This window comes from Pan troglodytes, chromosome 1, assembly GCF_028858775.2.
Source record: "Pan troglodytes isolate AG18354 chromosome 1, NHGRI_mPanTro3-v2.0_pri, whole genome shotgun sequence".
NCBI classification, from domain to species: Eukaryota; Metazoa; Chordata; class Mammalia; order Primates; family Hominidae; genus Pan; species Pan troglodytes.
In genome coordinates this window covers 187,947,740-188,091,087 of record NC_072398.2, presented here as the reverse complement: position 1 = coordinate 188,091,087, position 143,348 = coordinate 187,947,740, and the positions used below count along the sequence as shown (strand labels likewise).

The 143,348-nt window shown below is 47.7% G+C and overlaps 1 protein-coding gene, 1 long non-coding RNA gene, 1 other non-coding gene and 3 pseudogenes across 3 annotated transcripts; 3 read left to right on the top strand and 3 right to left on the bottom strand.

Moving 5' to 3' along the window:
- Positions 1-6,849: 6,849 nt before the first annotated feature.
- On the bottom strand, positions 6,850-9,105 carry LOC100609014 (transmembrane channel-like protein 6; annotated as a pseudogene).
- Positions 9,106-11,331: 2,226 nt separating this feature from the next.
- On the bottom strand, positions 11,332-12,782 carry LOC469306 (E3 ubiquitin-protein ligase makorin-1-like; annotated as a pseudogene).
- A 10,767-nt stretch (positions 12,783-23,549) lies between these two features.
- LOC469307 (V-type proton ATPase subunit E 1-like) lies at positions 23,550-24,474 on the top strand (annotated as a pseudogene).
- A 22,096-nt stretch (positions 24,475-46,570) lies between these two features.
- Positions 46,571-79,583, bottom strand: SLC2A1 (solute carrier family 2 member 1). Its single transcript, XM_016960567.4, has 10 exons — positions 79,038-79,583; positions 63,666-63,761; positions 51,471-51,631; positions 51,051-51,291; positions 50,298-50,460; positions 50,018-50,205; positions 49,635-49,739; positions 49,357-49,458; positions 48,030-48,233; positions 46,571-47,656 (listed from the first exon to the last, which is right to left on the bottom strand). The coding sequence occupies exons 1-10, from the start codon at positions 79,053-79,055 to the stop codon at positions 47,456-47,458; spliced, it is 1,479 nt and encodes a 492-aa protein (XP_016816056.2). The 5' UTR covers positions 79,056-79,583; the 3' UTR covers positions 46,571-47,455.
- LOC107976605 (uncharacterized) lies at positions 79,573-94,634 on the top strand. Its single transcript, XR_001720660.3, has 3 exons — positions 79,573-79,981; positions 90,688-90,833; positions 94,420-94,634. It is a non-coding gene; the product is annotated as an uncharacterized LOC107976605 (long non-coding RNA).
- Positions 94,635-111,872: 17,238 nt separating this feature from the next.
- On the top strand, positions 111,873-111,979 carry LOC112206976 (U6 spliceosomal RNA). Its single transcript, XR_002941454.2, has one exon. It is a non-coding gene; the product is annotated as a U6 spliceosomal RNA (small nuclear RNA).
- Positions 111,980-143,348: the final 31,369 nt, after the last annotated feature.

Sequence of the window (143,348 nt, the reverse complement as noted above, 5' to 3'; positions counted from 1 at the left end):
CTGCTTTCTTTCACTCAGCATAATTATTTTGAGATTCATGCATTATGTAGTGTATATAAATATTTATCCATTTTTATTGTTGAGTTTTATTTCATTGGATGGCCATACATTTATATGTTTATCCATTCACCTCTTGATGGACATTTTGAGTGTGTCCAGTTTGGGGTTATTACAAATAAAGCTGCTATGAACATTTCTGTAGAATTCTTTGTATAGCCAAATTGTCACAGGATCCTTAGGGTGTCACTTTTCCAGCTGGAAGCCTCTGTGGCCAGTGGCACCTTTGCCCGAGTTGTGCTTGGGTCTACTAGGCTCATTCTGCCCACTCAACCTCACAGGCTGTGCTCAGCTTGTTCTACTGGCCCGGATCCCATGCCTGCCAAGGGTGAGCCAGGTGCAGAGTGATGAGAGGTGCATGAGAGAGGTGCATGGGGTCCAGCCACTGCACACAGCCAGGCACACCAGCTGCTGTGGGTGGGCAGCTCCAGGCGCTGGCCCAGGTGCTGGCTCCATGGGAGGCTGTGGCTGGACCAGGCATACTGCACGTGGCTTCCACTGTGGGCTCCAGGGAATGTGGTGCCTCCAGGAAGCTTGGAGATACCAGGAACCACAGAGCCCCAAAGAGGGTGTCACAGCCCTGGCTCAGAGAGCCCTTAGGTTTGGACTCCCTGAAGGACTGCAGCTCTTCTCTCCTTCTCATCACTTGCAATGTGGCAAGCCAGTGGGAGGGGGTGGGATGTGTTTCAGCCCTGTTTGTGTTACAGCTCTTTCAGCCCTACCATTTGGCGGGTCCCGAGTTCTTGTCCTGCATCCAGGAAGAATGAGGTATGCAGACAACTGGAAGGTAAGCAAGGCGAAAAGGTGCTTTATTGACCAACAGTACAGCTCTCAGGAGACCCAATGTAGGTAGCTCCTTTCCACAGGCAGTTCATCCTGTCAAGTGCAGCCCTCAGAAGAGAGGAGATCCAGAGTGGGTAGCTCCTATCTGCAGGCAGGTTGTCCCAACATCTGTGTGACTCTGAGTCTGGCTGAGTCTGGGTTTTTTATGGGCTTCAGAAGGGAGGAAGTGTGTGCTTATTGATCCATGGGTGGCCACACGTGGGCCCAGAAAAAGCACCATAAGTTCTCATTCCAGGCTGCAGACTCCATCCAGAACTGACAGCCCAGTTCCCATGCTCCAGGACGTTTCTGGCATGAAGATGGGGCTTCACCGGGGACCTGCCCAGAATCCTGTCAGCCTCCTGCCACCATCAATCATGTCATCCACAGTGCCCAGGCTGTTTGTGCTGAGGGGTGCCTGCAGGCCCATGCCTAGATGCTCTCAGAACCCCCTCAATCTCAAAGTCTGGAGGTGGCCGAGGCAGCAGGGGGCTGGTGTGTCAACGCCACCCTGAGTGCACTCCCACACCCTGCTGGGTTGTGACAGTGCCCAGGCTTGGCCTCAACTTTGTTCCAAAATCAGAGCATGCACTGGATACAGGGATAGGCCAGGCAAGGGGAGCAAGTACTTCCAAGCCTGCAGGAGCAGGGGGGCTTCCTGGGCCCCTGAGAGTGCAAGGATGCCTGGATCCATAGCCACAGCTGGGTGGCTGCAGCTGTGCCTGGGATGGCAGGTCTCCCACCCTGCCAACTTGGAAAAAGGTGGGGCTCCTACCTGTTTCCAGCTCCCAGCTCTTTGGTGCATGCAGTTCCAGCTGGGTCTCCTCCATTGCAAAGCCAGCAACTTTGCAGTGGCCACTCTAGATGGGCTGCAGCTGCCATCAATATGCTTTCATTTCTCTTGGGTAAATAAATAACTAGAAATGGCTGGCTCAAGTGGTAGGTATATGCTTACCTTTTTAAAAAACTGCCAAACTGTTTTCCAAAGTATACCGTTGTGATTTTCATGTTTGTTTCCCTAGTGGCCAATGATGTTGAAAATATTTTTATGTGCTTATTTGCATCCATATATCTTATTTGGTGAAGTGTCTGTTTACATATTTTTTTCCATTTTTTACTGGGTTGTTTTCTTTTTCAATTCAAAATTTCTGGTCCTTGAAAGATACTTTAAACAGAATGGAAAGACAATTGGGTATGTGTGAATATAAATAGTAGCACAGGGAGATCTTTATAATAATATAATTGTTCTGTATCTTGATTGTTGTGGTGGTTACACAAATATACACATGTGATAAAATGATATAGAACTATACACATACATTGTATCCATGTGTTATTCCTGGTTTTGATAGTGTACCTTAATTATGTCAGATACAACCATTGGGGGAAACTGATTGAAGGGTATACAGGGACTCTGTACTATCTTTGCAACTACCTCTGAATCTAAAATTATTTCAAAATTAAAAATTTTAAAATAGACAATTCACAGACCTTCTAAAGTAAATTGTATGTGGATGATTGATTATAAGGGGAAAAATAAAATGGATCCCTATCTTACAACATACACAAAAGTCAATTCCTAGAGTATTTGAGACCTGTATATAAACAGAAAAATTGTTATACAAGACAATATAGAAGATTATCTTTTTGACTACTGGATAGGAAAATATTTCTTAATTTGGTCAAAAATGGACAAACTAAAAGAAAGAATATCAATGAATTTGACTACATTAACATTAAACATATCACATAAAAAGAGTGAAAAGGGCCGGGCACAGTGGCTCACGCCTGTAATCCCAGCACTTTGGGAGGCCGAGATGGGCAGATAACCTGAGGACAGTAGTTCGAGACCAGCCTGGATGACATGGTGAAACCCTGCCTCTACTAAAAATACAAAAATTAGCCGGGCATGGTGGCACATGCCTGTAATCCCACCTACTCGGGAGGCTGAGGCAGGAGAATCACTTGAACCTAGGAGGTGGAGGTTGCAGTGAGCTGAGATTATGCCATTGCACTCCAGCCTGGGCAACAGAGCAAGACTCTGTCTCAGAAAAAAAGAGTGAAAAGATGAGCTACAAAATGAGAGAATAATTGCAACACATAAAGCTAAGTAAGATTTGATATGTAGAATATGTAAATAATTTCTTAAGTCAATAAGAAGAGACAATTCAGTTAGCAAAATGGACAAAAAAAGCATTATTTCCACTCAATAAAAAGCATAAACAATATGTAAACATATTTTAAAATGTTCAGGTTCATTCAAAGTCAGGAAAATGTGTGTTGAGACCACAGTAAAATCCAGTTTCACAACCGCCAAATATAAAAGTTGGATAATACCAAATGTTAACTAGAATATGGCATAATAGGAACTTTCGTATGTTTCTAATATTGGTATAAATTGGAAAATTCCCATAGGAAAATTGTATGGCATTACCTTAAAAAGTTGAACATGCATGTACCCTACAATCTAGCAATTCTACTACAAGGTATATTCCCTAGGGAAACTCTTGCATGTGGGCACCAAGAAACATGTAGAAGACTGTGTATAGTAGTACACAAAAATAACAAAAGCAACTGGAAAAAACTGAAATGTCCAATATTATAGTTTTGAGATTTATCTATGTTGTCACATGTATTCTTTGATTTTTACTGCTCTATAGTTTTATAGAGTATGAATTTTATTGTATTCTTTTTAGGGGAATGCTGCAAATTATTTATTATCATTAAAGTCACTAAAGCCAGACCATTTGTTTTTTTTTTTTTTTTTTTTTTGAGACGGAGTCTCATTCTGTCAAGAAGGCTAGAGTACAATGGCACGATCTCGGCTCACTGCAACCTCCACCTCCCAGGTTCAAGCCATTCTCCTGCCTCAGCCTCCCAAGTAGCTGGGATTACAGGTGCCCACCATCACGCCCGGATACTTTTTTGTATTTTTAGTAGAGATGGGGTTTCACTATGTTGGCCCAGTGGGTCTTGAACTCCTGACCTCGTGATCCGCCCACAAGCCAGACCATTTTACTAGTGAGCTTTTACTAAACTTTCAAAGGAACTGATGATTCTTATCTTATACATGTTGTTCCAAAGGGGAAAAAATTTTCAACTCATTTTTAAGAGGTTGAAATAATGTTGATAACAAAAACATTTAAGGGCAATAGAATGGACAATCTTATTTATGACATGGATGCAAAAATTTTAATAAAATATTAATTTTAAGTCCAGTATTAAATTTAAAAATAACACATTCACAAAGTATAGCTTATTCCAGAAACGTAAAGAGTTTTCAAAATTAGAAACTCCATCAGTGCTTTTGGCTTCCCAGCCTAGTCTCATTACTTCATCTGAGGCAATGGCACAGGCAATGAGAACAATGTAAGCAATCAGCCGCTACAATTACTCTGATCCAAGCCAAATTATACAGAGGACTAGGGGAATGAACATTTGGGTTCATTCCAGACAATAAGGCTAATGACTTCAACACAGAGATAAAACAGATGTGTAACTGCATGACTTATTTATTTATTCATTCATTTTTGAGATTGAGTCCTGCTCTGTCGCCCAAGCTGGAGTGCAGTGGCATGATCTCGGCTCACTGCAACCTCCACCTCTCAGGTTCAAGCAATTCTCCTGCCTCAGCCTCCCGAGTAGCTGGGATTACAGGCACACATCGCCATGCCCAGCTAATTTCTTTGTACTTTTAGTAGAGATGGGTTTTTGCCATGTGGGCCAGGCTGGTCTTGAACTCCTGACCTCAGGTGATCCGCCTGCCTCAGCCTCCCAAAGTGCTGGGATTGCAGGCATGAGCCGCCGAGCCCAGCCCAACTGACGATTTATTAACATAAACTGACTTGGCTAAAGTTGACAGGAGAAACAACTGTTCTATGGATCTAAAACCTAGAAACTTTCTTGACTGTAGAAACTCAAGATAATCTTTTCATTTATGACATTATCTCTTTGTCTTCCGCTTAAATCTCTTGAAAATGCCTCCCCAGTCCTCCTCCTAAGGTAGAGCTAAGTTCTCTAATAGCATTTGCATGTGGTATTGCCTTAGAAGATCACTATTTTACAATCATGAGCGTAATAAGCAGATTCAAGCAAGAATCATCAATGGATGCTAAAACCAGTGGGTGAAAGATTGTTGCAGAAGAGGATGTTCACACAGTTTCGAAGTATATTCTATAGGTTATGTGATTAATTACAAACAGGGAAACATGTTTGTAATGGAGATCTGATGGACACTACCTTAACCAAGTGGTCAAACTTATCACCAATAATGAGACAAACTGACATTAGGTGCCTCTTGATGTGAAGTAATAGGAAGTATGCAGCATCATGTATGTAGTATTTTTGCCAAAATGATTAACCTGAATCTAACTATGGGAGAAGAGTGAGATGAATCCAGATTGTAGAACATTCAACAAGGCAACTTCTTTGGACTTTTCAAAAATATTAGTGTTATGAAAAACTATATATATATGTGTGTGTGTGTGTTATATGCATACATGCATTTGTGTGTATACTATTCTAGATTAAAGATTAAGATTCAAGGGCTAGGCATAGTGGTTCATGCGGTGTAGTGGTTCATGCCTATAATCCCAGTACTTTGGGAGGCCAAAGCAGGAGGATTACTGGAGTTCAGGAGTTCGAGACTAACCTAGGCAACATGGCGAGAACTTGTCTCTATTTTTCAAAAATGTAAAAAGAAAAATTAAAGGATACTAAAAATGCCTGACAACCATATGCAATGTGGTATCCCTAATTAGATCAAATAAGAAAAAAGTTAGAAAAGAAATTTTGGGGAGAATTGATGAAATTTTAATATGTTATATATTTAGATACAATTATATTAATGTTAAATTTATTGGATGTGATAATGGCATTGTGGATATATAGGAGAATGTTCTTATTCTTAAACAGAGGCATGCTGAAGTGTTTTGATTTAAAATGCCATGATGTCTGCAACTCTCAAATGGTTCAACAAAAAAGAAAAAATTATATAGATAAGTAAAATGTGGCAAAATGTTAACAATCAGTGAATTTAGGTGATGGAGAAACTATTAATTCATTATACTATAATTTCACCTTTTGTGGAGATTATTTTTTGTTATTATTTTATTTTATTTGAGACAGAGTCTTGCTCTGTTGCCTGGGCTGGAGTGCGATATCGTGATCTTGGCTCAGTGCAACCTCTGCCTCCCGGGTTCAAGTGATTCTCCTGCCTCAGCCTCCCTAGTAGCTGGGATTACAGGCACGAGCCACCATGCCAGGCTAATTTTTTGTATTTTTAATAGAGACAAGTTTTGCCATGTTGGCCAGCCTGGTCTCGAACTCCTGGCTTCAAGTGATCCGTCCACCTCGGCCTCCCAAAGTGCTGGGATTACAGGCGTGAGCCACTGCGCCCGGCCGATATTATTTTCCAAAATAAAAAGTTGGGGGAAAAAAACTGAAAACAAAACAAAACAAAATGTACCCTTTTTCTGACACCATTCACTTGAAAAAAAAATTAACAAAATAGAATCTTATTGTAATTGGAAAGAAGCAAGAGCAGTAAAAGATAGAAAGAATATATGCAGTGCAGCCATTTCGGAGACGTTAATCTTACTTGGTTGACCACCCACTGTGTTCTTGAAACCCTCACAGTGATGGTCACAAGAATAGAAACATTTCATAACTTTTGTTCGTTTCTCTCCTCTCTCTTCATAAGATCTAGCTGATCTGTATAGTTTCTCTTGAATTTGCTGACTTAACTAATTTTATTTCTTTTAGGTAATCTTGATGCCTTTCCCTCTTCTTATATGATAAATTCACCTTCTTAATGATGTCTTTTCTTTTCTGCAAAACCCCTTTAATCAGAATAAATAGAGTCCCAGGCAGGGCAGAGTTCACTGGGGGTGTCCAAGTCGGATTCACCCACCCTTTCGGTTCCAGCCTAGGCACGGCTACAGCTTTCGAGAGGAGAAGCAGTCTCTTCCTTGTCCTGGTGTCCCAGCGGGGTCACTGGGAGGGACCAGTGTGGTCTCAGGGCGCTGGGCGGGCCTGCGAGGCCCATCGCGGGCCACCTAGGCATCCCGTTCATCTGAGCAGGGCAGGGGGTGCCGCAGCCTCCTGGGTTGTCCCAACCCTGCTCCTTTCCTCCCTCTCCTTCCTCTCGTAGATGGAGTGAAGCTTGTTGATTAAGAAGATTTTGTCTTCCCCCTCGTTGCTGATCTGCTCCTTGAGCAGGCAGATGACCTTCCGCTGGTCCAGCACCACCTGGATGTTGAGGTAGATCACGGCCAGCAGCAGGGCCAACACCAGGAAGACGAAGAAGGTGTTTTCCACCAGGTACCGGTGCGCCCAGGGCAGCCAGGAGCCCCTGGGGCCCGCCGCCTCCGGTTGGGGCACCCACATCCTGCGGGCCTCGTACATGGTGTCCAGGGTCCGGAAGGGGCCGCAGATGGCTGAGGGTGTAGCAGAGGCCAGACGGCATAGCAGAGGAAGAGGCGGCACCCAGGAAGGCGGGGAAGCAGAGCAGCGTGAGGAAGACGGTGCTCACGTGGGAGGCCAGCCAAGGCCGGAGCAGTGCCTGGCAGTTGGCCAAAAGGCTGGTCTACTTGACGTAGAAGACGAGCAGCAGCTTGATGATCTGCACCGCGTGGAGGAGGGGCGAGAAAGAGCACCCCCAGCCAGGTCAGAGTCGGCCCGTAAATCAGCTCCAGAACATTCCGGGCAATGTCAAACTCAGGCTTCCGTCTCCTCTTCAGCTTCTTCTCGGAGATAATCCTCCACATCAATTCCCCGAAAAGCGTGTCCAGCACGTGAGGACGAGTCCATCACCAGGAACCCATACAGCACGGGTTCCTCCCAGCACTGGCCCTGCAGGGCGCCCACCCTGCGGCCCTGCCAGTGGTAGCACAGTGTCCCCAGGATGGCCAGCTTGAGGATGAAGTTCCTGCAGATGGCCACGTACAACTCCAGCACCGGGGAGTCATGCGGCTCCAGGGCGGTCAGGCCAAGGCACGGGTAGGGGCCCCCCAGGTTGAGGAGGCCGACCACCAGAGGCAGGACCAGCAGCCTCCGGATTCTGCATCATGAACTCCGAGAAGATGTGGACGGCCACAGCGCAGCCCAGCGCAGTCCCCAGACACAGGAGCCACATGAGCCCCAGCACGGCCGCCTGCCGCAGCCTCCCGCACACGCTCCTGGGGCTCTGCCGCAGCTGCTGCTCGGGCCAGCAGCTCCTTCTCCCGGTGCGAATGTTGTCTGTTGTCTTGCTGGGGGGTGGGGGGCCGCTTCTGCCTCACCTTGCAGTCCCAGGAGCAGAAGATAGTGACGGCGTGGATGCCAGAGGTGCTGCCCACCCGGTATTAGCATTAGCTTAGCATTACTGTAGTGGCTGTAATACATGACGATGTGGGTGAAGCAGCCTGTGTCTTTGAGGAGCTCCAGGCCAGAGCAGACGCGGGCAGGGCCCGGCGGGGCGGGCGTGAAGGCGGCCTCCGGGCCCACGATGAAGGCCACGAGCAGCAGCAGCAGGAAGGAGTTGAAGGCCAGCAGGGTCTTAAGGAAGAGGAAGTAGGAGAGTACGTTGGAGCTGAACTAGCCCCTGATGCGCTTCAGGACGTAGTGCCACGTCTTCAGGGCCTGCAGGCCCAAGAGCAGCGCCAGCCCCAGGCTGTGCAAGGCCAGCACACAGACATATCTGAGCCAGCCACAGAAGGAGCAGACTCTGCCATGGCCCCGCAGGCCCCTCCACTTCCCGCTCTGGGTCCGGCTCTTCTCTCGCAGGCCGCGTTTCTCAGCCAGGCTTAGGGGCATCCCTCGAAGCACGTGGTCCCGCTGCGCCACAGCCAGGCCCTGGAGCTCCTTCACCAGGAGGCTCCGCTTCTCCTCCTCTTCCTCCCAGGACGTGGGGTCCAGCTTCAGGTCGTACAGACGCAGGCTGTGCCGGGAGGAGCGCACCAAGTCTGCGAGCAGGGGCCGGCCAATGGTGAGGCTGGGAATGCTGGCCAGGACGCAGAGTGTGGCCGTGCTGTGGGTGCCCTCGGGCCCCAAGAGTGTCTGCTGGCCACTCGTTGTGGCCACCACCCCGCTCCCTCTGCTACAGCTCCAGCCCCTCCTGGGCCTCCCAGCGGCTCTGCTCTTGGATGAGCGAGTGGAAGGAGTAGTGCATTTCAGTCTCATGGTAGTAGGGGCTGGGCTCCTGGCTGGGAGGCGCCAAGGTGGAGGGAATGATATCTTTTCAACAAGTGGAATTCACGTTAATAAATCAACGGAGGAAAACTGTATGATCATCTCTCTTAATGACAGAAAAGCAAGCAATAAAATTCAGTTCCCCTTTAAAAATAAGAAGAGAACCTCCTTAATATGAAAGAGGGTATTTATAGCAAAACCTCTATCAAACCTCATACTTTAATGTGTGAGGAATGCTTCTAAACTTTGGAAGCATTTTATTTACCAGTAGTAACTAAACGGGCCAATAAAATGGGGGTACTTCTGTCACCATCAATGCTCACCATGATATTAGAGGTCCCGATCAATACAATAAGATCGGAAAAAGAAAGAGGGAGTATAAGGATTGGAGAGGAAGAGATTTATTTTCAGATTACACGATAATTCACATAGAAAATAATGATGATAAGAATAGCTAAATTTTTTTTTTTTTTTGAGACAGGGTCTTGTTCTGTTGCCCAGGCTGGAGTGCAGTGGCACAATCTCAGCTCACTGCAACCTCTGCCCACTCCGCGGGCTCAAGCGATCCTCCCACCTCATCTTCCTGAGTAGCTGGGATCACAGGCATGCGCCACCACCCCCAGCTAATTGTTTTGTATTTTTTATAGAGACGGGGTTTTGCCACGTTGCCCAGGTTGGTCTGGAACTCCCGGACTCAAGTAATCCACTGGCCTTGGCCTCTCAAAGTGCTGGGACTACAGGCCTGAGCCATTGGCACCCAGCCAAGAATAGCTAAAATTTATTGAGCACCTAATATGTGCAAATGCTGTGCAGTAAGCATTACATGTATAATGCCTTTAATGTATAATTAATGCCATTTAACCCTACTTTAAAAAAAAAAAACCCTAGAAGATAGGAACAATTATTCCTCACATCTTACAGATAGTGACTATTATTTGAATTGTTTTATTTGGGAAAAGTGCTTCTTACAAAAGGACAGCTGCAAAATACAGAGACCTCTGCAACAATTATTTGTATTTTCATAAAGTGAAAGAATGGGTGGGATCCAAGGAATCAAAGCAGTAAATGGACAAACCAGGAGCATCCCTGAGTTACTTTCAGGAAACAAAGCGACAAAACACAAAGGTAAAATTTCCAGTCAAGGAATTCTTCAAACAACTTAACTTTAGCTAGTCTTAGGGATTCCCAAGCCCTCCCCTTCAGTGGAAAAGTATGACTTATTACTGCAAACCCATTAGTCCACTACAATAAACACCTTAGAACAGAGTTTTGTATCACATCTGTCTATATGAAAACTCAGGGGTGGAATGAGGCAAATACCCACAAAAAAACCCCACAAAAACTCGACAACAAAATGCCCCAAATGAAGACAAAGGTTTTTCAGAAAGTGCCTGTACTGGAAAAGCTAGATCATAAAACATTAAATACAACAGTGTATCCAAGACCCAGTTTGTGTTAACATATGGGATAACCAGGTAGTTTTAACCTCTATGGCTAACCCCATTTCTCTGTTTATATAGACAGAGCTAGCACTGCTATATTGACAACTACCAATATAGTGCTTTGCCCTTTAAGATCTATCTGCTGTACAAGGCTTAAACCACTAAACCACTTTTTTCTGCTAAGGCTAAGAATACTGCATCTATGTAGGGATGAGAAGCTTTTCACACACCCACACTCATACACATCATGTCAGCCCTTGGGAGTCAACTTCCAACTCTGCATTGATGTTATGCCTCTGTATCTTTTATATGTATTCTTTCTCAATTTTCCTAACATGCAAAACAGTAGAAATCTCAACACATTTGCACCTGGTTCTGGTTACCCAGTAGTATCACTTATGTACAATTAAACAAGAGACCAAAAACCACAGAACAAATGCACGTGGTAGGGATTACAGGATAGGGAACAGATATAAAAACACAGATGTGCAGATTTCACCAGAAACCTCAAGGATCCATGTCCCATGTCTGGAGCAGAAGGCTATTGGCCAGCTTAGGTCCCTTCACCCATCACTCCTATTCTTGGACCCCAAAGCAGGACCACTGCTTTTACTTTTGAACCTGGGGTCCTCAAAATGAGTGTGTGAAAAGTCCATAAACACAATCTGGTTGAAAACAGATGGCGCAACACACCTACACTAACTGACGGTTAAATTCATGTTACAAAAAACTAACTTTAAGATTTATTTTTGTAAGTTTTTTCAACAGGGAAAACACACTCCTCGGGGAAAGGGTAGGGGTTGAGAAGACAGGCCCTGGGTAAAAATTCTTACCGCAGCACTTGGAGTTGATAGGCCTGCCTAGGAGAGAACACAGGCACTGCCACACCACCACAGGGGACAGCTGCTGTCTGGGGTCAGCAGACCAGTTCACACGCCATGCAAGGTTGCTATAGATCCAAGTCATAAAAATCTTCCAGCTTATCATGAAACAAGTCCCACTCATATTCAGAGTCTGTCAGTCTATCGTCCCTACCTGCAGCCCAAAGCATAAGCAACATCTTGCCCAGCTCAGAGGTGACAACCTCTTCTTCATCGTTGTCAGAGGGGTTGCTGTTCTCTCTTTCCTCAATGAGTTCCCAGAAGTGGTTCCTTCGTTGGGCCCAGGATCGGGTTGATGTTCCCACTTTCTGTCTCTGTGGCTCCTTTCTATGGCCATCAGGGTACACATGCTTGTAAAAACAGTTCCCTCCAAAAGGGCAGCTCCCATGTTCTTTATCAAAATACCTGCACGCCTTGTTCCTCATCGCCTCCTTGTATTTCTGAATGAATTTCTGCTTCTCTTCTTTCTCCTCCTCCCAGTACTCACTTGGAATGACAAAGTTAGATGTGATATGGCATTCTGGGCAGGACTTTATGATCTTGCTCTCAAATTGCTTAGCACTTCTCCACTTGCAAATGCACTTGAGAGAGTAGGTGTGGTTGCCGTTGGAGAGGATCCTGAAGTGGCACTTGTTGGGGTTGGCTTTCTCATAGACTGCCTACCTCCATGCAGATCCCACACACCATGTCCTTGCTGTGCTGCACAGCCAATGAGAGCTCCACGTCCTTCTTGTGAGCCTCAATGCACGATTTTACATGCTGTGATCTCTAGGCAGCAACCATCGGATGCAGGACCTGCACCCCACACATGTCACATGAATCTCCGTGGAGATAACACAGAGTTCTCCCCATATTGGCACTCTCCCACTGCAGCATAGGGGCACAGCTGCTTCTTTGTTTCCACAGCGGTTTGCTCTTTGATTCTTCTGAGCCCTGCAGGGGAGCTTCAGTGCAGGAAGGCACAGTACAGCCACAGTAGGGTTGCCCAGGAACAAACTCAATAGTATTCACCCAGTCCTCTGAACCTGCTCATATAGTTGCAAAGTTTGAATTTCTTGACTCAGCTTTGCCTGTATTCATTTCGACAAGTGGTCCAACTATCGATGAGAGACTTGAGGAAGCAGCAAGGGACAACGTTTTAGTTAGCTCTGTAGCAGTTGCTTCTTCCTGTTTCAGTGGCTTGCTATGTTCATATCTGCAGCGGTCTCCATAAATGCAGTACCCTTGCTGAAAATAATTGCACACTACACCATACAGACTGTCAGAGAGGTCATATGAGTAGTGACAGTTATCTCCTTCTTACAAACCCCATGCATAAAATACCTGCAGGTGACCTGCCATCACTGCCGCTCCTGCTCCTGATATTGTGGCTGTAGTTCTGGGAGCTGCAGCATCCACCATTATTGTTTATGATAGCACAATTATTATTCCCATTTTACAATTAGTGACGCTAAGGCACAGAGAAGGTAAGAAATTCACTCAAGATCAAACCTAAACAGTTTGTTTCTAGGGCCCGAAGTTTCAACCACTATCCCATATTATAACTTACTGTCATCAACACAATTTCGTGGCAGACAAAGAGGTATGAAAGGTATTCAAGCTCTGGTGGAATAAAATTAATATGTCTTTACAGCTGAAGGAGAAGGCATATCAGTGATTCTCAACCTTGGCTATATATTAGAGCCACCAGAGGAGATTTGAAAAATCCTGATGCCTAGGCTTTAGCCAGACCAATTACAGCAGAATTTTGGGAGATGGGTGGAAAGGTCACGCATGTAGTTGTTAAAAAACAAGTACATTAAAATATCATAAGATGGCCAGGCACAGTGACTCATGCCTGTAATGCTAGCCCTGTGGAAGGCCGAGGTGGGCGGATCACCTGAGGTCAGGAGATCGAGACCAGCCTGGCCAACATGGTGAGACCCCATCTCTACTAAAAATACAAAAATTAACTGAGTTGGGTGGCATGCACCTGTAATCCCAAGTACTCGGGAGGCTGAGGCAGAAGAATCACTTGAACCCAGGAGATGGAGGTTGCACTGAGCTGAAAGCATTCCAGCCTGGGTGACAGAGTGAGACTTTGTCTCAAAAAAAAAAAAAAAAAAATTCTTAAGAGGCTCACGTATCTACTCAAATTGTGGTAGAAGTTTCTATTCTTGCAACCTGAGTGAGGTTGCAAACTTTGACCAGATGAATTACAGAAGGGTGTAATTTGAATCCAGTAGAAGGATATGGACTAGAAGTCCCCTGTTGTCATGGCGACTACAAAAAGGACTCACTGTATCCACATGTAGCTCAGGTAGAATCATTCTGGAAGCCTGCAAAGTTCAGATCCTGTTCCCCAATGTCAAATCTCTAACCGATAATGACCTTATTGTGTTAATAAATTTTCAACTCTATAGCTTCAACTTGTTTAAGATGTCAACCCCAGTTTTCCTGACAAGGTAACTATCTCACAGCCGTGAACTGTTGAGCCAGTCACCTCAACTTGGCCCCCTGAGATGGTAACTCTATCATGGTTGTCAGTTCTTGACCTAGTAATCCGAACTCCCTGGAGATGCTAGAACTCAGTGAGTAAGTGGCTTTTCAAACCTGAAAAGGCTAGAATTAAAAATAGAGATGATAAATAAATCAAACCTATTATGTTAATAATTTTATGTTTATAATAAGTTCATGTGTGGGGGAGTATGGTACTTAAAGTGCAATTTTAATATAATATGGCATATTGAAGAATCCAATAGATTAGCTTAATTTGATCAATTAGACCTGTGAGGTGTATGAAAATTTAATTAGGGTTATAAACAGTATTGAAATATTTGACAATTAGACCTAATAGATTTACATGTTTAATATACATAATAATTTTTAGTTGAGTACTTGGGAAGGATTTGCTTATCAGGGATGGAACATTTTTGTTTTTTTTTTAAATTTATATTTATTTAAAAAAATTTTCCACAGGTTATTGGGGTACAGGTGGTGTTTGGTTACACGAGTAAGTTCTTTAATGGTGATTTGTGAGATTTTGGTGCACCCATCACCTGAGCAGTATACACTTCACCCTATTTGTAGTCTTTTATCCCTCGCCCCCTCCCACCCTTCTCCCCAAGTCCCCAAAGTCCATTGTATCATTCTTTTTTTTTTTTTTTTGAGATGGAGTCTTGCTCTGTCACCCAGGCTGGAGTGCAGTGGCGCAATATCCGCTCACAGCAAGCTCTGCCTCCCGGGTTCACACCATTCTCCTGCCTCAGCCTCCTGAGTAGCTGGGACTACAGGCGCCCGCCACCACGCCTGGCTAATTTTTTGTATTTTTAGTAGAGTTGCGGTTTTACCGTGTTAGCCAGGATGGTCTCGATCTCCTGACCTCATGATCCACCTGCCACGACCTCCCAAAGTGCTGGGATTACAGGCGTGAGCCACCGCACCTAGCCCATTGTGTCATTCTTATGCCTTTGCATTCTCACAGCTTAGTTCCCACATATCAGTGAGAACATACAGGGTTTGGTTTTCCATTCCTAAGTTACTTCACTTAGAAGAACAGTCTCCAATCTCATCCACGTCACTGCAAATGCTGTTAATTCATTCCTTTTTATGGGTGAGTAGTATTCCATTGCATACATATGCCACGGTTTCTTTATTCACTCATCAATTGATGGGCATTTGGGTTTGTTCCACGACTTTGCAATTGCGAATTGTGCTGCTATAAACATGTGTGTGCAAGTATCTTTTTCATATAATGACTTCTTATATTGACTTACCCAGTAGTGGGATTGCTGAATCAAATGGTAGTTCTACTTTTAGTTCCTTAAGAAGCCTTCGTACTGTTTTCCATAGTGGTTGTACTAGTTTACATTCCCACTAGCAGTGTAGAAATGCTCCCTGATCATCTCATCCATGCCAACATCTACTGTTTTTTATTTTTTGGTTGTGGCCATTCTTGCAGGAGTAGGGTGATATCACCTTGTGGTTTTGATTTGCATTACCCTGATCATTAGTGATGTCAAGCATTTTTTCATATGTTTGTTGGGTATTTGTATATCTTCTTTTGAGAATTATCTATTCATGTCCTTAGCCCACTTTTTGATGGGATTGTTTGTTTTATTTCTTGCTGATTTGTTTGAGTTCATTGTAGATTCTGGATATTAGTCCTTTGTCAAATGCATAAATTGTGAAGATTTTTTCCCACTCTGTGGGTTGTCTGTTTATTCTACTGACCGTTCCTTTTGCCATGCAAAAGCTCGTTAGTTTAATTAAGTTCCAGCTATTTATCTTTGTTTTTATTGCATTTGCTTTTGGGTTCTTGGTCATGAAATCCTTAAGCCAATGTCTAGAAGGGTTTTTCCAGTGTTATCTTCTAGTATTTTTCTAGTGTCAGGTCTTAGATTTAAGTCCTTAATCCTTCGTGGGTTGATTTTGGTTTAAGGTGAGAGATGAGGATCAAGTTTCATTCTCCTACTTGTGGCTAGACAATTATCCTGGTGCCATGTGTTGAAAAGGGTGTCCCTTCCCCACTTTATGTTTTTGTTTGCTTTGTTGAAGATCAGTTGGCTGCAAGAATTTGGTTTATTTTTGGGTTCTCTATTGTGTTCCATTGGTCTATGTGCCTATTTTTATACTAGTACTATGCTGTTTTGGTGACTATGGCCTTATAGTATAGTTTGAAATCAGGTAGTGTGATGCCTCCAGATTTGTTCTTTTTGCTTAGTCTTGCTTTGGCTATGTGGGCTCTTTATTGGTTCCATATGAATTTTAGAATTTTTTTATAATTCTGTGAAGAATGATGGTGGTATTTTGAAGGCAATTGCATTGAATTTGTAGATTGCTTTTGGCAGTATGGTCATTTTCACAATATTTATTCTACCCATCCATGAGCATGGGATATGTTTCCATTTGTTTGTGTTATCTATGATTTCTTTCAGCAGTGTTTGTATTTTCCTTGTAGAGGTCTTTTGCTTCATTGGTTAGGTATATTCCTAAGTATTTTATTTATTTATTTATTTATTTTTGTAGCTATTGTAAAAGGGGTTGAGTTCTTGATTTGGTTCTCTGCTTGGTTGCTGTTGGTGTATAGAAGAGCTACTGATTTGTGTACATTAATCTTGTATCCGGAAACTTTGCTGAATTCTTTGATCAGTTCGAGGAGCTTTCTGGAGGGGTCTTTAGGGTTTTCGAGGTAAACAATCATATTGTCAGCAAACGGTGACAGTTTGACTTCCTCTTTACCGATTTGGATGCCCTTTATTTCTTTCTCTTGTCTGGTTGTTCTGGCTAGGACTTCCAGTACTATGTTGAAGAGAAATAGTGAGAGTGGGCATCCTTGTCTTGTTCCAGTTCTCAGAGGGAATGCTTTCAACTTTTCCCCATTCGGTCTTATGTTGGCTGTGGGTTTGCCATAGATGGTTTTTATTACATTGAGGTATGTCCCTTGTATGCTGATTTTGCCGAGAGTTTTAATCACAAATGGATGATGGATTTTGTCGAATGCTTTTTCTGTCTCTATTGAGATGATCATGTGATTTTTGTTTTTAATTCTGTTTATGTGATGTATCACATTTATTGGCTTGCCCATGTTAAGCCATCCTTGCATCCCTGGTATGAAACCCACTTGATCATGGTGGATTATCTTTTTGATATGTTGTTGGATTTGGTTAGCTAGTATTTTGTTAAGGATTTTAGCATCTAAGTTAATCAGGGATATCAGCCTGCTGTTTTCTTTTTTGGTTATGTCCTTCCCTGGTTTTGGTATTAGGGTGACACTGGCTTCATAGAATGAATTAGGGAGGGTTCCCTCTTTCTCTATCTTGTGGAATAGTGTCAAAAGGATTGGTACCAATTCTTCTTTGAATGTGTGGTAGAATTCTGCTGTGAATTTGTCTGGTCCTGTACTTTTTATTTGTTAGTAACTTTCTAATTACCACTTTAATCTCACTGCTTGTTATTGGTCTGTTCAGGGTATCTAATTCTTCCTGATTTAAGCTAGGCGGGTTGTATTTTTCCAGGAATTTACCCATCTCTTCTAGATTTTCTAGTTTATGTGCACAAAGGTGATCATAGTAGCCTTGAATGATCTTTTGTATTTCTGTGGTGTCAGTTGGAATATCTCCCATTTCATTTCTTATTGAGGTTATTTGGATTTTCTCTCTTCTTTTCTTGGTTAATCTTGCTAATGGTCTATCAATTTTATTTATCTTTTCAAGGAACCAGCTTCTTGTTTCATTTACCTTTTGTATTTTTTTCATTTCAATTTCATTTATTTCTTCTCTGATCTTGGTTATTTCCTTTCTTCTGCTGGATTTGCGTTTGGTTTGTTCTTGTTTCTCTAGTTCCTTGAAGTGTGACTTTAGAATGTCAATTTGTGCTCTTTCAGTCTTTTTGATGTAGGCATTTAGGGCTATGAACTTTTCTCTTAGCACTGCCTTTGCTGTATCCCAGAGGTTTTAATAGGTTGTGTCATTATTGTTGTTAAGTTAAAAGAATTTTTAAATTTCAATCTTGATTTTGTTTTTGACCCAGTGATCATTCAGGAGTAGTTTATTTAATTTCAATGTATTTGCATGGTTTTGAAGGTTTCTTTAGGAGATGATTTCCAGTTTTATTCCACTGTGGTCTGAGAGAGTGCTTAATATAATTTCAATTTTCTTAAATTTATTGAGGCTCCTTTTGTGGCCTATCATACGGTCTATCTTGGAGAAAGTTCCATGCACCGTTGAATAGGATGTGTATTCTGGGGTTGTTGGATGGAATATTCTGTATCTATCTGTTAAGTCCATTTGTTCCAAGGTATAGTTTAAATTCATTGTTTCTTTATTGACTTTCTGTCTTGATGACCTATCTAGTGCTGTCAGTGGAGTATTGAAGTCCTCTACTATTATTGTGTTGGTGTCTATCTCATCTCTTAAGTCTATTAGTAATTGTTTTATAAATTTGGGAGCCCCAGTGTTAGCTGCATATATGTTTAGAATTGTGATATTTTCCTGTTGGATAAGGCTTTTTACCATTATATAATGTCTCTGTCTTTTTAAACTGCTGTTGCTTTAAAGTTTGTTTTGTCTGGTATAAGAATAGCTACCCCCGCTCACTTTTGGTGTCCATTTGCATGAAATGCCTTTTTCCACCCTTTTACTTTAAGTTTATATGAATCCTTATGTGTTAGGTGAGTCTCTTGAAGGCAGCAGATAATTAGTTGGTGAATTCTTATCCATTCTGCAGTTCTGTATCTTTTAAGTGGAGCATTTAGGCCTTTTACATTCAATGTTAGTATTGAGATGTGAGGTACAATTCCATTCATCATGCTATTTGTTGCCTGTGTACCTTGATGTTTTTTGTTGTTGTTGTTGTTTTATAGGTCCTATGAGATTTATGCTTTAAAGAGGTTTTGTTTTCATGTGTTTCCAGGATTTGTTTCAAGATTTAAAGCCCCTTTGAGCAGTTCTTGTAGTGGTGGCTTGGTAGTGATGAATTCTCTCAGCATTTGTTTGTCTGAAAAAGACTGTATCTTTCCTTCTATATGGAGCTTAGTTTTGCTGGATACAAAATTCTTGGCTGATAATTGTTTTGTTTGAGGAGGCTGAAGATAGGGCCTCAATCCCTTCTAGCTTATAGGGCTTCTGCAGAGAAATCTGCTGCTAATCTGATAGGTTTTCCTTTATAGGTTACCTGGTGCTTTTGTCTCACAGCTGTTAGGATTTTTTCCTTTGTCTTAATTTTAGATAACCTGATGACAATGTGCCTAGGTGATTATCTTTTTGCAATGAACTTCCCAGATGTTCTTTGCACTTCTTGTATTTGGATGTCTAGGTCTCTAGCAAGGCTGGGGAAGTTTTCCTTGATTATTCCCCCAAATATGTTTTCCAAACTTTTAGATTTCTCTTCTTCTTCAGGAACACCGACTATTCTTAGATTTGGTCATTTAACATAATCCTAGACTTCTTGAAGGCTTTGTTCATGTTTTCTTGTTCTTTTTTCTTTGTCTTTGTTGGACTGGGTTAATTTGAAGACCTTGTCTTTGAGCTCTGAATTTCTTTCTTCTACTTGTTCAATTATATTGCTGAGACTTTCCAGAGCATTTTGCATTTCTCTAAGTGTGTCCAATGTTTCCTGAAGTTTTGATTGTTTTTTCTTTATGCTATCTATTTTCTTGAATATTTCTCTCTTCACTTCTTTATCGTTTTTTGGATTTTCTTGCATGGGGCTTCACCTTTCTCTGGTGCCTCCCTGATTAGCTTAATAAACCTGCTGAATACTTTTTCAGGTAAATCAGGGATTTCTTCTTGGTTAGGATTCATTGCTGGTGAGCTAGTGTGACTTTTGGGGGGTGTTTAAGAGCCTTGTTTTATCATATTACCAGGGTTGCTTTTCTGGTTCCTTCTCATTTGGGTAGGCTCTGTCAAAGTGAAGGTCTAGGGCTAGAGGCAGTTGTTCAGATTCTTTTGTCCGATGGGGTGTTCCTTTGATGTAGTACTCTCCCCGCTTCCCTATGGATGTGGCTTCCTGAGAGCCGAGCTGTAGTGATTGTCATCTCTCTTCTGGGTCTAGCCACCCAGCAAGTCTACCAGGCTCTGTGGTAATACTGGGGATTGTCTTCACAGAGTCCTGTGATGTGAACTATCTATGGTTCTCTCAGCTGTGGATACCAGCTCCTGTTCCAGTGGAGGTGGCGGGGTGGTGAAGTGGACTCTATGAGGGTTCTTAGCTTTTGTGGTTTAGTGCTCTATTTTTTTGCTGGCTGGCCTTCTGCTGGGAGGTGGTGCTTTCCAGAGAGCATCTGCTGTGGCAGTATGAAGAGGAACTGGTGGTGGATGGGGCCCTAGAACTCTCAAAAGTATATGTCCTTTGTCTTCAGCTATCAAGGTGGGTAGGGAAGGACCACCAGGTGCGGGCAGGGCTAGGGATGTCTGAGCTCAGACTCTCCTTGGGTGGGTCTTGCTGCGGCTTCTGTGGGGAATGGGAGTGAGGTTCCCAGGTCAATGGAGTTATGTTCCTAGGAGGATTATGGCTGCCTCCGCTGAGTCACACAGGTTGTCAGGGAAGCGGGGGAAAGCTGGCAGTCACAAGCCTCACCCAGCTCCCACACAATCCAAAGGGCCAGTCTCACTCCCACTATGCCCCCGCTAATAGCACCGAGTCTGTTTCCAGGCAGTGGGTAAGCAGGGCTGAGAACTTGCCCCAGGCTACCTGCCTCCCAGCTGCAAAAGAAAAGGGCTTTAGTTCTTCCCGCACCTGTGGAGTCTGCACACAGGATTCACATCCTCCCCCAAGTTCTAATCAGGAGGCTTCTCAACTAGTTCAAATTTTACAAAGTTCATCTGGAGACTTTCTTCTCTCTGTGGCATTTTCCCTGCACCTCTGGCCACCCTCTCAAACGAGCCCTGTGATGCCAGGCAGGAATGGCCTGCTTAGGGACTCAGCAAGCTCCCAGGGCCTTTCCCACTGCTTCCTCTACCCCTGTATTTCACTTGGCTTTCTAAATTGACTCAGCTCCAGGTAAGGTCGAAATCTTCTCCCAAAAACTAGACCTTCAGTTTCCCTGGTGGCGGTGTGTGTTCAGGGGCGGAGGATCTCCCTTTCCCACTTCCGCAGTTTGGGTACTCACAGTATTTGGGGTGTCTCCCAGGTCTTGCAGGAGCAGTTCACTTCCTTCAGAGGGTCTGTGGGTCCTCACAGGATTCCTGACTTATTCCTGCAGTCGTTCTGGAGCTAAAATTCACCATGCAAGCCTCCACATGCTGCTCTGTCCATCAGAGTCAGAGCTGCAATCTAGTCCTGCCTCCTCAGGGATGGAACTTGATTGATTAGGCATATGACAGGTACAGAATGAAAAAAGAATATAAAAATTTACAAATTCAGTTAAAATTCTAATATAATTACGTTGTATAAGCTTATAAGTGAGACTGTTTAAGAGTTTAGATAGTTCTACCTGAGTTACTTGAACAATTATAAAAGATCCCCTTAAACTGAATTATTTTATATAAGTTCAGTTTATAAGTATACTATTCTATCTGTAAATCTATATAATAGATATATATAATAGACTTACAGATAGAATAGTATACTTATGAACTGAATTTTAAGACATAAATAAACCTAGGTATTGAGTTTTAAATTAATAAATTAAATATTAACTTAAAACCTAAGCTCTTGTAAGTAGTCTTTTATTTTGTGCTCACAGAATCTGCCCTCAGACATGAAAAAAAAATTACACGACACTATTGTTATCTGCATTTAACAGACGAAGAAACTAACACTTAGAAAGGTTAAGAAGCCAGAATCAGCTCCATGAATGTCTGGCTTTAAAACCTGTGTCCCCACTGAACACATGGCTTCCTTGACTGACCAACCCCCTAAAGAGCCAGGTGACTTGGGAACAATTAAATAAAATTTTTCAAAGTAACTTTACCAAGGTCTGATTATATGTATTATAGATTGATTTTATAGATAAGCAGTCAATTTCAGCTTAAGGAAAGATAATTTTTTGGCTCACGTAGCTGAAAAGTCTGGCCTCAGACATGGTAGCTACAGACTGTGTTGGCTCCATTCAGAGACAGGCTTTCTTTCCCTTTGTGGTACAAGACCACTGGAGCTATCCCTCTGGGCTAAAGTATAGCTAAAACATGGACTGCCTCTCTTCTAATTGTTCTCACAAAAGAATCATTGCATCTCACTGATGAGTAGGTCATGGGTCCATTCTGGAACTAATCACTGTGACCAGGGGAAGGTGATGTTTTAATGGTCATGCCTGGGGTCAGAAGTTGACCCTTGGAGTTCGGGGTGGAATTAACTATACCATAAACATATGGACTGAGAGTAGGGAAGGAGCAATCTTCCTTGAAAAGGGTGATTGGACGGCAGGCAGCCAAAATAGATGTCCAGTATAGTAGGCAACCTTACCTCTCTCACTTCAAAGTTCTTTGTATTACCTCACTCTATCATTCATATTTACTGCTGACATTTACTCTTTCTTTTGGCCAAGAATCATGATACTACACTATAACTTAATTGTGTGTCCTTTATTTCTCCTGTGACTGCATGTTGAAGGCAAGGGATATCTGTCTTGCTTTTCTTCAGCGACCTACGTAAATGCTTGTCTAAATGAATAAAACCTAGATTACAGGAGACTGGGTTTGTTACTTAAGAGAAGAAATGTTGGAAAAGTGTTTTTAGGGTTTTGTAGGTGGTGGCTCTGTAGTGTAAGGAGGAAAAGTCAAATTCACTAAACGCTTATTGATAACTTCTTTGTGTTGGGCTGATCTCTCTTGTGGACAGTGTTCCAGTGGCCCTCAAAGAGCAACCAGTCTAAGCCAGGTGTGGTGACTTGCACCTGTAGTCCCAGCTACTCGGGAGGCTGAGGTGGGAGGATTGCTTGAGCCTGGGAGGCTGACGCTGCAGTGAGCCATGATTGTGCCATGCACTCCGGCCTGGGTGACAGAGCAAGACCCTGTCTTAAAAACAAACAAAAAACAAAGAGCAACTAGTCTAGAGGAAGAGACTGGATGAAGGGTATTGGTTACTGTGATTTGGTTTTGGCCTAGATCTAGGTTATTATGGATTGCCTAGAGCCTTGGTAATAGATTGAGTCCTGGAGAAGGTTTGGGTTGCCATATATGACGTTGGTTGGGTTAAAGATTCTTATTTTTCATTTATTGAGCATCCATGTCAAATTCTTGACACTTAGAGCCTGGGGCATGGGAATAAGCAGGTCAGAAGACTCCCAGGATAGGCCCAGGTCTTGACTCAGGGTTATACCCATTACTCTGTTAACAGTGTGAGGAACCTACCTAAAAATAGAGATTGAGATACTCACCAAAGCACAGACATATGGGCAGACTGGGATAAAGCACAGACCCATGCTGCCAGGCACCCAGTGAAACAGTGCATTTTCCCAAACACAGCATGACTCCTGAGGTGGAAGCATTACTGCCCAGTTTCAGAGGGAAGCTGTGAGGGGTGTCTGGGCTTGAGACTCAGCTTAGTAGAATTGCTCATACTTTTTACTTGGGCTGTGCAGAGGAAAGACATCTATAAAAAATTGCACTCATTTGGAGAACCTGACTGTGGTCATTTTGAAGCCAAGGCTTGCTTAGAAAGTGTGGAAATTAATAAAGTAAAGGAAATTGATAAAGTTCTGCACAGGGGTTTCCTCTGCCCAATCCTCCCACCTTCCCCTTCAAACTTAAACTCGAGCCTGCTGCTCTCCGGCCTAGCATTGCTCTTGCCATGGCTGTCAGTGATGCTGACGTGCGAAAGCAGATAAAGCATATGATGGCTTTCATTGAATAAGAAGCCAATGAGAAAGCAGAAGAAATAGATGCAAAGGCAGAAGAAGAGTTCAACATAGAGAAAGGTCAGCTTGTGGAAACCCAAAGACTAAAGATTATGGAATATCATGAGAAGAAAGAGAAACAGATTGAGTAGCAGAAGAAAATTCAGATATCCAATTTGAGGAATCAGGCAAGGCTCAAAGTCCTCAGAGCGAGAGATGACCTTATCACAGACCTACTAAATGAAGCAAAACAGAGACTCAGCAAGGTGGTAAAAGATACAACCAGGTACCAAGTGCTGCTAGATGGACTGGTTCTCCAGGGTTTGTACCAGTTGCTGGAGCACCGAATGATTGTTCGTTGCAGGAAACAAGACCTTCCTCTGGTAAAGGCTGCGGTGCAAAAGGCAATCCCTATGCACAAAATTGCCACCAAAAACAATGTTGATGTCCAAATCAACCAGGAGTCCTACCTGCCTGAGGACATAGCTGGTGGAGTTGAGATCTATAATGGTAATCATAAAATAAAGGTTTCCAAAACCCCAGAAAGCCGGCTGGATCTCATAGCCCAGCAGATGATGCTAGAAGTCCAGGGAGCCTTGTTTGGAGCAAAAGCCAACAGGAAATTTTTGGACTAAGCCTTCAGGAGGTGGAGCACGTTCTCAGCTCTCCTGCTGTGATGTGGAAGATTCTGATATTTGAAGAAACGCGAATGTTTCTGTAGCTTCCTCTTTACTGCCCCAATATTGCTTTGCATTTATCAGTGATGCCCCTCTGACACTAACGCCTTGCCTAATTATTCACAATGGTGGGAAGCTTCATGTAATATGATCAGGACCCACCTCCAGTTCATCTGAAAGTAACACAGCATCCAGTTGGTTCTGCAGCACTAGGGGAGGGGGCAGATGGTGGTTGCATGGGCTTCCTGGGTCTCGGCTTTCCATCTGGCCTAGAGGTGATGTGTTTGGTGTTCCTAGCCCTGCAGTCCCCACTCTTGAGGCTTAAGGCGCATGTGGCACACCACTCCTTCCAGCAGTAGTCGCTTCACTGTTACCTGTTTAGGCCTAGAAGTTTTCTCTCATCTGTAAATGTGATTTAAAATCTAAGCCATGAATATGCTTTATTTATTAAAAGAGCTATGTGGATTTTTAAACAATGTGGAAATTATGTTCATGTTGTACTGTCATCAAAGATAAAAATGTTTTAAAAAAAGAAAACAAGTATAATTTTAAAAAATTTTTAAAAATGAAAGGAGCAGAGCCAGAAGAGGAGCCATGCAGACTCCAGGAAAGAACAGCTCATGTTGCCTTTCCCTCCTACCTCCCTGGAGGGAGGAGCTAGCAAGGGAAGATAGCCACTGTGACACTCCTTTCTCAGCATATGTGGGTCTGAAGTAAAGGTGGAGGTGGACTTCTGGGAGTGAAGAGGGAATAGCCTACTCTCCTGGCCAAACACAAACCCTGATGCTATTATATCTGGGCTCAGGACAGCTGTCCATTTCTCACCACTTCAATTAGGGTTTTCAAGAGAAACATAATGAACCTCTATTAGGGTTTTCAGGAGAAACAGAACAAATAGATTATATATTTGTTCTGTTTCTCCTGAAAACCCTAATAGAGGTTCATTATGGAAATTGGCTCACATGATTGCAGAGGCCAAGAAGTCCCACATTATGCTCTCTGCAAGCTAAAGAACTAGAAAAGCAAGTGGTGCAATTCAGTCCAAATTCAAAGGCCTGAGAATGAGGGTAGCTGATGGTATTACTACCAGTCCAAGGCTGAAGGCCTGAGAACTGGAAGAAGGTGGGGAGTGGTGCAGGGAACTGCTGGTGTAAGTCCTGGAGTGTGAAGGCCTGAGAATCAGGAACTCTGATGTTCAAGGGCAAAAGAAGATGGATGTCATAGCTCAAGAAGGGAAAGAGAAAACTTTCTTCCTCTTTTTTTTTTTTTTTTTTTTGAGACAGAGTCTCACTCTGTTGCCCAGGCTGGAGTGCGGTGATGCAGTTTCGGCTCACTGCAACCTCCACCTCCCAGGCTGAAGCGATTCTCCTGCCTCAGCCTCCTGAGTAGTTGGGATTACTGGCGCCTGCCACCATGCCTAGATTTTTTTTGTATTTTCAGTAGAGACAGGGTTTCACCAGTTGGCCAGGCTGATCTCAAACTCCTGACCTCATGATCTGCCCACCTCGGCCTCCCAAAGCACTAGGATTACAGGCGTGAGCCACTGCGCCCGGCCACCTTTTGGTTTTACTCAGGTGGACCCTTAATGGATTACATGATAACTGCTCACACTAGTGTCAGTGGATCTTTTTTACTCAGTCTGCTGATTCAAAGCGAATCTCCTCTGGGAACACCAGCATAGACTCACACAGAAATAATGTTTGACTAGCTATCTGGGCATCCCTTAACCCAATCAAGTTGACATATAAAATTAACCATCACAAGTCTGCCCCTTGTGAACTTGGCATATGTATCTCCTTAAACCATAGTTAATCTCCAAATAATGACAATAACAAGGTCATAATTCCACTTAACATGATACAACTATCCTGCATACAACAAAAAATGCAGTAATCCCTTTTCCAGAAGAGGAGGTAAAGTCTGTGAGTGACGTGTAGTCTTCTGATATCCCATACTTAAAATACTAAGATGTCTTTAAAGTATTAACAATACTAGTACTTAGAATACTAGTATAAAGTCAATACATCTTATGTTACATAAGGGATAAGAAAGGAAAGAAAACAAAGATATTTGTTTAATATATGTGTACATACACACATTATTTTAAAAAAATAGGGACAAAATATTCATGACAATTACAGTCTTCTTTTCTGTAACTGATGACATGGCTGTAGCTCATACTTACAACTACCATCTTCAACTACCCATCCTGTATTCCCTTTGCCTTCAGCAAGAACCTCAGCTGGTTATGCTTCTTAACCTAGAAGGCCAAGGTTGGTTTGAGGGTGGAGGGGAGGTAAACCAAACCTTCATTCCTAAAGGTCTGGGCCATTCATAGTCTTGCCTGGTTTGGGTTGTAGTTTTCCATTGACTTTAACCACAGGGCATGGTAATACTGAGACACCCTAAGAGATCTCCTGTGTTCCAGACATATTCTTTTTTACCTCTTTTATGTCAGATTTCCCCATGGTAGTCTGGATCAATTACCCCAGCCAACACCATAACTCCCTTATTGGCCTGTTGACTCAGAGGCATAAGGAGCCCAAAGTGGTTGGATGGCAGTCTTAACTTCTAGTTCAATGGAATTTAGTTCAATTGTGTCTTCTGGTGGAAGCAGTCCTCCCTCTGGATCCAGCAGAGCATACCTTTGTAGAAACAGGAAGCAAAATTTTTGTTAGTAGGTCACTAGGGAATCAGTGTGTGGTGCCCTTCCCATTTCTACCCCTTCATTCCTGGACCTATAAATCCTGACTATGGGAGAAACAGTACTGTATGTTGGACATTGATTCAGAACACATACAGCCTTCTGGAGAACCTTTGCTTCTGCCTTGCAAAGTATTGTCACTTAGCTGGTTCTGTAAGTGAGTCTTCAAAAGGCCATTCCACTATTCTATCAAGCCAGCTGCTTCAGGTTGTGGGGAACACGACAAGACCAATGAATTCCATGAACATGGGCCCACTGTTGCACTTCTTTGGCTGTGAGGTGAGTTTCCTGGACAGAAACAATGCTGCATAGAATGCCACAATGGTGGATAAGGCAAGATGTAAGTCCCTGAATGGTAGCTGACAGAAGCATTGCATGCAGGGAAGGCAAATCTGTATCCAGAGTAAATGTCTATTCCAGTAAGGACAAAATGTTGCTCCTTTCATAATGGAAATGGTCCATTATAATCAACCTGCCACCAGGTAGCTGGCTGATCATCCTGGGGAATGGTCCTATATCGGGGGCTCAGTGTTGGTCTCTGCTCTTGACAGATTGAGCACTCAGAAGTGGCTATCGGCAGGCTGACCTTGGTGAGTGGAGGTCCATGCTGCTAAGCCTACACATAACCTCCCTCCCTGTCACTATAGCCACTTTGTTCATGAGCCCATTGGGTATTGACATGGGTGGCTGGGGAAAGAGGCTGACTGATATCCACAAAATGGATCACCTTCTTCACTCAGTTATTAAGATCCTTCTCTGCTGAGGTCATCCTTTGGTGATCATTCATATGGAACACAAATATCTTCATGTCTTTTGCCCAATCAGAGCAGTCTTTCCATATACTTCTTCCCCAAATTTGTCACCAATATTCCAACCATGTTCCTGGTTGGAACCAGGAACACCAATATTCCGTCCCAGTCCCTGGCCATCCAGCCAAACCATTGGCTATAGCCCACGAATCAATATATTATCGCACATCTGGCCATTTCTGCTTCCAAGCAAAGTGTAGAACCAAGTACACTGCCTGTCGTTCTAACACTGGGAAGATTCCCTTTCAGCACTGTCCTTCAAGGATGTCCCAGAGAGGGGCTGTAGTGCTGTACCTGTCCACTTTCAAGTGGTGCCTGCATATTGTACAGAACATTCTTTAAACCAGGCCCAAACCTTCTCTTTCTCTGTCAACTGATCATAGGGAACTCCCCATGAGCCCATAGGTACAGGTTGAGAGAGAGTAAGAAAGCAGTGTAGTAAGAGTGACCATGGGCATTTGGGCCACTTATTCATGTAACTTACTAGTGCCTTTAGGGATTGCTCTGAACTTACTGCATATATAACACTTCTATTTGATGTCGGGGAGCTGCTATGCACACCCAACTTTATGGCCTGGTGAGTCGGATAACACCTCATCCATGATGGGCAGCTCAGGTAACATGGTAACTTGGTGGCCTATGGTCAGGTGTTTAGTTTCTACTAAGGCACAGTAGCAGGCTAAGAGCTGTCTCTCAAAAGAATAGCACTGTGTAATGTTTCAGTCAATGATGGACCGCATATACTGCTGTGGCTCCATAAAATCATAAAACTGTATTTTGTACTGTACTTTTCTATGTTTAGATACATGAATACTTACCATTGTGTTGCAGTTGCCTACAGTATTTAGTACAGTAACATGCGGTACAGGTTTATAGCCTAGGTGCAATAGTCTAATTGTAGAGTAGGCTATAATATCTAGGTTTGTGTAAGTAAACTCTATGATATTTGCACAATGGCAAAATCGCCTAACAACACATTTCTCAGAACATATCCCCGTCATTAAGCAACTCATGACTGTAGTTATCTGCCAATAATGGAGGGCCTTGCTCCAAAATCCCAAAGGCCTGCACTGTGATTCATCTATGCACGCCTGCTAAATAGGCTCCCAATGGCATCCCTATCTGCCATAGACTCACCAAGCACCATAGGATCTGCTGGATCATATGGGCCAAGTGGCAGAGCAGTTCACACAGCAGGCTAAACCTATTGTAGAGTCTTCTTTTGTTCTGGGCCTCATTTAAAACTAGCAACTTTTTGGGTGGCTTTGTAAATGGACCATTTTGGAGGCAAAATCCAAAATTCAAAGAGGCCCATGAGGTATTGTGCCTCTTTCTTGGTTGTAGGAGGGGCCAAATGCTATAACTTAATTTTTACCTTAGAAGGGATATGTCCCACACCACTAGCCCTCTAGAAATTCCACTGCGTAGAAGCCTCCTGAATTTTAGTGGCATTTATTTCCCACCCTCTGACATGCAAATGTCTTACCACTAAGTCTCAAGTATACTTGTTGCTCACTAGGTCCAATTAGCATAACGTCATCTATGTAATGGAAGAGTGCGATATCTTGTAGAATGAAAAAATGATCAAGATCCCTGAAAACTAAATTATGGCAGGACTGCGAGTTGATGTACCCCTGAGGTAGGATGGTGAAGGTATATTTCTGATCTCCCAGCCAGAAGAAAATAGTTTCTGGTAGGCTTTATAGACAGGGGTGGCAAAAGGCATTTCCCAGATCAATAGATGCATACCAGGTACCAGAGGATGTGTTCATTTGTTCAAGCAATGAAACCACATCAAGTATAGCAGGTGCAGTTGGAGTCACCAGTTGGTTAAGCTTATGATAATCCACTCTAATTCTGTAAGATCATTTGTCTTTTGCACAGGCCAATTAGGAGAGTTGAATGAGATGTAGTGAGAATCACCACCCCTGTATCTGGTGTCACTAATCTCTGCAATGAAAGGAATGCAGTTATTGCTTCTGTTTTACTGTTTTTCTAGGTGGTGGCAGTTCTAGTGGCTTCTAGTGGCCTTTTCCATGATAATATCCCTCATTTCATTGTCAGGGAACCAATGTGGAGGTTCTACTAACTGCTAAGTATATCTGTTCCTTATGCATCCTGAAACTGGGGAAATAACTACAGGATGCGTTTGGGGACCCACTGGGCCCCCTGAGAGATGGAACTGAACTAAAATTCCATTAATCACCTGGCCCCCATAATCCCCTACTCTGATTGGAGTGCCACAGTGACATTTTGAGTCTCCTGGAATCAAGGTCAGCTCAGAGTCAGTGTCCAGTAGTCTCTGAAAGGTCTGATGATTTTATTTTCCCCAGTGCACAGTTACTGTGATTAAAGACTATAGGTCCCTTTGAGGAAGGTTGAGGGAAAGATGAACAGCATAAATTTTTGGTAGTGCACCAAGATCCTTCCTCCAGGGGACCTGTATTTCCCTTAATTCAAGGGGTTCTGGATCTGTAAACTGGCTCAAGTCTGGGAATTCATTGAGGGATTGTGACTCTTTTAAAATGATTTGAGTTAGACTTATTGTTCACTTGACCTGGAACCTTTCTGCTTATGCAGATCACTTCTAGGAACACCATGATTAACTAGTCAATGCCGTAAGTCTGCAGGAGTCAGGCTATTCCTATTGCTGCTTTGGCTCTGCTGTCCATTATAGTAACTATGCCCACCATACCTTTGACAGTTTAGTGCTGCTACTTGGCCCCTGCCACCACGTAATCTAATTACTCTGACTACCTTCGTTTTCCAGTTCAGTGGCTGTGATTCCCACTGTAAGATCTGGCCTACAGAAGAGCGTGATCAAGGATGTTGGAGAACCCTTCATAAATTTCATTTATTTATTTATTTAAAGATGGAGTCTTGCTCTGTCACCCAAGCTGGAGTGCAGTGGCGTGATCTAGGCTCACTGCAACCTCTACCTCCTGGGTTCAAGTGATTCTTCTGCCTCAACCTCCTGAGTAGCTGGGATTACAGGTGTCCACCACCACACCTGGCTAATTTTTTTGTGTATTTACTTTCAGTAGAGATGGGATTTCACCATGTTAGCCCGGCTGGTCTCAAACTCCTGACCTCAACTGATCTGCCCGCCTTGGTCTTCCAAAGTGCTGGGACTACACCCTCATAAATTTATTTCTGAAAGTATTGTGCAAGATATGACTTCTGGACTCTCTTTGTATGGGTTAGTAGGTCTTAAATGACAAATCCATTGTGACATTCAAAATTTCCCAAGCCTTTGAACCCCTTTCTCTACATTAAACCAGAGAGATTGGGCATTTCCAACTCACTCATCATGGGCCACCTTTTGATCCATGTTTCAGCCAAAAAACAAATGATTAGAGCCCTAACTTCCCCAAGAGGCAACATTAAATGCAGAATCTCTGCTTAGTGGGCCCATATCAATAAATTAGGCCTGTAAAGAAGGAGCAAGATTGGAAAATAATAAATTAGGCCATCCAACTTTATGTTCCTTCTGCCATTATTATATACTTTTAATATCCATTCCCACACATGTTCCCTAAATTTATGCTTATATAAGAAGAAAACTCAAGTAATTCTTTTGGAATATAACATATCTTCTCATGAGCCATAAATCACTTTAAGGGCCTGCTGGGACTTGAGTCTAGTTAGGGGTGTAGAAGAAAGAGGAGTGGTGGGGATGAGTCCTGAGAAGAATCAACATTATCTTGCTTAGCAACTGCTTTAGTGGAGGCCACTACCATCCCTCAGGCAATTTAGGATTAATCCCATTCGGCAGAGGTAGAAAAGCCAGTACCACTGCAGTGGGGGAGGTCATTTTTGTTGGGAGTGAGGAAGCCACTTTTGCTGGGGTTGGGGAAGCCACTTCTGTTGAGAGTAGGCAGGCAACTTTTTCTGGGGGTGGAAAGAACTCTTCCACTAGCAAAGGAGACTTATCAGGATTTAAGACTCAATGTCCTCAGCTTCATTAGGGTCTTCCCCTAAGTCCCCGTCCTAACATATTGGATGGGACATTATTTCCCAATGAATACCCTCACTTCAACAGTAGGCAGGGTGTAAGGCTGCCTACTTACACCCTGTAGTAAGGCTGCGTGTTCAATTTGCATTGTAATTCAGCCAATTACAAGATGAAATCTTCTGTTTCATTTGCAGCAATTTCAGTACTGAGGTTTTAGGAGATAAGGCTCTCCCTCAGGGCACATGTAGAAGCTCTTAGATCATTTATTTGAAGCTCAAGCTGGTAATTTGAATCTCTGAGCGCATCCTCCTCTTTCACCATTTTGTTCAGTGACATTAGGAGCAACCAACCAATGGCATTATATTCCTTGGTTTTCCAAAAATGTTTGAAAGTATCGCATACAGAGTTACTTAGGTTTTTACTTCTTATATTTGGTAAACTAGGAGCATCTAATGCATATCTTTATAAATAGCTCATGCAATAGACTACTAGAGTCCTTAGCATCTTGAAATCTAAGAAGATTGAAGAGCCAATTCCATAAGCCCCAAAACCAATTCAGCAAACTCATCCTTAAAATTCTGTTGCTCTAGAACCACTCTCAGTATCAAAATCTGCATTAGTCAGGGTTCTCGAAAAAACCAGAACCAATAGGATATTTATATAGATATTAAGGGCAGATATATTATAAGAATTGGTTCAAGTGATTGTAGAGGCCAAGAAGTCCGTCCCATGATATACTGCCTGCACACTGGAGAAACAGGAAATATGGTAGTGAAATTCAGTGTGAATTTGAAAGCCTGAGAAACAGGGTAGCCAATGATATAACTCCCAATCCAAGGCTGGGGGCCTGAGACCCAGGTGGCTGCTGCTCTGACTCCTGAAGTCTGAAGGCCTAAGAATCAGGAGCTCCAATGTCCAAAGGAAGGAAATGGATGTCCCAGCTCAAGAGAGAGAGAGAGAGAATTCTCCCTTCCTCTACCTTTTTATTCCATTCAGATGGGCCCTCCATGAGTTGGATAAGACCTGCTAACACTAGGGTGGGTGAATCATTTTTACTCAGTACACTGACCCAAACGCTAATCTCTGGGAATACTCTAAAAACATACCCAGAAATAATGTTTTACTAGCCATTTGGGTCTTCCTTAACCCAGTCAAGTTGACACATAAAATTAACCATTATACCATTCAAAGCCTGCCAGACACATCCTCTGACCCAGGTGCCCAGCTTGGGGGTGGAAGAGATCCAGTATAGGAAGTAGGTATTTCGAGAGCACATTCAAGGCAGACTTAGGAAACAAAATCCCAAAGGCAGCCAAAAGAATACTAATTTGAATCCTCCAAAAAGGTTATCTTCAAACTGGGTATTCATACCTGTGGATGTCCAAAAAAATTTCCAAGGAATATGTGAACATATTTAGCTTTAAGGGAATCGATGTCCAAATCCCGATCTTTACTTTCTGCATGTACTCTTTTCAAAAACTAATCTTCCTGAGAGGAGTAACATCAGTAATACAGCATAATAGGACATCTCAGACCTTGTTCCTCCATAGACACTGACTTAATATATGGTCCAAAAAGCTTTTATGAGAATTCTAGAAACTAGTGTCTGAGGCAAGTTCAAAGTCAAGAACAGCTATATTAAAATGGGTAAGAAGAACCATTTTCATTTAACCTACAATAGCCCTTTCCCAAAGCCAGTACAGCTTGGTGCTTTCAGGAGTAAATGCCCAACTTGAAGCTTCTACCTTGAGAGTGAAACAGAAGAGTAGAATGTGCGTCCAACATTCAGGCTTTTCAGGGGGCTCCCTGAGGGACCGGTTTCTGTCTTGCCTGACATTGAGTGCTGATAAAGTTAAAAAAAAATTATATACATATATACATATATATACGTATATATACGTATATACATATATATACGTATATACGTGTATATACACATATATACGTAACGTATATACGTATATATACATATATACATATATATGTGTATGTATATGTGTGTGTATATATATACACTATATATATATATATATATATATATATATATATATATATATATACTCTGAATCCCCCGGGGACTGCGGAGAACAAGAGACATCAACAGCTTGTTGTAGACCCTGAGAACTTGCAGTACTGTAGACAGACACCAGAGAGAGAGCAAGAGACTACAAGCTTCTGAAAAGACACCAGCAAACCTCTCGAACTGGGAAATCACAGGCACAAGCCCAAGAATACGTATCTCCAGAAAAGGTTTGAGAGACCACTCCCCCAAACTGTTAGTTGAGCTGAATGTTTAAGGTTTTCCCCTTTATGAAGCCAATCCATTAAAACTGGAAGACATGGTCATTTTTTCAAATCCACAAACTCTTGCAAAAAATAACAAGACATATGATGATAGTGGGAAACATGGTCCAAGGACCAACTATGTCTCAGAAATGGAACCCTAAAGAAACAGAGATCTGTGAATTACCTGACAACGAATTCAAAATAATCATCTTAAAGAGGCTCAGTAGGCTACAAGAGAATCAGATAGACAAATGAAACCAGGAAGTGACCCATAAAAACCAGAATACCAACAAAGACGCAGAGGCCGGGTGCAGTGGCTCAGGCCTGAAATTCCAGCACTCTGGGAGGCTGAGGCAGGAGGACTACATGAGCCCAGGTGTTTGAGACCAGCCTGGGCAATAGAGTGAGACCCTGTCTCTAAAAAGAAAAAAAAGAATCTGTTAAGAAAAAGACCAAATGGAAATTCTGGAGTTGAAAAAAACAATAACTGAATTGAACAATTCACTAGAAGGGATCATAACAGATTTAATTGAGCAGAAGAAACAATCAGGAAATTTGAGACAGATTATTTGAAATTACTGAGTCAGGGGAAACAAAAGAAAAGATGAAGAAAAGTTAAGAAAGCCTAAGGGACTTATGGGATACAATATATGATCCAAAGAAGCCATCCCTGAGACACATAATAAACTGTCAAAAGTCAAAGAGAGACTCTGAAGGCAGCAAGAGTAAAGTGACTCATCAAGCACAAGAGAGCTCTTATAAAATTATCAGCAGATTTCTCAGGAGAAACCTTACAGGACAAAAGGGAGTGGGATGATATATTCAGAGCACTGAAAGAAAACCTGCCAAGCAAGAATAGTATTCAGGAAAACTGTCCTTCAGAAACGAAGGACAGAAATTTGGTTTCCAGTCCAGCATGCAAGGAGCTTAGAAGGTAACACTCCATCTAAACAGGTTAAAAGGCTGAGCAACAATAACAAAACCAAACAAAAGCTAAACAACTCTTCTTAGATTTGTTAGAGGAATGAGACCACTAGGCAGATTGCTGCCGCCAAAATTGGAGAGACAGGAAATACAGGCAGTCACAAGTTACTGGAAATGCAACAGATGAGCAGAAGCCTCTACAGGAGGTTTGAAAACAGGAATAGGAAAACCTAAACTGTAACTGCCCCAATTTTTGGAGAAACAGTGTGGACAACTCAGAGAGTTAAAAATTCCACCAGGGGCCAGGCATGGTGGCTCACACCTGTAATCCCAACACTTTGGGAGGCTGAGGTGGGAGGATTGCTTGAGCTCAACAGTTTAAGACCAGGCTAGGCAACATGGCAAGACCCCATCTCTTTAAAAACTTTAAAAATTAGCTGGGTTTGGTAGTGCACTCCACTAGTCCCAGCTCCTCAGGAGGCTGAGGCAGGAGAATCGCTTGAGCCCAGAGGGGTTGAGGCTGCAGTGAGCCATGAGCATGTCACTGCACTCCAGTCTGGGTGACAGAGCAAGACCCTGTCTCAAAAGAAAAAAAACATTCCAGGGGTACTGAGTTATGGAGATGCCCCAACACTTTTGTGATTCTTACCTCTCAGAGCTCTACCAGATCCTCACAGTAAATCTCAGAGAAAAATCCCTTCATGCTTCTAGCAGAGGGAGGGGAAATAAACCATTTTGCAGTATGCCAGAGCATTCTGTTGTTTTTAAAAAGGTCTACCCTCAGGAGAAAGAATTTTGCCAGAGCCTAACCTACCCCAGGGAAGGGAAATACCCAACTCCAGCAGTCTGTAGCCTCCCACCTGGGGGAAAGGAAATACCAACTCCAGCTTCCTCTAAGCTTCCCTGTAGGAGAAGGGAGATACCCAACTTCAGTCTCCTCTAGTGGTTTTGCCCCCACCTAAGGGGAAAAAACAAAAGCTGAGAAGCACTGGTGAAGTTCACAGCCCAGACCCAAAGCCTCACCAAAAGACTGAGACCTAATAATAGAACTGTAGAACACTTCTCCCTCCTGCAACACCGCACTTCTACATTACTAAAGATCTATATCTTTTTTTTCCCCCAAGACGGAGTCTCACTCTGTCGCCCAAGCTGGTGTGCAGTGGCTCAATTATAGCTCACTGTAGCCTCAAACTCCTAGGCCCAAGTGCTCCTTCTGCCTGAGCCTCCCAAATAGCTGGGACTACAGGCATGCTTAGTTAAGGTTTTGTTTGTTTGTTTGTTTGTTTAGAGATAGGTCTCACTCTGTTCCCCAGGCTCTAAAGGCCTATTTACCACAGTTCCATTTACCCAGTACAAAACTGCTCATTTTTTTCCAACAAAAAAATTAGAAGGCACATTAAAAGAAAAAAAAACCACAGCTTGAACAAATAGTGCAACCATCAGAACCAGACACAGACATGGCAAGGATGTTGGAATTCCCCTAATCGGAATTTAAAACTACTATTGTGTCTGAAATTGGCGGGCTCTTGGTCTCACTGACTTCAAGAATGAAGCTGCGAACCCTCGCGGTGACTGTTAACAGTTCTCAAATGTTGTGTGTCCAGAGTTGATTTCTTCTGATGTTCACACGTGTTCAGAGTTTCTTCCTTCTGGTGGGTTTGTGGTCTTGCTGGCTTCAGAAGTGAAGCTGCAGACCTTCACGGTGCTACAGCTCATAAAGACAATGGGGACCAAACGAGTGGGCAGCAGCAAAATTTACTGCAAACAGCAAATGAACAAACCCTCCACAGAAAAGCAGCTGAGCACATTGCCACTGCTAGCTCAGGCAGCCTGCTTTTATTCCCTTATCTGACCCCACCCACATCCTGCTGATTGGCCCATTTTACAGAGAGCTGATTGGTCCATTTTACAGAGAGCTGATTGGTCTGTTTTACAGAGAGCTGATTGGTCCATTTTGACAGGGAGCTGATTGGTGCATTTACAATCCCTGAGCTAGACACAGAGTGCTGATTGGTGTATTTACAATCCTCTAGCTAGAGGTAAAAATTCTCCAAATCCCCACCAGATGAACTAGACACAGAGCACTGATTGGTGCATTTACAAACCTTGAGCTAGACACAGAGTGCTGATTGGTGTATTTACAATCCTTCAGCTAGACATACAGTTTCTCAAAGTCCCCACCAGATTAGCTAGATACAGAGTGCTGATTGGTGCATCCACGAGCCCTGAACTTGAGACGGAGTGCTGACTGGTGCATATACAGTCCTCTGGCTAGACATAAAAGTTCTCCAAGTCCCCATCCAACTCAGGAGCACAGCTGGCTTCGCGGAGTGGATCCCGCTCCAGGGCTGGGTGCGGAGATGCCTGCCAGTCCCGTGCCATGCACCTGCATGCCTCAGTCCTTGTGCAGTCGATGGGACTGGGCACTGCGGAGCAGGGGGCGGTGCCCGTCGGGGAGGCTGGGGCTGCGTGGGAGCCCACCGCCACAGGGCTTGGGCATGGTGGGCTGCAGGTCCTGAACCCTGCCCTGTGGAGAGGTGGCTGAGGCCTGGTGAGAATTCGAGTGTGGCCCAGGCCGGCAGTACTGGGGGACCCGGCGCCCCCTCCGCAGCTGCTGGCCCGGGTGCTAAGCCCCTCACTGCCCTAAGCCAGCGGTGCCAGCCGGCCACTCTGACTGCAGGGCTCAGAGCCCACACCCACCCGGAACTCGCGCTGGCCCACTAGTGCCGTGGGCAGCCCCAGTTCCCGCCCGCGACTCTCCATGCTCACCTCCCTGCAAGCAGAGGGAGCTGGCTCCAGCCTCGGCCAGCCCAGAGAGGGGCTCCCACGGTGCAGTGGCAGGCTGAAGAGCTCCTCAAGCATGGCCAGAGCGGATGCCAAGGCCGAGGAGGTGCTGAGAGCGAGCAAGGGCTGCTAGCACGTTGTCACCTCTCACTATGATTAATACGTTAAGAGCTCTAATGGAAAAAGTAGATAACATGCAAAAACAGATGGACAATTTAAACAGAAAGATAAAAATTATAAGAAAGAATAAAAAAGAAATGATAGAGATAAGAAAAAAACCACTAACAAATGAAGAAAGCTTTTGATGGACTCATTAGTACACTGCAAATGGCTGGAGAAAAAAGAACCTCTGAGCTTGAGGATATGTCAACAGAAACTTTGAAAACTGAAAGTCAAGAGAAAAAAGACGTGAAAAAAATGAGAAAGAATATCTAATTACAAAAAGTATAATATAGGCATAATGAGAATACCTGAAGAAGAAAGAGAGAAAGGAACAACAGAAACATTTGAAGCAATAATGCCTGAGCATTTCACCAAATTAGTGCCAGACACCAAACCACAGATCAGGAAGCTCAGAAATAACCAAGCAAAATAATGCCAAAAACAAACAAACAAATAAACTACACCTAGACATATAATATTCAAGCTGCAGAAAATTAAAGATGAAGAAAAAATTTTGAAAGAAGCCAGAGGAAAAAAGCCACTTACCTATAGGGGAGCAAAAATAAGAATTATATCCAACTTCTTCTCAGAAATCACGTAAGCAAGAAAATAATGGAGTGGAATACTTAGTGTTGAAAGAGAAAAAGCCAAAAACCTAGGATTCTATACACAGTTTCAAAGCAATCAGATTAAAATAAATAATAAAAATTATATCAGCAATCAATGAATTGAAAACAGGAAATCAATAGTGAAAATCAACATAACCAAAACCTGTTTCTTTGTAAAAATCAATAAAATCATAAGGTTCTAGCAAAGCTAACTAAGAAAAAAAGAGAAAAGACATGAATTACAAATACTGAAAATGAAAGAGAGGAGATCAATTCAAATCCCATGGATGTTAAAAGAATAATACATGAATATTATGAACAACTCTATGCCCACAGATTTGACAACCCAGATGAAATGGACCAATTCCTTGAAAGACACAATCTGTTAAAACTCACACAAGAAGTAGACAATCTGAAACAGGCTTGCATCTGTTAAAGAAACAGAATCACTAAATAATAAACTCCTCAAACAAAAAGTACTAGGCTCAGATGGATCCACTAGTGAATTCTACCAAACATTTAAGAAAAAAATTATACCAATTTTCTAAACATCTTCCAGAAGATAGAAACAGCTCATTCTATGAGGCCAGTATTACCCTAATATTAAAACCAGACAAATACATTACAAGAAAACTACAAATCGATTTGTCAATTTAAAATAAATAAATAAATTTAAAAGAAAACTACAGACAAGTATCTCTCATGAAAATAAATGCAAAAATCCTTAAAAATATATTAGCAAAGCACACCCAATGATGCATTAAAAAAATTATATACATGACCAAATGTGATTTATTCCAGGCATGCAAGCCTGGTTCAACATTAAAAACACAATTGGCTGGGCGTGGTGGCTCACGCCTGTAATCCCAGCACTTTGGGAGTCTGAGGCAGGCAGATCACCTGAGGTCAGGAGTTTGAGAACAGCCAGGCCAACATGGCCAAACCCTATCTCTACCAAAATACAAAAATTAGCTGGGTGTGGTGGTGGGCACCTGTAATCCCAGCTACTCCAGAGGCTGAGGCAGGAGAATTGCTTGAACACAGGAGGCAGAGGTTGCAGTGAGCTGAGATTGCCCCATTGCACTCCAGCCTGGGTGACAGAGAGAGAGTCTGTCTTAAAAACAAAACAAAAACAAAAACAAAACCTGAAAAAACAACCCTCAATTAATGTAATCTATATGTAATTACATCAACGGGCTAAAGAAGAAAAATCAAAGGCCAGGCGTGGTGGCTCACGCCTGTAATCCCAGCACTTCAGGAGGCCAAGGCGGGCAGATCACAAGGTCAGGAGATGGAGACCATCCTGGCTAACGCGTTGAAACCCCATCTCTACTAAAAATACAAAAAATTAGCCGGGCATGTTGGCATGTGCCTGTAGTCCCAGCTACTTGGGAGGCTGAGGCAGGAGAATTGCTTGAACCTGGGAGGCAGAGGCTACAGTGAGCCGAGATCACGCCACTGCACTCCAGCCTGGGTGACAGAGTGAGACTCTGTCTCAAAAAAAAAAAAAAAAAAAAAAAAAAAAAGAAGAAGAAGAAAACGAAGACAGAAAAGGAGAAGAAGAAGAAGAGGAGAAAGAAAAATCACATGGTCATATCAGTGCATACAGAAAAAGTATTTCACAGGACTGGGCGTGGTGGCTCTCACCTGCAATCTCAGCACTTTGGGAGGCCGAGGCGGACGAATCACTTGAGGTCAGGAGTTCGAGACTAGCCTGGCCAACATGGTGAAACCCCATCTCTACTAAAAAACAAAAATTAGCTGGGTGTGGTGGTGCACACCTGTAATCCCAGCTACTCAGGAGGCTGAGGCAGGAGAATCACTTGAACTGGGAGGCGGAGGTTGCAGTGAGCTGAGATTGCACCACTGCACTCCAGCCTGGGCAATAGAGTGAGAGTCTGTCTCAAAAAAAAAAAAAAAGAAAGAAAGAAAGAAAAAGTATTTCACAATATCCATCATTCATTCCTGATAAAAACTCTCAGGAAGCTAGAAATAGAGGGAAACTTCCTCAACTTGATTAAAGAATGTTTACAAAAAACCTACAGCTAAATATTATACTTAATGGTGAAAAATGTGAAGCATTATTGTTGCTAAGATCAGGAACAAGGCAAGGATGTCCTCTTCACTATTCCTTTCCAACACTGTATTGGAAGTCCTAGCTTATGCAACAAGACAACAAAATGAAATAAAAGGTATACTGATTGGTAATGATGAAATTAAACTGTTGTTGTTGGCTGATGACATGATCGTCTATATAGAAAATCCAAAAGTATCTACAAAATAACCACTGGAACTAATAAGCAATTAATTATAGCAACATTGCAGGATACAAGGTTAATATACAAAAGTCATTTGCTTTCTATACGCCAGCAATGAACAAGTGGAAATTAAAACATACTACCATTATATTAGCACCCCCCATATTGAAATACTTATGTATAAATCTAATAATATATATACAAAATCTCCTATTTTGTGGATATGGATATAGTAACACTGTGGTATATTGTTTGAATATATAAAGAAGAGTAATGTAAGAGTTTTATTGTAAAATGACAATATCAGCCTGACGCGGTGGCTCATGCCAGTAATCCCAGCACCTTGGGAGGCCGAGGCAGGTGGATCATTTGAGGTCAGGAGTTCGAGACCAGCCGGGACAGTATGATTAAACCCCGTCTCTAGTAAAAGAAATTACAAAAATTAGCCTGGCATGGTGGCAGGCACCTATAATCCCAGTTACTCAGGATGCTGAGGCAGGAGAACTGCTTGAACCCAGGAGGTGGAGGTTGCAGTGAGTCGAGATCATGCCACTGCACTCCAGCCTGGGGACACAGAGAGACAGCATCTCAAAAAATAATAAAATAAAATAAAATGACAATATCACATATCAGAAATTAAATCTCCTGCAAATATTTGAATTTAAGAAGACAAATTTGTAACTTCAATCTAAAAATAAGCAAAGAGATAGTTTTTCAAACTTTTTTTTTTTTTTTTTTTTTTTGAGACAGGTTCTTGCTTTGTCTCCCAGGCTGGAGTACAGTGGTGTGATCATAGCTCACACATTGCAACCTTGACCTCCTGGCCTCAAGCAATCCTCCCACCTCAGCCTCCTGAGTAGCTGGGACTATGGGCATGCACCACCACACTCAACTAACTCTTGTATTTTTTGTAGAGACAGGGTTTCGCCATGTTGTCCAGGCTGGTCTCAAACTCCTGAGCCCAAGTGATCCACCCTCCTTGGTCTCCCAAAGTGCTGAGATTACAGATGTGAACCACCAGGCCTGGCCTCAAAATTCTTTTAGGACGTATGTGAGCAAAAAAATTTGAAGATAACTACTCTAGAAGAAAGACAGAGATGTGGAATTCGTTTTGAGACAGTGGCAGAAGATGGAAAAACTGATATCCTAGGTTGGGGTCAAAACCACCCTCCTCTTGAACCATAATTCAAAATCAAGCTCTTTCTCCATGACAATTGTGAGGCACTGGGATCCTGTCCTTTATGAGGAGACTAGGACAAAAACAGTGAGTCCGAGAACAAAGGAAATCCATTACCACTTAATAAACACGCTTAAGTCTTCTCATCCATTGCTTCATGCAAACGTGTATGGAATAACTTTTGTAAAAGATTGCACATTTTAAGGGGAAATTTGTGATTCCCCTGCTCCCTGATAAAAACTGGGTAAAGGAAAGCCCAAGTAAATTGACAGGTCCTTACCAGCTGTCATTTCAAAGCATTAGTCAAGGCCTTTGATAAGCAAAGTGGGGACTGGGCAAGCTGGTTGGAGTTTGGGCCCAAAGCCTGAGCTGGGAAAGAGGCCAAGGGATGACGGGATGACAGGAGTAAAACTTCGTCTCAAAAAAAAAAAAAAAAAAAAGAATATAAAAGATCTCTGGGGGCCAGGCGTGGTGGCTCATGCCCGTAATCCCAACACTTTGGGAGGCCGAGGCAGGTGGATCATGAGGTCACGAGGTCAGGAGTTCAAGACCAGCCTGGCCAACATGGTGAAACCCTGTCTCTACTAAAAATACAAAAATTAGCGGGGTGTGGTGGTGGGGGCCTGTAATCCCAGCTACTTGGGAGGCTCAGGCAGAGAACTGCTTGAACCCGGGAGGTGGAGGTTGCAGTGAGCCGAGATGGTACCACTGCACTCCAGCCTGGGTGTCAGAGGGAGACTCTGTGTCAAAAAAAAAAAAAAAAGAAAGAAAGAAAACAAAAGATCCCTGGGAATTCACAGAAACCTTGGGGGTGATTACCAGACTTTCTGAAACATTTGGAAGGGGGAAGATGATGTAACTCCAGCTGACATCTGCATTACAATATATATTATCTTATTTCATTTTAATATTACAACAGAAAAGAAACAGAAGATCAGAAAGGTGAAGTGACTTGCCCAAGATTATTCAGCTAAATAGCAGTGCAGGAATCTTAAATCAGCTATTTCTGACTCCAGAAACCATATTTTTTCCAAGACCCAGCATAACTGAGGAGAAAACGTGGCAACAAGTGTGTACTCAGTTAGGTAATGGTTCAAAGAATTGAGCAAATGCTTCATAGAGAAAGTGACAGCTAATTTGGTATTTTGATATCAGATAATCTTATGGAGAGACCAAAGGCAGACCAGGAGAAAGGGGATTGAACAAAAAGTTTTAGGGTGAGGAGCTGTCCTGGGAACATAGAGTACATCAAGCTTCACTGGAGATTAGGGTGTGGAAGGAGTGTATGGGAAGATAAGGTCTGCAAAGGCCAGAATGTGGTTAAGGAATTTGGGCTTTATCATGAGAAAGTGGGGAGTATTAACCCATAGAATAATGTGGTCAGAACACATTTTTAGGAAGATCATTTGGGAAGCCAGGGTCAGGGTTACCAGATGGATTTGTTGTAGTAGGACCAGTCAAGGGTTCCCTCCAAAGCAACGTAGTATCTCTGAAACCCTGAAAGTGTGAGGTTAAACCCTGCCCTGATCAAAATGTTCACAAAACAGCCACTAGTTGGCAGGAATGTGCCAATGAATGGATGAGCCAGACTCCCAACTAGCAGCTTCTGTTCTCTCATTCCTTGAGCTGTGGTGGGGTGTGATCACCTAGTGGATAACAGGAGTAGGTGGGAGGGCAGTCTCTTCGGAGGAAACTTCAGAGGCCCAGAGGAGAAGGAGAACGTGATCAGAGAACAGAGTGGATGGATGGATGGAGGATAGGGTTGGGGTTGAGTGGGGGCAGTGGTGAGGGAGAGAGCTTGATCATGAATGACTTGAATTTTCAGGTTAAGAAACACAGACATTATCCTGAGAGAAATGAGGAACCCAGGAAGGTTTTTAAGTAGGAGAGAGACATAACTAGATTTGAATTTTAGGAAGATCATCGATTGCAGTGTGGAGAATGAGGAGGAAGCAGGAAGCACAGAGATCAGTGAGAAGGCAGTTGCAGTGATCCTGGGAGAGGTGATGAGTGGCCAGCAGTAGGCCCAGCAATTGCAATGGACAGACGGACCAGAATTGTAGGAGACTTATGAAATAAAAATCACAGAATGAAAAAGGGGTCATTAAAAATGTAGTTGACAGAAGAGAATATCCTTTCCCTATTATTAAATACAGCCTGAATTGTCAGATCGTCTACCTAAAATTGCACTGTAAGAACTCAGATTTCAGAACTTCTTGGCTTCTAAATTCTACTTCATTCATTCAATAATCCTGACCAGAGTCTGTGGTGGGAAGGGGGGACCAAGGAATGGCTCAGTCCTGTTCCTGCGGCAGCTGCCCTCCCCCACACCCCCGCCCTCGTCCCCGCCCCCGCCCCCAATGGGGTGGAAAGACACTCAATTCCGGTACAGAGTGGAGAGCGCTTTGATGGAGGAAATACAAGCCGATGTAGTGTTCCCGGGAAAACCTGATCCAGAAGGCTTCCAGGGAGAGGAGATTTTGCGCCTAAGATTTCAAATGAAAGATCTCGTAACACCGTCAGTGAAACAACTAAGCACTGCTGGGAAAAGATGGTGGCCTGCAGAACAGTCCCGTTATCTATCTACCCCTTTTCGTCAGAAACCGTAGACGTCACCTTACGCGGGATAGGAACCTGGGTGAGCTACGTCCCCAGGGATGCCCAGCGATACACAAATCACCGTCACCCCCTCCAGTGTAAACCGCATCGCCTGGCAAGCAGGCGCCCAGGTCGTCCCCAAGGGCCAGCGCCTGGAACCGCCAGGGTGTGATTGGTGGAGTCTTGGAGCCCGCCCCTCGTCGGGCCCAACAATGCGCCTCTGATTGGTGGAGACGCCACCTGGCCCCGCCCATCCCCAATCGTGTCAGTGCGCCGCCGGTGGCCGGGCTTAGGGGACCGCTGTGAGGTCTGGAGAGGATGCGCCATCGACCCTGGCAGTAGGCGGCTGAACCTTGGCCCCAAATCTTCTACCCGGGGTGGATTGCGGCCCCTAGAGGAAGGGCGTCAGGGGACCGACCGGCAGCTGTGCCGTAGCGGCACTCTGGTCCACGCTGAGGGCGGGCCCGGTTCCCTGCGCCTGCGCTGACATATTGCAGTTTGGGAAATGGCGGTGCTCGGGGACGTCGATACTGACCCAGGGCGGGAGGCAGCTGCGAGTGGATTGTCGGGCCTTTTCAGACCGGGGTCTGAACCTCTGGGCCGGGGCGGGGCTGGGGTGCTGCCTGGCTCTGCCAACGTTCTGGGCCCTCGAGTGTGAATGAGCTCCGCCCGCCATCCGCCTTGTAGTCCTCGCGTCCGGCCACCGGCGCGGGGCTCCCACCCATCCCCACCCCAACCACCCCACCCACCCCACCCCACCCCACCCCGTCTGTTTCCTTTCTGGTCCAGTGGGGACAGCCCTGAGTGAGCAGCGTCGTAGGAGTAAGATACCTGGGCCCCCGGCCTCTCCTTCTTGCCCTGCCCCCGCACCCCCTCCCGCACGGGGACCCGGATAACTCCTTTCAACAGAAGTCTTTTGGGAGCACACGATAAGGCTTCCTTTCATCTGGCCTCAGCCCTTCACCAGTTAACCGCCCTGTCCCCAGGCTCAGGCAGGGCATATTCTTCGCAACCTGCTCTTCTTTGCTGAGATGCAGATGGATGTCCTCATAGATTCTTTATACCTAATGGTAATACATATAGGTATTTCCATTTGCTAAGTACCAGTTTTCCTTTCTCACACCCTTCTTACAACCCCTCTTCATGTCAGGGAGAAAAAAGCCTGCCTGTAGTTACAAAAACAAACTTCTCCCAGATTTTGTCAGCTGAGCCTCTAGAGACAAATGTCTTTGGTGTTTTATTTCCTCCAGTATTTTCTGAGTGCCTGCTGTGCATCAAGCACTGTACTGAATAGTGCTGAGGACCCACAGGAACCAAATCGGCATCTTCTCATGAAATTCAGACTAGTGGCAGAAAACTGGACTTGTGATGAAGGAGCAGATGAAGTGCTCTGGAAATTCAGGGGTGAAGGAGGAGGATGAGCTGTCTTTAGAGATGAAGCAGTAGTATACAGAGGAACCAGAGGGGGCAATTCCAAATGAAATGAACACAGGGCAGCTTGACAGCTCATTGGGCCCATACAAAGAACGTGGTTCATTTTGTGTGTGGGGGGAGGGGTGCAGGAGGTGGGTGGAGTTAATGGAGTAGGGGTTGTATAGTACCATTGTTAAAAGCAGGGGTTTTAGCTTATTCACTGTGCGACTTCAGGCACATAACCTCTTTGAGCCTGTCAAATAAAGGTACAGTATTTACTTCACATTCAAAATAATGCATTTCAAGCCTGAGCATCACGGCTGGCACAAAACTAGTGTTTTTTTGAACACCAACTATCAAATATGTGATAGAAATGCCTTGAATGTCAAGATAAAGAATGTATATATTCTCTGGGTAACAGGGATCAAACAGATTTTTGAGCAATAGAGGACACTGATGAGAGGTACGTGTAAGGGACTGGATCCTGAGTCAAAGTCTAAGCCGTTGCAGTGGTTGCAACCCCACTTACTTCTGTCTCACTCCCATCCAAACCTCCTACCCTCAATCCACAAGCATTTCAAAACCATGTTTCTAAAAACCAGCCATTTATATCTGTTTAGGTAAGTAACAGGAGTGAGGTGGTGTATTTACAAGTTGGCTTGTCCAGATATACTATAACTTAGTGTCTGTATTTAATATTGACAACCAAAAATATATATAAATATCTTGCATCTATACACAACAGGGCAGGAGTCTCCATGTCTTCTTGAGCAGTGAGTTTGCAGGCTCCCACAGGCCCTCTTCTCATGGTGATAGTGTGGCCCTCAGTGCAAAGGAGACTAGAACCCGGCAGCCCAGACTGGCCCCTCCCCTCTCCTCCCTGCACTCCAGTGCTCCCAACTGGTCTCAGGTAAGGAAAGATTAATTTGAGTGGTTGGGTAGGAAGAGATGGGAAGGGGCAAATCCTAATGGAGCCTGACCCCTAGAGTGGGGAGATCCAGGCCAGCAGAAGGGGTGGCCATAGCCACCTCCTGGGATAGAAGCTTTGTAGTTCATAGTTCGATTAGTGTGTCCTTAGGACATAGGTCCAGCCCTACAGATTAGCTGGGTGAAGAAGGCAAGTGTCTGGACAGGGCTTAGTCTCCACCCTCAGGCATGGAGCCATTCAGGGTGAAGCCTGGGATGTGGGTACAGGAGACTCAGGCTGATATAAAAATAACAAAATCAGTAATAAAAAAATTATAAAACCTGTTGCTTGTCTGAATAGATTTGAGCAACAGTCTTGCTTTTGTTAAAATCCTGGAGCCGTTAAGTCCTGAATATTCTTCTGGACATCAATGCTGGCTGGAGAAAGGAGCCCCAGGCCCGGCTCGGCTGACATCTGTCAAGTCTGGAAGTCTCATCCAGCTGCCTGTGCTCCTGAGAGATCCTTAGGGCTGCTGGGAGCAGGCCGGGCTGGTGATCTGGGGCGACTCACACTTGGGAATCAGCCCCCAGGGGATGGAACAGCTCCTCGGGTGTCTTGTCACTTTGGCTGGCTCCCCCCTGCCGGAAGCCGGAAGCGATCTCATCGAAGGTCCGGCCTTTAGTCTCAGGAACTTTGAAGTAGGTGAAGATGAAGAACAGAACCAGGAGCACAGTGAAGATGATGAAGACGTAGGGACCACACAGTTGCTGAAAGACACACAGACACACTTGGTTGGAGTCATGACCCTACATCCTGGCTGTAGGACTTTGGATAAGTCACTTTACCTTTGGGCCTTTGAGCTGAAAAGGGAACATCCACCTACCCAGGGATGCTATCATAATTAACTGAGACCACGCTTGTACCTAGAATGTAACAGGCTCCAGGAGCACCATTCAAGGCTAAGGGGAGAACCCTGGAGTTGAGGTCAGCATTCTTGGTCATGTGACCTGGGCTTCCTACCCTCAGTTTCCTCCTCAGCATGATTCCTAATGAGAATGCTGGGCCAGCACTTTGCACAGCACTGTGGGGTCATGCGTGCGGGTGAGAAATGGTGAGTATAGAGACAGTGGGGGTTCTCACCTCCACATACTGGAAGCACATGCCCACAATGAAATTTGAGGTCCAGTTGGAGAAGCCTGCAACGGCAATGGCAGCTGGACGTGGACCCTGGCTGAAGAGTTCAGCCACGATGAACCATGGGATGGGGCCAGGACCCACTTCAAAGAAGGCCACAAAGCCGAAGATGGCCACGATGCTCAGATAGGACATCCAGGGTAGCTGCTCCTGTTGAGGATGACGGAGAGGGGGCAAAGTTAGACTGGGTTGTGATGGATCCTCAGGGGAAACAGAAGCTACAGAGGCCGGAGCAGAGCTATGCGAGAAGGCAGGAAGCCTGGGGATGGTCCTGGATTTGTTGTGTATCCAGCATTGGGCCTAAGTTTCCTCATCCGAACAAAATGATTTAAGTCCTGCAGGGTGGCTGCAAGTGTTGAGTCCACCCCCTGGGAGTGGTAATGTGGTGTGCCTGTGGACGGTGCTAAGAGGCCCTATGGTCCCCTGTCTGTGCCTGCAGCACAGTCCGCCTGTGGCAGGATGCAGAACATTCCTGGGGGTGGGGTGGATTCAGGTTCTAAGGCGTGTGAGGTGCCCAGCTCAGGCTGGCACAGAGTAAGCGCTAAGCATACGGTTCTGCATATAACCATTCTTGAGGAGGCCAGGGTAGAAAATTTATGGGCTTTCCACTTGCTGCCTGTCTGGCCTTTCGGCAACCACCAAACTTTCCAAGCCCAGGTTGAGCTGTAAAATGACGGTCATGGTGCTTTCCTTGCCCAGAGGCTAAATAAACGAGTGCCTGTGTGTGAGTGCCAGGCACAGGGTTGGCACAGCGGTCACAGTCACAGGCCTGGGACTGAGGTTGATTCCTGGCTTCATCCTTTATCTGACAAGTTACTAACCTCACTGGGACTTAAGCTTCCTCCCCCATAAAATGGGAAGAACTGAACTACACCTCCAGTCGTGTGAACTGAATGAGGCAACGCATGTTTCTGCGCCTCTATGGGGAGGATAGCACTACTTCCCGGGGTTGCTGTGAAGATGAATTGAGGCTACAGATGAAGATTGGAAAGGGTTAATATTAGGCAAAGCAATTCCTTAAGGAGGTGAGAGTTTGGGGTCTGGGACCAGAGGTGCTGCGCTGAGAATCCATCAAGCAGGGAGGAGCAAGTTCAAGAGAGGATGTGTGTGGTTTGGAAGGAGACAACTTCAGGAGCCAGAAGGTCAGACCCACAGCCAGGGAGAATGCAGCCACCAACAGGCCTGCCAGCCTGGGGCTGAAACAGGCATTTTGGGATATGAAGCCCAGGCAAACTCTCCCGCATCCCTCACTCTCCAGAACCTAGCAACTCACCAGCAGTGCCAGCGCGATGGTCATGAGTATGGCACAACCCGCCATGCCAGCGAGGCCTATGAGGTGCAGGGTCCGCCGGCCTGCTCGCTCCACCACAAACAGCTGTGGGCAGAGACAGTGTCAGTGCCACCCCTGCCTAGTGCCCTTCTGAACCCACCCACCCAGAGGCCTTGCCTCAAGAGCTGAGAAAGTCACAGGGCACTGCAAAGACCAGTGGGGAAGATGGCACTGCCTCCTCCCTGGGGTTTGGCTGGGGGGGCCAGTAAGCAAAGACTCACCGACACGACAGTGAAGGCCGTGTTGACGATACCAGAGCCAATGGTGGCATACACAGGCTGCTGCACCCCCGCCTTCTCGAAGATGCTCGTGGAGTAATAGAAGACCTGCCAGACAAGAGAAACTGTTGGGGCCTACCTGGACATTGTGGCCCTTCCCTGCCTCTGTAGCAGTGGATGTGGGACCCAGGATGAGTAAAGAATGAAGGGGAGAAATACTCAGGCAGAAGGGACACTGCACTGCAGTGACCTTACGGGCTTGGGGTCTAAAGGGAAACTTCTTCGGCAGAGGCGTATCTGTTGTTTCAAGTTTGGGACTTGTTCACCATGCACACTTGACCAGAGGGCTTGGCTGGGGCACAGGAAGGGTGGGTGGGGGCACTCACAGCGTTGATGCCAGACAGCTGCTGGGACAGCTGCAGCACCACAGCGATGAGGATGGGCTGGCGGTAGGCGGGGGAGCGGAACAGCTCCAGGATGGTGACCTTCTTCTCCCGCATCATCTGCCGACTCTCTTCCTTCATCTCCTGCAGGTCATGGGTCACGTCAGCTGTCCCGCGCAGCTTCTTTAGCACTGGGGGGACCGGAGGGAAGGTGAGGGTGGCTCAGAGTGGGAAGAAGGCCAGGGCTCAGGGAGTGGGGAGCAGGGCAGGGCCATGCCCGTACCACTCTTGGCCCGGTTCTCCTCGTTGCGGTTGATGAGCAGGAAGCGGGGACTCTCGGGGCAGAAGGGCAGCACGATGCACTGCAGCAGGGCCGGGATGAAGATGATGCTCAGCAGCAGGGGCCACAGGTCCTTGTTGCCCATGATGGAGTCCAGGCCGAACACCTGGGGGAAGCAGGGGCCGTGAGCGCCTCTGCCCTGACCCCCTTTCCCACCCCGTCCTGCCAGAGTGGCCTTCCCTACTTTGTGTCAGCTGCTGCTTCAGGGAAGGGCCCCAGTTCTAGAGGCTCTGCCACTAGCATGAGCCCTGTTTCTCAGTTTCCTCATCGGTCACATGGGAAAAGTAGGACCTACCCCACAGTGTTGCTGGGAGGACAAATGACAAGGCCACAGATGTGTCCAGCACAGAGAATGGGGGCTGCTACTCTGCCACAAGAGGGTTTTGGGGACAGGGAAGGGGAAGCCTCCTGGAGAGAGGGTACTGTGCATAACAGCCTGCGGCATGTTGGGGGAAGGCGGGCCCTGTGGTTGGAGGCCTAGAGTGAGAAGAAAGGGACTGAGAAGAGTCAAGTCATCTTGCTGTCAACTGGGAGGCCATGGTGCTGTGTTCTCTGGACCTGTGTACCATAGTTGTCCTCTGCAAGGCTGTGGGGGCTGGGTGGAAGAGAAACTCTGCCCTGCTGGGCACAGATCCGAGAGCCACTGAAGCTGTGGGCAGGGGCCGTGCCAGGCAGGTAGATCCTGCCCCAGCTTACCTGGGCGATGAGGATGCCGACGACGATGCCCAGCTGGTGCAGGGTGCCCAGGGCCCCACGAAGGGCTGTGGGTGACACTTCACCCACATACATGGGCACGAAGCCTGTGGTCAGGCCGCAGTACACACCGATGATGAAGCGGCCCAGGATCAGCATCTCAAAGGACTTGCCCAGTTTCGAGAAGCCCATGAGCACGGCGGACACGAAGGCCAGCAGGTTCATCATCAGCATTGAATTCCGCCTGGGGACGGGGTCACAGGTCAGGCCAGTGCCCACATTCCTTGGGCTCCCAGGGGCTGGGTCAGAGGTAATACCCTGGAACAGGCAGATAAGTCTCCCCTACCTCCCACCCCATCTGGGACTCCCTGGGCAGGAGGGCATGGGCCCTCCAAGGGCAGTGCCAGGACCTCTCCTACTTACCGGCCAAAGCGGTTAACGAAAAGGCCCACAGAGAAGGAGCCAATCATGCCCCCAACAGAAAAGATGGCCACTGAGAGGGACCAGAGCGTGGTGAGCGTGGTGGGCAGGATGCTCTCCCCATAGCGGTGGACCCATGTCTGGTTGTAGAACTCCTCGATCACCTGCAGGGGGAGATGCAGCCTGGGTGAGCAAGCCAGGGGCCAGGACCCCCAGTCTTCCTTTTCCTTTCCCCTTGCACCCCTCCCTAAGAGAGGGCCAGGGCCTGGCTCTGCCACAGATTCACTGCATGTTCTTGAGCCAAGTCCCTCTATTTTTGTGGGCCTCACTTTCCCCAGGCGAGAAACAAGGGGTTGGAGTTCATCTGAGAGCCCCGCCAACTCTCCCACTTCCCCTAACGTGTGGTTTCCAGTGCCCTGTGGCTTCACAGGCTCAGTGTGACTTGCTGGGATGATGGCAAGTGATCAGTGGTGGAAGTTCAGGCATAGAACAGAGAGGTACAAGACCAGGTGTGGTGGCTCACGCCTGTAATCCCAGCACTTTGGGAGATCAAGGCAAGCAGATCACTGGAGATCAGGAGTTCGAGACCAGCCAGACCAACATGGTGAAACCCTATCTCTACTAAAAATAAAAAAAAAATTAGCTGGACGTGGTGGCGCAAGCATGTAATCCCAGCTACACGGGAGGCTAAGGCAGAATTGCTTAAACCCAGGACACGGAGTTTGCAGTGAGCCAAGACTGCACCACTGCACTTCAGCCTGAGTGACAGAGTGAGACTCTATGTCTCAAAAAAAAAAAAAAAAAAAGAGAAATACAGAAGGAAAAGGGTCTTCCCACTTGCCCCTTTTCTCCTCACCATGTCTCAAAGCCCCAAGGGCCCATCTCCTGCCATCAGGCCCTCTCCCCAACCCCTTGCTGGGGAGGAAGCAGGGCTTGACAGACAGGTTCCGCCATCCAGGAAGTACAGACTCCCTGACCGCACTGAGGGCCTGGTGTGACAAACTCACACATGTCACCCTTCAGAAGTGCTTGAAAGACTCACACTGTGGCTTTCTGTTCCCCAGGCCTAGCTCCCTTGTGTCTGGCCTGCGAGCACCCCCTTGAAGGACCCACGGCCTCCTCCCCTCTCCCAAGGGCCCAGCTAGGAGGTATGGGGAAAGGTTCCACACAAGGAAGCAGTTCCAGGAACTGGAAACGCCCGTCCTAGGGCAGCCCTGCCCACCAGCCCTGCCCCCACCCTGGCCAGCTCCCACGGATGTGGTAGGCAGGCAGCACCCGTTCTGCCTGAGCACACTCACCACACTCTCAGTGCCATGAGACTGGCCAGACCCACCCAGCCACACGTATAGCAGAGTGCAGGCCCTAGTTACCCAGAAACGGCTTCTTATGCACGTATACCATCACACACACATACCCGTGCTCATAGAATCTAAATATTCCTGCTTTAGCCAGTCACAAACTCACATGCCCCTCATCCCCTACCACTTACAGCTCAAACTCAATTCCATGTGAACCCAACCCATCCCAACACCCCTCCGTGTGTGTGCATGCCACAAGTTCATGCACACACAGCGGTATGCAGCCTCTGCAGCCTCCATCACTGCTGTTGGTCCTCCCTATCCCTTCCAACCCACTGAGGTCTAGCAGAAGAAGAAGGTGTGGGCGGGCACACTTGCCAAACCAAGGCCTGCAGTCCCAGAAATGCCCACCTATTCAAATATGCTGGGCCTGCCTCCTGGTGCCTTCCTTCCCATTGCTGTGGGTCCTCAGCCTCTAGCCATCTTTTCCCCTGCCCTGTCACAACCTGTCCCAAGTCAGCAGGCATCTGATGGAGGCCAGGCTCCAAGGGGCGAGGACAGTTGGTAGGGCAGAGGCAAGCCCTAAGGATCTGCTTGTCCGTTCCAAGGACGCCATGCAGGGCAGTGAATAGAAACCTGAACTCTGATTCTGGACACAACTAAATTCAGGTCCTAGCTCCACCCCTTATTTCCAGTGTGACCATGAGCAAGTTATTTCATCTGTGAGTTTCCATGGCCCCATTTCTAAAGTGCAGACATTAGCAGTAGCTGCTTCACAGTGCTGCAGGGAATCAGTGAAACAGTGCTTGGTGTCATCATCCCTAAAATCACCCCACTGCACACTGCTGGCCTGAAGGCTGTGCAGACCACTAACAGAGTCTCCCCAAGCCTTCAACCCGTAACTCAAAATCGGGGCTCCTGCCAGGTATCAATCCAATCTCCCTACCTACCACACCTTTGCACTCACTACACACCATTTCCCACCCCTCTACGCCTTTGAGATGCTACTACTCCTGCCTGGAAGGTACCCCTGGCCTTATTGCTGAAACCTTTCGAGATCCAGGTTTCCCTGACTCCAGGAGTTTGTCTTCCCTGAGGAAGACAGTTGATTCACACCATGGTCTGTCCCAGAGCCAGTGCCAGGGATACCTGGTGAGTAAATGGAGGAATCGAACCAAAGGTGTTAGGCTCTCCTCTTAGAACCCCTTGATCCTGCTGGGGGCAGACAGAAGGCAGATTTTGACAAAAAACAGAGTAACAAAATGCAAAGTGTTCTTCTGTGGACGAAACTAACCCCAGAGGAGGACTGGTTGGGAACGGTAATGCCCCGTTTATCAGGCTCCACCAAGAACAGGCTGCTCTGAATGAGGGTGGATATGGGAACGGTCCAGATAAATGGCGCTTGCCCTTCTGAGGGTCCAATCTTTCCTGACCCATTATGGGGTGAAAATGTGAAGAGATTTCACTTTGCTCTCCTGAGCAACCAGACCTACAAGCAGGGCTGCAGGGCAATGGTGTCTGCCCTTGGGGCTCTCTCCAGGGGCAAGGAGAGGTGTTTGTCCCTGTGCAGACTGGCTCCTGATGGCTAAATTTCTGCATTCCATAGTTCTAAGGTATTCCCCCAACCCTCTGTGGTTCAGAGGCTTGTCTTGTACAACTCTCCACACCTCTTTTGAAATTTGCCAAGAAGTCAGCAAATGGAATTTGTTTGAATTGTATACAAAGAAAGAGTAAATAGGTGCTAAGTAAGGCTTGAAACTACCTAAATAAGCTTGAAGATCTCTTGAGATGTTGGGGCAACTGACAAGAGGGCTGTGTGTAAGTGAGGTGTGACCAGAGCTCCACCCTGAGTTACGTCTCCTGCCTGTGGTCACACAGTCAAAGGGACCCAACCTTGTCCAGGGCTGGCTCCTGGACGCTGCCTAGCTGCTCTGTTACTCAGATCACTTTATGGGGTGGAGGAAGGGTGAGCAGCCAGCTCTCTGCATGTTCACCTTGGCCTAGACTCATCCTCTCCAGCCCACAGCAGCACTTCCTGGCCAAGCTGAGGCTGGGGAGTGGGTTTCTGCCTCTTGATGCCTGAGATTTCTGGGAAGAAGCCACGCCTGGTTTTCCAATTCCTACTGCTGGTTCCGGTGCTCTGTGCCCTCTCCTCCCTGGGGATTCATATGGGGTTCCACGCTGACTCTTGGCCCAGGAAAGGCAGGGGGATGCTGGAGAATGAGAAGAACCCTACATGGGGAAAAGCTCTGGGGTCACATCCTCCCTAGAAGTGTCTGGGTGCACCTCAGGAAAGAAGAGTCTACTTATTATGCCCTGACAGGATCCCACAGGCCCAATCCCGCCGGCTCCCAGCAGCCTCCGCAACCCTGGGTCATGTGTGAGGTGAGACCTGGCACGTGCCTGTTCTGAATGCTCCCACCTCACATGCCCGTCCCAAGCTTAGGATTTAAACACTTGATGCTGCCACCACCCCACACCCACCCATCACCAGGTCCTCTCGATTCTGCCTCCGAGTCTGTCCTACTTCTCTACCCAGGCAGCCTGCCCTGGATCTCATCTGGATTCTGCTCCCGACTCTTCCTATCCACCAAAGTCAGACCCCATTTCCCACAGTGAACCACCCCTCAGAATGCAGTCGGAGTCCTGCACACCAAATGTGCCAGGCTCGGCCATCCACCCGCTTCTCTGCTCCCTTCCCAGCCCAGTCTCTTCACCCAGCTGTGGGGTCTGGGTGGCGGCAAGCGTGTTGAGGAGGGAGGAGCGGTTCTGGTTAGTTCCTGGGGGGACTGCCATGGTGTCGGCCAGCCTAGAGCTGAGGGGCTACTATAGATCTCTGTCCAGGTGCCTCACTGAGCCTAGAGGACACCCACCATGGAGACCACCCTGGAGAAGCAGGTTGACTCTGGGCAGCTGAGATCCTTTGGACCGGATGGCTTCTGGTACGCGAAGCTATTCCTCACCCGGTGGCTCTCCTGGGGTGAGGGCGAGGCCTGCCCAAGCCTAAGGACACCTGGGAATCCCCACACCACCTCCCGCCAGTCGAGGCAACTGTGGGTGAGACTACATGTCTGCCCATCTGCCAAGGAACTTCTCACTTCCCCTTTGTAGAGGGGCATGAGGCGGCGAACACTGCCTGGCACATGGGTAAGCTGTTACTGCTGTCACTGTTGCTCTCTCAAGAAAAGAAGTCACCACTTTCAGAGGAGCCTTAGGGACAAGGTTTTCCATTTTGAAATTGCCAGAAATCATTACCCTAAGAATGTAAGAGTAAGGAGGAACCTGAAGGAACTACGGGCCTGCCTCAGGGAATAAAGCTAGTCTCCAGACCCTGCTTGGCTGCTCCTGGCAGAGGAACCCAGCACTCTGTAGCCCCAGAGGGCAGAGGTGCCAGGGCCAGACTCCAGCTCAGGGGAAGGAAGAGCTTTCTAGACTTCAGGGTACGAGGCTGCCCACCTTACAGGTGGTGAGTTCCCTGTAAGTAGGGAGCATGCAAGTCAAAGTGCTCCAGAGCCGGACTGGTAAACATTTTATGTAAAAGGCTAGCTAGAATCCATTAGGTAGGGTCTGTGAGCCACATATGGCCTCTGTCACTCATTGTTCTTTTTTTCTCAACCTTGTAAAAATGTAAAAACCATTGTTAGCTCATGGGTTGCACAAAAACAGGCTGCTGGCTGGATGTGGCCCTCCTGCCAACCCTTGATCTAGGATTCTAGACCACTGCCAGGAGGGGTATGCGTTTTGGAACCTCTGGCTGGTCTCACCATCCTTCCCGCTAGACATTCCTTTACCCCAGGAGGACTAGGTCAGTTAGGTCGTCCCCAGCAGGGATCCCTGGGCCAGGTTTAGGCTCGGTCTCAACTCTCCCTGTGTTCTATGGGATGCTATTGGGGGGAAGAAGGGGCTAAACTGCCAGCCAAGCTTTCAGCGCCAGTTACAAGGAGGAAAGGGCCAGCTTCTTTGGCTTAGCCTCTCAGCCTGGCCTTCACCCCTGTTCCTTGCCTGCCCCTGTCTTGCAGTTGGGGCTGGCCCCACACTGCCCCTCCCACAAGCTCTCAGCCCAGGGCCTTCATCTCCACAGCAACTCTCAGCCACACCCCAGGGTGAGCTGGGAGATTGGAGCCAGATGTTCCAGGTGGGGCTGGACAGATAACCCTGCCCACTGGGTCCCCTGGGGCCTCACTTTGGGGCCTGGGGGAAGAGGCCCAGGTTGGGGCTAGAGCTGGGCCCCAACCCCCCTGCAGAGGGCTGGACCACCCAGGCTGCTTCCCTGGAACAGCCCTGACATGGCTAGCCTCCAAACCAAGGCCAGGCCAGGCCAGGCCTCCCGGCAGACAGAGGAATCATCCCACTGCCGTGGCCACACCCGAAGCCCTTCTCGGCTCTTGCAATAAAGTGTCTCCTCTACCCCAACTATGACTCACGAGGCACACGCAGTGACTCCCTCATACGACCTAGACACCTCACATCTTTGCTTGGGCCTAATCACCTTTCAGAACATGCACAGATACTCCTCTGGAAAGCCTTCCTCCCGAGAACCACCCCTCCCACTCCACTGCAACTGGTTCTCAAACAGAGACGGCTTTGGTACCCCATAGGACATCTGCCAATGCCCAGAGACATTTTTGGTTGTCACACTGGCTACTGGCATCTAGAGGGCAGAAGCCAAGGATGCTGATAAACATCCTCCAATGCACGGGACAGGCCTCTACAACACCAGCAGAAACATCACAGTGCCAAGCTGAGAAACCCTGCTCTAAGGGCGAAGCACCCTCTCCCTCTTCCTTCCCTGCTCCCACTGTGCTTGCTCGCATTTCCATCATCGCCTTTAGAAGACTAACTGTAAGGTACCGTGTGCTCCCTCTACAGTAAACCTCAGCACGGAGATGGTCTGTCTGATGCATCCATGTTGCTGGTGTCCAGCACGGTGGTGGAGGTGCAGAGTTGACACTAAATGACCAACAAGCCATGAATCTAACTGAAGGGCTTGAGGGGTGATGTGATATGACAGGGTGTGATGGTGTAAGAGATTGTGCAACTGTGTGTGGGAAACCTGAGATGTTGGTACATGACTGAGCTTGACTCAGCTCCAAAGTGAGACCACACACGGCCAGCTAGGTGGCAGTTGTAGGTGAGTGAAAGGGTGTTTAGGTGCCCATCTGGGACTGTGTCCATCTTCCACAATGGTCAAGGGCACAGACTAGGGCCAGACTCCCCGGAGTTACATTGCAGCCTTGCCACTTACTAGCTGTGTGTCCTTGCTTTAATTGCTTAACATTCCTGTGCCCCAGTTTCTTATAGAGCAGGGAAAATTATGGTGTCTGCCTAATGGGGTTATTTTGAAGAACAACTGAATTACTATTTCTAGAGTATGTATAACAATGCCTGGGCAAGCTATAAGTAAGCAGTAAGGGTTTATGGTAGTGGCGACGGGTGAAGGGGAGAGAGGACTAGAACTCTTTGGATATAGGAGAGAGAAGGAGAGGCTGCCTAGAGCACGAAGCCCAGTTCAGCCTGACGGGACACAGGGCTTGGGTTGGGAGGCGGGTGTTGCCTCCAGCTCTTTCACTCACCAAGCTGGGTCATCCTGGGCAGACCTCACCTCCTCTGCAGACCAGGTTCCTCCTTTGTCAAACAAGGAGTGTTGTTTGTCAAACAATGAGGCCCTTTCTGGCCCAAACTCTGGATTCTGAGGATGCCTTATTCTCAGACATGCCTGACACTGTCCCTTGGGCCAGGACTTCATGGTTTCTCAGTGGCTGTCAGTCATCTCTACTGGCAGCTCAGTCATTTGGGGAGGGGAAAGGCAGTGCTCGGATGAGCCCAGTATGATGGTCAGGATTCCCTGGTTCATTTAGCTGCTCCCTCTGTGACTGGGCTCACCTCTTCCGCCTCTGTCCTCCTCCAGGAGGGGATGCATGGCAGGAATGTCTTGTCACACTCACAGCAGGGCAGGGGCAGTGTGCAGAGCTGGGGAGGCACAAGGCCTGGAGCCCACCTCTAGCTCAGCCTCTCACTTTCCAGATACCTCATCTGGCTTCAGGTCCCTCATTTAGAAGAGGGGAAGATGTCAGCCCCGCCTGCCTTGTAGAGTTGCTGTGAGGTGGTAACTTATGGGGTGGTGCTTTGTAAACATATAAGGGAGTATGATTAATTAACCACTTCCAGGAGGAAGCCCTTTGGGGCCTGTTTTATGGAAGAGAACAAGCTTCTGGCATCCTCACCACTTGTGGGGCAAAGTCTCTTCTCAAGAGTAGGCAAACTGTGGCCAACCCAATGCTGTTTCCTAAGAGAGGTTCTTCTAAACAGACAAGGGAAGTCAGTGTGCCCACTGCAGGCAGTTAGCAATTCCGCATCAGCAGAACATTTCACACCCCTGCACCTCTGCAGAAGCCCCTCTCACTGCCCAGACACCTGCCCCTCTTGCCCTATGAGGTCAACTAACCCTTCAAGGTCGAGCATGGCTGCCAAGTCCTTCGTGAAGCCCTTTATTTAATCTCCCCTGTCACCCCAGCCCCAGCATTAGTTGCCCCGTTTGCTCTCACAGCACCTTGAAGCCCTCTGTTAGTGACACTCTGGCTTTCTCCAAGGGGTCTCTCCCACTGCTGTGGGGACAGGGCCTGGCTCGGACTGTGTCTCAGGCAGCTCCCTGAGGGCCAGCATGTGCCTGCTGTGTTCACAGCTATACTTCTCTCTCCTCACTGTCTAGGACCGCATCTGGCACAGCGTGGATGCTCAGGAAGTCCTGGCTGAATGAAAGGGTTGGCCAGATGGAAACTCTGTGTCGCCCTAGGGCAGGCCTTCAGCCTACGCGGGCACAGGAGTCTCTCTGCCCTGTTACTACACATGGGCTCTGAGCCTCACTTTCATTTCTTCTTCTTGGGTCCTTCTGTCCTCTCTTCACATGTTACATGTATCACTTCTAATCTGGCTCCTGGTTGGAAAAACTACAGCCAGCCTTGTGAGAAGTGTTTGTAAAGTACAAAAGTCAACAGACCAAGTGTCTGGGTGCTTGCCCAAGAAACACCGCTAGATTTCAGCGTTCTCAGTTCTGGCCACTCACATCTCCAACTTCGGTCTGCTGGGGCTGGTTCCTGAAGTGACCTTTGGACAGGTGACCATACATGGTCCTATGAATGCAGTTTACAGGCTCACCTGGGCCCTCTGTGCTGCTGACCAGCCCCGTGATGCCCTGGTCAGAGGTTCTGCCCATATTCCATGACAGTTATAACCTCTTGCCTATTTCTGATTAGATGGGAGGCCCCGGGGATCACAGAAGTTCATCTCAGATTTGTCTACGTCTTCAGAAGTCTCTCAGTCCCTGGCTGGGCATGGTGGCTCATACCTGTAATCCCAGCACTTTGTGAGGCCAAGGCAGGTGGATCGCCTGAGGTCGGGAGTTTGAGACCAGCCTCACCAACCTGGTGAAACCCCATCTCTACTAAAAACACAAAAATTAGCTGGGCGTGGTGGTACACACCTGTACCAGTAGCCCAGCTACTTGGAAAGCTGAGGCACGAGAACCACTTGAACCCAGGAAGCGGAGGTTGCAGTGAGCCAAGATCATGCCACTGTACTCTGGCCTGGGCAGCAGAGCAAGACTCCGTCTCAAAAAAAAAAAAAAAAAGGTATCTCAGTCCCTCCTGGCCAAAGGCAGCCCCTCCCTTCTGCTCCGACACCACCCTCCCTCCTGGAAGACCTCCGCCCTCACTTCCTTATCTTCACCCTCTCCTGCTGATTCCTTCCAACATGTTTAAAAATAACCTTCATTAAAATAAATAAATAAATTCCTAGCCATACCATCATTCCAAACCTCCTCTTTTCTCCCTCTCCCACCAACTCTTTTGGAAGAGCCGTCTCCACCCTTTCTCATCTGCCTCTCACTCTTCACCCAATCGTAGTGAGGCTTCTATCCACGCTGTGCCACCCAGTCAGCCCGAGTGGCCACAAGGCCACCATCGCCTCTTCTGCATTCAGCAATGTGGAGAGGCTTGCCCAGTTCAACCCCTGGGGTACCCGATGGCCTTCCTCCACTCACTATCCACCAGTGTCTATTACTATGACAGGCACCATTCTAGGCACTAAGGACATGGCCGTGGACAAACCAGACAAATACCCTGGCCCTTCGATGGCTTACATTATCCCTCTGTCTTGGGAGGGTATCCTCTCCTGGTTTTAGAGATACCAGCTCTTGTTCTTCTACTTAGGGTCTTTTTCTAGCAATGGGTTGTTCTCTGGGGCCTTGATCTTTTTACTTTTAATTTTTATTTATTTAATTATAAAATTGAGATGAGGTCTTGATGTGTTGCTCAGGCTGGTCTTGAACTCCTGGGCTCAAGTGATCCACCCACCTCAGCCTCCCAAAGTGCTGGGATTACAGCGTGAGCCACATGCCCGGCCTTAATCTTCATTTCTCTTTTTATTCCACAGTCTCCCTAGAAGACCTTTCTCCACTGTGTGGATACCAGTGACTAATTCTCAACTTTTCTCCAGCCTGGGTCTAAGAAACAGACCCATACATACAGGTGCCTCCTGCACATCTCCAGCTGTGTCACCCCACGCCTCCATTCCTGCACATCCCACGGCCACCTCTCAGCTCCTGGCACACCTGCTCCTTCTTCAAACCACACATCACCCATGCCAGAAACCTAGAAACCATTTTTAAACCCTTCTCTGTTGCCCTCGCACGGAATTGATGACCAAATCCTGTCCATTCTTCCTCTGAGGGTTTGCTTTTATGTCACTAGTCCAACGGTTATGTCACTAGTCCAACGGCAACTTTCTTGATGGTTTCCCGTCTCTAGTCTCACATTCTTAAGTCCGCCCCTCCATACCAGACGCCTGAGTCATTTCCCTACAATGCAAGTCTGATCACGTCTGCCCTGGGCAGTGGGTCCCTATTGTCCTCATCCTGAAGTCCATGCTCCCTAGCTGGGCCCCCGTGCTGGTGCCCATCCGCCCCTTCTGACTGTGCCGTGCCATACTCACAGGGCCCTTTGTGGTCTGGCTCTTGCCTACCTTACCTTGTTGACCTCCCCAACCTTTCCCCTCCTCCTGTTCACTCTAGTGACACACTAAACTACTCACGCTTTACTGAATGCCGGGCTTTCTGTCTTCTGGGCATTTTGCTTTGAAGGCCCCCTGCTCACCCCAACCCTGTTCTGTTTCTGGAAAACACCTCCTCTGTCCTGGCCTTAGAGTCCTAGTTCTGTCATTAACTCACTATGAGATCACAGTCAAGACATCATTAAATCCAGTAGCTGTCAACCTTGGCTGCACATTCGAATTGGTTGGGAAGCTTTTAATTGAATGCCCAAACAGCATCCCAGACCAATTAAATCAGAATCTGGGGGCGTTCTGGAAACCCCAATGTGCAACCAAGTGGAGAGCTCAACTTCCCTCTGTGTCCTCCCAGCCTGTCTTACAGACTTTCCATCTGTAAGGATTCCCAAAGGGAGCCAGTTCTGAAGCACACACTTTGGCAAGAGCTGTCAAGACCACTTAGCAAATGCAGGGCTTGGGGCTGGTCCAAGCATGGGCCCACGGTCACCATGCCCAGCAAACTTGGAAAAGTCCTGTCACCTCCCCTGCAGCTGAGCATGACTCAGCAGGCCAAGCCTTCCTGGTGACTTGCTCCTCGGCATCGGGAGTGGCCCCATAGCCACTGTCTGCCTATTTGGAAGAAGCCCAGCTAACTCTAGACACTACCTGGTTCCCCCAAACAGGACCCTGATCTTTGGGAGTCACCGCACTCACTTTCTAGCCCCATCCGTCTGGACAAGAAATGTGGTCCTGACGTGAGGACTGCCCACTCTCATTTGGTCCTCTCTGGGAAGGTACAGATTTTTAAACGGGCAAGGCAGCTGGTTAGGAAGACAGCCTGAGGCCATGGAAACAACAGAGCTTGGCTTCTGACTCCAGCATTCAATAGCTTTGTGACCTTGGGCCTGTCGGCCATTTCATCTGCCTGGGCCTCAGTTTCCGGGTCTACAAAATGGAAATCACCACCCAATCTCATAAACACAAGCAAAATGCCTGGTACAGAGGAAGGGCTCAGTTTCCTTTCCTGTCCCTGCCTCCTACCCCCTACCCCCTTTTCCTCTTCTCTCCTCCTTAATGCAAGTAGGCTGGGCTGGAGGAGATGGTCTAGGTCCCTTCCCATCCTGACATTCAAGTAAACAAGTGAGGACAGATCTAGGATGCACGGCAGGGAGGAGGAAGCCAGCACAGACCTTCACCCCTTGTGGCTCCCTAGGGCAAGACGCCATTTCTGCTTTGACTGGCACAGGGCCTTCAGGGAGAGGACGCGGTTTCAACCTACAAATAAAGGAAGTGTGCTGCCTGTGGATGGGTATGAGTGCAGGCTCAAGGACCACCTGGCAGGCTGGTGTTGGATACCAGCTCTGTCTCTGACTTAGCTGGGTGATATTGGGCGGGTTTCCTCTCTCTGGCCATTTCCCACACCTGCAGGCTGGGAGTGGTGCCTGTTGCCTCCTGACAGTGCTGCAGTGAGCATCAAGTGAGACAAGCCCATGAAAACCCTCTGCAGCCCCAGAATGCCACGGAAATGCAGCATTATTGTATTGAGCTTTGCTTTGAGTTTATTATATCATCAAACATATTATTAAATGACTGAGTTGGGTGGGGGGTTGGTCAAGAGGGCCTATACAAGACCCCAGGTTTCTGTGGGACCTGAGATTCTAGAATTCTGCCACCCTGATTCCAAAGCAAGAGAAGAGTCTCTGACATGATCAGGGCCAGAAAACTGGCTGGAGAGGCAGACAGTACAGTGAGTTCGTATAAATGACTCTAATTCAGGTGGTGGCGTGAGACTGTGGGCGTGTGTGATGTGCAACAGAGCAGGCTGGTGTCCATAAGCCAACGATGGCACAGTACTCACCTTCTGGGGGGCATTGATGACTCCAGTGTTGTAGCCAAACTGCAGGGAGCCAAGCACTGCTCCTCCCACGGCCAGCATGAGGCGACCCGTCAGCTTCTGCGGAGAAACAAACCACACTGTTATAGGCGTGTCTGGGAGCAGGTTACTACAGGGCAGGGCCTGGACTGGCAAGTTTCTGTGTTCAGATATCTTGCCTGACTCTTGGCACCACACCAGTCTTTCTCCCAGGAAACTTGGCCAATTCCTGACCTTAGGTGCCCAAACCAGCCTAGCTGACTTCAAGATACTGGGCTGGCCGGTCCATTTCCTGGGGAGAGAGGGGAAGTATGATCTTCTCTCTCTGTAGCCAGGTCTCAGAGAGGGAGAGGCTTTGGATTCTTGGGGGTCTCATTTCCCTGGTGGAGCCATGCCTAGGGTCTGGTGGTTCTAGACTCTCTGACTGGGAGGCCCAGGAACCAGCCCTCCTACGCAAGGGGGCCCAAATTACTTGGTAGGAGTAGCACAGATATAGATAGGAGAAGCACCCTGGATTTGGAGCTGAAGCCGCTGGCTTCTGATTCCAGCCCATCTGCCTGTTTGCTCTGTGAATTCCAGCAGGCTAAGTCCCCCATGTACCACCTCTCCCCTATCCTCCATTTGCTTGTCAGCAAAATGGCAACAGCTTCGTTTGTCACATTGGAGATGTGATCCCACCTTGCCCTACCCTTTCTGCTGTTCACAGGGCAGGAAACTGAGCCCTGAGAGGGTGAGGCAAGTTCCAGATCACTCAGGAGCCTGCAGCAGAGCTCAGGGCTCCGGACTCCCTACCCAGTGCTCCTCACGGCAATAATCCCCAAACCATAAGCCTCCCAAGGTTATATGGACATAGACGACATGCTAGGCAGGAATGCACTTTGGAAAAGTGCACAAGGTGAGTAAGAGTGTGGGGCTAAGGTGTTTCCAATGGGCAAAGGGATGGGAGAGAAAAAGAGCAGTTTGCTTCTGTCCATTGGAAGCCGAGGACCTAAGGCAGCAGGAAGGGCAGAGGCCAGCAGGTGAAGAGCCCTGCTTAGCCACAGGTGACTGAGAGGCCAGCAGGGTGTCAGCCCTGCTGAAGAAAAGTGCTCTTTTCAGCTATAAAAATGAGGAAGTCAGGAAATGTGACATTAGGCAGGCCTTTAACTGATTGTGGGAGAACAGGGCTGCGGGAGGCATGCCAAAGAAACGACTGGCATTCACTACGCACACTACACCAAGCTGGGCCCTGGAAGTGGGTGGAGCTGGCCATGGCCTGGCTGTGGGTCTCTGGGCCTTGGTTTCCACAGAACCCAGAAGCAGCCTTTACTTCAAGATCATCACAGATAGCCCTGGGCATAGCTGTTACCAGGCATATTCCCAGTATGGTCTTTTCATTCTCTGAAAGCGGTCAGTCAGGGCAACGACTGCAAAAGCCAAGGCTCTCACATCAGAGGCTGCGAAAGAGGAAGAAGGCTTCGGCCCAGGAGGAGTGTGCAGCTCAGAGCCCCCTCTGTGTGTGCGCTGCATCCTTCCTTCCCATTAGTCTGTCTACCTGACCCCTTAGCCTGCCTCTGGACATTTATTCCACATGCTGGGGCTTCCCTCATACCACAGGGACTCCATTCCCTCTAAATCCTCTGCATTGCCCAACTAGAAAGACAGCCCCCACCCCCCATATGTCCTGGCACTGCCCCCAGAATCTCCCTTCTCTCAATTCTCTGGGGAGCCTTCAGGCCCAGAGCTGTTGTTCCGAGTGGGTAGTGAGCAGCTGACAAATTTCTGGGGGACCCCAGCGACACACCAGGTCAAGCCTAATTCATAGGGTGGACACTAATTCAGAGGCTGTGGCAAGGCACTAAGCATCACCAGGAGGGCTCACTAAACAGCGACTGCTAGGCCCGCCACGTGCTGGGCTTTCTGCCTGCGGTATTACCTGCATTTGCTCATGGGATGCAAAGTATATACTGTATTTTTCTGGAACACATTAGAATAGATTAAAAAACAAGCAATGCAGTGACATCAATCTATCATTTAAGAAAACGTGGCATAGTTATATAATGGAATACATAACCTGGGAGTTCGAGGCCGCAGTGAGCTGTGATCACCCCATGGCACTCCAGCCTGGGTGACAGAGTGAGACTCTGTCCCAAAAAACAAAAGCGAAACCAAAAACAGAGCAGTGTGTATATTGTATGCTACCTTTTGGGTTAAAAAAAAAAAATTGGCTGGGGGTAGGGGGAGAATATACACATCTATTTAAAAGAATGCACAAGAGGCTAGGCACGGTGGCTCACATCTATAATCCCAGCTTGAGGCCAGGAGTTCGAGACCAGCCTGGCCAACATGGCAAAACCCTGTCTCTACTAAAAATACAAAAATTAGCTGGGCATGGTGGTGCGTGCCTGTAGTCCCAACTACTTGGGAGGCTGAGGGACAAGAATCACTTTATCTGGGAGATGAAGTGAGCCGAGATGGCGCCACTGCACTCCAGCCTGGGCGACAGAGCAGACTCTGTCTCAAAAAAAAACAAAAAACAAGAATGTACAAGAAAGGTAACATTCTAACCCCGGGGGGGCCTGGGTGACTGGGGACAGGGTGAAAGGGAGATTTCATTTTATAGCCTTTGGCACTTTTTTGAATTCTGAATGGTGTGAATGGAATCACCTATTCAAAATAATTTTTACAAGCCCTATGATTTCATATTACTTAGAACAAAGCAATTCAAATAAAAACATTAAGTGGAAAATAATACAAATGATCCATGGATCTGGCAAAAATTATGTTGGTAGAGCATGAGTGAATGACACTGGCTACGTGAGGTAAGTGCTATCATCACAGGCCCTGTTTTACTGAGGTCTGCATCTGATGTTCCCGGGGTCTGGAGCCTCTGAAGTCATCCCTGGGGCCCCACTGAGCAGCTGCTCGATTGTAGCCTCTGTCAATGGGGGCTGCTGGAGGCCAAGGACATACCCCTCCGCTGGACCTTGTCATCAGCAGGTCGAGGTCAAACTCGACTTTAGAAAACCTGCCTACCCACGCCCTGGGTCATATCCACATCCACCCAGGCAGCTGCTGCACTAGGACTGACTAAAATACCAGTGACCCATGCTCTAGGTCTCATGCTAAGTAGAGCTGGGGCCCCGGATGAAACTGGACCCAGTCCTGACACCAAGGAAGGAGTTTCCAGTCCAGTGGGGTGGGGGCAGTGGGGAGGCAGATGAAGATGAGAGGCTAGTGTGGTCTGGGCTTCAACAGGGGGCTGGTATGAGGCACTGTGAGAACCCTGGAGGGAAAGATTTCCAGTTTTGCCTGGGTACAAAAAAAGATGAGTTCCCAGGAGGTGACATTGGAGCTGGGCTGTGAAGGACACACAGAGAGTCTGCCAAGTGGGAAAGCAGTGGCAAGGCTACATTCCAGGTGGACAGAACAGTATGTGCAGGGGGAAGAAATGGGGACCAGTCAGATTAAGAAACAGGGTGCTCAGTGTGGCTCAGTGCTAGGTGTAGGGGGAGGGATATGGCCCCTGCTCCTCAGTAGGCACAAGACACTGCGACCAATCTCAGATTCATGCTGCCACTCTGCTGCGCCCACTATAGCCGGCTTGATCATTGCTGGGCTTGGAAGCAGACCCACGTTTAAATGCAGTAAGCTGCCTCCTTTCACCTTGGAGTTGGATACAAGGCAGCCCTGCTCTGGGCCTTGGTTTCCTCACCTAGAAAACGGGGATGAAAGTTCCTTCCTTAAAGGGTTCCTGTTAAGTTTTCTATCAGTATCCATCATGAAGCCTGGCAGAATTCCCTCCACAAGTGTTTGCTGGATCGGCGAAGAATAGCAAGCTACCCTCGATCGGGTAGCCTCAGCACCATCTGCCCCCACCAGCCAGTGGCTGGAACTGGAACATGGCAATGAAGTCCATTCACTCAACGTGTATTTATTTATTCTGGTGTCAAGCTGATGAACAGTTGGTGATGACTTAGAGAAGGGTACTAGCCCCATAGAGCTTGTGATTTTCTTGTGGGAGCCTTTTTTACTGGTGGGGAGCAATGTACAGCCCAGAGTCTGGGATCCCCAGCAGCCCATCAGCACTCCCTGGGGATGAGACTACTTTCTAGAACATTCCATTCTCTTCCAGGCCTTTGCTCTTGCTATGTCCTCTGCAGTCTCTAGCTTATTACCCATCTGCCACTCAGTTTGGGAACTCCTTAAGAATAGAACCAGGGGCAGGACGCGGTGATCCCAGAACTTTGGGAGGCCAAGGTGGGCGGATCATTTGAGCTCAGGAGTTCAAGACCTGCCTGGGCAATATGGTGAAACCAGGTCTCTACTAAAGTTACAAAAAAAAAAAAAAAAACAGCTGGATATGGTGGCACACATCTGTATCACCTGAGCCTGGGAGGCAGAAGTTGCAGTGAGCCAAGATCATGCCACTTCACTCCAGCCTCGGCAACAGAGCGAGATAAAAAAAAGGAATGGAACCTGGGTCATACCGTGTCTGCAGCCAGAGTGACGAGAGTAGGGAACAGCACATGCTAATTGCCAAACAAAGAAACCTGCCACTTTTCAATTTGGCTTTTGGGCAAAGCTGGCTCTGTGAGTATCTGTTGTGCCAGACCAGTGTTCATCCTTAGCCATTTATCAAACCCCTGACGAGTGCTGGAACATCAGAGCTCTGAGAGGTAAATACAGCACCCCACAAAACCCTCCACTCCAAGCCCACAGGGCTGTCGAGGAAGGACCTCTGAAGTCAGGCAGACTGAGTTCAAATCCTGACTCTCCTAGGAGAGTCATGGCCTCCCGGCTTGGCCAGTGACTGGGCTCAGGGTCCAGCACAGAGAAGCATTTCTCATGTCCCCACCCCTCACCCTCCCTATCCCACCGCTGGGGGTCTCACGACCCACAAGAGCCCTCCCTCTCCCAGGAAGCCATGGATGAGGTGTTAAGATTCAGGACCTCTCCCCCAACGCTCGGATGCCAGATGGCCCTGGCCACATTGTATAACTTGCCAAACACTGTGGCCTTTTGACCCATGTCAGTGTGTCAGCATTGCGCTCCAGCCCCAGGGTTGGCCTGCAGCAGGTTCTCAATCTATATTGGCACAGGAAGGGCACGTGGCTACTGCCACTCAGAGGCAGGGTATTCCTGGCAAGAGGAGGGTCCCAGGGCTGGCAGACTCCAGATGTTGCTCCATCTTGTCCTCTTCCCACAGCATCCCACATGGGTTCCCCAGGTGCAGGGAAGCAGGGGACGCAGGGCTTTCCAACTGCTTAGTCCACAGCTCAAAGGAGTGGGGGAGGGGTTTACCTGAATCCATGACAGCTCCCTTTTAATTTGTTTTGTTGTGTTTCTTACTCATTTAAACGAACTTCTGGGCATTAAAAGAAAGAACCTCAAGGCTGGGCGCGGTGGCTCACACCTATAATCCCAGCACTCTGGTAGGCCGAGGCGGGCGGATTGGTTAAGGCCAGGAGTTCCAGACCAGCTTGGCCAACACAGCAAAACCCTGTCTCTACTAAAAATAGAAAAGTTGGAGCCGGGCACGGTGGCTCACCCCTGTAATCCCAGCACTTTGGGAGGCCAAGGCGGGCAGATCATGAGGTCAGGAGATGGAGACCATCCTGGCTAACACGGTGAAACCCCGTTTCTACTAAAAATACAAAAAAAAAATTAGCCCGGCATGGTGGCGCATGCCTGTAGTCCCAGCTACTTGGGAGGCTGAGGCAGGAGAATGGCGTGAACCCAGGAGGCAGAGCTTGCAGTGAGCTGAGATCGCGCCACTGCACTCCAGCCTGGGCGACAGAGCAAGACTCTGTCTCAAAAAAAAAAAAAGTACAAAAATTAGTGGGGTGTGGTGACACATGCCTATAATCCCAGCTACTTGGGAGGCTGAGGCAGGAGAATAGAATCACTTTAACCTGGGAGGCGGAGGTTGTAGTGAGCAGATATTGCACGACTGCATTCCAGTCTGGGCAACAGAGTGAGACACTCTCAAAAGAAAAAAAAAGAAGACAGCTTTGGCTGCAATAAGAAAGAAAGAAGCTCAAGAAATTGCAGACTGCTGTAACATCGGCACTTTACAGGAGGCACCTGAGGTCAGAGGGCAGGTGCCCAGCCTAGCATACAAACAAAAGCCAGGGTTGGGACTAGAGTTGTTTGGTTTCCTAGCCTGGCATTCTACCCTCTGACCGGTTCCATCCTGCCAAGCCTTTTAAAAAAGAAGAGTGATGGACTAACAGTCCAAAACCTGACCTTAGGGTGACCTCAAGCATTAAGTGCTCCTGAAGCCACTTCCTTTAAGCCTTCCAATGATGTCAAGACCCTTGCATGACTGAACCTCCAGACACCCCTGGTTGCCCTCGAGGCAGAAGGCACTCGCCAGTCTTCAAAGTAGAACTGAGAGGAGGGAGCTGGTGCATTTATCAGCAGCAGCAGCGAGCTGAGGCACCCTGCCAGGGGCTGCTCATACATTCTGATTAACCACCATGAACAAGCTTTTGGGGAGCGATTACTCCCTTTTCACAGATGAGAAATGAGAGAGAGGGAAAAGCGCAGAACCAGGGGACTCTAGGCTTCAGGGAAGCTTCCAATTGGGGGTCTCTGATGCCAAATTCTACGCCTTTCCTGCTTAGGTCCTCCCCCTTGTTTCCGGGTACTGGTCCCTGAAGGAAACAAGGTTTCTACCTGGTGCTTTCTATGTAGGTCAAATTCCATAAAAGCAACTCTCTGAGCCTTGCCCACTCTGAGCTGAGACAGCCCGGGCACAAGCTCAGAAACCTCTGGGCCACTTTGCTGCATTTGCTATAAGCCAAAGTTGGCAAACTATGGCAGCTAAGAATGAGTTTTACATTTTTAAGTAGCTGGGGAGAAAAAAAAGACAATGACTAATATTTTGTGATATGTAAGAATTATATTAAGTTCACATTTCAGTGACCATGAATAAAATTTTATTGGAACACAGCCACACTCATTTGTCTACAGCTGCTTTTGTACTGCAACAGCAAAGCTGAGTGGCAGGCCGAGAACTACATACATGTCCGACAAAGCTGACAATATTTACGCTTTATCTGGCCCTTTAGAAAAAAGTTGATCGGCCTCTGCTTTAAGCCCCACGTCCCCTGAGCTAGCTGCCCAGCATTCTCAAAGCCTTCCAGGCAAAACCACATCCTCCCTAAATAACCGAAAAGGTATGCATCCTATTATGGAATGTTAAATGTAAATGGCTCCTTGGCCATGTGTGGGTGTGGGGCCAGGATCTGGACCCTGGGGAAACTGACACCCCTGAGAAGATACACATTTGGTGGTGAGATGGGCAATAATTCAACTAAGAGAACATTAATTTGGTAAGATTGGGCACATGCAAAGTTCACTGTCACTCTCAGCAGACACATTTAAGTCCCAGCTCCTCCACTTGTGTGACCTTAAAAAAGTCCTTTCCTGGCTGGGCATGGTGGCTCACGCCTGTAATTCCAGCACTTTGGGAGGCTGAGGTGGGCGGATCACCTGAGGTCAGGAGTTGAAGACCAGCCTGACCAACATGGTGAAACCCCGTCTCTACTAAAAATACGAAAAATTAGCTGGGCGTGGGGGGCGTGCGCCTGTAATCCCAACTACTCGGGAGGCTGAGGCAGGAGAATCACTTGAACCCGGGAGGCAGAGGTTGCAGTGAGCCGAGATCGCGCCATTGCACTCCAGCTTGGGCAACAAGAGTGAAACTCCGTCTCAAAAAAAAGTCTCTTCCTCTAAGCTTCAGTTAATTCTCCATAAGAGAGGATCTTCTATGAATAAATGATATTGCTAAGGAAAGATTATGCCTGAATGCATGCTCCCAACAACACTCTTCTAGTCAATGGAAATTCAGCGATAAAACTATACCAAATCCCTGCCTATGGAACTTGATAGGTTAGTTGAAGGCTGGGGCAGAAAATAAATACATGTAATACATCAGGTGGTGAGTGGTATGAAGAAGGTGATGGGGCTGCTATTTCTTAATCATGGTGGGACATGCCTGTAATGAAGTATTATGCAGCTATTGGAAAGAATGAAACACATCTGTGTTTCACATAACATGTATGTGTTATGAAGAGTACCAGGGTAGATTGTTCAGGGGGGAAAAAAAGCAATAGGATGTACATATTGTGTAAGGAACAGGGAGTTAGTGAACTTGTATAGTGGCACTTGGTTGTATGTGCAGAGAGAAACACTGCCAGTATTTACCTCTAAGGGTTGCGTTGGTGAACAGAATGGGTTGCAAAGAACTATGCAGAAAGTGGGATCCAACTACACAAATATTCTATTTATAGGCATGTATCTACACGTGCACAAAGAGAAGTCTTTAGGGTAAACACCAAACTGTCAAAACTAGAAGACACTCTTTCATTTATTATGCTTCTCTGTAGTTGGCTCTGTAACTTCTGAAGTTTTTTTTTAATCCAATTTTTTTTCCAGTCACATCTAAGAACTTTATTGGACACAGCTTGGATGCCAGGACCTGGTAGGCCCCACACACTGCCTGCTAGGCCCTGGACTGTCCAGGGCTGGAGTGAGGGTAGTTCATGCAAGGAAGTGTCAGACCACATGGTAACCCCACAATGCAACACTGTGGTTAGAGACTTTATATAGCTGGGAGATGGAGGGCTGCCCCACAGATGTATGAACAGGTCCAATCTTCCATAAATAAACCTACAGAAGAGAGGAAAATGACACTGGAATTCATCCCTAGACACAGAGTACCCTAGATGGGAGGGGGCATCCTCACTGGTCAGGGGGCCAGGATGGGTGATGAGGGGGCCCAGATATCCACAGCATGGGGCAGGCAGGGGCAAGGATGGGGTCAACAGATGATGGGCATTTGCACTAGGACACTGCATTCACAAGACCAACTACTGAAGGGATATGTGTGTCAGGCTGTTCATTCTGGAATAAGCAGGGGTGATCTTTATATCACATTCTGTGGCTGGTGGGCTCAAAGGCTACTTTGTGGAGAGAATGAGACCATGCAGTGAAAATGAGCATCAGGATCAAGCCCACAAAGAGCCCGGGCTTCTAGGCAGCACTGTGTCCCCCACAGTGCTGATGACATAGCTGGCTGCCGGGCCACTCAGGCCCACACTCAGCCTAGCGCTTGGCTGGAGGAGATTCCCGTAGAGGCTGATGCAGTCGATCAGGGAGTTGGGGATAAGGACTTCCATCACCAGGTTGTAGATGGTGATGATGCCAGCCATGACCGCTGGGACACTGGACTTCAGGATCAGCTCCAGCCGCATAAGGGCCAGGGCCACGAGGCAGTGCTGCTCTAGGCTGTGCCACAGACAGCACACAGGGCTGTGGGATGGAGGCAAGGCGAGCCCAGAGCAGACTCTGTTTACCTGGGGCAGAACCCTCTGGGAATAGCTTCTGCACAGCTGTGAGGGCCACACCCAAGTTATCACACGCAGCAGGGAGCTGAAGGCAGCCCCCACCTAGGGGCAGGAAGTCCTCAAGAAGAACTGCCACGGCTGGGTGATCAAGGAGCCCGGTGTAGCTGTTTGTTTCTTTCCTTGAACTGGGCCCTCCAGCCCAAGAGAGTCCACCTCTTCCTCCAGCAGAGGTGCTTATGGTTAGCTGGCCTGTCTGGGCTCCCACTGTGCTATGAAACCCAATCTGTGCTGCTCAGCAGTCCCCAAGCCTGCTGCACAGACCACATGCTCCCCTGGAGCCTCAGTGCCGCTGACCCAGACAGCTAGCTCTCATCCCCAGTACAGCTGAGGACACAAGCTCCAACAAGAAGTGTGGCTGGCCTAAGGTCCAATGGTAGAGCTGTTTCTGATGGAGCCGTTTCCTCCCCACTCCCAAATGCCAGGGCAGGGGGAGATAAACTGGGCTAGGAGACATAGGCAGACTTCCTGTCCAGCAGAGGCCTCAGTAGCCAAAGGCTCCATCAGCTGAGGCCTGGCAAGAGCTCTCTCCCATTTCAGGGTGCAGAAGCCTCAGGGAGGCAAGTCAGTGTGGTCACAAAGAGAGGAGATGCTGTCTTCTTTCTGCCCAGGTTCAAGGCCTGGGAGCCCTGCTCAGTTACTGCAAAACCCTAATGTTTATGCATCAGCTACTGCCAGGCCTGGTGGCTGGAAGACAGAGCCTCAGGCTCCAGTCCACCCCTCCCGTGGAGAGAGGTAACAATTGGAGGCTTGTTTGGGTAGCCAGGGCTGGGCCCGCAGGCCTGGACACAGCCTCTCTGAGCCCATGAATCTGGTCAGGAGGCCTCCCAGCCTCCGCCATCATGGGGACGTCGGTTACCAGACTGAGTGAGCGGCTTTATCACCTTTATGCCCAGGAGTGAGGTGGGGGAAGGGGTGAGGTTGCAGGCCCCAAGCCAACACTGCACACTTTCCTCTTTGTTCCAGGCCTCCCCAGCTTTGCCAGTCTTGGGGAAGCAGGGAGCTGGATGGCTGTACCCTTGGTACTTGAGCAGAGCTCTGGGCCGACACCCCGTGACCAGGAGGCACTGGGCAAAGCTGAGCTCCTTGAAGTCACAAGCTGATTACGGGGGATTTGAGGCTGGCCCAGCTCCGGGGCAAATAGGGTCGAATCCCTGGATGGCTCGGTACTAGACAAGGATCATCTTGGGGCTGTTTACATCATTTGTACACCCAGACTGGCCTTACAAAGGGTCTTTCCACTTAAAATAGCCACTTCTCTAATTTAGGGCACGGGGCCAGTCTCACCACATCCACTGGGGGTAGCCAAGTCTCTATTTACTGAGAAGGAAACCAAGGCTCCAAGGAAAGCCACTTCTTCAAGGTCAGAGTTTAGTGGGAACATCTAGTGTTTTGTTTCCATTCACAGTAGAGTTTCAGTTGTCAAGTTACGCCTAATCCAACTTTCAGGCTCCTATGGCATGGCAAGTCCTGTGTCTGGGGATTCCTGCTCATTTGGGGTGGGTGGAGGATGGCACAGACAGGCATGTGGAGAACAAAGCATCTTTAAAAAAAAACACAGCTAGGCCGGGCGCGGTGGCTCACACCTGTAATCCCAGCACTTTGGGAGGCCGAGGTGGGCGGATCACCTGAGGTCTGGAGTTCGAGACCAGCTTGACCAACATGAAGAAACCCCATCTCTACTAAAAAAAAATACAAAAAAATTAGCCGGGCATGGTGGCACATGCCTGTAATCCCAGCTACTCGGGAGGCTGAGGCAGGAGAACCACTAGAACCTGGGAGGCGAAGGTTGTGGTGAGCTGAGATTGTGCCATGGCACTCCAGCCTGGGCAACAAGAGCGAAACTCCGTCTCAAAAATCAAAACAAAACACAGCTCCATAGAACGCCTCAAATCTTTTGTGATAGCCTTATCTCGGACAAATCTCTTCCCTTCTCTGGACTCAATTTCCCCATTTGTCAAATGGAGGGCTGGGCCATGGCTGGAAGGCCCCTCCTGCTCTGGGTTCCTTCCGCCCTCTAATGTCATCCTGGAAAGGTTGGCAGCATGTCTTGGGGTGGGAGGCTCAGTGTGTGATCTTGGCAAAGTCATTTTTTATTGGACCATGAGGTCACTGTAACTTGTATCACAGGGCAGTTGTGAGGACCCTTGGAGTTAATGGACATGAATGTCCCTTTCAAACTATCCCAAGGGTGACCCAAATTCAGAAAGGTAGGCAGGAAGCCTAAGGCAAAAAAGCAAAGCAAAGAAGCCCAAAGCAGCGCAGGGCACTCACATGAGCTGACCCTCCCTGGCCTGGCACTCTCACCCATGTGCCATGCCTACTCACTTCCCAACAAGCCCCTACTAGGAAGAATGGGTTAGTGGGAGCTTTAATGATTTACCTGACTTAATACCCATGGGCCAGCATCCTGACTCCCCAAAAGCTCATACTGCCAGAATGCCAGCTTTTGGATAAAGGCCAAGGCCCAGGTACAAGTCACCCACAGCCCAGGTAAGTGCAATGCATCATGGGAGTCCAAGGAAGCAAGAAATATTTATGGAGCATCTATGGGGACAGAGACGTACATTCTTTTCTGAATTCCTAGACACTGTAATGATGAAAACTGGGCAACTAAGCTAAGCTGGGATTCAAAACCACATATGCAAACACCTATGTTTGGCCGGGTGCGGTAGCTCACGCCTGTAATCCCAACACTTTGGGAGGCTGAAGTGGGCGGATCACCTGAGCTCAAGAGTTCGAGACCAGCCCGGGCAACATGGCGAAACCCTGTCTCCACCAAAAATACAAAAATTTAGCTGGGCACGGTGACGCATGTCTGTGGTTCCAGCTACTCAAGAGGCTGAGGTGACAGAATCGCTTGAGCCTGGGAGGTAGAGGTTGCAGTAAGCCAAGATACTTGCCTGGGTGACAGAGTGAGACCTCGTCTCAAAAAAAGACAAAAAACAAAAAACTATGCTGTCTGCACCACAAAGGGGCTGAGAAAGCCTGCAGATTTCTGATTTTTCCTTTTCTGGAAGGTAGAGACTGGCCAGAAAAGTGATGAGTGATGGGCATAGGCAAGGCTAGTTACAAGTTCTTCACGAAGGGTGGGGTGAGACATCTGGGGCAGGGCTCACCCTTGCATGCTGCCCAGGAGAGATCGTGGGCGAACCCCTGGCTTGTAGGCAAGGTGATTCCATCTGTCCCCTACTTCCTATTCAGCTAAGCTCATTACTGTGAGTTACAGAGGAGCACAATGGAACACGGGGAAGTTAGTTAAGTCAGTTCCCATTTCCTAGGAGACAAAGAGGAACATAGCAGAACCAAGGCTTTGGAGCCAGACACACCTGGTTTTCAGATCTTGTGTGAAAGGCAAGCGATATGACCTCCCCAGGCCTCTAACATCATGCACAAAAAGGCTGTGCTTGCAGGTCAAATCAGCAGTCTCCAAAGGGAAGGGCTTTATTCCAGAATGTATATGGAATGATCTACACAAGATTTGGAGGGGAAAATGACTATAACTGCTGTCTTGTATCTATTTGTCTTTTGAAATTTCTATTTTATGAAGGCATATCATCTGTTAGTATCAAACTGCATGTGCATGAATTTAAAAATACAGCCGGGCGTGGTGGCTCACGCCTGTAATCCCAGGCCTGTAATCCCAGCACTTTGGGAGGCCGAGGCGGGCAGATCATCTGAGGTCGGGAGTTCGAGACCAGCCTGACCAACATGGAGAAACCCCGTCTCTACTAAAACTACAAAAAAAAAAAAAAAAAAACATTAGCTGGGTGTGGTGGCACATGCCTGTAATTCCAGCTACTCGGGAGGCTGAGGCAGAAGAAACGCTTGAACCCGGGAGGCAGAGGTTGCAGGGAGTTGAGATCGCGCCATTGCACTCCAGCCTGGGCAACAAAAGCGAAACTCCATCTCAAAAAATAAATAAATAAAAATAAAAAAATAAAAATACAGATACACCACTGTGAAAGAGGTGTTCCAACATTAATTACTGACGAGGTAGACAGTGGAAAACTTGGAGAACACTCCATGAAGAGCACCCACCTGCTACACTATTTAGAACCAGCTGGCACAAGGGGCCACCTTTGAAGATAGGCAAACTCTCTCCCTTCTGCCCAAAATTCAAGAAATGTTGTGGTGAAGAGAGACAGTGGAGACAGAAATGAAATTAAATCTGATGGGCCTGGGTTCAAATCCAGTTCAACCACTTACTAGCTGTGTGACTTTGGCAAACTTATTTCCCTTCTCTGAGCTCCAGGCTAGTGAGTAACCAGCAGGGCTATAAGGTCCGTGACGCTGAAAGTAGTTTGGCTAAGAACCTGCTGATTTTCTCCTCCACTTTTCTGTCTCCACGTAGAATATTCCCTTATCCACTCAACAAATAAATACCCATGTCTGGCATAGTATGCTGAATAGATAGTTCCTTCCCTAGAGGAAGTGACAAAAGTGATCTCTTTCAGATGGAAAAACTGAGGCCCAGAAGTTAAGTGGCCTGCAAGAGCCCTGAGATATTTGGACTTTCTTGCCACTAGCTAGAAGAGCTTCTCGCTGAACTTTTGTTTAGTTATATCCCACCCTTACGGCTCACCTAAGATCCTGGGAGCCTTCCCCGGGAACTTCCCCGGGGTCTCACCTCAAGCGAGGGCCCAGGAAGGGTGAACCAAGTCGTCTGGATTTATGGATTCAACAGGTGTGGGGCGGAAGGCCTTTTCCTGCCGAGGGTGCGGCCCAGCGTCACCCCGCTCAGTCTCAGCGGGACACCTCCACAGCCAGTAGGAAGGGCAGTTCAAAATTCAGTGCTACCCCCGCGTCCCAGCTAAGAAAACAAGGGCCATCCAGGTGCCCTCCCAGCTGACGAGATGGAAAAATCAAAGTATAATAGATAAAGAGGGACCGTTTCAAAAGAAAAAGGGGACTTGAAAATATTGTAGACTAGGGGGAGGAAGGGAGGTGGAAAGAAACAATGCCCTACACACAGGAGGGGCTCCACAAACAATTTGTTGAAAAGAAATCGCTCTGCGGACGCTACAAAGATGCCCTGCAGGACAAGCCCACTTACACAGGAAAAAAGAAATCCTATCTAGGGAGTTGTTGGTCCCCAGAGTCCCCATCCCTCATTCCCCAACCCCGTGGCGTGCGCGCTTCCCGCTAGACTTCAGCCTGGGGCTCTTTCCTGGCCCCCAGATCCCCCGCCCCTCCGGTTGCGCTCCCCGCCCGGCCCCGAGGGTAAACCTGCCTCCGCGGAACACATCTCCGCGAGACTGGGCCAAAGCTTTGGGGCCTGCACTCCTCGCAAAGGAGAGCCTCCGAGACCGGAGGTTCATCTCAACCCCCGCGTTCGAGCCCGGGCCTGGAGAAAAGTGCCCTCCCCTCGGCCTCGGCCTCGTCACCGCGGGGGACTGGCGGGAGGAGTAGGGAAGGCCGGTGGGACACCTCGCACCAGGCCGCCCACCTACAGGGGCGCCCGGGCTAGGGGAGCAGACGGAGAGCGGGGGCGGCGGCTCCTGCCTCCTCCGCGCGCCGGGGCCGGGGCCGGGCCGGGGGCTCGGCCCGCTCAGCCAATGGGCGCCGCGCTCGGGCCCCCTCCCCCGCACCGGGAGGGGCCGAGGCTGGGCTGCCGCTGCCGAGGTCGTGTGCGACGTGCCGCTCCCGGGCCCTGTGTCCCCAGCCCCAGCAGGGCCGCGTGGACGGCGCGGCGCCCCCGGAAGGAGGCCATGTGCTCAGTGCCGGCGCCAACTACGCACGCGGCGCCCTCCGGCCCGCTAGATCCGAAGCCCATCCCCACTGCGGCCAGCGGCCCGGCGGGGCGCTGCCCTCGGTACCCGCACCGAGCCAGGCTCGGAGAGGCGCGCGGCCCGCCCCGGGCGCACAGCGCTGCGGGGCGGCGGGGGAGGCCCTGGCCGGCGTAAGGCGGGCAGGAGTCCGCGCCTTTGTTCCTGGCGGGAGGGCCCGCGGGCGCGAGACTCACCTTGCTGCTGGGCTCCATGGCAGCGCTGCGCTGGTGGCTCTGGCTGCGCCGGGTACGCGGGTGGCGACGGGCGTGCAAGCGGCGCTCTCCCGCTCAGGCTCGTGCTCCGGTCCGGGGACTCCCACTGCGACTCTGACTCCGACTCCCGTCGCTTGGTCTCCTGCTCCCTGGCGCGCTCACTCGGGGACCCGCGACTAGCGACCGGCACGCTCGCTGTTGCTACCTCTTGCCTCTTGCCAGAGAGCGCGCGGACCGTAGCGTTTATAGGACCCCGGCCATTGGCTGGCGACGCCGGTGTGTCAGGGGTGTGTGGGCAGGACCTCGGGGCGGGGCCTGGGGCCCAGCCTGTCCTGGGCGGCGCTCTGCGGGGAGGGGGTGAGGGGAGTGGCCGGGGCCGGGGCCCCCCCTAACCACTGCCTCGCTCAGGCTGCCGATCGGCTCGTTCTCTCTGCGTTGGGACCGCGGAGGGCATTCGCTGTGTGACTCAGGGCAAGTGTGCGCACCTCTCTGAGCCTCCGCGGCCTTCTCTAGCAAAATGGTGGAGCCGGTACCCGGCTGTAAGGCAAGCTGGGATGCGCGGAGTAGCGGGTGGAAAGCTGGACTGGAGTTCTCACTCGGCCGCTGGGTGACTTCGGTGCACTAGGGATAGTAACAGTACCACCTCGTAGGGTTGTAGAAAGACCAAGTGAGTTAATATTTGTAAAGTGTTTAGAACAGCGTCTACTGCATGGAAAGTAGTATTTATTTGTTAGAGAGACTCCAGGAGGTCTTGCCCAGTGATTGACTTCTCCCTTCCCTGTCTCCACCCCCCACATTCCCGTTTGTGAGCCAAGCCTTGCTTTTGCACCGGCCGGGCTCTCTTGCCTGGAAATGCATACCCATCTCAAACCTGGGCTTTAAAATCACCTCCTCTGGGACGCCTTCCTCTACTTCTCACAGTTTAGGTGAGTCTATGGTGACCTGTAAGTGTGGAAAATATGAAAGGCAGGCTAACTGACTGACATGATAGGACATTAAGGACATGATAGACCTCGGGTTTGAACCAGCTCAACTGTATACTGGCCTGGCCGCGATCCTGGGCGAGTTCCTGGCCAGTGAGGCTGTTTTCGTTTTTTTCTTTAGTTTTTTTTTTTTCTCAGACAGAGTCTCGCTCTGTCGCCCAGGCTGGAGTGCAGCGGCACGATCTCGGCTCACTGTAACCTCCGCCTCCCGGATTCAAGCAGTTCTCTGCCTCAGCTTCCCGAGTAGCTGGGATTACAGGCGCCCGCTATCACGCCTGGCTAATTATTTTTATTTTTAGTAGAGACGGGGTTTCACCATTTTGGCCAGGCTGGTCTTGAACTCTTGACCTCGTGATCCACCCACCTCGCCTCCCAAAGTGCTGGGATTACAGGCGTGAGCCACTGAGCCCGGCCGAGGCTGTCTTCTTATGAGTAAATGGAATTCTCACACCAATCTCATTGCTATCAGGAGAGGTGCAATTTCCAGATAAGCTCATGAAGTGTTTAGCATGGAAGTTCTCATTTACTGGTTGGTGGTATTGTTGGTTTATTTATTTAGTCTGTTAGTAAATAAATAAATGCTGGTCTCAAACTCCTGGGCTCAAGTGATCCTCCCACCTTAGCCTCCATAGTAGCTGGGAGTGCAGGCATGTGCCACTGCACTGGTAGTGGTATTGCTATCATCTAACTTCACCTTATTTCCTCTAGACCAGTGCCTTACTTGAGACACAGTGAAGGGAAGGACCCCCAGTCCAAAGGTCTGATCAAAGTCTTGAGGGTCCCTTTCCCGATGGAGGGAGTCATGGTGGGCTTACTGTCTGTTGGAAACCAGGAGGCTGAGCCGACCAGATGACCCCTGGAGTTCTCTGGCAATGTGTCCAGTTCTGGCTGAGGGGCACCTTGGTTGAGTATGGAGCCCTGAAACAGAAGGCAGGTGCATTCTGGGCACCCCCCTGCCCAAGGCTTCAATTCCTGTGGTCTCTCTATGCTCAGCCTGGAAAGCTTGGGCCACCTCTCTCCTCACCCCTGGACAGACCGAGTCCTGCTGACTCTGCTGTCTACACCACCTCATCCTCCTTCCCTCCCCTGCTGTCTGCCGGGCCTCCATCTCCTCTGGTCTTTTGTCCTCCAGTCCTGCACCCTGCCACTCTCCTGCTCATCTGTCTGAAATTGTCATGGAGGGAGTAAGGGCCAAGCCTGGCCATCACGGTCCTTCTTCAGGGCACCAGTTTACACGCTCAGCCTCGCCCCTCACACCAGCAACTCACATCCACACATTTGCTCAGCTTGTCTCCTCTGCCTGGGAAGCCCTCCCCCACCTCACCATGCCAAAAAGCACCATGGGTCCTTCCTCCTCCGGGAAGTGTCCCTGGTTCTCCCAAGTGGAAATCTTTCTCTCCTTTACCATTTGGTGTTTTGTAGGTTGCCACTTGTCCTCTGTCTGCCTTCCCTCAGCCTGTGAGCACCTTGAGGACAGGTTCTGCAGCTGAGGCACGTGGGTGAATGACTGAAGGAGGGAAGGAATGCACGAATGAGTGAGCAGCTAATCTACCTGTGTTGAATGTTCCTTCCCCTCCAGTCTGTCCTGCTGATACTTCCAGTCTTTCCTTAAGTACCTTTTGGGTTTTGCTACTTCCCTCCTCAAAGTCTCTCCACAGCTCCTTGTTTCTTAGCACATCCAGTCTATGCCTTTTCCCAGTTGCGGGTCTGCCTTACTCAGCCCATGGGTCACACTCACCAAACAGCCACCTTGTCCTTCTCTGGGCCAGCCCCATGCTGGCCACTTTCCCAGGGACAGAGACATGTGACCCCATTGTTAGCCTCATGGAGGCCCCAAGCTGGAGGAGGAGCAAGAGGGGAAATGAGCAGCAACAATACCAAGTCAAGCGTAGAGGGTTAAGAATCTGTACAGGAGCAGAACTTGTACCACAGGGGAAGGAGAGTGAGTAGAGAGAGCATCTGGGAAGGGGGAGGTCATGCTAAGCAGGGTTTGGAAGACTGAATAGGAGTTCACCAGATGGATTGAGGGAAGGCCATTCTCAGCAGAGAGAAGAGCATGTGCAAAGGCAGCAGACTGCCAGAATGATTACCTAGGGAACGTGAGAATCTCTGGGCCACTCTTAGAGATTCATGATGGAGACCCAGATCTGGACTCTTTGAGTCCCAGCTCTGCTATTTACTTGCAAACATTCATGGGCAAACAATGCCTTCTCTTCTCTGAGCCTGAAGACCCACATCTGTAAAATAGATATAACAAACCCTTCCTGGGTAGGCCTGAGGGAAAGTGGATGTTTATAAAGGCTTAGCTATATAAACTGTACTCATTCTTGACGTGAGAAGTTCAGTCAAATCCCCATCCCATGGTAGGGTGGTGCTTGAGGAAAAAGCACAGTGGCCAAAAAAAAAAAGCTTTTCCTTCACCCACCCCACCCCACCTGCCCACACACAGACCCCCATTACCTTCTCTGTGTTCCTCTCTGTGAATGTTTTATGACCCCTGGAGGCTACTGGTCAGAAGCAAATTCATCAGAAGCTATTGACGCTGCATCACAGACTAGATTCTCAGGTGGACTGGTTTGTTATTTGGGTGGCTGATTCCTTGGAAGCAGAATGTAACTCCAACTAGGGAATGAGCCCTAGAGAAGGCCCCAGGAAATAGCACATGAGCAGAGAAGGTTTGGGTGCAAGGGGAAAGGGGAGCAGGAGGGGCACCTAAGTAGCCCCTGTGGCTGGGGCATGGGGGCTTAGGGAGGAGAAGAGACTGAAGAAGTGGAATCACAGAGGCTCCCAAATGCCGGTATAGGAGTTAGGGCTTTATGCAGTGGGTAGTGGCGAGCCATGGAGAGTTATTGAGCAGGGAAAGGACCTGAGGAAACCTCAGTGTCCCCACAAGCCTACTCTACCTGAGGCACTAAAGGGGGTGTGAGGAGGCTGTGGAACCCCAGCATTCAGCTTGAACGACCTAGTGCCCCTTCCCTAGTCTGCGCCCACACTGACAGCTTTATTCCCTGGAGGCTGCCTTTAGTCCTGGACAGAACTCGGCCTCTTCTGGGTCCGATTCTAAGCAGTTCCAGCCCCAGCTAGTGTGGAGGAAGAGCTCTCTGGGACTGGCTAGCAGGGAGGTGTCAGGTGCCAGGCAGATGCTGGAGCCTAGTGCGTGCCTCAGAGCACGCAAGTGGGTGGGGGAGGGGTGGTGGTGGTGATGGTGGTGGTGGCAGGGCCGTGCAGGGCGGGTCCTAGCAGCTCCAGAGTTAGGAGTGAGTAAGGCGGGCTGGGAAAAGACTCTGTTGCCTTTAAAGGCAAGCGTCCCTGGCAGCCAGGAGGAAAGGTTTTGCTGAGTCAGCTGCAATTGGTACAAGAGGGGATAGCAGGGGCTGGGACGGAAGCCCCCCTAATCCAAAGGGTGTTTTGCAATTCAAATCCTCCTGGATTGCAGGTAAACACAGTGATGGATTCCAGGAAGGTCTGATGGGCCAGGCAGGACAGTTTTGTGTGTTTAATGTTTTCATTCTGATTTGCACATCTGCTTGAACCACCTGCTTTCAGAAAGCTTTTCGGCATCCCTTCTTTATCTTCTGTATGCCCTCCGACCCTCTGCAAATGCACTTATCAGGGCTACCACCTGCTCGCTGATGCTGGGGGAATTGAAGGCACATACTCCCCTCCCTTCTCTCCTGACTACCAGGCTTTTCTGTCCAGCTGCCTCCAGGATGTCCCTCTGGATGTCCCACAGGTCCCTCACACTCACCATGCTCAAACCTGAACTCATTATCTTCGCCCATCCCTTCCTGTCCCCACCCTAGAAATGGCTCCTCTAGCCACCAAATTGCCCTAGCCAGAGATCTGGTATCTTCCCTGACCCCTCTCTGTCTCCCTCATTCCCCATATCCAGTCAATCCCGTGGACTTTGCCTGCCCATCCCGTGGACTCTGCCTGCCCTCTCCATGCAGACAGTCCCTCCTCCAGCATAGGCTAGGACCACTATTCATTCATCCCCCTCCCTGCCACCACACTGGTCTCTTTAAAATGCACAGCTGACCACATCACTGCTTTGTTCAAACATCTTTCCATGGCACGCAATAATGTGGCTGAATCTCACAGACATATTGAGTGATAGCAGCTGTGCGAAAGAGTGTGATGTCATGTGTATAAAGTTTAAAAACAGGCAAAACTTATCTCTGGGGTAACAGTAGTTACCCTTGGAAGGGAGGGTCGCGACTCTGGGGGCGGGTGCTGGTAATCAGGGTGAGGCAGGTGGAGACCAGATCAGCAGTACTGATGTTTTTTTCTTTCGCCTCGAGCTTTAATATGACTCAGCACAGCATGTTACTGTTTTTATTTAATCCTGTTTTTATTTAAAATTTTGATATTTTGTCATCATGGATTTTTTGCATTAATTCTGGTTTTTCAAAAATACTGCATTAAAAATATTATTTATCCTGATGACAGAGTCTGCCGCCCCCCTCTACCCCCCTCCACCCCTGCTTAAATTTTACAGGGGAGGTGAGTGCCTTTCTTGTCACACCCTGTTTCTGACCGTGTTGGTAATGTTGTTTCCTCATCAGGGTGCTGGTTGCGGGTGTGTTTAGTTTGTGAAAATGCATTGAGGTGTGTCCATTTCTGATTTTTGTACTCTTCTGAATGCATATTTTGCTTCAATTAACCAAATTGAATTTTTTTTTTTTTTTTTTTTTTTTACTTAAAATATTTCTGTAATTCCAAGGGAGTGTCTCCATCTGCTTCTTCCAGTGTCCCCAGCACCAAAAACAGCACCTGCCTCACACTGGGTCTCATACATTTTTGTTGAATGAAGGAATACAACATTTCAGTTAATTTAATTCCAACAGCAACTCTATGAAATAAGTATTTCTCTCTCTATTTTCTTTTTTTTTTTTTTTTTTTTGAGATGGAGTCTCACTGTTGCCAGGCTGGAGTGCAGTGGCGCAATCTCGGCTCGCTGTAACCTCCGACTTCCGGGTTCAATAGATTCTTCTGCCTCAGCCTCCCAAGTAGCTGGGATTACAGGTGCGCACCACCACGCCCAGCTAATTTTTGTATTTTTAGTAGAAACGGGGTTTCATGATGTTGGCCAGGGTGGTCTCGATCTCTTGACCTCGTGATCCGCCTGCCTCGGCCTTCCAAAGTGCTGGGATTATAGGCGTGAGCCACTGCGCCTGGCCTTTTTCTCTCTGTTTTCTAAAGGAGAAAACTGAGGCTCAGGGAAGTAATTTGCCCAAAATCACACAGTAGTGTGAGTTCCAGCACCTGGATTGAAAAAATAAATGGAGTCAGGTGTGGTGGTGCGTGCCTATAGTCCCAGCTACTAAAGAGGCTGAGGCAGGAGGATTGCTTGAGCTCAAAAGTTCAAGTCCAGCCTGGGCAACATGGTGAGACCCCATCTCTAAAAATAAATAAATAGGCCAGGCGCAGTGGCTCACACCTGTAATCCCAGCACTTTGGGAGGCCAAGGCAGGGGGATCATGAGGTCAGGCATTCGAGACCAGCCTGACCAACATGATGAAACCCCATCTTTCCTAAAAATACAAAAATTAGCCAGGCGTGGTGGTGCGCACCTGTAATCCCAGCTACTTGGGAGGCTGAGGCAGAACAACCTATTGAACCCAGGAGACGGAGGTTGCAGTGAGTTGAGATTGCACCACTGCACTCCAGCCTGGGCAACAGAGCAAGACTCCGTCTCAAAAAAAAATTTTTTTTTAATAAAAATAAAAAATAATAATAAATGGATGACTTGACTCTAGAGAAACTTGTTTTAAATCAAATGCTGCCAGATTCTCTGCCTTTAAAGAAAGCAATAAAAACAACAAAAACTCCAACTGGCACTGCCTGCTCTGATCCAGCAACAGTACAAGCAGTTTGCTTTGCCTGGCTCTTATCGCTTAGATTACAATTATTTGAGCCTTATCTTCCTCTGAGATAATGACCTCCTCTAGGGCTGGGGCTCAGGTATTCCTGTCTTGCCTCTGTCCAGCAAGTTATTTGGCACAAGAAAGAAGCTATAAATGTTTAATAAATGAATTAATCAAAGAATGAATGAAGGAGGAGGCTGACAGTGGTATTTGGTGGGTGGACCACAGGTTTTGGAAACAGACCTGCTAGCTATGTGTCTTTGGGCATGTTACCTCACCTGAATCTCAGTTTCCCCAACTGTAAGATGGGGATAATAGCAGTACTCACCTCTAAGAATTATTGTGAATATGAAGTAAGGAAACGTGTATCAGGTGACTATCCTACAGTAAATACTTGAAACGTGGTAACTATTATTATTTCCATTTTTTTACATTCTCAAAGCCTGATTTTCTTCAGGGTTGCAGGGGTCTTCCCCTCTCAATTTGCATGTATTGTTTTCTGGAGGTCTGTGAGGTTGGAAGAAGAGGACCTGATGATGCCTCCCCGAGGAGCTTTCTTCCCCGTGGGGTGGGCAGAACTCTGGAACGTTCCAAAAGTCTGGTTTCATGGCCCAGCTCCACCTTGTGATTGGCGAGTTCCTTATTACCAGTGAGCCTCAGTTTTCTCTCTGTAAAATAAGGCCCATAATAATCTTTTTTTTTTTTTTTTTTTTGAGACGGAGTCTCACTCTTTTTGCCCAGGCTGGAGTGCACTGGCACAATCTCGGCTCACTAAAACCTCTGTCTCCCGGGTTCAAGCAATTCTCCTGCCTCAGCCTCCTGAGTAGCTGGGATTACAGGCGCCCACCACCACGTCCACCTAATTTTTTTGTATTTTTAGTAGAGACAGGGTTTTACCATGTTTGGCCAGGCTGGTCTTGAACTCCTGACCTCAAGTGATCCACCCGCCTCGGTCTCCCAAAGTGCTGGGATTACAGGTGTGAGCCACCGTGCCCGGCCCTCTTTTTTTTTTTTAAGACCCAGAATGATGTTGACCTTGGAGATCTCTGGGGAGGATTCAATGGCTTGGCCCTGGGCCTGGTGCACAGTAAGCCCTCCACAAGTGTTGAGTCTGAGGAAGTAACCTGGCACCCTGAGGCTGGGGGAACAGCAAGGAGACCAGAAGGATCCTGAGAAGCCCAAGGACTGATGGGAAAAACAAATAGCCTGGCACAGTTTTGTTTTATTCTTAGAATCATATTTCTCCAGAGAAGTGTAAAAACAATGCCTTTCATGCCGATATAACTTTTTCTTTCTTTTTTTTTTCTTTTTAGAGGTAGGGTCTTGCTATGTTGCCCAGGCTGGCCTCAAACTCCTGAGCTCAAGCAATCCTCCTGCCTCAGCCTCCCAAGTAGCTGGGACAACAGGCCAGCACCACTGTACCTGGCTTTGATATAACTTTGTAACTCTGCAAAACTCCTTCCCACATGTCATTCCTTGGGTCCTCCCCACACCTTATGCTGCAGGCAAGACTAGAATTATTCATGTATCCACAGTTGTGGAAACTGAGGCACAGAGAAATTAAGCCACTTGCTTGAGATCACAGTGAAGGAGGAATTTGGAAGCAAATTGAAGGTGTAAAACCTGGGCCTCCTGACTTATAGATACCACCATGCAGCAATTTGGATCTGAAAGAAAGTACACAGCTTATGCCCAGACAGAGCAGCCGGTGTCTAGCTGTGCCCGCTTGCCCCGCCCAGCTCCCACCTGGATGCCACCTGGCAGTCATATGCACATTCATCACGGAGGAGCTGGCTGACTCACACATTATACTGGAGCTGACTCATGCTTTGCAAGAGGGAGAGAGAATCGGTTGAGAGCCACAGGAGCCCCTGCTTTCCACATTGAGGCTTGAAATTCATGCCTCAAATCCACCGCAGTTCGTTTCTTTAAAAAGGGAAAGCAGTGTGAGCTGGCTGGAGCTGGGGATCTCTGGACTCAGAGAAGAGTGGTTTGGTTCAACTCTGGGCTCTGTTACAAGTTGGCTGGGTGACTTCGGGCAAGTCATTGTCCCTCAGTCTCTTCAGCTTTGTAACAAAGGGGTTGCAACAGATAAGCGCCAAGACTCTTCAAGCGTCTGAAAGGCTGTTCTTGCTCTGGGTTGAGAAACCTTGTCATAATAATGTTGTATGTGTTGCTAATTTACTATGTGCCAGGTAAGTGATTGGTATGGAGTTATTAATATCTCATTTAATTCTCATAACGAATTCTAGATTTACTGTTTTTTATCCTGTTTCTCAAAGGAGGAAACTGAAGCACAGTTTCAGAGTGATTTGCCCAAGGTTGAGTAGGTCAGCAAGTGGCCGAGCTAATAATTAAACCTGGTTTGTCCCCAGACTTTGTATAAAATCTAGTCTAAGGCCGGGCGTGGTGGCTCATGCCTGTAATCCCAGCACTTTGGGAGGCCAAGGCGGGTGGATCACAAGGTCAGGAGTTGGAGACCAGCCTGGCCAACATGGCGAAACCCCGTCTCTACTAAAAATACAAAAATTAGCCAGGCGCGGTGGCAGGCGCCTGTAATCCCAGCTACTCGGGAGGCTGAAGCAGGAGAATTGCTTGAACCCGGGAGGCAGAGGTTGCAGTGAGCCGAGATCGTGCCACTGCACTCCAGCCTGGGTGACAGAGCAAGACTCCATCCCAGAAAAAAAAAAAAATCTGCTCTACACCTTTATCCTGTTAGACCTCAGTTTCCTCACTTAAAATTAAACTACACGACATAAATTTTACCATTTTACCTATTTTAAGATTACAGTTCAGTGTCATTAAGTGCATTCACACTGTTGTGCAACCATTGCCATCATCCATCTGAACCCACTAAATAATAATTCCCCATTCCCTGTTACCCCTAATCCCTGGCAACCCCCGTTCTACTTTCTCTGTGAATTTGACTACTCTAGGTATCTCATTTAAAGTTTCCTCATCTTTAAAACTACGATAATAAAGATCAAGTGTTATTCAATCCTTCTCCCAGTAGCGCGGTTGGCTCAGACTTGAATTTAAGTCCCAGTTCTATTCACCTACCCCTCAGGCAGGTTGCTTAACCCCTTTGCCTCCCTCATTCCCATGTCCCTAAAGTTGGGCTGGTGGACCCTGATGGGATGATCACAGGAGACAGTGGGGATGAAGGTACTTGGAAAGCCCAATGCCACTTCTAGAACTTGTTATACCATCTTCCTGGTGGGCTGGAACCCTGGCTTAGATTTATAGGTGTGACAGCTGGGGAGGCTTTAGAATGGCACATTACAACCTGGCCAGTGCCCAACCCAACATTTGGGGCTGAGGCTGGGAGGTAGAAGCCACATCAAGGAGGGCTTTGACTGTTTGGCTATAGAGCCCTCCCCTCATGGAGCTTACATTCCAGCCTGTACACCTGGTATTGTAAAGTGGCTGGTATAGTCTTTACTTACAGAGACTGCTCAGGCAGTAGTCTGTCCTGCGTGTTTCTTTTAACTGGTTCCTGCTCAGGCAGTAGTCTGTCCTGCGTGTTTCTTTTAACTGGTTCCCGGAGGCCTGGTCTTGTGGCTGAGAGTCCTATCTTCCCTATTTCCCTAAAGTAATGATTGTTAGGATATTTTGGTTGCAAGTATCAATGCATTTAAACCGGCTGTCACCAAAAAGGGAGATTTCTTTTTTTTTTTTTTTTTTTTGAGATGGAGTTTCAGCTCTTGTCGCCCAGGCTGGAGTGCAATGGTGTGATCTTGGCTCACTGCAACCTCTGCCTCCCGGGTTCAAGCAAGTCTCCTGCCTCAGCCTCCCGAGTAGCTGGGATTACAGGTGCCTGCCACCATGCCTGGCTAATTTTTGTATTTTTAGTAGAGATAGGGTTTCACCATGTTGGCCGGGCTGGTCCCAAACTCCTGACCTCAGGTGATGCACCTGCCCCAGCCTCCCAAAGTGCTGGGATTATGGGAAAAAGGGAGAATTTAATAAAGGATATAGAGATTGGATGCAGTGGCCCACACCTGTAATCCTAGCACTTTGGGTTTGCCAAGGCGGGAGGATTGCTTGATCCCAGGAGTTCCAGACCAGCCTGGACAATATAGCCAGACATTGTACCTCAAAAAAAATTTAAAAATTAGCCAGGCATGGTGGCATGTGCCTACAGTCCCAGCTACTTAGGAGACTGAGGCAGGAGGATGGTTTGAGCCTAGAAATTCGAGAATACACTAAGCCGTGATTGTGCCATCACACTCCAAACTGGGTGACACAGCAATACCCTGTCTTTAAAAATACAAAAAAGTTAAAAAAAAAAAAATAGGCTGGGCATGGTGGCTGATGCCTGTAATCCCAGCACTTTGAGAGGCCGAGGTGGGCAGATCACCTGAGGTCAGGAGTTCAAGACCAGCCTGGCCAACGTGGCAAAACCCCATCTCTACTAAAAATGCAAAAATTAGCCCGGTGAAGTGGTGCGTGCCTGTAATCCCAACTACTCGGGAGGCTGAGGCAGGAGAATCGCTTGAAGCCGGGAGGGAGAGTTTGCCGTGAGCTGAGATCGCACCACTGCACTCCAGCTTGGGCAATAGAGTGAGACTCCATCTCTAAATAAATAAATAAATAAATAATTTTTAAAAAATCTTTAAAATATATTTTAAAATAAAAAAGATAAAGGATACAGAGATATCTCATAAACCAGGCACAGGGATGCAACAAGACGCTGACGAAGATCTGGATTCAGTGAGTAGGCTGCCACTAGGATGCTCTACCTTTCTCATCTGTGTTATTTCTCTCTTTCAACACAAACAGGCCTGTTCTGCCCCACACAGCAGAAAATGCCCACGATGCAATACCAGAGTCTGCATGGGACCATTTCAACAACCCTTAGAAGCTGACTCAGCTGTCTCCTGGCCCTGACTTTTCTAAGATGAGAGGAGCTGATAGGAACAATTTGGGTGAGATGTTTGTCCTGAGTCCATTTGGTTATGGTCAGGTGATACGGTCACAGAGCACAAACAAGGCTGGCAGAGCCCCACTCTGTGTGAGGATGGGGTGGAGGAAGCATGTGTTCCTCCTGATGTTGTCACACAGGCACACATGCATTCATTAAAAATGTTTTTGGGCCGGGCGCAGTGGCTCACGCCTGTAATCCCAGCACTTTGGGAGGCTGAGGTGGGTGGATCACCTGAGGTCGGGAGTTTGAGACCAGCCTGACCAATATGGAGAAACCCCATCTCTACTAAAAATACAAAATTAGCCGGGCGTGGTGGCACATGCCTGTAATCCCAGCTACTCGGGAGGCTGAGGCAGGCAAGTTGCTTGAACCCAGGAGGTGGAGGGTGCAGTGAGCCGAGATTATGCCATTGCACTCCAGCCTGGGCAACAAGAGCGAAACTGCATCTCAAAAAATATATAGTAATAGTAATAATAAAACAGTTCCTACCTCCCAGGGATACAGTGTGTGTTAACTAAGACATTTATTCACTTATTCCATAAATACTTACTAAGTACCTAGTACGTGATGGTATTTGTGGAAGCTGCACAATGACTGGCCAGTGGTGGAGGCTCAGTAAGTTGGAGTCACTTAAAGCTCTGCCTTCCAGGTGTGCACAACTAAGTTGATGCTCCACACAGGTGCTTCTGCTCTTGTGGTCTGTGTGCATTCTGAAAATCTAGGAATGCAAACAAGGTGCCACAGCTATCTATTGCTGTAGATTATCCATGTCAGGCCGGGTGCGGTGGCTCATGCTTATAATCCCAGCACTTTGGGAGGTCGAGGCGGGTGGATCACCTGAGGCCAGGAGTTCAAGACCAGCCTGGCCAACATAGCGAAACCCTGTCTCTACTAAAAATACAAAAAGGGGCCCCGCTCAGTGGCTTACGCTTGTAATCCCAGCACTGTGGGAGGCCAAGGTGGGCATATCACGAGGTCAAGAGATCAAGACCATCCTGGCCAATGTGGTAAAACCCCGTCCCTACTAAAAATACAAAAAATTAGCTGGGTGTTGTGGTGTGCACCTGTAATTCCGGCTACTCGGGAGGCTGAGGCAGGAGAATCGCTTGAACCCAGGAGGCGGAGGTTGCAGTGAACCGAGATCGCGCCACTGCACTCCAGCCTGGTGACAGAGCCCCCACTCACCCCCACAAAAAAAAAAAAAAAGCAAATGAGCTGGGTGTGATGGCACATGCCTGTAATCGCAGCTATGTGGGAGGCTGATGCATGAGAATTGTTTGAACCCAGGAGGTAGAAATTGCAGTGAGCCAAGATCGTGCCACTGCACTCCAGCCTGGGTGACAGAGTGAGACTCTATCTCAAAAAAAAAAAAAAAAAAAGAAAAGAAAAAAGAAAAAAAGAGTAACCATCCCAAAACTTAGTGGCTTTAAACAGCAACAGCTTATTATTTCTCATGATTTTGTGGATTGACTGGGCAGTTCTGCCCCACATGATGGCAGCTGGGGTGACTCATGCGGCAGCATTCAGCTGGACACATGGCTGGGCCATTCTCTCCATATGGTGTTGCATCCTCCTCTGTCTCCTGAAGGATAGCTTGGACTTCCTTATAGCGTGGTGGCTGGGTTCCAATGGGGAGCGTTCCAAGGGGACAATCCTCATGTGGAAAAGCTTATCAAGCCTAGTTATATCAATGCAAATCATTCTGGATTTAAGTTGCTTTGTCTCTTGATTGCTCATGAACATTCCTATGTGAGTAAATATTCTTCCCAATGTGATTTTTTTCTTGTTGTTAAAGACAGGCTCTGGTTTTATCGCCCAGGCTGGAGTGCAGTGGCATAATCATAGTATAAGCATAGCTCACTGCAGCCTTGAACTCCAGGGCTCAAACAATCCTTCTGCCTCAGCCTCCCATGTAGCTGGGACTACAGGTGCGCACTACCATGCCTAGCTAATCTTTTTTTTTTTTTTTAAAGAGATAGAGTCTCGTTGTATTGCCTAGGCTGGTCTCCAACTCCTGGGCTCAAGTGATTCTTTCACCTCAGCCTCCTTAGTACCTGGGACCACAGGCATGTGCCAATACATGAATTAAAAAAAAATTTTTTTTGAGAGATGGGAGTCTTGCTATGTTGCCCAGGCTGGTCTCAAACTCCTGGCCTGAAGTGATCCACCTTCCTCAGCCTCCCAAAGTCCTAGGATTACAGGTGTGAGCCACTGCACTCTGCCCCCAACATGATTTTTTTTTTTTTTTTTTTTTTTGAGACTGAGTTTCACTGTTGTTGCCCAGGCTGGAGTGCAATGGTGTGATCTTGGCTCACTGAAACCTCTGCCTTCTGGATTCCAGCGATTCTCCTGCCTCAGCCTCCCAAGTAGCTGGGATTACAGGCATGCGCCACCACACCCGGCTAATTTTGTATTTTTAATAGAGATGGGGTTTCTGCATGTTGGTCAAGGTAGTCTCGAACTCTGGACCTCAGGTGATCTGCCCGCCTTGGCCTCCCAAAGTGCTGGGATTACAGGTGTGAGCCACCGTGCGCAGCCCCAACATGATTTTGAATGGCTGACTGATAGACCATCATTGATTGAACCAATCTCCTCTTGATGAGTAATTAGGCAGTTTTCATTTGGAGGCAGTTATAAACAACTCTATGAAGGACAGCTTTGTGCCAAGAACTCAGTACATATCGTTGTAGTAGAAGGATTACAGGGCCAAAGGACAGGTGAATTTTTAAAGCTTTGCCAAATTTCCCTTCAGAAAAAATGGTACATTTTGCACTTTTATCAGCTGTAAAGAGACCTGCTCTTTCGAAATCTTCTGGTCAATACTGGGTGTGGTTTGTCTTTTCAGTCTTTGTCAATCGAAAAATGGTGTTTTATCATTGTCTTCAAAAGAGAGAAGATTAGAAGTAAGTTACCCAGAGCCAGATGCTTAAGAAGAGTTCTTGTCTTTTACTCTGAGGTAGCCCGAATAAATCAGCAGGGTCGAGGCCGGGGCAATGCAGAGTGTCTCTCTGCACAATGTCAGGCTATTAAATGCACAGTGTCCCTCTGCCCGCTGACTCAGGCTGTAAAATTGGAGCATGGTGCTGACAACAGTGCTCATGGCTGTGGGGATGAGGTCACTGTGTCCTCACTGTGCGGTCGACTGGGACAAGCCCATGGCTTTCCTGTCCCGTGTCTGTGGGCCTTCCGGCAGACACAGGGCTCGTGGCCTCACCCTCCACGCCCGTGTTGGCTTTCACCTTGTTCCCTCTGACCCAGTCTGGAGGACCTGGTGCTGCATCTGGGCCAGGCTGGCTATAACTAATAAGAGTTGTAACAAGGGACATCTAAAACAGGACCCTGAGATTGGTCTTTGTTTTTGAGCAGCCAAAGCCATACCTCATAGTGTCAGAAGTTTTAAAACTGGGGGATCCTTGTTGTGTAGAAGCAGAGCTCCTGGACTCAGAGCCGACCCTGCTTCTTCCTAGCTGTGGAGCAAGTAGGGGAGCTTTTCCAAACCTCAATTTCTTCATCTAGAGAATGAGGGTAATGGTGATTTAAGGACTATTATCTTCTTCCTCTGTGCCTGATACTTGTGATTCTCACAGGAACCCTCAAAGGCTGAGAGTATCCCACCCACTTCACAGATGAAGCAAACTGAGGCCCAGAGAAGGGAAATTACTTGCCCAAGATCACCCAGCAAGTAAGAAACAGAGCTGGAGATGAGCTCAGGCCAGCACGGAACCACGCAAACTCCTTCTGTAGGCTTTATAAACGGTTGATGAGAAAAGCAGATGGTTAAGAGCTCTACAACTTCTGTGAGGTAAAGAATATCTTCAGGGCTGGACGTGGCGGCTCTTGCCTGTAATCTTAGCACTTTGGGAGGCCAAAGTGGGTGGATTGCTTGAGTCTATGAGTTCAAGACCAGCCTGGGCAACATGGTAAAACTCTGTCTCTCTAAAAAAAAAAAAAAAAAAAATTAGCTGAGTGTGGTGTTGTGTGCTTGTAGTCCCAGCTACTTTGGAGGCTGAAGCGGAAGGATCCCTTGGCCCAGGAGGCAGAGGTTGCAGTGAGCTGAGATTGTGCCACTGCACTTCAGCTTGGGTGACAGAGCCAGACCTTATTTAAAAAAAAAAAAGGATATCTGTGATTACAAGATTACAATGCAATTTTGAAAGCCTGCTGTTGCCCAGCTGGACAGCTAGAGTTATTCTCAGTGGTGGGATGGCTGAACTGGGGGCCCACTGTGGAGAGCTGGTTTCCCACTGGAGTTCTCTGAAAAGGTGCCTGATTTCACAGCTCTGATTCTACAGAAGGAGGCCGGGCCCTTCACGTAATTGCTACCCTTTATTTATGGAGCTATTCCTCTGTCGGGATGCCCTTTATATGTGTACAGTCTGTGCTGCAGTCGATTCTTATAGTGATTCTATGCAGAAGGTGCTTTAGAGGAGGCTGCTGGGGCGCAGGGTGGGTAGGTACCTTGTCAGCATGGTGGGGCTGGGTCTCCAGCTGGTTGGGACCCCACCCTCCTATCATGGCCCAGGAGTGAGGCATTCAGGGCTGGACCACCAGCGTTTGTGAAGCTTTGTGCCCCATTATCCCATCAGAACATCTTCTTGGCCCTGGCAGGCAGCCAGGGCAGGGCCATTCTCCACCTTACTGACAAAGAAGCCCAGGGAGGGGAAGAGGGTGCTCCCCCAGCACCTCCATTGCCTCTGCCTGCTTAGTCCAGAATGCAGGATAGAGAAATAATGGGAAAAGCTCCCAAGTGTTGCTGGATCTCTGCCTGCCAGGGAAGCTGTGACCTCAGTAAGGGCAGGGTGTTCCTTCCAGGGAACTCGAGGTGGGGCAGGATGGGTAGGGAGTGAGATCAGAGGGAAGGCCATGTTGGGAAGATGGGAAGGCAAGTCTCTGGGGGTTTGTGGGATAGAGGAAGGGAACATCATAGAACAGGCCAGGAATAGGAGCTTGACCTGGAGATTACTTTGCAGCAGGTTTAAACAGGGGCCATGTGAGAGTGTGGAGCCCTGGGGTCAGAGGTTACTGGATGCAAATTATGACTCTGCCACTTATGGGAATGGTGAGTTTGGACAAATGATTTCCCTGGGCCTCAGGGTCTTCATGTATAAAAGGGCTGAAGCTCAGTGGGTAACTGGAGCACTGCCTGGGTTAGATCCTGGCTCCACCCCTTACCAGTGTGACCTAGGGTGAATGAGTTCACCTCTCTGGGCATCAGTGTCCTTGTCTCTAAGATGGACTTGATAATAATGAAAGCTACCCCTCACAGGGCTGTGGTGAGGATGAAGGGGTCTGGCAGCACATGTAGAATTCTTAGAGCAGGCTTTTTTCCTGCAGAGTCTTTGTTGCTATCATCATCATCATCATCATCATCATCCTCATCCTCATCATCATCTACCTCCAGGGATTCTTGGGGGGCTTAAACAAGGCAGGTTGTACAAATTATCTGGCACAGACGTCATTAAATAATAACAGGGCAGAGTGACGGGTGCTGTGATACAGGGAAGTGCTGGGAGAGACACAGGAAAGAGAAAAGACTTCTGTCTGGCTGGGTGGAAGAAGGGTGTGGAAGGTATGGAAGCCAAGGGAAAACTTCCCCTTTGCCCTCTGAAGGTTCACTGAAAAGTCAGCTGACAAAAGGCAGATGAATAGCAGAAATGGCATGCAAATTTATTAATGCGCACACAGGGAGAACCACAGAGTGATTGATTACTCCTCACTCTGCAATGGGGTGCAGAAGCTTATATGCCATCTTGAGGTTACAGAAAGAATGGGGGCTTGGGGCCTGAGCGCAGTGGCTCATGCCTGTATTCCCACCACTTTGGGAGGCCAAGGTGGGTGGATCACCTGAGGTCAGGAGTTTGAGACCACCCTGACCAACATGAAACCCCGTCTCTACTAAAAATACAAAAAATTAGCCGGGTGTTGTGGTGCGCACCTGTAATTCCAGCTACTCGGGAGGCTGAGGCAGGAGAATCACTTGAACCAGGGATGCTGAGGTTGCATGAGCTGAGATCGCACTGCTGCCCTCCAGCCTGGGCAAAAAGAGCAAAAAAAAAAAAAAAAAAAAAAAAAGGAAAGAAAGAAAGAAATGAGGGAGGGAGGGAGGAAGGAAGGAAAGAAAGGGAGGCTTGGATCCTGGCAAAACAGTTTATGAGATGGGGAGAAGAGGAGGCCTCCCTAGCAAAGGTGGTCTTGTTATGTAGATGAAAGCTCACAGATAGCAGCTGTCAGAGAGAGTAGACCTTTGAAGGTACCAGACTCTCATCAGTTAGTCTGTCCTAGATCTGACAAGGGAAGGTCCGCAGAGGAAGCCTGCCTGCATCAATGCAGATGTCCCTATAGATGCAGGTCTCCCCTACAAAAGACAGCTTTGCAGGCCTACTTCTGTTCCCAGGCTCTCTGAACAGCCATCTCAAAATATGTCAAAGAAGTATATTTTGGGGTGAAATATTTTTATTTGCTGCAAAGCCTCGCTCAAAGGACATGTAGAAGTTCCCTGTGTAGATGAGGGGAAGACAGAAAGATGAACTTGTATCATCTTTGGTTGTGAGAGAGCAACCAAAGATAAGGAACATGGAGCAGTTTCATGAGCTGCGTGCTTGGAGTGAAGGGCGTGAGGCTGCACGGGAGCACTGGGGCCAGATTGCAAAGGGCTGGGAATACCTTGCTGGGGGGTTTAAACTTGACCTGGTAGGTGAGGAGTTCTTTTAATTTTTTTTTTTTTTTGAGACAGAGTCTCGCTCTGTCACCCAGACTGGAGAACAATGGCGCAATCTCAGCTCACTGCAACCTCTGCCTCTCTGGTTCAACTGATTCTCCTGCCTCAGCCTCCTCAGTAGCTGGGATTACAGGCACACGCCACCACACCCGGCTAATTTTTGTATTTTTTACTAGAGACAGGGTTTCGCCACGTTGGTCAGGCTGGTCTTGATCTCCTGACCTCGTGATCTGCCCGCCTCGGCCTCTCAAAGTGCTGGGATTACAGGCGTGAGCCACCGCGCCCGGCTTTGGTGAGGAGTTCTTACCCGTCTAAATGGCAGAATCACCCAGGGCACTAAAAATAAATACTGTTTTATGGTCCTGCCCAACAGTATTCTAAGTCAGTAGGTCTCAAGTGGGACTCATAAATCTTTACATTTTTCCTTCAACTTTTATTTTAACTTCAGGGTTACATGTGCAGGATGTGCAGGTTTGTTACATAGGTAAACGTGTGCCATGATGATTTGCTACACTGATCATTCCATCACCTAGGTATTAAACCCAGCATCCATTAGCTATTCTTCCTGATGCTTTTCCTCTCCCGATCCTACCCCTAACAGCCCCCAGTGTGTGTTGTTTCCCCCTCCCCAATGTGTCCATGTGTTTTCATCATTCAGCTTATAAGTGAAAACCTGCAGTGTTTGCTTTTCTGTTCCTGCATTAGTTTGCTGAGGATAATGGCTTCCAACTCCATCCATGTCCCCACAAAGGACATTATCTTGTTCCTTTTTATGGCTGCATAGTATTCCATAGTGTATATTTGCCACATTTTCTTTATCCACTCCATCCCAGATGGGCATTTAGATTGAAGAATCTTCAGTTTTTAAAGCTTCTCAGGAAATTCTGATGCCCACCCAGAATTGGGAACCTTTGCCATGGAAGAGGGTGGGGGGATATCTTTAAACAGGAATAGGGTCCATTGAGATGCCCACCCCAGACCTCCAAGATATGGGGAGAGAGCTTGAGAAGGTGGGAAGTGTGTGTAGGAGACTCTGACCCCCAGCCTTCCACCCCTCTCCAAAGCAGTCCCACACTCTGATTTTTACCACCAGGGCTGACCCCTGGAAGTGCCTCTTCCCTATAGCCCTCTGGATCCAGCAAGGACAGACAGCCTTCCCTCCTTCCTTCCTTCTTCCCAACAGTTTTTGAGCTCCTCCACGATGTGCTGGGCATGCTGTTGGGTACTGAAAGTGAATAAAATAGGTAGTTTTTCCCCGCAACCTCCTGACCTAAAGCTTTGGGTGATTCCTGCTGTTTTGGCTCTGCTAAGCATGAAGTGCGTGTCATCAGGCATGTGGCTAAGCACAAGAGAGCTGGGACAGGAGTCCACCCTGGGGGCTCAAGCAGTGGCTGCAGGGCTCAGTGGTCCAGCCTCCAGGCCCTGTGGCTTCCTGGTTCCCCCTTCTCACAGGCCCGGTCTCTTGTCCTGGCTCTAGCCTTGCAGGCCAAACTCCCAGGCCGTGCCCTCGGTGCCCCCTACCAGGGGGGTCCTGGTGCCTGGGGTAGGAGTGAGCTGTGCAGCCGCCTTCCCACCTCATCTTACACAGGAGACAACAACATTGGGTAAGGTCTGAGCAACTCTTCCCAGGGGCAGGGTTAAGGATCATTTCCTCACAGGGGTAGCAGAAACAACAAACACAAGGAAATGACAGGGATGCCGAGGATTTCAGAGCACACAGCTCCGGTCCAGGACGGACTCCCACAGAGAGATGGGGGGAACGCTCCCGGGGCAGCTTCCTCACCTCCCTCTCGGAGTCAGCTCTTGTGTCTTCATGCTGTGTTCTGTTGTTTCCTTTCATCAGGATCCCTTGCCCACACCAACCCCACCCACACCATCACCGATGGCACTGTTTCACTCGCTCATTGCCATTCATTTACTTCTTCCTTTCTCATTCAACACATAGGTACCATGTGCCAGGCACAGGATAAAGCCATAGGCAATATACAGCCTCATGTGGTGTTCCCAGCTGGATGGGGTCACCAACACAATCAGACAGCTCTAATATAACATGATAATTGCCACTGTGGAGTTGTGCATAGGGTGTTATAAAACCAAGGAGTAACCCAGGGAAGGCTGATTCTTGAAGAATGAGTAGGAATTTATGCAGCGCATACCAAGCAGTGAGAATAGCAAATGCAAAGGCACGAAGTTTGTGATGGCTACAGCATGGCAGGTTCAGGGGAGCAGAGGGAGTGGAGGCAGGGAGATGAGCAGGGGCATCCATGAAGGGCCTGGGAAGCTGGGCTGAAGAACTAGAACTTTCTGCCTTAGGCAGTGGGCAGCCATTGGAAGATTTTAGGGAGAGAAGGGACATGGTCAGATCTGCATCTTTTTTTTTTTTTTTTTTTTTTGAGATGGAGTCTCACCCTGTCGCCCAGGCTGGAGTGCAATGGCGCAATCTCGGCTCACTGCAACCTCCACCTCCCGGTTCAACCGATTCTCCTGCCTCCCGAGTAGCTGGGATTACAGGTGCCCGCCACCACGCCTGGCTCATTTTTTGTATCTTCAGTAGAGACGGGGTTTCACCATGTTGGCCAGGCTGGTCTCCAACTCCTGACCGCCCGCCTCGGCCTCCCAAAGTGCTGGGATTACAGGCGTGAGCCACCACACCCAGCCAGATCTGCCTCTTAGAACAATGCTATGGAAGTTGATTTTGGGGAACGGGTGGAAGAGGCAGAGGTCAGGCAGAGTGTTTGATAAAGAGGATCAGACAGGCCAGGTAGGAGAAGCTGATGCCTAGCCTAGGACAGGGCAGGTAGCTCAGCAAGTGTGAGCACCTCTCAGTGTAAGAGCTGAGGTGGGAGAGGGGCAGATGGGCTGTGGAGCTGGCCACACTGAAGGCAGCTGTGTGTTTTCAGGGCTCAGGACCAAAGGGAGGCTGAGTCAGGAAGGCACTCCTGGGCTTCTGGCTTGAGCAGGCTCAAAGTCAACAGATGCAGCTGCATCTGTGTCTAGCGATTGGGAAGGTCCACAGCAGGACTCCAGCTCATACCTGGGAGTCAGGGCAAAGTCCAGCCTAGGGAAGAGCCCCCAAGAGCCAGGCTGGGTGTCAGGTGGGGCCCTTGTCCTGAAGGGAGAAGAGACTACAAGGTACAGCACAAAGCACACCTGGCTCCGGCACCTTTACTTCTCTGGCCACTTCTCTCTTATGGCTCCCTGTAACAATGAGATACGGACACCTGGAGGCACCTGGGGCTAGTTTCTTCCTCATACCTGCCCCGCTCCGATGAGGCTCCCTCCAGGCTCCATATCTTGACTTAGTTACAACCTGATCCTGAGCTGGGACCCAAGGGTGTCCTGCTCCTGGCTCCAATCTCCTGGTGAGGATGAACTTTGGTTTGGCTCCACCTGCTCAAGTGCCTTCGGAAGTGTGCCCACCTTGCCAGCCTCGTCAGAATGCAGTCTCAGGATGATGAAAGAGTTCAGGAAATGCCACCCCAAGGTACGTCACTTTGGACTTCAAACTGAGAGCATTTGAGGAACAGCAAATGCAGGGAGGGACTTTCTCTGAACTTCCCTTATCTGCTTCAAGATAAATCCTCCAAAAGGAACTCAATGGTTATAAATCCCCTCCCCAGGAACCGCATCAACCAGAGAAGAGTAAACTCAGATCACAGGACAGGAGACTGGGGGTCAACACCACCCCCAGACAGACTTTATCACATATCACCTATTCTTCTGAAGGCCCATTCATCTTTCCTCCAAATCATTTACTCTCTCCTAAGTTGCCTGAACCCTCCCTCTGCTCACCCCCTGTAAGAGGTATATATGCTCTCACTGAGGTTTAGGACATTTGCTTTTCTTTCATATGATGCCCCCATGCATGTAGTATATTTGTGTACCTTTTCTTCTGTAACCCTTTCTTCTACTGTCAGTTTATTTCATAGAGTCAATTACCGAACCCTCAGAGGGTAGAGGGGAAATCTTCCCTCCCCTGCAGTGATGCTCTGGGACTGCCAGACACCTGGTGTCTAATAGACACCAGAACTCACTCCCAACAGCCCATTTGGGCAATTAGTCACTCATATGATAAACATTTTTTTAAACCCCCAAAGTGTACCAGTCCTTGGACTGAAAGCTGGATTTACAAGGTCAAATCAGATTCAGTCCTTGTGATAGAAGAGTTCATAATACAGTGGAGCCAAACGCATGAAACATAACACAGCCTATTACAACACAACACGACATGACAGCTTCACACATCCCAACACAGGATACAAGGGCTCAGGTCTGGTTTCTAACTTCTGGGGCCTCGGCTGAGAAAAGGGCAGCTCCCAGTGAAAGGAGGCTTATTAATTAGGGAGGGAGCTTATTGGAATGTAAGCAGTGGAAGGCAGAGGGGAAGAGACTCTAAGTCAGACTAGCTGCTTCAGTCCTGGCACCATAATCTTGGATGGATGACAGAACTCTCTGTGCCTTAGTTTCCACATCTACAAAATGGAGAGAATAATAGTGTGTATGTCATAGGGCTTAAGGATTAATGAGATAATACACGCAAAGTGCCTGGCACAGTGCCTAGAAGGTATAGCTAGCACAATAGCATTAGCTGTGTGGTTCTTGTTGCCATAGAATTTTAGAACCTGATTATACTCTTAGGTTCTTGGAGTCAGAGAACTGTAGAATCATAGAACCCTAGGACCTTAGAACCTTAGACATAGAGGTTTATAAATATATATAAATATAACGTGCACCAGAATATTAGCTAGGAGGGTGAAGAAGGGAGATCTCCCCATTCCTTCAGATTGAGGCGAAATGTCCTCTAATGCCTGAGTTCCAGGGCTGTCACATTCAGCTGCTCAGGTTGTACCTAACATACCTCTAAAGAAGGCCATTCACATAGACTTCGATGTGAATGGAGTTCCTTAGACGCAGCATGACATGCACCATTGCGTGAGAAAGCCCACATTTCTCCCAGAGGTCGGCTAAGTCCCAGGGGGCTTACACTTAGTACCATAATCTCTGCCTCCAGCAAAACATGCTGGCTTTGTCCTGAGCCACACTGACCTGAATGTGATGAAACTGAAACTTGGATTCCATATAAAAATAAAATCACTCCTGCACGTTGTGCACATATACCCTAAAATTTAAAGTATAATAATGTTAAAAAATAAAAATAAAAAAATAAAATCACTCTCCTTGAGCATTCCCGAGAGCAGATTACACAGAGGTCCAGAATGTTCTGGAGAGGTATCACATCTTGTGAAGCACAGCTTATTGCTACCCAGATGTACAATGAGATGTGAGCTATTCCTCCCTGACCTGCCATCTTTCTGCTCACTTCTCTACCTCCCTCCCAATTTGCTCCTCAGGAGCCCAGGCATAAGCTATCCCAGGCTCTTGGTGGGGTCTTAACTCAAAGCCCTTATCAAAGCATTTTCCTCAACAAAAGTAGTTCCTTTTCCTAACAGGAATTTGGGCCATATGTTTAGGTTGTAATTTTTGTATGCCTTATCATATTTAGTGCCGCTTATAAAACCTGAGACTCACAGAATTTTAATAGCAAATAATCTAAGAAACAAAAATTTGGGAATAACCCAGCCTAAGGACCACAAGTTCTAAGAATTGTGGAGAATTTCAGAATCCCAAAAATCTTAACAATTAGAAGAGGCCTTAAGGGGTCATTGAGTCCACACCTTATTCAACACAGGCATCTCCTCTGCAACATTGCTGGCAGGTGCTGATACTGCCTCTGCAACAACAACAAAAAAGCATACTTCTGAGAAAAATTGGAAGACAGCTTGTTATCTGAACTATGCGTCGACTTGAATAATCTATTTTTGTTTTTTTTGAGATGGAGTTTCACTCTTGTTGCCCAGGCTGGAGTGCAAAGGTGCGATCTCAGCTCACCGCAACCTCCGCCTCCCAGGTTCAAGCGATTCTCCTGCCTCAGCCTCCTGAGTAGCTGGAATTACAGGCATGCACCACCACACCCAGCTAAGTTTGTATTTTTGGTATTCTTTGTATTTTTAGTTTCTCCACGTTGGTCAGGCTGGCCTCGAACTCCCACCCTCAGGTGATCCACCTGCCTTGGCCTCCTAAAGTTCTGGGATTACAGGCATGAGCCACTGCACCCAACCTGAATAATCTATTAGAGTCTTTATCTCTAAGAAGGGAAATACATCTGAACTAAAGGGTAAAAAATGGCATGTTTTAATTGGTAAGTCTAAATGCAAAACGATGACAATAAAATTTTAAAGGACTGCTTCCTTCTTAAGCTTTATTTTCGTCCTCTGTCAGTGTATTGCTAGACTCATCTTTCCCAGACACCCAGACCTCCCACGAGAGTATGTACATTCCATTTGGCTTGATTTCAAGTGCTAATGTATAAAGCTTCTGGGTTCTGGGTCTGGCAAGCTATTTCTCATGTTCTCTGATAAAATATTGAAAACCATCTCTAAGGTCTTCCAAGAGGGGATATGTGGAAGATACATTTCAATTTTCCACTGCATTTCAACCTCAATATAATGTGATTAGCTACAGCATTGCAAATTAGCTTAATACTGGCCCATCTTATTATAGGGGCCGAGGAAAAACTTTCCCTTTATCCTCTGAAGGTCCACTGTAATCAACTGACACAAAAGGCAGATTAATAGAAGAAAAGGCATAACCATTTTATTTTAATGTACATAGCACAGGAGAACCGAAGGAGAATGATTACCCTGCTATCTTAATTTAATTCCAATGTGGTCTGAGAGCAGACATTGTATGGTTTCTATTATTTTAAATCGGTTAAGCTGTGCTTTATGGCCCAGAATGCAGCCTGTCTTAGTGAATGTTCTGTGGGAGCTTGAGACGAATGTGTTTTCTGCTGTTGCTGGATGAAGTATTCTATAGACACCAATTATATCCAGTTGATTGATGGTGTTGTTGAGTTCAACTATGTTCTTACTGATTTTCTGCCTGCTGAATCTGTCCATTTCTCAGAGGGATGCTGAAGTCTTCAGCTATACTAGTGGATTCATCTATTTCTCCTTGTAGGTCTGTCAGTTTTTGCCTCCATAGTTTGCTGCTCTGTTGTTAGGCACATACCCATTAAGGATTTAACTATGTCTTCTTGGAGAATTGACCCATTTATCATTATGTAATGTCTCTCTTTATCCCTGATAATTTTCCTTGCTCAGAAGTCTGCTCTGAAATGAATACACCTACTCTCACATTCTTTTCATTAGTGTTAACCTGTTATATCTTTCTCCATCTCTTTACTTTTAATCTATATGTGTCTTTGTATTTTTTTTTTTTTTAATTTTTTTTTCTGTAGGGTCAGCCAGGAGAGAGGGGGGACAGGTGACTGGTCCATCCCTGAGGCAAGGATCCCAGCACCTACCAGGCTTCCCCCCAGACCAACACTCCGCAGCTCTGGGAGGAAGTGGAGAGCCCCAGAGTCTGGCCAACTTGGCAGGACGTAAGAGAACAGCTCAAGGGAGAACCATTCCAGTCCCTTCCATGGCCCCAGGAGGTGGGAGACAGGCCCTCCCCATTCTGCAGGTGAGAAAGCAAGGCTCTGAGAGGGACAGTAGCTTATATAGGGGACACAGCACAGGCAGGTGGCAGAGGCAGAAATAAAACCCTTGTGGGTGGAAGGCGCAGGTTCTTCCACCCCATGGGAGTCCCACCATGGCTGGCTAGGAGGCTGAGATACCCACAAGGAAAAGCCTGAAGTGGCAGCAGAGCCTGGAGATGGGGCTGAGGGAAGAAGGAGGAGGAGCGGGGAGAGGGAGACAGGTGTCTCAGGAGACAGAACCGCAGAGTGAGTTTAGTGCTTGGGGATTAGGCTGACTGACCCGGCTTTGCCACTTACTAGCTACATGACCCTGGCATAGGACCTAGTGTCTCTGAGCCTCAGTTTCTCCATCCAAAAAAATGGAAATGGCACCACCACAGGGCTGCTGTGTCATATGAGACGGTACTGTGTGTGGGCGATGCATACTCTCTGCCCACTACCTATGGGGCTGGGCTGCCCGCCCGGCTCACAGTGGCACACCTGCACGACACCGAGGAGTGAGGAGCAGCGAGTCCTTGTTGAGATGGGCTGCAAGCAGCCCTCTGGTCCAGATGAACTCCCTCAGGCCGAGCCTCATCTCATCCAGCCCTGGCTTTCCTCCTTCCCAAGACACGGGGCCTGGGGAAGACCCTGCCCTGTCCCTGCACGAGGCCTTGATCCTTGCCTACACTGTTTTCTGACTGTTGTGTGCTTCAAGGAGATGTGGATAAGGATCCCTCTCCTCATATCAAACCTGGTGCTTCTAAGCTGTGCATGCTGCAGGAGCACCTGTGGGCATGGAGGCAGCAGGCCTATGTCTGGATTCTGCCCTCTGAGGGCCACTAGGCTGCATGAGGTCATCTTCTAGGCTCACTCTCCTACCACAGAGCTGCTACCAAGGAACCCCAGTCCAAAGCGTGGCTGCAAGCCTCTCATTCCCCAGACTGAGCCTGTACTGTTTGGTTGTCTCATGAAGACAAATATGGAAGAGACTAATGGAAAGCCCAAAAGAGAAGCTGAGATGTGGTTTGCCATCTGCCTTTGGTCTTGGCAGCCCAGGGGGTTTGGGCCCTTTTTTTTTTTTTTTTTTTTTAACACGGAGTCTCACTCTGTCTTCCAGGCTGGAGTACAGTGGCACCATCTCGGCTCACCACAACCTCTACCTCCCGGGTTCAAGCGATTCTCCTGCCTCAGCCTCCTGAGTAGCTGGGATTACAGCCACATGCCGCCACACCTGGCTAATTTTTGTATTTTTAGTACAAATGGGGTTTCACCATGTTGGCCAGGCTGGTCTCGAACTCCTGACCTCAGGTGATCTGCCCACCTCAGCTTCCCAAAGTGCTGGGATTACAGTCGTGAGCCACCACGCCCGGCTGGTTTGGGCCTTTTCTGTACATTGCCTGTCCCTGTAGGGGCTGGCATGCTGTCCTGGGTTCATCCCAGTGCCCAGGTCCACCGACAGTATCTAGCTTGAGGTACTAGCGTAGCCAGCTGAGACCAAACGCCAGGGAGTGGCTGAGAATCTGAATCTCCAGTACTCTCCCTGTCCCTCCCACTCTGGAGTTAAGAACATGTTCCCCAGGAGACCAGGTGATGCTCCACTTTCAGCTGTGTGCCCTCCCCTGTTGCCTGGGATGGCTGTGACTTGGGCCCCAACAATGGCGGCAGTGCCCTCTATCAGGATCCCCTCCCCAAGTGATGGGGCCTTCAGTCAGGGCATGGTGGGCAGTCTCTTGAGGGCCAGGCAGGCCTCTGGTGTCTTTGTATTTAAAGTGGGTATCTTGGCCGGGCATGGTGGCCCACGCCTGTAATCCCAGCACTTTGGGAGGCCCAGGCGGGTGGATCACGAGGTCAGGAGATCAAGACCATCCTGGCCAACATGGTGAAACTCCATCTCTACTAAAAATACAAAAATTAGCTGGGCATGGCGGCACGTGCCTGTAATCCCAGCTACTCGGGAGGCTGAGGCAGGAGAATAGCTTGAACCCGGGAGGCGGAGGTTGCAGTGAGCAGAGATCGCACCACTGCACTCCAGCCTGGTGACAAAGTTAGACTCCATCTCAAAAAAAATAAAATAAAATAAAATAAAATAAAGTGAGTATCTTGGCTGGGCATGGTGGCTCACGCCTGTAATCCCAGCACTTTGGGAAGCCGAGGCAAGTGGATCACCTGAGGTCAGGAGTTCGAGACCAGCCTGGCCAACATGGTGAAACCCCGTCTTTACTAAAAATACAAAAATTAGCTGGGCATGGTGGCAGTTGCCTGTAGTCCCAGCTACTCAGGAGGCTGAGGCAGGAGAATCGCTTGAACCTGGGAGGTGGAGGTTGCAGTGAGCCAAGAGCGTGCCTCTGCACTCCAGCCTGGGCAATAGAGAGAGACTCTGTCTCAAAAATAAAATAAAATAAAAAAGTGTTGTTTTTTTTTTTACACAGCGTATAGTTGGGTCTTGTTTTTGGTTCACTCTGACCAAATCTCTGTCTTGTAATTGATATATTTAGATCATTGATGTTTACAGTGATTATTGATGTCATTGGATTAATATATACCATATTTGTTATTGTTTTCTCTTCATTGCACTTGTATTTTTGTCTTCCACACATTTTCTTCCTTTTTAGACTTAAGTGAGCATTTTACATAATTACATTTCTTCTTATTTTCAGCATATTGATATCGATTATACTTACTTTTTTTTTTTTTTTTTTTTTTTTTTTTGGAGATGGAGTCTCGCTCTGTCACCCAGGCTAGAGTGCAGTGGCACGATCTCGGCTGACTGCAACCTCTGCCTCCCGGGTTCAAGCGATTCTCCTGCCTCAGCCTTCCGTGTAGCTGGGATTACAGGTGCATGCCACCACGCCCAGCTGATTTTTGTATTTATTTATTTATTTTTTTAGTAGAGACAGGGCTTCACCATGTTGGTCAGGCTGGTCTCAAACTCCTGACCTCATTATCTGCCTGCCTCGGCCTCCCAATATACTTACTTCTTAAAAATTTTTTAGGCCGGGCATGCTGGCTGACGCCTGTAATCCCAGCACGTTGGGAGGCTGAGGCGGGCGGATCACCTGAGGTCAGGAGTTTGAGACTAGCCTGGCCAACATGGTGAAACCTCGTCTCTACTAAAAGTACAAAAATTAGCTGGGCATGGTGGCGTGTGCCTGTAATCTCAGCTACTCGGGAGGCTGAGGCAGGAGAATAGCTTGAATCCAGGAGGCAGAGGTTGCAGTGAGCTGAGATCACGCCACTGCACTCCAGCCTGGGCGACAAGAGCGAGACTCCATCTCAAAAAAAAAAGTTTTTTTAGTGCTCGCCCTAGAGTTTGCTGTATACATATACACTAATCCCAGTCCACTTTCAAATGGCACTATTCTGCTTCAATAATGAAATATTCCTAATTCCTCCTTCCATCTCTTGTTTCACTGTATTCATTTTGCTTATATATAGCTATATTCATTGTTGCTATTATTATTTTGCACATTCTCTTATTTGTTAGATTAAGAAGAATAAAAGTATTAATTTTCTCTCTACTTGTTCTTTCTCTATTGCTCTTTCTTTCTTTCTTTAAGTGGATCTGAGTTTCTGATCTATATTATTTTCCTTCTCTCTGAATAACTTCTTTAAACATTTCTTGTAAATTAGGTTTACTGGCAACAAATTCCTTCAATTTTGTTTGAGAAAGTCTTTGTTTTTCTTTCACTTTTTAAAAAACAAAGCCGGGCGCGGTGGCTCACACCTGTAATCCCAGCACTTTGGTAGGCCGAGGTGGGTAGATCACCTAAGGTCAGGAGTTTGAGACCAGCCTGACCAACACGGAGAAACCCCATCTCTACTAAAAATACAAAATTAGCCAGGCGTGGTGGCACATGAGGCAGGAGAATCGCTTGAACCCGGGAGGCGGAGGTTGCGGTGAGCCGAGATAGCGCCATTGTACTCCAGCCTGGGCAACAAGAGCGAAACTCTGTCTCAAAAAAAAAAAAGGAATATAATTTTTATTTTGTTAATATAATCAAGTACACAAATTGATTTTCTTTCTTTCTTTTTTCTTGAGACAGAGTCTTACTCTGTCACCCAGGCTGGAGTGCAGTGGCGTGATCTTGGCTCAATGCAATCTCCACCTCCTAGGTTCAAGCAATTCGCCTCTCTCAGCCTCCCGAGTAGCTGGGACTACAGGCGTGCATCACCACGCCTGGCTAATTTTTTTATTTTTAGTAGGGATGGGGTTTCACCATGTTGGCCAGGCTGGTCTCGAACTCCTGACCTCAGGTGATCCACCAGCCTTGACCTCCCAAAGTGCTGAGATTATAGGCGTGAGCCACTGTGCCAGGCCACAAATTGATTTTCAAATACTAAAACAACCTTGCATTCCTGAGATTAAACTCTATTCAGACTAGATTTATTAAACTTTATATATATGTCTAGATTTGTTGACTTTTTTTTTTTGAAATGGAGTCTTGCTGTATTGCCCAGGCTGGAGTATGGTGGTGCCATCTTGGCTCACTGCAACCTCCGCCTCCTGAGTTCAAGTGATTCTCCTGCCTCAGCCTCCCGAGTAGCTGGGATTACAGGTGCATGCTGCCATGCCTGGCTAATTTTTGTATTTTTAGTAGAGATGGGGTTTCACTATGTGGCCAGGCTGATCCCAAACTCCTGACCTCAAGTGATCTGCCTGCCTCGGCCTCCCAAAGTGCTGAGATTAACAGGAGTGAGCCACTGTGCCTGGCCAACTTTTTTCTTTTAGAGACAGGGTCTTGCTATGTTGCCCCAGGCTGGCCTGGAACTCCTAGGCTGAAGGGATACTCCCACACTAGCCTCCCAAGCAGCTGTGATTATAGGCACATGCCACCTCACCCAGTTCCTTCACTTTTGAAGGAAAGTTTTCAGGATACAGAATACTAAGTTGGTGGGTTTTTTTCTCCCAACATTTAAAATATTCACTTCATTCTCTTTTAGCTTGCTTGGTTTCTGAGAACTCAGATGTAATGTCTTTGCTCCTCTATAGGCAAGTTTTTCCCCACTGTGGTTTCTTTTTTTAAAAATTATTCCTTTTTTTTTTTTTTTTTTGTTGGCCAGAGTACTGTTGGCTACCCCTCTGCTTTCATTCCAAGATTTTTTCTTTATCTTTGATTTTAGATTTTATGCAGTTTAAATATGATATGCCTAGGTGTAGCATTTGGGGCTTTGTGTGTGTGTGTGTGTGCGCGCGTGTGTGTGTGTATGACAGCGAGAGAGAGAGAGACAGAGAGAGAGAGAGAAATCTCTGAGTTTCCTGGATCTGTAGTTTGGTGTCTGACATTAATTTGGTGAAGTTGCAGGGTGCGGTGGCTCATGCCTGTAATCCCAGCACTTTGGGAGGCCGAGGCGGGTGGATCACCTGAGGTCAGTAGTTTGAGACCAGCCTGACCAACATGGTGAAACCTCCTGTCTACTAAAAATACAAAAAAGTTAGCTGGGCGTGGTGGCAGGGGCCTGTAGTCCCAGCTACTCAGGAGGCCGAGACAGGAGAGAGAATCGCTTGAACCCGGGAGGCAGAGGTTGCAGTGAGCGGAGATTGCACCACTGCACTCCAGCCTGGGTGACAGATTGAGACTCTATCTCAAAAAAAAAAAAAATTGGTGAAATGTTCAGTTATCCTTGCTTCAAGTATTTCTTTTGTCCTCTTTTCTCCTTCAGCTATTCCCATTATGCATATAATATAGCTTTTAAAGTTGTCTCACAGTACTTGGATATTCTTTCTCATGTTTTTTCAGTCTTTTCTCTCTTTGCTTTTCAGTTTTGAAAGTTTCTACTAATATATCCTCAGTCTCAGAGATTCTTTCCTCATCTGTGTCCAATGTACTAATGAGTCCATTAAAAGCATTCTTCATTTCTATTACAGTATTTTTTATCTCTATCATTAAAAAAAATTATTTCTTAGAATTTTTGTCTCTATGGTTACACTGTCTATATGTGCTTGCATGTTATCTACTTTTTTCCATCAGAGCCCCTAACATTAATTATAGTTGTTTTAAATTTTTAGTCTGATAACCTCAACATTCCTGTCGTATCCCAGCCTGGTTCTGACGCTTGCTCTTTTTCTTCAAAGTGTGTGTTTTGCCTTTAATATGTGTTGTAATTTCCCGTTGAAAGCCACACATGGTATACTGGTGTTGGGGCTCAGAAACCGATACAACAAAATATGGTGCTTTGACATGCCAAACTGAAGAAGAAGCCTCAAGGTCTCTCTGACCTTCCCTCATCTCCTGTCTCTCAGTCCTCCCGTCCCTCCCAAAGCACATGATAAAGTTGTTTTCTGAAGTTCCCCTATCTGCCTAAAGTCCAGTTCCACCAAAGAAGAAAACAATTACCTCTAGTCCCTTCTTTGAGTTTTCATTAACTGAATTCATGTCACAGGAAGAAAGACCCAAGTCTGTCAACAAATCCAGACAGACTTTTTTTTTTTTTTGAGACAGAGTCTCACTCTGTCGTCCAGGCTGGAGTGCAATGGCGTGATCTTGGCTCACTGCAACCTCTGCCTCCGGGTTCAAGCGGTTTTGCCTCAGCCTCCTCAGTAGCTGGGACTATACGCTCTCACCACCACGCCTAGCTAATTTTTGTATTTTTAGTAGAGATGGGCTTTCACCATGTTGGCCAGGATGGTTAGACAGACTTTTGTCACAAACCATTGTCTGCTCCGCAGGCCCAACAGACTTTGTTCAAGGAAATTGTATGTTCTTCAAGCCCATTGAATTCGCCTAAAACTCATTTCCTATCCCCTAACATCATGTATAGTTTCCCATGTTCCTTTCCCCTAAGAAGAAGGGTATATAGTGCTCGCTTTGGCAGCACATATACTAAAATTGGAACGATACAGAGAAGATTAGTCTGGCCCCTGCGCAAGGATGATATGCAGATTCATAAAGCATTCCATTTTTTTTAATTTAAAAAATGTATAAAAGTTTTAAAAAAAGAAGGGTACCATCTTACTCCATTGGGATATTGGGTAATCACTCTGTGATTCTCCCCTGTGCATGCTAATAAATTTGTACGCCATTTCTCCTACTAATTTGCCTTTTGTAAGTTGATTTTTTTTTTTTTTTTTAAAGACAGAGTCTTGCTGTTGTCGCCCAGGCTGGAGTGCAATGGCGCCATCTTGGCTCACTGCAACCTCCGCCTCCTGGGTTTAAATGATTCTCCTGCCTCTGCCTCCCAAGTAGCTGAGATTATAGGCGCCCGCCACCATGCCCAGCTAATTTTTGTGTTTTCAGTAGAGACGGGGTTTCTCCATGTTGGCCAGACTGGTCTCGAACTCCTGACCTCAGGTGATTCACCCACCTTGGCCTCCCAAAGTGCTGGGATTACAGGTGTGAGCCACCAAGTCCGGCCTGTAAATTGATTTTTTAGTGAAACTTCAGAGAGTGAAGGGAAAGTTTTCCCATAGCTCCTACACTGGGTAAAAGGAATTCCCGTAAAATAGGCCTTTAGTCATGTGGTGGAGGAGGTGTGGGGCAGGGGTGGCGTTCCACAGTCCTGTGATTAGCCCTCACTCTTTTCATGAGCCTGGGAACCCTCCTGGGCTGTGAAGTTCACCAGTGCTTCTCCATTTTTTTCTCCCCTTAGGTGGGACAGAGATGGGAGTGGAGTTGGCTATTTCCCCTCCCTCAGGTCAGCTAGGCTCTGATAAAGCTCCAGAAGATTGGGCTGGGCTAAAATAGTTTCTCTTGAGAGCAGGCCTTGTTAAGAACAGAATGCTCTGGCATATTTCAAAATGGTTACTTTTCCCATCCCCCTGCTGAAAGCACAAGGAGATTTTTCTCTGACATTCACTGGGAGGACTCGATAGAGATCCTGAAGATTAAACTCACAAACATGTGGGGACGCCCCTATGGCTGGCTCTTGCTGGAATGTTTAATGTTCAGATTTGCCCACGCTGAGCCTCCAGCTATTCTTCAATTACAGGTTAGGTTGTCCTGCCCTGGTACCGGTTCTAGAGCAGGTTTCTACTTGGGGGTTTCTCCTTCTCTGTCTCTTCAATTTTGAGGGCAGCGGTTTGCCCTGTGATCTGACTCCTCTAAAGGATCTAAGAAGAATTGTTGATTTTCCAGTTTGCTCAACTTTTTACTTATTATTAGGACAGAGAGACAACGTCCAAGCCCCTTACATGCCTGACTGGACACTAGACGTCTCACTACCATGTATTGAACACCCAGGTGGAAGTAAGCACTTTTTACATATTGTCTCATTAAATCCTCACATTCACCCTGTGAAGTAATACCACTACCCCATGTTGTAGAGGTGATTCTTATGGCTCAGCAAGAATTTAGTGACTCCCTCAAGGTCACACAGTTAGAAAGTAGGATTTGAGCCGGGTGCGGTGGCTCATGCCTGTAATCCCAGCACTTTGGGAGGCTGAGGCAGGCGGATCACGAGGTCAGGAGATCGAGACCATCCTGGCTAACGTGGTGAGACCCCGTCTCTACTAAAAATACAAAAAATTAGCCAGGCGTGTTGGTGGGTGCCTGTAGTCCCAGCTACTGGGGAGGCTGAGACAGGAGAATGGCGTGAACCCGGGAGGCAGAGCTTGCAGCGAGCTGAGTTCACGCCACTGCACTCCATCCTGGGCGACAGCGAGACTCCGTCTCAAAAAAAAAAAAAAAAGAAAGTAGGATTTGAACCTCAGTCTGTCTGTTAACAAAGTCAGTGTGTGTCCCGCGCACCATGCCATGCCCCAGAACTAAGCAGATTCAGATTAGTTCTTCAGACCCAGAGGCAGACAAAAGCCAGAAACAGAGACAGGAGCCCAGGCCAAAATAGAGGACGGGACCCAGAGCCTCCGAAAGTTCCCAGGATGTATGTTTGACAGACCATCCCCCAGGTCTCCAGAGGTAAGTGTTGAATCCCCCTTTTTCCCCTTTCCAGCTGCGTCACTTGGGTGAGCAGCTTTACCTCTTCTAGCCTCAATTTTTTGGTAGGTAGCTCAGGGCCTGGCAAATAGTAACTGCTCGAAAAATGGAAGTTTGTCATTGTTGTTGCTAGGTAGTGGCTAATGTTACCAGCTGGGAGGCCGTAAGTGCTAATCCCCTCCAGCTCTGGCCAGGTGAGGTCAGTAACTGGAGATGAGGTCAGAGCCCTTAGAGGAAGGCACCCTGACCCCAGCTGGGCTGGCTGGAGAGGTGGCAGCATTGGAACCTCGGTGAAGAAGCATTCTGTTGACAGTTATAATGAGATATGCCAGCTCTAGTTTCCCATGGGCACACCAGTTACCTCCTCTCCCTGGTAACTGACCCAGTTGGCACCCAGTGCCTGAGAGCTTGACAGCACAGTAGGATCAGTCTTTCTCTGGGGGCAGGTGTGCCAGCGGGTATAAAGGAAGAAAAGCCTCCCCGCTCCAGTGCAGAGCCAGCTCTGACACTTCCTGACCAACTCCAATGCCAACTCTGACACCGCAAACTTCTGCTTTTTCAGAATGGAGTCACAGAGACTAGATTTACCCTCCCTTCTGAAATGCCTTAAAATACAAAACCAAACAGACAGACACACACACACACAAAATGGCACTCAAGACACTATCTATACATTAGATAATGGCAAACAGTGATCAGTGAGAGAAACGAAGAAATACAGGTTAGTCCTACTGACTTGTCACCTGGAGAAAATTCCCATGCCATGGCTCCCCTCATTAACAAGACATGTCCAGGGGCCTGGGGGAAGCCAAAGAGGCTGAAGTTTGTAAGGCAGAGCACTGGAGAGAGGAGAACTACAGAGAAAGAGCACTGGAGACACTCAGAGGGTCCCCCTTAACTATTCAGTTGAGTATATATATATATATTTTTTTTTGAGACAGAGTTTCACTCTTGTTGCCCAGGCTGGAGTGCATTGGCGCGATCTCGGCTCACCACAACCTCCGCCTCTCGGGTTCAAGCAGTTCTCCTGCCTCAGCCTCCCGAGTAGATGGGATTACAGGCATGTGCCACCACCCCGGCTAATTTTGTATTTTTGGTAGAGACGGGGTTTCTCCATGTTGGTCAGGCTGGTCTTGAACTCCCGACCTCAGGTGATCCGCCTGCCTCAGCCTCCCAAAGTGCTGGGATTACAGGCATGAGCCACCGCGCCTGGCCCATATGTAGAATTCTTTGAGCAAACTTTTCACCTGCTAAACCTTTGCTGCTATCGTCATCATCATCATCATCTACCTCAGAGGGTTCCTGGGGACCTGAAACAAGGCAAGCTATACAAACTGTTTGACACAGGCATCACTAAATAATTATGGGGCGGAGTGATGCGTGCTGGGATATAGAATGGTGGGAGGTGCTGGGAGACTCACAGGAAAGAGAAAAGACTTCTGACTGGCTGGTTGGAAGAAGGATGTGGAAGGCTTCCCAGAGGAAATAGTGTTTTAGCTGGCCTCAGAGGACATGTGTGGAAGTTTCCCAGGTAGACAAGGGGGATATAGAAAGATGAACTTGTGTGAAGACTCAGATGTGAGAGAGCCTAAGCATGTCGGGAACATGGAGTGGTTTCATGAGACTGCGTGTCTGGGTGAGGGCAAGGTGTGAGCCTGCACAGGACATGGGGGCCGGATGGCAAAAGGCTGGAAATGCCTTGCCTGAGGTTTTAAACTTGACCTGGCAGGTGAGGTCCTGTTAATATGGCAGAATCACAAAGGGCACTTAAAAGAACAAATTCTGTGGTCCTACCCGGCAACATTCTAAGTCAGCAGGTCTCAGATGGGACCCAGAAATCTACAGTGTTTATTTTTATTTATTTGGGTTTTTTTGGATACAGGGTCTCACTCTTGTCACTCAGGCTGGCGTGCAGTGGCACAATCTCGGCTCACTGAACCTCAACTTCCCAAACTTAAGTGATCCTCTAACCTGAGCCTCCTGAGTAGCTGAGACCACAGGTGCGTGCCACCACGCCAGGCTAATTTTTTTGTATTTTTATTTTTTTATTTATTTTGAGACGGAGTCTCACTCTGTCGCTCAGGCTGGAGTGCAGTGGCACGATCTCAGCTCACTGCAACCACTGACTCCTGGGTTCAAGCAATTCTCCTGCCTTAGCCTCCCAAGTAGCTGGGATTACAGGTGTGAGCTACCACGCCCAGCTAATTTTTGTATGTTTAGTAGAGATGGGGTTTTGCCCCAGGCTGGTCTCGAACTCCCGGGCTCAAGCGACACTCAGGCCTCAGCCTCCCAAAATGCTGGGATTATATGTGGGAGCCACCGCACCCGGCCTACGATGTTTGTTTATTTACTTTATTTATTTATTTATTTATTTAATTTATTCACTCCTCTCAGCTCATGCCTAAGGAATCTACAGTGTTTAAAGCTCCCCAGGGCCAGGAGTGGTGGTTCACACCTGTAATCCCAGCACTTTGGAGAGGCTGAGGCAGGCGGATCACCTGGGGTCAGGAGTTCAAGACCAGCCTGGCTGACATGGTGAAACCCCATCTCTACTAATAATACAAAATAAAAGCTGGGCATGGTGGCATGCACCTGTAGTCCCAGCTACTAGGGAGACTGAGGCACAAGAATGGCTTGAACCTGGGAGGCGAAGGTTGCAGTGAACCAAGATCGCACCACTGTACTCCAGCCTGGGCAACAGAGCGAGACAGAGACTCCATCTCAAAATAAATAAATAGAAGGCTCTCTAGGACATTTTGATGCCCACTGGGATATGGGAACTCCTGCCATGGGGAGGAGGGCGTCTCTAAGAAGGAATAGGCCCTATTGAGATGCCAGCCATAGACCTCTAGGAGTTGACCATCGAGCCTGAGAAGGTAAGGAGAGGGTGTAGGAGACCCCTGACTCTGACCTCCACCCTCTCATTCCTCTCCAGGGCAGTCCCGCACTCTGATGGCCACATCTGGTGCCAGGTAGTTTCTCGTAAAGATCTACACTCACATTACAACCTAGACATCCCACTAGTAGGTATTTACCCAAGACACCTGAAAGCATGTGTCTACCCAAAGACTCGTAAATGAATGCAACTCTATATGTAATAGCCAAAATTAGAAACAATCCAAATGTTCATCAGCAGGTGAATGGTAAAACAAGTTGTGATATGTTCATACAATGTTGCTACTCAGCAATAAAAAGAAACGAGCTACAGATACAGATAAGGAAACTTGGAGGTGATATGTTCATAATCTTGTTTGGGTCAAAGGTTTCAGGGATGTATACATGTGTCAAAACATATCAAATTGTATAATTTAAATACGTGCTGCTTATTGTATGTCAATTATATCTCAATAAAGCTGTTATAAAAATCTGATGCCAGTTCTGTGCACCCACGGCCAGTGACAATCCCAAGGCCACATTGAATGATTACTGTGCATGAGGTACTGTGTGCTGAGCACTCTATGGAGATTTTTCCTTTAACCCTCACAATAGCCTTAGGAGGTGGCACTATTATTATTAATATCTCTGTTTACATAGGCAGAAAGGAAAGCTCAGAAAGGTTAAATCACTTCTCCAAGGAAATGTCATCTGACTGAATTCCAGCCCCAGCTTTACCCCTAACCTAATCCAAGCTGTGTTCTAATTTGTTTTTATGATTATACAAGCATTGTAATCATTATGGAAAGCAAAAGAAAACATGTTTCAATTGCTTTCAGCCAACCCCTGTACATCATTGAATCCCTATATGTCTAGTGATTTTTTTTTTTTTTTTTTTTGGGATGGACTCTCACTCTGTTGCCCAGGCTGGAGTGCAGTAGCGCGATCACTCTGTTGCCCAGGCTGGAGTGCAGTGGCGCTATCTCGGCTCACTGCAACCTCTGCCTTCCGGGTTCAAGTGATTCTCCTGCCTCAGCCTCCTGAGTAGCTGGGATTACAGGCACATGCCACCATGCCCGACTAATTTTTGTATTTTTTAGTAGAGACGGGGTTTTACCATGTTGGTCAGGCTGGTCTCAAACTCCTGACCTCGTGATCTGCCTGCCTCAGCCTCCCAAAGTGCTGGGATTACAGGCATAAGCCACTGCGCTCGGCCTATGTCTAGTGACTTTTATAGGCAGTATTTTTTTTTTTTCTTTTTGAGACAGGGCCTCACTCTGCTGCCCAGTCTGGAGTGCAGTGGCACAATCAAAGCCCACTGCAGTGTTGATCTCCTGGGCTCAAGTTATCCTCCCAGCTCAGCCTCCCAAATAGTAGCTGGGACTACAAGTGCATGTTAGCATACTCAGCTAATTCTTAATTTTCTTTCTTTTTTTTTTTGGAGAGACCAGGTCTCACTATGTTGCCCAGGCTAGTCTTGAACTCCTGGGCTCAAGCGATCCTCCTGCCTCAGCCTCCCAAAGTGCTGGATTACAGGCATGAGCTACCACACCCAGCCTAGCCAGTATTTTTTTTATCACTATCATTCAGTAATGTACATAGCATTTTGTTTGCCCCACCCTTCCTACCCCAACCTTATCTCTTTCCATGTGTTTTTTGTTGTTGTTGTTTTTGTTTTTGAGATGGAGTTTCACTCTTGTTGCCCAGGCTGGAGTGCAATGGTGCAATCTCGGCTCACCACAACCTCTGCCCCCAGGTTCAAGTGACTCTCCTGCCTCAGGCTCCTGAGTAGCTGGGATTATAAGCGCACCCCACCATGCCTGTCTAATTTTTGTATTTTTAGTAGAGACAGGGTTTCATTCACCATGTTGGTCAGGCTGGTCTCAAATTCCTGACCTCGTGATCCACGAGCCTCGGCCTCCCAAAGTGCTGGGATTACAGGCATGAGCCACCGCGCCTGGCCTTCCATGTGGTCTTATACTCTTCTACATAAAGAACACCATGAACAACAGCTTTTAGGGAAGGTGATTTTTTTTGTTGTTTTTAAGAAAAGCCCTGGGAGTGGAATGCAGGGCTCAAAGTGTTTATGCATTTTTCTCTCATCTGGAAAAACACAACTGAACCTTTTTATTGCTTAGTCTAGATTGGAACCTTCCTGGCACTCTAATCCAGACCCTGAAATTCCTGTAACATTTGTAAGTTTGGCCACTAAGCATCTGTTCTACCCATGCCTGAAGGAAGTAGCTCATGCCCCAGGACCAGGAATAGGTTTTGATGGGTCTTAGCCAATCCACATGTCCCACCTGCCGTCTGCAGCCATTTGTTCAGGGCTGGCTCTGAACCAAATCAGAGCCAAGGAAAGCAAGAGACTTTTTTGGCATTCTTTTTTTTTTTTTTTTTTTTTTTTTGTTCGTTCTGTCGCGCAGGCTGGAGTATAATGGCACCGCCTCAGCTCACTGCAACCTCTGCCTCCCAGGTTCAAGTGATTCTCCTGCCTCAGCCTCCCAAGTAGCTGAGACTACAGGCATGTACCATCACACCTGGCTAATTTTTTTGTATTTTTAGTAGAGACAGGGTTTCGCCATGTTGACCAGGCTGGTCTCAAACTCTTGACCTCGTGATCCACCCGCCTCAGCCTCCCAAAGTGCTGGGATTACAGGCATGAGCCACCGCACCCAGTCTTTGGCATTCTTGAGAAAGAGAAGTGGCTGCCCCCCACACCCGTGGGTGCTACCAGGGAGACCTCCTTTTCTGGGACAGTGTAGGGAAGGACAAGGAATCCTTTAGCACAATGGTGGTAGGTCGTGGATAGTGGGTCATCTAAGCATGACATTGCAGAGATCGGAGCAGGTTGAGAGAGAGAGAGAGAGAGAGAGACACCCTCTCCATTCTTGATTATGTTGTTTGAGTCACTTGAAGCCAGCTAACAGATTCCATTTGCTTAAACCAGTTTCCATTCATTCATTTCTTTGACCAATATATACTGATCACTTACTATGTGGACAATTTCTAGGAACCATTTGAGCTAGGTTTTCCATGAGCATAATTCTAAATCTAATCTTAACCTAACCCTTAGTCATAAACTAGAACTCTGACCCTTTTCTAGTGAAGAGCTTTTAGTGGCAAGAAACAAAGTCCTGGACCACTCACACTGACCCAGTCAAAGGGGCATTGGTGTAAGAATATGCATGAATCACTAAGTGAAATTCCAGGAATATTACAAAGATTTTACCAGCAATGGGCCTCATGAGGGACCTAACTGATGAGGAATTCAATCCCTCCCTACTACCTGTGTCTTCAAAGATTCTGAATGTCAAAAACCCCAACTAATAAAGAGATCCTTAAATGATTCATTCCCTGGACAAACTCCGTGACCACCTATATAGATCTTTAATAGGAATCTCCCCTGGACAAATTTTTTTTTTTTTTTTTTTGACTGAGTCTTATACTCTGTCACCCAGGCTGGAGTGCAGTGGCGTGATCTCGGCTCACTGCAACCTCCACCTCCGGGGTTCAAGCAATTATCCTGCCTCAGCCCCCAAGTAGCTGGGACTACAGGCACCCGCCACCACACCTGGCTAATTTTTGTATTTTTAGTAGAGATGGGGTTTCACTATATTGGCCAGGCTGGTCTCAAACTCCTGACCTCAAATGATCCACCCACCTTGGCCTCCCAAAGTGCTGGGATTACAGGCGTGAGCCACCACACCCGGTCTAAGAATGGTGTCTTTCAAAGAGCAAAAGTTTTTCATTCTGATAAAGTAAAAATGAAATCTTAACCTAAATAAACACAATCTTAACACAAAATATTGATTTTGTGTATCTTTTTTTTTTTTTAATGATTTCTGTATTTTATGTTCTCTCTAAGTCTTTGCTTAGCCCAGGGTTTCTCGGCCTCAGCACTATTGGGATGTTGGCCCAGATAATTCTTTGTTGTAAGAGGCTAGTCTGTATACTGTAGAGTGTGTAGCATCATCCCAGCTAGGAGAAACCAACTGCAAGGTTGTGAGCAGCTCTATGGAGAGTTCCATGTGATGAGGAACTAACTGAGGCCTCTGTTAACAACCATGTCCAGCCCCCCGATGACTGCAGCGCTGGTCAACACCTGGATTCCAACCTCATGAGAGACCCAGAACCAGAACCACCCAGCTGAGCTGCTCCTGAATTCCTGTGGAAACTGAGATAGTCAATGTTCATTTTAAACCACTAAGTTTAGGGTAATTTGTTACTCAGCAATAGATAACTAACACATACATCTTGCACATATTTAATTAAGTGTATCGCTAAGTATTTGATGTGGCTTTTTTGTTTTGTTTTGTTTGAGACGGATTTTCGCTCTTGTTGCCCAGGCTGGAGTGCAATGGTGCGATCTTGGCTCACCACCACCTCCGCCTCCCGGGCTCAAGTGATTCTCCCGCGTCAGCCTCCTGAGTAGCTGGGATTGCAGGATGTGCCACCACACCTGGCTAATTTTTGTGTTTTTAGTAGAGACAGGGTTTCTCCATGTTGGTCAGGCTGGCCTCGAACTCCTGACATCAGGTGATCCGCCCGCCTCGGCCTCCCAAAGTGCTAGGATTACAGGTGTGAGCCACTGCATCCGGCCTAAGTATTTGATGTTTTTATGTACTTTTAAGAAGTGTTTGTAAAATTCCAGTTTCCAATTGTTGGTTGCTTGTATATAGAAATATAATTGATTTTAAAATATTGACTTTGTGTTCTGCCACCTTGCTAAACTTACTTAGTTCTCACTTATTATTAGTTCTAGTAGCTAAGAAGTCTATAATTTTGACATGTTAAGAACCTAGTGTGATGGTCCTCAATTCCTGGCTGTGAATACTCTCCTCCTCTTTTCCCGGAATGCATTTTTAGAAACAGAGTACTTATAAGTTCTAGGTCTGTGGTCTTTCCCCTTCAATGCTAAGAACCTTTAGGACCACCTGTAGCAGGAGGGCATGAACTTTTACTTTCACAGCTCGACATTAACACAACAACTTGACTATCATCCACACCTGCTTCAACTCACTAACTCAATCCTTTTGATTTCTCTGCTCAGTCACTGGCTTGAACAGGCTCAGATCTCTGGACCTCTCCATATCACGATTTCTTTGCCTCCATTTTCCTACTGTGTTTTCCCAATTCAGGTTCCCAAGGTGAGAATCTAGTTTGGCTCATCCCATCTTTTCCCTCCGTGTCATTGATTGTCAGGCAGCCCTTGAGTCAGATTCTTTCTTCTTCCAGTTGGCTCCATCCACAGAGGATGTCTTAGTCCATTTAAGCTGCTATAACAAAATGCCATAGACTAAGGGGTTTATAAACAACACAAATTTATATTTCTTACAGTTCTGAAGCCAGGGAAGTCCAAGATCAAGGCACTGGAAGATGTGGTATCTGGTGAGGGCCCTATTCTTGGTTCATAGATGGCACATTCTCACTATTCTTACATGGTAGAAGGGGCAAGGCAGCTCTCTGGATCCTTTTATTTTAAAGGCACTCATCCCATTCACGAAGGCTTTGCCCTCATGACATAATCACCTCTTAATATTATCACCTGGGGGTTAGGATTTCAACATATGAATTTTGGGAAGACACAAACGTTCAGACCATAGCAAAGGACAAGGTTTAATGTCCAAATGTACCCACTTGGGCTATGGGGATTTTGGACAGAACCATCTTCCTAGAAAGGAATGTGATGGGGCAGGCCCTATGATGGACACTTCCCACATAGAAGATCACCTGTCTTGCAGATGGTCCCCTCTCTTGCAGGTGGACACCTGTCTTGCAGACCTCCAATCCTAAACCCTCATTCCTCCCAAGCCGTGAGGTTCACTGTTACCTGACACTGCTCTTCATCCAGCCTCTAAGAGAAACTGAAACCCCATTTATAGGACTGCACGTTTTTACTCTTGAGCATTGATTATCTTCTTCCTTCCTCCTAAGCTTCCCACTCCTTCGTCCTCTGCTCATTCACAGTCAGAACTGAAAGGACATGGAAAAATCACACAGTCCAATCTGGGCACGTGGCAGGTGAGAAAAGTGTGACCCAGAGAGGTGAAGTGATTTGCCCAAGTTAATGCATAGGCTAAATGTAAATATAGGCCTCCTGATTTTTACTATTAGTGTTTTCTCCCCACTAGCCAGTAGTTGGCCCCAGTAGCCATGCCTCCCCCCAACTTCCACTGGGGTCTAATGTGGCAGAAAAACTGGTGCTGCAGCCCAATGGAGGCAGACAGGGCCAAGGAGCAGGTGACAGCTATGACCCAGACTAGGTGGCGGGTAGCAGGAATCCCACCCCACCAAGATCAGGCTTCGGGGTTTGGTGGGTGAATGCATGAAGGCCTAGGTCCAGATTTGGCTAGAAGATGAGAGGTGCAGAGGCAGGGGACTGGCTGATTTGGAGCCAGAATTGATAGACCTGTATTACTTTCCTGTGGCTGCTGTAATAAATGATGATGAATTGGGTGAGTTCAAACAACAGAAGTGTATTCTCTCACAGTTCAGGAAGCTAAAAGTCTGAAAGCAGGGTGTCAGCAAGGCTCCACTCCCTCCCCAGACTCTTGGGGAGAATCCATTCCTTATCTGTTCCAGCTTCTGGTGGCTGCAGGTGTTCCTTGGCATGTGACTTTATCACTCTCATCTTAGACTCTGTCTTCACATGGCCTTCTCCTCTATTTGGGTATGTCTTCTCCTCTCTCTGTCTGTCTCTCTCCTCTCTCATAAGAACACCTGTAATGTCATTTAGGACCTACTTGGACAATTCAGGTTAAGCACCTCCTCTTAAGAACCTCAACTTAATCACATCTTTTGCCATATAAGATAATGTTCACAGGTGTCAGGGATTCCTGTGGGTATCTTTTTTTTTTTAATTTTATTTATTTTTGAGACAGGGCCTCACTCTGTCACACGGGCTGGAGTCCAGTGGCACGATCGTAGCTTACTGCAGCCTCGAACTTCTGGGTTCAAGTGATCCTCCTGCCTCAACTTCCTGAGTAGCTAGGACAACAGGCACCATCAGCACATCCAGCTAATAACTGAATTTTTTGTAGAGACAGCATCTCACTATGTTGCCCACTATGTTGTTCAGGCTGGTCTTGACCTCATAGGCTCAAGTGATCCTCCCACCTCAGCCTCCCAAAGTGCTGGGATTACAGGTGTGAGCCACCATGCCCAACATAATGATGTGGATATCTTTTGAGGTACCACTTTTGGCTTCCCCCAAACCTCACCACCCCACACTACTATCCTCCTTACGATGGCTTCTAGACTGTGGGGGAAGGGGCAGCAGCCAGGAATCTTTCCTTATTCCATCCTGGAAGTAGAGGGGAAACTGAAGGTAGGAAGGGAAGAGATGGTCTTCTTACTCTGGACTCAGATGCTTTTGCTTATGTTCTTACTGAGTCGTCTCAACTGGATTATCAGATAGGAATTCATATTCCAATATTATGGAATTATGGGTGAAGAAACTGAGGCTCATAGATGAAATAACTTGCCCAAGAAACTCGCCCAGCTAACGGGTTTCAGAGTCAGGATTCAAAGCCAAGTTGGTGTGACTCTGAAATCCATACTGATTCCACTGTCCTGGGAATGACAGTGGGAAACCTACAGTGAAGGTTCCAGCTCTGCCTTGCTGCTGTCACTGCCTCTGCCTTCTACTGTAAGTGCACACTGAGCGTTCACAGCATCTTTAAAACAGCACCCTGTCTTTGGCCCTCAGGAACCCCGGATGCATTCATGGCTGTCAGATCTCTTGGGGAAGGCAGTCACTGGGAGACAGGGTTCCAAGTACTGGCTTACCCTTGTCTGCACTGGCTGAAGCCATGCAGAGAAGAGTGTCTATAGGGAGGCCCCTCTCTCCTGGGAGTTAAGATACTTCAGTTGAGGTCCATATTAGTCTGTTTTCATGCTGCTATGAAGACATACTCAAGACTGGGTAATTTATAAAGAAAAAACGTGGCCAGGCGCGGCAGCTTAAGCCTGTAATCCCAGCACTTTGGGAGGCCAATGCAGGCGGATCACAAGGTCAGGCGTTCGAGACCAGACTGGCCAACATGGTGAAACCCCGTCTCTACTAAAAATACAAAAATTAGCCGGGCGTGGTGGTGCTCACCTGTAATCCCAGCTACTCAAGAGCCTGAGGCAGGAGAATCGCTTGAACCAGGGAGGCAGAGGTTGCAATGAGCAAAGTTCGTGCCACTGCACTCCAGCCTGGGCGACAGAGTGAGACTCCATCTCAAAAAAAAAAAAAAAAAAAAAAAGAAAGAAAAGAAGTTTAATTGACTCACAGTTCTGCATGGCTAGGGAGGCCTCAGGAAACTTACAATCATGGCAGAAGGCAAAACAGTCACGTCTTATATGGTCTCTGGCAAGAGATGTGAGTGCCCAGCCAAGGGGGAAGCCCCTTATGAAACCATCATATCTCATGAGAACTAACTCACTATCATGCTATCCTGAGAACAGGATGGGGGAAACCACCCTCATGATTCAATTATCTCTACTTAGTCCCTCCCATGAAACGTGGGGATTATGAGTACTACAATTCAAGATGAGATTTGAGTGGGGACACAGCCAAAGCATATCAAGGTCCAAGCTGGACAACCTCTGTGAGTGATCACTGGCAGTCTGTTTCACATTCTGGGCCTCAATTTCCTCATCTGTCAAATGGGAGAACTCAGTTAATCTGTAAGATTATGTTCAAGTCCTAAACTACTGTAATTTAAAATATTATCATGACACAAGCCCTCGTATTCGCACAGCCTTCTCTGGTTAACAAAATGTTTTCACTCATTGCTTACCATTCCACCAACACTGACTTCCATGGGCATGTGCTGAAGCATATGTTGGGCAATGCTGGGCAGTAGTGGCACAGAGAGATGGAGGCCATCGCCCTTGGGGAGCCACTAGTGCAGGTATAGATGCAGATAAAAAGGGAGAAGTAGGTAAGAGCATGTACAGGTTGAACAAAGAGCCCTGGGTGCTGAGGAGGGAGCTGAGGGGGAGGGGTAGTGCTGCACGTGACCCCAATCCCATCAAGTGGAAAAGGCATCTTTGCCTCCATTTTACCGATAAGGAAACTAAGGGTCAGAGAGAGAAATGACTGCTCAGATGCACATAGCCAAGAAGTGACCAGGCCTGCCTTCATTCTGGTATTTGTCTTTTGGCACAGTTTGCTTACTCTATAGGGGATATTGGGATGGAAGACAGGGGAAGGAATCTGAGCCATACCTGAAGATACGTGCAAGGAGTACTGTTTGGTGCGGAGGTGGACACATCAGCATGCTACTCTGGATTTTCAGGAAGCACAGCTTGACTACCTTGTAAATGTCAGGCCTTGGGCTGGGAGTCGAATCAGAGGGTTTCCTGGCCCAGGGGAGCTGCAGTCTGACCACACTAGGGTCAGAGCAGTGACAAACTGCAAGAAGCCCCAGCCTGGGAGTGCCTAGGGTTTTCTATCCAAATGAATTCATGGACGTGCATTCACTCATCCGCTTATCCATCTAATCTTTCTGAACACTGGTCTGAGCACTGAGCACCTGGGGCTGTAGCCCGTCTGCATCTGTGTTTGTGCCTGTTGCTCAGCGGCCTCGACACCTCCAGGGCAGGGGCCTGGTCTCATTTCTCTTTAGCTGACATAGAGGAGACTGGGCCAGACTATTCGGCGCCTCAGAGCCTCTCTCTGCTGCTCTCAGGGCTCCCTTTCCAGGAATGGGGGCTCTAGGCCAGGCTGCCAGGGTAGGGGAGAGGGCGTGGCCATGTCGGCCCCTATCCCCAGGTCGGCTGATAAGCTCCAAAGCAGTCGGGACAGAGGGCCTTGGAGCACAGCCATCAGCCATCCCGTGCCCCACGGTACTAATGAGGCAGCCACCTCCACGCCCAAACGCTGGGATGGGGGCCTGACCTCTTAGCTCTCTGCTCCCCCTCTCTATCCTGGGTGGTCTTGCCCATTTGTTAGCTTTGGTGGGGGGATGGGGGATTCCTCTGCAAAGGACTGAGCTGTGGAGCCCTGGGGGAGGGCAGCTGATTCCAGTAGAGAGGACACTTCCCTCCCAAAGTGTCTTTGTTCCCTAAGAGTCTGACCCAATTCTTTTCTTCCATCTGCCCCTGGATTGCCCTGCACAGAGGACAAAGGGCCCCGGCGAAAGGGGTGGGGGAAGAGCAAGAAGGATCTCAAAGGGTCATTCTAGGGTTCACTCTCCAGCACCCCTTGACAGGATCTCTTGCGTGTGGGGAGCACAAGCCGACCTGTGCACGTGTGTGAGGTCAGGCGTGGACAGGTCTGTGGGACCACACGTACGGGCACGCGCACGGGGATAGTGAGTTCCATGGAGGCATCCTGTAGTAGGGAACCCGCGACGGTGACGCCACAGATGGGGTGCGGAGGCTCTGGTGGCCCCCAACCTCCATCAGGCCAGCCCTCCTCGCTTCCTTTGATGTGGACAAGACTGCCTTTTTTTTTTTTTTTGAGACGGAATCTTGCTCTGTTGCCCAGGCTGGAGTGCAGTCGCGAGATCTGGGCTCGCTGCAAGCTCCGCCTCCCGGGTTCACAACATTCTCTAGCCTCAGCCTCCTGAGTAGCTGGGACTACAGGCGCCCGCCACCACGCCCGGCTAATTTTTTGTATTTTTTAGTAGAGACAGGGTTTCACCGTGCTGGCCAGGATGGTCTCAATCTCCTGACCTCGTGATCCGCCCGCCTCGGCTTCCCAAAGTGCTGGGATTACGGGCGTGAGCCACCATGCCCGGCCGACAAGACTGCTTTTTAACCTTGTTGGAAAGAGCCACTTGGAGATCAGCCCGTCTAGGGGGACTCTTCTCGCCTCTTAGAGAAGAAATTACGGGGCGCAGAGCCGCGCACCCGAATATCCATGCATCCGAATTCCAACTCCGCTCAGAAGCCTGGGGCAGACTCCCCGCCCCACCCAGCGAACGAGCATGTGGCCGGGACCTGGGTGAGGATTTCCTCGCCAGCCCTCGTTGGCACAGAGCTGTGCATCTCACGACTCCTGCGCGACCCCGGGCCAGGCCCTATTAGTGTCTGGGCTTCGGGCATCTAGTCTGCAAAACCGACTGTGTCGCTTTTCTCGGGCCGCGGCTCCGCTGGGGAGGCTGCGGCAGGGGAAGGCTCGGCAGAGCGCAGGCCGCGGCCTACTGTGCCCAGCAGCCCCCGCTGTCCTCCCCTTTGGGGCCCCGGCCCCCCGCCAGACAGGTATCGGGCAGCCCCGCCCCGCCGCCGGGACACACTGGCAGCTTTGTTACCTGCCCTGGCGCGCCCGGCCTACGAGCGCTACGTGCTGCCGGCCCGCGGCCCCCTCCTTCCCCTCCCCTCCCCTCCCCTCCCCGTCCCCGCCCCCGCCCCACATTCCCGGGCCTGGGGCTGCGGCAGCTCCAGGCGGGTCTTTGTGAAGCTGGACTCTGGCACCCCTCTCCTGCGTGGGCTTTTGGGGTCGGGGCCCTAGCGCCCTTCGCCCACTTCATCTCGCCCCTTTCCTTGCTCGGCCACCCTCAAAGAAGCCAGACTTCGCCTTCCCGTCCCCTGCGACCCCCCTGCTTGCAATGGCCGCCTTCCCCACCCTCAGTCGCACCCTAAGGCCCAGTTCAAAGGCTGCTTCTCAGAAGCCTCCGCTGATTCCCAGTTTTAATCACTCTCCCTGGGGCACCCGCTTTGCCCTGATCGCTTGTCTTTGAACCCCTCCAGGTCCTGGGTGGGGCCGGCATACTGCCTGGCCGCCCAGGAAAGTCTTCTGTGGGTGATAGGATGAGTGAAGCTGGAGACCGATAGGAATGGAAACCGAGGTCTCCCAAGTCTAGCGTGGAGTCCCGTCCACTGTCTGGGCTGATGTCTGAGCTTCCCTCTCGGGACTCCGTGTGTGCCCTGAGGCCCTTCATTCGCGTGTCCATGCCCAGCCACACTGCACACCCGGTACCTCTGGCCTCCCAGCCTTTTCCTAGGCTGCCCCTTCTGCCGGATACACTCTCCAGCCACTAGGGCAAAGCCGGCCTCTCCAAGGGCCATCTCTTCTGGAGAAGCCGTGCCTGATCCTTGGGGCTTTGCGGTAATCAGTTCACCTGACTTTTTGTTCCAGAAGCTTTACATGTAAGTTACATTTGACCTTCACTGCAGCCCTGCAAACTAGTGATGCGATGTGGCCCGAAAGTGGCTGGCCTGGGATTTGACCTTGGTTCTAGAATGACGTCAGACTTCACAAGACATCAAAGACGGGTTCTTTCTTCCACCGCGTGCTGTGGCCTTTCTCTCCCAGGCCTTCCCCCAAGGACAGCTGTTCCTCCCCACCTAGCCCCATCTCTCCTGCTTTCAAGCTGGAGCAGGGCGGGGTTGGGATTCTTGCTCTAGGGCTAGGCCAGGGGCTGGGTCCCCTGTGGCTTTGGGCCTCCTTGAAGAATTTCGAGGGAGGATGTGCAGGGCGTGGGGAGAGGTGAGGCAGGAATGTGGGGCTCCGGAGGGAAAGCAGTCAAAAGTGGAGAGGGCCTCCGGAGGTGGCTTTCCCAGGGCCCTGGGAAGCAGCGGCCTGTTTGAATGACAAAGGTTCCCTGGAGAGCAAAGGAAAGCTCTAGAGGATGGGAATGTGGGAGGAGGAGGGTCAGAAGGGTGGGGAGGAAGCTGCCCGTGGGCTCCCATCTGCAGCGGCCCTTTCAAGTCCTGCTAAACCCTTAACAATAAGAGGAACTGACCAGTGGACACACGCAAAGGATGATTAACGTAGTTCACTGAAGAAATACAAAAACCTGTGAAAACGCTAGAAATCCCAAAGTACAAATGAAAAAAAAGAGTCTGCTTTTTCCTATCTATAGAACTGGTCAAGATAATAGAAGTGAAAACACCAGATGTTGGTGAGGTGTGGGAAAGGGAGTGCTTTTTTCACTGCTAAGGAGGTAAATTGTACCACTTTTCTGCAGGAACATGTCACAGTATGTACAAAAGCCTTTAAAAGAATTAGAATTTGACTTAGCAATTCTGTTTCTGGGGCATATCCTAAAATAAAAGATTATTTATCCCAGCCTTATTTATAACTGGGAAAAACTGGAAATTCTCTAAATGTTCAATGACAGGGAATTGGGTAAGTAGGTTATGCCTCATTCGCAGACTGAAGACTGCAGAAATTAACTGTCACGTTCTTGAAGAATATGAAAGACATGGGAAACACTGAAGATAAGCTGGTAAGTGAAAAGAGGAAGTTGTAAAACAGCATGACTCCAATTTTATACAGTAACTGTATAAATAATATCTACCATGCATGGTGCTGGACTGGGAGCCGATCCCAATCTCCCATTCGAGCATCACAGCAGCCCTGGAAAGAAGATTCTAGTAACTGCATGAAAAAAAAAAGATATATATTGAATATATATATTTTGCATATAATGTATATATTGAATATATATATTCAAAGAAATATATATGCGAGGAAATGCAACAAAATGTTAACAGCAAGGGGAGAGGGCATGTGTTTTAACTTTTTTCCTTTATTCTTTCTAATATTTTCCCAATTTTCTTTTTTTTTTTTTTGAGATGAGTTTCACTCTCATTGCCCAGTCTGGAGTGCAGTAGTGCGATGGCAGCTCACTGCAGCCTCCGCCTCCCAGGTCCAATTCTCCTGCCTCAGCCTCCCAAGTAGCTGGGATTACAGGTGCCCGCCAACACGCCCAGCTAATTTTGTGTTTTTAGTAGAGATGGGGTTTCACCATGTTGGTCAGGCTGGTCTCAAACTCCTGATCTCAGGTGATCCACATGCCTTGGCCTCCCAAAGTGCTGGGACTACAGGGGTGAGCCACCACACCTGGCCCCAATTTTCTTCAATAAAAAATATAATGAAGATATTACAAAATTTGAAATCACAAAAATCATTTCTTCAAAAATATCTTCAGGATCCCCTGTTTTGGGGGTGGGTGGCAGTTTTCTCTTTATTAATTTACTGGGGTTTCCATAACAAAGTACTACAAATTAAGGGGCTTAAACAACAAAAATGTATTATCTCACAGTTCTGGAGGCTGGAAGTCTTACATTAAGGTATTGGCAGGGTTAGTTCCTTCGGAGTGCTGTAAGGGAGAATCCGTTCCATGCCTCTCTGGTATGGAACATGCCTGGTGAATTCTGGTAGCTTCCCACGTTCTTTGTCTTGTTTCTTCTTGTGTCTCTTCCCATCTTTTTTCCTCTATGCTCGTCCATCTCCTTGTCCAAATTTCTGCGCCCCCCAGCCAGTTGTTTTTTTGTGGTTTTTTTTTTTTGAGATGGAGTTTCGCTGTTATTGCCCAGGCTGGAGTGCAAAGGCGCTATCTCGGCTCACTGCAAACTCTGCCTCCTGGGTTCAAGCAATTCTCCTGCCTCAGCCTCCCAAGTAGCTGGGACTACAGGTGCATGCCACCACGCCCAGCTAATTTTGTATTTTTAGTAGAGACGGGGTTTCACCATGTTGGTCAGGCTGGTCTCAAACTCCCAACCTCAGGTGATCTGCCAGCCTCGGCCTTCCAAAGTGCTGGGATTACAGGCGTGAGCCACTGCGCTTGACCCCAAATGTCCCCTTTTTATAAGGATACCAATCATATTGGTTTAGGGTCCATCCTAACGGCTTCATTTTAACTTGATTACCTCTGTAAAGACCCTGTCTCTAAATAAGGTCATATTCTATGGTACAAGGGATTAGGACTTCAACTTATGAATTGAGAGGGGAGGGGCATAAAGTTTGCTCCCTCTCAGATGGGTGTGGCAGGGAGGGGAAGTCCTCTGTAGGGATGAGAGTCTATGTTGCACCACAGTGTGACCTTGGGGAGGTTGTTTAGACTTCATAGACTGGGGCTGACATTACTCACCCTCCAGGGTTGTAGTGAATGAGGGTAATTGCTAAGAAGTCCCTTCCCCGGGTTGGTCATCCCTAGGAAGTATCTTATCTGTCCCTTGTTCCTTATCAACATGGACGGGCCCAAGGACATCACATAGAGCTGGGTTTGAGTTCTATCCCCATCTCTAGCTGTGTGGTCCCTGTGAGCCTCTGTTTCCTCATTTGTGAGATGGGAAAAGTATCTATTCCCATTGAGTTGTTGTAGCTAGAAGATAGAGATAAGATGAGGAAAGCCAATGGCAGTAAGAATGCTATAGAAGACAGGAGGCAGTGGGAGGCATCAGCCTGATGAGTCTGAGGTAGCTGGCCTCTCCTTTAGGAAGTTTTCCTTGAACCCCACAACTTGGATTAGACTCTCCCTGCCATCCTGGGCTCCCACAGTCTCCTCTGCTACCCTCCACACCCCACCCCTCTGTTATGGCACTTGTCACACCCTACCATAGCTGTCTCTCTAGAATTATAGAAGCCTCCCTGAAGGAAGAGACCATCACCTCTGCATGCCCGTTAAAGTAGCAAATATGAATGAAAAAATAGTAAAACCCACTGCTGGCAATGTTGCAGGTGTTGAGGCTCAGAACGTGATAGCCCAATGTATGGCACTTTGGCATGCTGAGTACTTGAACTCAAAGAGAAGCAAAATATCCAGTCCCTGTGTCTCCCGCTCCTCTTTCTCCCTTGAAGCAAATCAGAGAAAACAGAATTCCTGTTCCCCAAAGCACGTCATAGAAGCTAGAACCTCTCTCCCCCTAAGCCAGCCATAAAATCTAGAAAGGTTACACTCTCCCTTTTCCCTTGCCCCTTGAAGACCCTCATCCCAGAGCAGTCCTGCCCCATACGCTGGAGGAAGGAATGCTTCGCAAAGAGACCAAAAAGAATCTGGATAGGCTTTGCTGGATCTCCCCGCTCAGTCTATTACCATGAGGTCATGCCCCTTTGTCCAATCACATCTCCACATGGCTGTTCATTCTTCATTGAACCTAAACACAAAACACAGTTTTCTCTAGGCTTTTGGGTCTTTATTTCTGAAGGCTCCTATGTCATGTAAAACTTTGATTCAATAAATTTGTTGTGCTTTTTTCTTGTTAATCTGTCTTTTATTATAAGAATAACCTTGCTTGGTGTGGTGGCTCACGCCCGTAATCCCAGCACTTTGGGAGGCTGAGGCGGGCGAATCACCTGAGGTTGAGGGTTCAAGACTAGCCTGACCAACATGGAGAAACCCCATCTCTACTAAAAATACAAAATTAGCCAGGTGTGGTGGTGCATGCCTGTAATCCCAGCTACTTGGGAGGCTGAGGCAGGAGAATCGCTTGAGCCTGGGGGACGGAGTTTGCGGTAAGCCGAGATCATACCATTGCACTCCAGCCTGGGTGACAGAGTGAGACTCCGTCTCAAAAAAGAAAAAAAAAAAAAGAATAACCTTATGATGGATGAGGAAAGGTATCATACCTTTCCTGTACACATAGTGGTGATGTGAATAAACACAATCTTTCTGGAGAACTATTTAGCAGTTCTAATAAAAACCACACACTTAAGTACAACCCCTGACCAAGAGAAACCGGTTTGGGGAGTATATTCCAAGTATCTAATGCAAAGGTGAAAAAGAAAAAAAAACTTGCTGTATAAAGATATTTTGAGCTGACTATGTGTCATGAGGAAGAGTGGAAAAATAATGGTGCAATGAATTTGTAAACTGCAAATGATGGCAGCTTGGTTCACACTGTGACAATTCAGCACAGTCCAGGAAACATTAACTGAGTACAGAGCATGTGTGAGGTCCTGGATTCCACTCTGGGAACCCAGACATGTCCCTGCACCAACTAGTGGGTAGACAGGCAGGTAGACTATCACCATACAGTGTGAGCAGATGAGAGGGGTGGGGGCGAGCACACGTGGAGAAGTTAACTCATGGGAAGGAGGGTCAGGAGAGCTTCCTGCAGGGGGAGATACCTGAGCTGGCTTCAAGTGGACACTGGTGGGAAGGAGAATAAACAACCTAGATGAAGGTGGGGGGCATTTGTGAAATGGCAAATCATAGGTGTGGCTGGAGGGTGGAATACATGCGGGCATGATAAGGCTGGAGAATATGACCAGAGGCCAGATCATCAAGGGCCTTGAATGCCAGTTCGTGCTTTACCCAGCAGAAGTGGAGAAGCCAACAGACATCTTTAAAGAGGTGAGCAAGAGGATCATCTTTGTGATTTAGGAAGATCATGGGGTCGCCATTTGGAGGATGGACTGGAAAGGCCAGCAGGCAGGGGGAGCCTGTTGTAGGGTCCAGGTAAGCCATGGTGACAAAGCCTGGGGATGGAGAGAGGGAGGCAAGGTCATGAGATATTTATGAGCCAAAAGAGACAGATAACTCTTGGTGACTGACAGGATGCTGGGGGAGAGGCAGAGGCAGAATTGTGGCAGGTAGTGCTAGCAACTGAGCAGGGAACATGAGAGGAGGAGCCCGTTTTGGGGGAAAAGGGATGAGTCCAGTTTGGTATCTGTTGGGTTTGAAGTACCCATGGGACGCCCAGATGGACAGGGGAGCGGGCAGCTGGGTATATGAATCTGGAGCTCAGGAGACAGGGCTGGGCAGAAGATTAGGTTTGGAAGGAATAGACTGGAGGTATGAATTGGAGCCCAGGGCCACCAGGGCCCACCCTGGGAAACAGTTTAGTGGGGGAGAAGTACCTGGACAGCGCCCACTGTAAAGGGTCGGAGGAGCAACAGGCACTCTGGAAAGGATCTTGAGAAAGATCCAAGAGGTGAAAAACCGGGAAGATGTGTCTCATAGAAGCCCAGGGAGGAGAGTGCAAAAGGGGAAAAAGAGCAACAGTATTTTAAGTGGTCAGTTTTTGCAAATTAAAACCACAGTGAGATACCACTTTGCCTTAATGCAAGAATGACCATAATTAAAAAGTCAAAAGACAATAGATGTTGGTATGGGTATGGTGAAAAGGGAATACTTTTACACTGCTGGTGGGAATGTAAATTAGTACAATCACTATGGAAAACAGTATGGAGATTCCTTGAAGAACTAAAAGTAGATCTACTACGTGATCCAGCAATCCCACTACTAGGTATGTACCCAAAGGAAAAAAAAGTCATTATATGAAAACGACACCTGCACACACATGTTTTTAGCAGCACAATTCGCAGTTGCAAAGATATGGAACTGACCTAAGTGCCCATCAACAAGTGGATAAAGAAAATGCGGTATATATACACCATGGAATACTACTCAGCTATAAAAAGGAATGAAATAATGTCTTTTGCAGCAACTTGGATGGAGCTGGAGGCCATTATTCTAAGTGAAGTAACCCAGAAATGGAAAACCAAATATTGTACATTCTCACTTATAAGTGGGAGCTAAGCGGCCGGGCATGGTGGCTCACGCCTGTAATCCCAGCACTTTGGGAGGTCAAGGCGGGCAGATCACAAGGTCAACAGTTCAAGACCAGCCTGGCCAACATGGTGAAACCCCATCTCTACTAAGAATACAAAAATTAGCCGAATGTGGTGGCACATGCCTGTAATCCCAGCTACTTAGGAGGCCTAAGCAGGATAATCGCTTGAATCCGGGAGGCAGAGGTTGCAGTGAGCCGAGATTGCGCCACTGCATTCCAGCCTCGGTAACAGAGCAAGACTCCATCTTGGGGAAAAAAAAAAAGTGGGAGCTAAGCTATGAGGGTGCAAAGGCATAAGAATGATATAATGGACTTTGGGGACTCGGGTGGGAAGCTTGGGAGGGGGTGAGGGATAAAACACTACATATTGGGTGCAATGTACACAGCTTGGGAGAACTAGAATGTCCGAAATCACCACTAGATAACTTATCTATGTAACCAAAAACCACCTGTACCCCAAAAACTACTAAAATAAAAAGTGTCCATTTCTGAGTGGAAGCCTCAATAACTGCCTCTCCTTGCTGTCAGACAGAGGACTCCCCTCCCCAGGACTTCCTGGGCTTCCTGCCTCCTCAGCTGGAACTCTGAACACCCCAACTACCTATGCGTCCTTCACTAGCCCCCAGGCCTTTCTGGGTCTCGGTTTCTTCCTCTGTTCAGGTAACATTGTGATTCCTCTGCCTGCCCTCCAGCAGGAATCAGTGCTTCAGATGAGAAACTGATGAAAGTGGTTTATAAACTGCCCAGGGAATGATCCTGATTCATCCCTTTTCAAATCTCAGGTCTTCCACCAGAGGCTTGGTTGGTTTTGTTTTCTCTTGTCTTGGAGGCTCCTTGGCTCACACTTCTCTCCTCCGGCCATGTCTCTGTTCCGACCTGCTTGATGGTGGCTGGTCTGTGGCTGGCCCATCCTGGGGTTTACTGAGTCATCAATTCAGCCCTGATTTATTGATGGCAACTCAGTTCTGGGGCCAGCTCCTTGCTTCATTGTTCCTCCCTCTCCTATATCTTTAAGATCTTCCCCCGTCTTTCTCATCTTTTTTCCCCCAAGAGACTCAAAGATACACCATATTTTAAAACGGAACAAAAATCCCTCTTCTGCTTCTAGCCCTCCTCCATTTCTCCCTTCATCTGCATCCCCTCTTAACCAAGTGTCTAAAATAATCATCTAGGGTGGTCCTGGTGGCTCACGCCTGTAATCCCAGCACTTTGGGAAGCCGAGGTGGGAGGATTGCTCGAGCCCAGAAATACTAGACCATCCTGGGCAATACAGGGAAACCGTGTGTCTACAAAAAACTTTTTAAAAATTAGCTGGGCATGGTGGTGTGTGCCTGTAGTCCCAGCTACTCACTATACAGGAGGCCGAGGTGGGAGGATCACTTGAGCCTGGGAGGTGGAGGTTGCAGTGAGCTGAGATTGTGCAACTGCACTCCAGTCTGGAGACTGTCTCAAGGCCGGGCGCGGTGGCTCACTCCTGTAATCCCAGCACTTTAGGAGGCTAAGGCAGGCGGATCACAAGGTCAAGAGTTTGAGACCAGCCTGACCAACATGGTGAAACCCTGTCTCTACCAAAATTACAAAAATTAGCAGGGCATGGTGGCACACGCCTGTAATCCCAGCTACTTGGGAGGCTGAGGCAGGAGAACTGGTTGAACCTGGGAGGCAGAGGTTGCAATGAGGTGAGGTCGCACCACTGCACTCCAGCCTGGGCAATGGAGCAAGACTCCTTCTCAAAAAAAAAAGACCTTGTCTCAAAAAAATATGTATGTAACATAATCACCTACGTTTCTTTGCCTCCTCTTTGTTGATCCTCTGCAATCTGGCTTCCACTCCCACCTCTCCACTGAAACTCTTTGTAAAGAAAATTGCAGTGGGTTGAATAGTGACCCCCCAAAAGACATGTCCAAGTCCTAATCCCTGGAACCTGTGAATGTGACCCTAGTTGGACAAAATAGGTATCTGCCAGTGTAATTAAGAATCTCAAGATGAGGCCGGGCACGGTGGCTCACGCCTGTAATCCTAGCATTTTGGGAGGCCAAGGTGGACGGATCACCTGAGGTTGGGAGTTCGAGACCAGCCTGACCAATATGGAGAAACCCTGTCTCTACTAAAAATACAAAATTAGCCGGGCGTGGTGGCGCATCCCTGTAATCCCGGCTACTCGGGAGACTGAGTCAGGAGAAATGCTTGAACCTGGGAGGCAGAGGTTACAGCGAGCCGAGATCGCACCATTGCACTCCAGCCCAGGCGACAAAAGTGAAACTCTGTCTCAAAACAAACAAACAAACAAACAAAAAGACAAAAAGAATCTCAAGATGAGATCATCCTGGATTTAGGGTGGGCCCTAAATGCAATAACAAGTGTCCTTATAAGAGCAAATCAGAGGGAGACTGGAGACAGAGACACAGAGCAGGATGGCCATGTAGGCATAGAGGCAGAGATTAGAGCAGTACAGTTCTAAACCAAAACACCAAGGACTGCCAGCAGTCACCAGGAGCCAGGAGAGGGGCATTAGTCAGTGCCCCTTCAGAGCCTCCAAAGAGCCATCTCTGCAGACACTGCCCTCCAGAGCTGTAAAAAATATGCTTCCGAGCTGGGCGCGGTGGCTCACACCTGTAATCCTAGCACTTTGGAAGGCCGAGGCGGGCGGATCACAAGGTCAGGAGTTCGAGACCAACCTGACCAACATGGTGAAACCCCGTCTCTACTAAAAATACAAAAATTAGCCGGGCATGGTGGCACGCGCCTGTAATCCCAGCTACTTAGGAGGCTGAGGCAGGAGAATGGCGTGAACCCAGGAGGCAGAGGTTGCAATGAACCGAGATTGTGCCACTGCACTCCAGCGTGGGTAACAGAGCAAGACACTGTCTCAAAAAAAAAAAAAAAGAAAAGAAAAGAAAAAGAAAATACGCTTCCGTTGTTCTGAGCCACTCAGTTTGTAGTGGTGTGTTATGGCAGCTGTAGGAAACTAGTATAGTAGTAATAATAGCAGCCAGCATTTATGAAGTGCCTACCGTGTGCCAGGCACAATTGTAAGTGCCCCCCCCCCCACAACGAAATGAAGTAGACACACAGTAATAGAAGCAAGATTAACACAACCTATTACTAGTTACTGACGGTTTGTCCCGTCTTTGGTATTTAAAAATTGAACCTTACACTGAAGGTTCAATAATACTGAATTTTATCTGAGGGTAGAAGAACATTTTATTATTTTTCTCTTTTACAGAGAAGGAGGCTGCAGTCCAAAAACTTACATTGCCTGAGGTCATACAGTGAATAGCTGTGGAGCTAGGGTTTTAGTCCTGGTAAGTCCTGTGTACGCTCTTAACTGATTTGCACTTCTTCTGAGGCTACTGGTGAGAGGAAACCAATGAAGCTGATGGGTGAACTGACCGAGACGTGGGTTTTGTACAAATGGAAGGATGGAAGAGGCCAAGGGATAGGTGAGTTAGAGGAAAAGATTCACCTGGATGGGATTGTTAGGGTAGGCCTGGTCTAGAGAGGCTGAGAGATAGGGAGGAAGAGATTGGGGACCTCGATAACCTCATAGAGCAGGTGTCCCTGGAGCAAGAAAGCCAAAGGTATCTGTGGTCATCCGGGAAACACTGGAATCTAAGATCCCAGAACTGGGTAATGATAAGGTTTAGATCCGGCCATGGGGGTCATCAGCTGAACAAAAGTAAAGGAGAGTTTGTCAATAGACTCCGCTAGGTTGAGAAACCTGGAGGACAAAGGTGATGCTGAAGGAAGTGATAAACTGCTCTGGAGTTCAAAGCATTGAGGGATCACTCCTTGTGCTTATCATGAAAAACACCAAAACCTAAGTTGATTCTTGAACAATAGATGGGAGAGGACAGATGTGAAAGTGGGAAGCCTTTCAAGGTGAAGGTACAGCCAGACAAAGTCATGGAAGGGTGAAAGCAGGGGGCATATAGTTTTAAGTTGGTTGTACTTAAGGGTGCATGACACAGTGTGATGGGAATTATGCCTAGGCTTTGAAAGTGTCCTGATTTGGGCACCTCACAAAGTAGATGCTGAATCAAGGATTTAATAGGGTGGGCAAGTATTTTATTTGAGAGGATGTTGAAGGGAGCACTGTGAAGAAGTGGCGAAGAGAGGCAGAGAAGAGAGGAAAGCCAATAAAAGATGAGTAAGTTGGGTAACTGAGGACCCTCTGAGAGACTCTGTACAACACACTTTAGAATTGTTCCGCAGAAAGGCAACGATGTTGGAGTATTTGTCTGCCTATTCTGGTAGGTCCAGAATTCCAGTGGTTGAGGGTTGCTCCCCAGGACATCAACTCTCTGGCTATTCAACCCTGCCCAGGTGGGTGAGCCACCTCCAGCCACCAAAGAAAGCCCTGGGGCAGAGGACTGTGAATGCTTGAGGCGTGAAACCACCAGTGTGTACAAGAATCCTTCACAAAATCCGTAGGTGACTTTCCAGAGGGGCTAAGGGGCATGGGCAGGGTACCAATAGCACCTGTTTTAGAAAGGAAAGTGAGAAGTGTTCATGGAAGCCCTGCAGTCCCACTAGAGGTTTGCTGTTTATTTCTTAGGCAATGAGAAGCTCTCACCAGCTCCGGAATGTGCTGTGGGAAGAGGAGGTGAGATGGGATGTAGTGGATCTTGGGTAGAGGCTGTGTGCGCAGCAGGGCCGGGGGAGTGGGAAGATGGACGGGAGGGGACGGCCTTGTGAAAGACCATTGCAGGGTTTGAATGAACAGGATTTGGCAAATGATTGGGTGTGGTGCAGGGGTGGGGTGAATGCGCAGGGGAAAGACAGAATACCAAGAGCATGGTGCATCTCAGCAGGAATGAACATCTCTAGGACATGTCTTATTTAGGAAGCATCAAAAGGGTGAAACTAGCAGGGAACATTATGTGCTGAAGAGACCAGGAAATCTTTTCTGAGCATTAATCAGCTGGATTTCTCTTGCCTTTAGCTTCCTTAAAAATTATAATAAAGTCAATTTTTATTTATTTTATTATTTATTTATTGAGATGGAGTCTCACTCTGTTGCCCAGGCTGGAGTAAAGTGGCACAATCTCAGCTCACTGCAACCTCTGCGTCCTGGGTTCAAGCAATTCTCCTGCCTCAGCTTCCCATGTAGCTGGGACTACAGGCACGTGCCACCACGTCCGGCTAATTTTTGTATTTTTAGTAGAGACGGGGTTTCACCATGTTGGCCAGGCTGGTCTCAAACTCCTGAGCTCAAGTGATCCACCTGCCTCGGCCTCCCAAAGTGCAGGAATTACAGGTGTGAGCCATTGCACGAGCCCGTCAGTGTCTTTCTCTTCCTGCAGCCACATGACCCTTGGTTAGTCCAGCTCTGTTGACCCTGATGGACTTTTTCCCTGTTTGTCACAAGAATTGGGTCTCTTTGATTCATACCTCCCCATAGACTGGAAACTTCTTAAGGACAGATTATATCTGGTTTATCTTCATATCCCCAGTACACAGCATATAATACACATCAATGGATACTGGATGATGAGAATAATGATGATAGTTTCCATTTATTGGGTGTTTAATCTGTGTCAGACACTGTGGTGAGCCCTTTTCATATATTACTTCATCTCATGATTGGTATTTTAAAATTTCTTGGCCGGGCACAGTGGCTCATGCCTGTAATCCCAGCACTTCGGGAGCCCAAAGTGGGCAGATCACTTGAGGTCAGGAGTTCAAGGCCAGCCTGGCCAACATGATGAAGCCCAATCTCTACTAAAAATACAAAAATTAGCTGGGCGTGGTGGCGGGTGCCTGTAATCCCAGCTGCTCAGGGGGCTGAGGCAGGAGAATCTCTTGAACCTGGGAGGTGGAGGTTGCAGTGAGCCGAGATCATGCCACTGCACTCCAGCCTAGGTGACAAAGCAAGATTCCATCTCAAAAAACAACAAAAACAAAAACAAAAAAAACTTCTTTGGTTGTGGGTAACAAAATTAAACTCAAACCAACTTAGGAAAAAATAAAAAAGATGTATAGCACCTAATTGAAAGTTCCATGAATCAGTGTAGCTTTAGGCTTGTCTGGAACCAGGCACTCAAACACTGTTTCAAGGAGCCTTTTTCTCCATCTTTTGGCTTGGCTTTCTTCTGTACTGACTTTGTTTTCAGAAAGATGCTCCTTGTACTTAGCAACCCCAGCAGAAAAACAGCATCTTTTCTTCAACACATCCAGCGAGGGGTCCATGACAGACCTTCAGCGCATCAGCTTGGGTGTGTGCACAATTCTGGACCAATCATAAATCAGGGAGATCAAATTTGCTAACTGGCCACACTTAGGTTATATCCCCATCCTTGAAGCCATGGGAAGGGGTCAATCTACCCAAATTTAAAGGAAAATCAGATGCTATATATCTTTGTCCAGACAATGAGAAGAAAGAAACAATAGCTACTTTTTATAATAGGTATCCTTGTTTTCCAGATAAAGAAACTGAGGCACAACAAAAGGAAGTACCTGCCAAACATTACTAGCAGGTGAAAAGGCAGGATTGAATTCAGGTCTCTTTCTCTAGAGCCTGTGCTCCTCCAGGGCAACAGACAGGGTCTTTCTCATTTCTGGGTCCCCTCACTCACGCCCCCAAGATCTTAGCCGACAATTGGTCCTCGATTCCAGTGGTCCTCAAAGTGTGGTCCGTGGACCATGCGTATCAGCTAACTCCTTGTTCCTAGACCACAGTGAGCTAAAATCCTGAGTAAAAAATTAGAAATGTTTTATAGTAATTTGGAATTGCCACAACATGCAAGGGCTGTGACCTGAAAAGATGGGTCTGAGATCGATTGTAGATAATTTGAGAAACACTGCTCTATTCAGTTATACCTAGAAGGAAGGCATGAGCCGTGGGCCTGCGGAGGAAAGCATGGGGTCTCCAATGGATCCACCACAGGGAGGCAGGTGGGCAGACTGCCCATCCCACCAGTCAGATGGTGGTCTTCACTTGGCCAGCCTAGAGAAGTCTTCCTAGGAACCCCACTATTACCATAAGCCACTGCAGCTGATGAGCCTCTCCCACCTCACAAGAAAGGCAGGCAGGGAGGCACAGGCCCAAGCAGCTCCAGCGCCCAAGGGCTCTTGGTTCTAGTCCAGCTGGATACTGGCTGATCCTGCCCAGGGCCTGCAGACACCTGGCACCGTCCTCCTGGGCCGCACCCACCCTGTGCTTCCACACTGTGCCCAGAGGGAAGATGATGGCTGACACAGACTCGGTGGAAAAGCCACCCCAAAACCAGAATTTATTTTTAAGCTGAGGTGGAAGTTCAGCTGCAGGGACACGCTGCCACCTCCCGTCTTGTCATGAGCCTCCTTGAGTTGGCACCAGGATGTAGCATGGCTCCCACCCTTGCTTCCCCTTTGGTTGGACACTCTCCAATGCCAGGGTCATGCACCAACAGAGCAGCTCCAAGAAAGAGCATTTTCCAAAGCCCGGATGACTCAGAGTGGTGAGTGTGACCGGAGGGGAGGTTCAGCAGCCAGCTCAGACATTTGTTTGGGAGTTAACGATTCCTCCATGCTGATTTCACCTGCCAGTTCTATCGTGCCCAGTGCAGTGAAAACATCCCGGATACTCTGTATTACAAGGCCAGCTCTGCAATTTTGCTGAGTAACTGTAGGCTGCTCACATAATCTTTCTGTAATTCAATGAGATGACTGCATTTGGAAAAGGTTGGAGCACCCCCATCACAAGCTAATTCTGGGGGCGAACTGAGGTAATGCTGTAAAGCACCTCCTATGCACAGACCCATGGAGCATGGGAGTGGATATGAAGATGCTCCCACACCCCTTCCAGGAAGCTGGGAGCTGACAAGGACTCAGGCTCAGTCACTTCCAGCTGTGTGACCATGCGTAGGTTTCTCAGCTTCCCTGAGCCTTGATCATCTCATTTATAAAGAACAAAATACCCAACTGGAAAGGCTGGTGGTAGGAGTAAATGCAACTGAATATGCAGAAGAGCGTGGCACACAGTAGATACTCACTGTATGCTCATTAATTTCACACATATTTATTGTTAATGCTAGGGACTAGGTCAACTAGGTCAGGCATTGAGGCTACTATGGTGAGCAAAGAAAGACATACCCTGTCTCTTCCCTAGGAATTTAGTAAAGGAAGTGAATTGTGAGTGAAACAGATAGGCACACAGATAATCAAATCACAACTGTGGCACCCACTACAAAGGTGAGGTGCTAAGTGCTAAGTGAAGATGGGACAAGACGTTCAACTCACTTAGTGAAGTCAGGAAGGGCTTCTCTGAGGGAGTGATAATTGAGCCAAGGTCTGAAGCATGAA

What these genes read in the sequence shown, in the direction of transcription:
- SLC2A1 (XM_016960567.4), bottom strand. An exon ending in TCGGCATCCTCATCGCCCAG is followed by an intron (nt 50,461 to 51,050) that starts GTAAGCTGGGGC and finishes TGCTTCCCCCAG; the next exon opens with GTGTTCGGCCTGGACTCCAT. An exon ending in CGGCCTTCACTGTCGTGTCG is followed by an intron (nt 49,459 to 49,634) that starts GTGAGTCTTTGC and finishes CTCTGCCCACAG; the next exon opens with CTGTTTGTGGTGGAGCGAGC.